This window comes from Thalassophryne amazonica, chromosome 3 (genome assembly GCF_902500255.1).
Source record: "Thalassophryne amazonica chromosome 3, fThaAma1.1, whole genome shotgun sequence".
Lineage (NCBI taxonomy): Eukaryota > Metazoa > Chordata > Actinopteri > Batrachoidiformes > Batrachoididae > Thalassophryne > Thalassophryne amazonica.
In genome coordinates, this window is record NC_047105.1 from 69712519 (window position 1) to 69838674 (window position 126156).

Sequence of the window (126156 nt, forward strand, 5' to 3'; positions counted from 1 at the left end):
CATGTATGATGAAATGTAAAATGTTGAGTTTTAATTGCTTTACACGAAGATCCACCGCAGCATATTAACCTGCCTGAACTCAACATGCCCAATATGGGTCAGGGGAAGCACTCAGAAGAAAACAAATAACATTGGTCTGAGTTATTGGAAGACAATTCTTGTGTCCCTTTGTGAGACCAAAAAACCAAGAGGTGCTGGCATAATCAAAGTGACAGTGAATTAGCGCTGATGTGAGAAGTTTCTTGGTGTCCACCTCAAAGTTTCTATCTTGTCTATAAAGAATTTTTAATTTGATGTTACATTTCTTAATGACGCTGTTAGCCATTTAGCTTCCGCTAAGCGACTGGTCAAGTTCAACGCAGAGGTAACCCAGAATTTACTAGTGGTTAAGCGTTGCGCTTGAGACCAGAGGATCCTCTGTTCAAATCCCAGCCTGACCGGAAAATCACTAAGGGCCCTTGGGCAAGGTCTTTAATCCCCTAGTTGCTCCCAGTGTGTAGTGGGTGCCTTGTATGGCAGTAGCCTCACATCGGGGTGAATGTGAGGCATTGATGTGTTGAGCGCTTTGAGCGTCTGATGCAGTCCATTTACCATTTAACAGAGAATTCAAGAAACAAGTGAGAACATTTACTGCAACTTTGTTCAGTTTAAAAAAAACAAAACAAAGAATAGTAGTGAAAAAGTTATATCCTAAATTACAGACTAAACCTGAATAACTCAATAAAAACAGTAAATTATCAATATGTTCACATTTAAAATGGTTAACAGGTTGTAATGCCTCTGTGCATGAAACCTGTAGTTTCAATAAAAATTGAATTAAAATTAGGCAGTGTCCTGACCGCTAAACATACTTTGACATAAACAGTATAGTATAATGTAATAAATGTCAAATAGTGTATCATATGCATAAGAAATAGTATAATGTAATAAATGTCAAATAAAGTGTATATACAATAGAATATGTAATGTTAGCGTATATACAGATGAGGACAAAATTGTCAGGCCCCTCTGAAATGTTTTTTTTTTTTTTTAAAGAGAACAAGACATTTTTAATAGCATTTCTAAAACATACTAGCTTTATTTCTGATACTTATACAAAATTATTTCACAAACAAAAAACTTCATTTATGAGCAGGATTTCCATCTAATAAATATATGTAGCCCCAACTCAAAGTGCATCCATGCAAGATAATTTAATTTTGTTGGGACTACATATGTGACAGGCTGGCATCCTGTGTAGGGTGTACAATGCCTCACACCCTAAGACTCCCCCGTGACCCTTAAGCCCCGGTCACAACCCACCTTGCGTTTTTTTTTTTCGACGTACGTTTTCTGCGGATGCCACGGCCACTACGTTTTTGTGAAAACGTACGGAGGCAGTAGTAAGAGGACGGAGGGAGTACGTTCAACGCACGTCTCTAGGAGTGTAACGATAAAGAGAGTTGACAATAAAGCTGTGTGTGTGTGTGTGTGGGGGGGGGGGGGGGGATCGCTTTTCTTTTTTATGAGCGGGACCGGAGTGGCAGATGTTTTTCGGCGTTGGCGATGCATGAGCATGTCCAGCCTGCAGTGGTCAGTTGTACGAGTGTTTACTTGCCTCAAAAAGTTACAGCTAGTTAACAGACTGAAGCTGTGAAGTGTGTGTTGCTGATGTTTGGAAATAAAGTCCAAGTTCAAGTGAGAAGCTGCGTTGTGCATGCAAGTCTGTCGGCCTCCATAGTATGTGGTGAGTGCCGTAATCCGTACTGCCTACGGTTAATTCAATAGTAATTGAATGAAAATGTGCTGCTTTGAATCCGTACTGAGGCAGTACTCACAACGTGCATCATCTGTACTGCTGGTGAATCTGCAGCCTGACCGCAGTGAAAGTTCTGCATGCACTAAAACCTCTACGGCGTGTCTGCGTGCTCCTAAATTCGTACTGAGGCAGTACTTACGAAGTACAGATCTCCAAATTTAGCCCACGTTTTTGCAAGTAGACTGCATGCACGTGCAAGTACGGCGGGTTGTGACCACGGCTTTAACTGGAGTAAGCGGTTGAAGATGAGTGAGTGGGACTACATATGTTTATTAGATGGAAATCATGCCCATCACTGAATTGAGTTCATCCAATGAGTCATTTGTTTGATACTCAAAAAAAAAAAAAAAAAACCTGACTCATTGGATTGGATTCTAATACATACGAGGTCTATTAGAAAAGAAACCGACCTTTTTATTTATTTCAAAAACCATATGGATTTGAATCACGTGTGATTGCGTCAGACAAGCTTGAACCCTCGTGTGCATGCGTGAGTTTTTCCATGCCTGTCGGTTGCGTCATTCGCCTGTGAGCAGGCTTTGAGTGAGGAGTGGTCCAGCCCCCTCTGCGGAATTTCATTGTCAGGAAATGGCAGAATGATTTGGGCTTTTTTTTCCATCAGTATTTTTTCAGAAACGGACGGCTTTAAGGACGCTCGGCGCGCTGCGCTCTGCTGGAAAATGGTTGATGTCCAGCTCTTGTGATAACCAGAGAAAGTACACACGACGGTCCCGGCTCCACAGAGCCATCCATTTAGAAATGATCCGGTGGTTTGTGGCTCTTGATGGCGGCACGGAGCGCGGCGCGCCGAGCGTCCTTAAAGCTGTAGTAACAGTCCTTATTCTCTGTGAAGCCCGTAAAATTTTCACCGAAAGCCAGATAAATTTTTCGAATGGTTTCCAGCTGCCAGTCTCTAACAGTTTCTGAAAAAATTCTGATGGAAAAAAAGCCCAAATCATTCCGCCATTTCCTGACACTGAAAATCCGCCGAGGGGGTGGACCACTCCTCACTCAAAGCCTGCTCACAGGCAAATGACGCAACCGACAGGCGTGGAAAAACTCACGCATGCGCACGAGGGTTCAAGCTTATCTGACGCAATCACACGTGATTCAAATCCATATGGTTTTTGAAAAAAATAAAAAGGTCGGTTTCTTTTCTAATAGACCTCGTATATGTAGTTCCAACTAAGTTAAGTTGCATTATCTTGGATGTGTTTTGAGTTGGGGCTACATGGATAGAAATACAGATGGAAATCCTGCACATAATTGAATTGAGTTTATCCAATAGTAATATGCACTAGAAACAGTAAGCTGTAATGGCAAATAAAGTGTGTAATATGCAATAGAAACAGCTTAATGTAATGAATGTTAAGTGTATTATATACAGCTTAAATAGCAAAATGTGACATCAAAGTGTATAATATGCAACTGAAATAGTGTAACATTAATGTCAGTGTATAATGTGTAAATATATATATATATATATATATACACACACACACACACAACAAATCTATTTGGCAGTGACACCGGTACAACCCCTGGCAATAATTATGGAATCACCGGCCTCTGAGGATGTTCATTCAGTTGTTTAATTTTGTAGAAAAAAAGCAGATCACAGACATGACACAAAACTAAAGTCATTTCAAATGGCAACTTTCTGGCTTTAAGAAACACTATAAGAAATCAAGAAAAAAAAAAATTGTGGCAGTCAGTAACGGTTACTTATTTAGACCAAGCAGAGGGAAGAAAAAAATATTGACTCACTCAATTCTGAGGAATAAATTATGGAATCACCCTGTAAATTTTCATCCCCAAAACTAACACCTGCATCAAATCAGATCTGCTCGTTAGTCTGCATCTAAAAAGGAGTGATCACACCTTGGAGAGCTGTTGCACCAAGTGGACTGACATGAATCATGGCTCCAGTCATTGATGATATGGGGCTGCATGTCAGGTAAAGGCACTGGGGAGATGGCTGTCATTACATTACATCATCACTAAATGCACAAGTTTACGTTGATATTTTGGACACTTTTCTTATCCCATCAATTGAAAGGATGTTTGGGGATGATGAAATCATTTCTCAAGATGATAATGCATCTTGCCATAGAGCAAAAACTGTGAAAACAGTCCTTGCAAAAAGACACATAGGGTCAATGTCATGGCCTGCAAATAGTCCGGATCTTAATCCAATTGAAAATCTTTGGTGGAAGTTGAAGAAAATGGTCCATGACAAGGCTCCAACCTGCAAAGCTGATCTGGCAACAGCAATCAGAGACAGTTGGAGCCAGATTGATGAAGAGTACTGTTTGTCACTCATTAAGTCCATGCCTCAGAGACTGCAAGCTGTTATAAAAGCCAGAGGTGGTGCAACAAAATACTAGTGATGTGTTGGAGCGTTTTGTTTTTCATGATTCCAGAATTTTTTTTCCTCAGAATTGAGTGATTCCATATTTTTTTTCCCTCTGCTTGGTCTAAAAAAGTAACCGTTACTGGCTGCCCCAATTTTTTTTTTCCTGATTTCTTATAGTGTTTCTTACAGCCAGAAAGTTGCCATTTGAAATGACTTTAGTTTTGTGTCATGTCTGTGATCTGCTTTTTTTCTACAAAATTAAACAACTGAATGAACATCCTCCGAGGCCAGTGATTCCATAATTTTTGCCAGGGGTTGTAGATGGTACTGAAATTAGGCATCTGTGTGGCCACCTACAGAAATTTAAAGCCACTGACCGCACTAGGGGTGGCACAGTGGCTTCATTGTTAGCACGGTTATCTCACTTCCCACTTGGTCCTTTCTGTATCAAGTTTGCATGTTTTTTCCATGTTTGGGTGGGTTCCCCCTTGGTGCTACGGCTTCCTCCCTCTTCCAAATATATGCAAGTGCTGTGGAGACTTTACGTCGACCATGTGAATGTGTTTGTCTTTATGTGGCTCTGTGATGGACTGGCGCCCTGTCCAGTGTGTAACCCGCCTCTCACCACTATGACTGCTGGGGTAAGCTCCAGCTCCCTTGTAACCCTTGACTGATTTGGGTAAGCAGGTATAGAAAGTGAATAAATTAATTACCTCACCAGCTTGTAAATGTCAAATGTATGACATGCCAAGAACAGCTGAGTTCAGGTCTAAACAGTTTTTATAGTCTTTATTTTCAGTACTTGTCCCCAATTTTCCATCCTGAATTTATGGCTGTACACTGCTCACTCATGGCCAAGCTGTGCAAAATGATCTAGATCAAAGGATGTAATCAGGATCTGGTGGGCAGAAATAGGTTTCCATAGAAACTGATTAGCAGTGGAGCGGCTCTGTAACTAATGCCTGCTCAGTTACCCTGAAAATGAGGAAGATACCACTTCAACACCAAACATTTGACAGGACTGTGCATCAACATGACTCATTTCCCTTTAATTAAACATACAAGATGGAAACAATAAAAAAAATACATCCTTGATGAACCAATGTACATGTAACAGCGTACACATCTATATACAACATTTCCCACTCACGTTTAATACGTGGCCAAACTTTTGATATTGACAACACGTTTTCAGTCGAGCAGAGAGCAGCTGTTACTTTGTTTAAATCTGCTCTTTACATGGCACTGTTTAGTCAACCGCACAAACCACACGTTTTGCTTTCTCAGTAACACATCATCTATCCAACCAAAGGCATGCATTCAGAAGTGTGAAGACATTAATTAATAATAAACCAAATTAAAGCACTGAGGGACAGAATGTTGTTGGTTTGAGTTTTTCTTGTCTTTTCATACATTGAGTCATCTCACATAAACATATTTACAGCTGAACAACAGCACTGTGTGGGTTACAGGGAAACTATGTGGCTGCAGATGGTAGTTGTCATGTCTAGTGGAGCGTAAGGTTTTTAACCCCCCCCCCCCCCCCCTTTGTGCTGTAATGACTCACACAGACCTTTACATCTAGACACAGAAGCATGCACACAATCACTCTAACACCAATATATACAGTACAAGAGCCAACTCTACTCTTACATTTTCTACACGTACCGAAAGATGACTATTTGTAATTAGAACAAGGTCACACAAACACTGATCTCAGAACAGCTCACTGTTTTGCAGTTTAATCGTAAAACAGAAGAAGCATCCATGATAACTGTCCAAAAACCAGATATGTAACTGCTATCTGCGTATTTATAACAGTTACTTCTCTATAAGCTGCTCCATCTTGGGGTTGGTGAATGAAAACCCAGCAAATGCCGACTGGTCCATGGAGTCTATGAAGTTCTTATCACTGTGGGAGAGGCGGGGCTTCTCACTGAGGAATTCCCGATCAAAGTTGCTGCAATCATTGGGTGCTTTCTGTATTTAACCAAAAATATATTTAATGTCACAATTAATGAACTTGTTCATCGGCGATCAAAAATGCACATCTGTACAGTATGACAATCTAAGCTTCACTGCCATGTGTATGGAACGTACCACTTTGGGTTTGAAAGGAGGCTCAATTTCCCTCCTTTCCAATGCTGCCCAGTTGATGGACTTGAAGAAGGGATGTAAACGAATATGACCTACAACTCCTAGTCTGCGTGTGGGATCTCTCTCAAACAACTGCAGGAAATTTTAACACACAAAGTCACAACATTTCAAAAATGATAACACTTTTGAAATCAGCCTGACTAGGCAAGAGGGCTGAAGAATGTTCTCATCTGTAGCGGGTAGTAACTGTACTATAAAAGACAGGGTACCAACCTGCTCAAGCAGGTCTTTGGACTCTTTGTTGATCCAGCGAGGATAATGAGGAGTGTCCATACGAATAGACTCAAACAACTCGTCTTCATCATCTCCATGGAAAGGTGATTGTCCAATCAGCATCTCATACAGCAACACTCCAAAAGACCACCAATCAACTGAGAATGAGTACTTCTGTCCCAACAGGATCTGTTTTGAAACACCAACAAATTGTGTACATTAAACCAATGTTGTTTGGATGCATGGAATGGAACTACTGGAACAGGAATGCTGTACCTCTGGCGCGATGTAGTCAGGAGTGCCACAGAAAGTTGTTGCTCGGTTTTCTCCAAACACGTTCTCCTTACACATACCAAAGTCCGCAATCTTTATGTGGCCCTCATGATTCAGCATAACATTATCCAACTTAAGATCTCTGGAAACACAGCAGTCACAGCAGGAATGCAAATAAACTTTTGGGAATTTGAGTATGACAAAGCAACAAAAATGTGTTTGTTTGTTGTTTTTAAATCAAAAACTAGCCAAATCTGTAATTACTACCAAAAAAATCCTAGTTACTTGATCTTATTTTGCATTATGTGAAAGAAAAAAAAATGTACACACACACACACCATCCTGCCAAGAAGGATATAAATATTAAATATGCATTGCATCAGGACAGCACTATGCCCAGATTTTTTAAGGGACTAAAGCAGTGTTTCTGAACTTTTGCCATTATAATGTTGCCCTTTAAGTACAACCCCAAATCAGAAGACATTGAGACATAAGAAAAAAGCAAAAAAAAAAAAGCAGTGATCCTTACATTTACTTTGATGTCTTTTGCAATGCAAACTGTATCAACCAATTGCGTTTCATGCTTTGTGTGATCGACTTCATTTGGTAGTATACATCCAATCCCGCATATAAAGCCTGCAATACATTCTAAAAAAAGTTGGGACAATGGAAATTTAGGACTAGCAATAAGGTAGAAATAAATAAATAATAATAAAAATAGTAGGGATGCACGATACAACTTTTTTCCAGATTGAGTGCAAGTACGAGTACATACATTTGGGTACTCGTCGCTACCAAGTACCGATACGAATACTTAATGATGCCATTACAGTTTTATGATGACTCTGAGAACATGTTTTATTCATCAGTTGTTCCTTACTTTTTGACAGTAACTGCTTCCAATATCATTAGCTTTGTTTTTATTTACAAACATTTCACTTAAATCATGTTACATTACTTTTTGACTACAACAAATTGTCCTTTAACAAACATGACACTGCCAGACATCTCACTGAAATGTAACCTGTGGACTTCAGCACTACAAAATATACCACAGCAGGAACAGAACTGAAACTGTCCATAACTATGTCTGTGAGGACTAAAACCCTTTGTTGAAAATGTGAGGGGCAGATTATTTTTGATGAAAAGAATTTTCTCAGTTATCAGCTGTACACAATATAAACCGTAATTTTTTTTTCCCCCAAAGGTGGAACACGCAATACTGATGAGCACGGCATACGCGCACACACAGTGTTGCACAGCATCTTCCCAACACACGGAGGGAAAACAGTAATTTTAACTTTTTTTTTCTTTGTGGATCATGGGATATTTTCCTCATATTCAGACAGAATGGCCCAAAGTCTGTGGTAACTGAACCGTTAACGAGGAGCAGTGAGTCAACTTCTGACCCAAAGTGCGGCTTGTATTGGCGAGCGGAGGTTTCCGAACGCAGCGCCACAGATATTACGCAAATGGATGGACACCTGTAGCAGACCGAGCACCCACACCAAGGGCTGAAACCAACCTGATGGACAATGTCCGCCACTGAAAGCATGATCTGAGTTCTGACAGAGGAACTGGCGCAAAGTGCCAAACTCAGAGAGGAACTTTTTTCAGCCACGAGGAATTAAAGTATTTTATTTATTATTTACTCTGTGTGAATTTACTCCGCATGATGGACCGTGGCTTTCAGCCAATCAGTGGACAGCATTGATGCGCGTATTTCGACTTATGCGTAAATTACGTCTGTAAAAATCCATGAATGAGCTGCATCATTGTTTAAGCTACAGTGTTCAAACATATGAAAAAAGTAGCGCCTTATAGTCCGGAAATTTCGGAGCGTGTGCGTTCAAATCCCACATTGAGAGGTTGGCAGCACGTCGCTGTAAAGTGGTATCGGTTCACGGAGTATCAGAGACACTGACACCCGATTCTGGTATCGGGATCGGTGCATCCCTAAATTATAATGTTACTTCAAAGTGATGTTAATAGGTAACTGGAATGATGATTTGGTACAAAAGTAGTATCCACAAAAGGTTGAGACTTTAATAAGTAATACCGCCATCATACTAGAGGCAGAATGCTATCCGAATGAAAGTTTGGCCCACATTCCTGAAGTGTCAAGGTGCATTTGAGAATGTTGGACAGCATTCTGAGAGCAGTCTAAACAGTCATGCAGATTCCTGTGGCCACCCCGAATGTTTTGCACATGTGCAAAACAGTTGAGGTGCAGTTGATGTGGAAAAATATCAAATAGCTATCAGAGTGCAGTCTAACTGCAATCTAAATATTTGTACGGCATGAAAATGGCATCTGAAGCATTCTGATCACGTTCAAGGGGTGGCTCGGAATGATCCGCCATTTCAGATGGTGGCCAAATGTCCCGACTGTGCCTGAACGCACCACAAACGCATCGCGTGTGTTGCTGATTATATTTCCTTTACCCGCAATCGGAGCTCACTCGTACGGCAATTTAAGTGCATTTGTCATACAACCCCTGGCAAAAATTATGGAATCACCGGCCTCGGAGGATGTTCATTCAGTTGTTTAATTTTATAGAAAAAAAGCAGATCACAGACATGACACAAAACTAAAGCCATTTCAAATGGCAACTTTCTGGCTTTAAGAAACACTATAAGAAATCAGGAAAAATAATTGTGGCAGTCAGTAACGGTTACTTTTTTAGATCAAGCAGAGGGAAAAAAATTATGGAATCACTCAATTCTGAGGAAAAAATTATGGAATCATGAAAAACAAAAGAATGCTCCAACACATCACTAGTATTTTGCTGCACCACCTCTGGCTTTTATAACAGCTTGCAGTCTCTGAGGCATGGACTTAATGCGTGACAAACAGTACTCTTCATCAATCTGGTTCCAACTTTCTCTGATTGCTGTTGCCAGATCAGCTTTGCAGGTTGGAGCCTTGTCATGGACCATTTTCTTCAACTTCCACCAAAGATTTTCAATTGGATTAAGATCCGGACTATTTGCAGGCCATGACATTGACCCTATGTGTCTTTTTGCAAGGAATGTTTACACAGTTTTTGCTCTATGGCAAGATGCATTATCATCTTGAAAGATGATTTCATCATCCCCAAACATCCTTTCAATTGATGGGATAAGAAAAGTGTCCAAAATATCAACGTAAACTTGTGCATTTATTGATGATGTAATGACAGCCATCTCCCCAGTGCCTTTACCTGACATGCAGCCCCATATCATCAATGACTGTGGAAATTTACATGTTCTCTTCAGGCAGTCATCTTTCGTTTAGCTTTTCTGTATGTAAATCCTATTTCCTTTAGGCGGTTTCTTACAGTTCGGTCACAGACGTTGACTCCAGTTTCCTCCCATTCGTTCCTCATTTGTTTTGTTGTGCATTTTTGATTTTTGAGACATATTGCTTTAAGTTTTCTGTCTTGACGCTTTGATGTCTTCCTTGGTCTACCAGTATGTTTGCCTTTAACAACCTTCCCATGTTGTTTGTATTTGGTCCAGAGTTTAGACACAGCTGACTGTGAACAACCAACATCTTTTGCAACATTGCGTGATGATTTACCCTCTTAAGAGTTTGATAATCCTCTCCTTTGTTTCACTTGACATCTCTCGTGTTGGAGCCATGATTCATGTCAGTCCACTTGGTGCAACAGCTCTCCAAGGTGTGATCACTCCTTTTTAGATGCAGACTAATGAGCAGATCTGATTTGATGCAGGTGTTAGTTTTGGGGATGAAAATTTACAGGGTGATTCCATAATTTATTCCTCAGAATTGAGTGAGTCCATATTTTTTTCCCTCTGCTTGGTCTAAAAAAGTAACCCTTACTGACTGCCACAATTATTTTTCTTGATTTCTTATAGTGTTTCTTAAAGCCAGAAAGTTGCCATTTGAAATGACTTTAGTTTTGTGTCATGTCTGTGATCTGCTTTTTTTCTACAAAATTAAACAACTGAATGAACAACCTCCAAGGCCGGTGATTCCATAATTATTGCCAGGGGTTGTATTCTCACTGCATTTTGACAGCTGTCTGGGTAATCCTAATGTGTTCCACTAACATCTGTACCGCGTTCGGGGACTTAATGTGCACTCCGTGTGCGTGAATCATTCAGGATGGGTTGCAGCGCAGTCTGAGTAGTCAGACAGCTGTCTGCCACAATTTTCCCAGATGTGGCACGAATTATGGCTTTTTTGACATTCCGCCTGGGTCCGCGTGATTCTTGCCAAGTGTGACAGGGTCCTAAAGATGGCAGAGCAACTCTAGTTTGTCAACAAACTCATGAAAAAACTATTTTGTAGGGATGCACCGATACCACTTTTTCCCTGACTGAGTATACAAGTACGAGTATTTACATTTGGGTACTCATCGATACAGAGTACCGATACGAATACTTGAATACTTAAAGATACCATTACAGTATTATGATGACTTTCTAAATGTTTTATTCATCAGTTGTTCCTTACTTTTCTGACTATAACTGCTACCAATATCATTAGCTTTGCTTTTATTTACAAACATTTCACTTAAATCATGTAACATCATTTTTTGACTATAACAAATTGTCCTTTAACATTAACTGTGTGTTTCTGAACAAACATGACACTGCCGGACATCTCACTGAAATGTAACCTGTGGACCTCAGCACTACAAAATATACCACACCAATAACTGAACTGAAACTGATCATCAATAACTCTACTTATGTCTGTGATCACCAGTGTCGCCACAGTTACTTTGAATAAGTAATCCTATTACTGATTACTCCTTGACAAAGTAGCATACGGGTAGGCTGAAAAGTTCTAAGGCTGACTATGATGCAGTTGTTGAATTGAACAAATTCAGGGTTATTTTTCCACAGTCTCCCTGTAACTCCACACACTTCTTCCAGCGGTGCTTGAGTGCTTCGATTCCCTTGGCATAGAAGCTTTCATCTTGAGAGTCAAAATAGTCCTCAACAGCAGCCATCACCTCATCATTGCTCCGATAGTGCTTCCCAGCCAAGTTTGTTTTCAGGTTTGGGAACAGATGAAAGTCCGAGGGTGCCAAGTCAGGGGAGTATGGTGGGTGATCTAACAGTTCGAATCCACACTCGTGGATAGTGGCCATGGCCACTGTTGACTTGTGAGCTGGGGCATTGTCTTGATAGAACAGCACCCCTTTCGTCAGCTTTCCTGGTCGCTTCTTTTTGATAGCCTCGCGTAACTGTCTCAGTAGGTTAGAATAGTACTGTCCATTTATGGTTTGTCCCTTTTCAAGATACTCCACGAACACAATGCCCTTGGCATCCCAGAAAACTGAAACCATGACCTTCCCCCCAGACGAAACGACCTTGGCCTTCTTTGGGGGTGGTGACCTTGGGTGTTTCCACTGCATTGATTGTTTTTTTTTTTTGGTCTCTGGTTCAAAGTGGTGAACCCAACACTCATCCTGGGTAAGAAAACGTTCCATGTAATTGGCTGGATCCTCTTCAAACTGTGCCAAGTTTGCCTTTGACATGACTAGCCTGGTGCGTTTCTGATCAGGCGTCAGAAGACGTGGCACCCACCGAGCTGACACCTTTGACATTCCAAGTTCTTCATGCAGAATGTATTCAATTCTCTCACGGGATATTCCCACAGCATCTGCTAGCTGATTAATCGTCGATCGTCTGTCATCCATCACCATTTCATGAACAAGGTCAATGTTCTTCTGGGTTGTGGCTGTTGCAGGCCGCCCAGACCTCTGCCCCTCTTAAATTCAGCTGCCCACTTCTGCACTGTAGATATGGAGGAAGCTTCATCCCCTAATGTAGCAACCATATCCACATGAATGTCCTTGGGCTTTAACCCCTTCTTATGCAGGTACTTAATCACACCGCGATGCCAGATTTTGTCCATTTTTGCCGTTTACCTCTACCACGAACTTTCAAACTTGGCTATGAACCACAAACTACCTCACAACCTGGAAGAAAATAACAGTTAGTCATCAGAAGAGTTGAACTTAATGCATGCCAAGTTTTATTGAAATGGCATTTCTCCTTCTTGGTGAGCCTTAGAACTTTTCAGCCTACCCTTGTAGTTACTTTACTGATTACTCAATTTTAAAAGTAACCAAGTTAGATTACTAGTTTGTTACTTTAACCAGCTGCTGACAACACCCCCCCCCCCCCACCTCAACATGAAAATGATAACATGCTTTGCCAATACTCACTTTATAGTCACCCTTTCTTGACTTCAATGAGCATAAATATCCTCAACAAAAATATAAACGCAACACTTTTGTTTTTGCTCCCATTTTGTATGAGATGAACTCAAAGATCTAAAACTTTTTCCACATACACAATATCACCATTTCCCTCAAATATTGTTCACAAACCAGTCTAAATCTGTGATAGTGAGCACTTCTCCTTTGCTGAGATAATCCATCCCACCTCACAGGTGTGCCATATCAAGATGCTGATTAGACACCATGATTAGTGCACAGGTGTGCCTTAGACAGACTGCCCACAATAAAAGGCCACTCTGAAAGGTGCAGTTTTATCACACAGCACAATGCCACAGATGTCGCAAGATTTGAGGGAGCGTGCAATTGGCATGCTGACAGCAGAATGTCAACCAGAGCTGTTGCTCGTGTATTGAATGTTCATTTCTCTACCATAAGCCGTCTCCAAAGGTGTTTCAGAGAATTTCGCAGTACATCCAACCAGCCTCACAACCGCAGACCACGTGTAATCACACCAGCCCAGGACCTCCACATCCAGCATGTTCACCTCCAAGATCGTCTGAGACCAGCCACTCGGACAGCTGCTGAAACAATCGGTTTGCATAACCAAAGAATTTCTGCACAAACTGTCAGAAACCGTCTCAGGGAAGCTCATCTGCATGCTCGTCGTCCTCATGGGGGTCTCGACCTGACTCCAGTTCGTCAACGTAACCGACTTGAGTGGGCAAATGCTCACATTCGCTGGCGTTTAGCATGTTGGAGAGGTGTTCTCTTCAACTCTATGCGAAGGAGATGTGTTGCACTGCATGAGGCAAATGGTGGTCACACCAGATACTGACTGGTATCCCCCCCAATAAAACAAAACTGCACCTTTCAGAGTGGCCTTTTATTGTGGACAGTCTAAGGCACACCTGTGCACTAATCATGGTGTCTAATCAGCATCTTGATATGGCACACCTGTGAGGTGGGATGGATTATCTCAGCAAAGGAGAACTGCTCACTATCACAGATTTAGAATGGTTTGTGAACAATATTTGAGGGAAATGGTGATATTGTGTATGTGGAATAAGTTTTAGATCTTTGAGTTCATCTCATACAAAATGGGAGCAAAACCAAAAGTGTTGCGTTTTATATTTTTGTTGAGTGTACTTGTTTTATAAAAATAATATAGACATCTTCCTTGACCTCATATTTAAATGTTAACAGCACTGTAACTGTAAAACTTACCATTTCTAACCAACATTGTTTATAAATGTAACAATTAAATTATTTCTAACATTCTTCTAACATTTTAATTCTTTCTCAACATTTTAATTGTTAAAATTATTACTATTATAGTATGAAAAATTGTCTTCAAAATTGGACCTTTAACCTAAGGGTGTGGAGGAGAAGCACACAAGAAGAGAAGCAGCAGAAGGAATGACAACATTACAAAGTGATCAATGTTTTCGCATGTCAACTTTTTTAGAAAGTGTTGCAGGCCTGAAATGTAGGAATAGATGTACATTAACATATGAAATGAAGTTAATCACACAAAACATGAAATATCTTGGGTTCATACTGTCTGCATCAAAATAGAAGTCAAAGTAAAGGTAAGGATCACTGTCTCCCCCCCCCCCCCCCCCCCCCCCATTTTCCACAGCATCCCAAATTTTTCTAATTTGGGGTTGAAACTTGAAAATTCATGCAGTTTGCCAGAAAGCAGATGCCTATATGAAAATCTTTCTGAGTTCGACTCCACCATCAACTTATGTAATTGGTGATGCAACAGGCAAAAATGAAAGCCAAGACATATTCTGTAACTTGGAAATGTTAATTTCAGGCTCCTGTTCAGTTTCAGTTTCCTGACTTGTCTAACAAAATTGTGAATAATTCTGTCAAACTTAAATTCTATATGTGTAGCTTTTGTTTTAATATATGGAAGTAGTTTTATTGTTGTTTAGTAACTCTGGACATTTTATTAAATATTATGGTAATGCAAAATTGGTTCATTTGTATTTATTTCTCAACATATTTTAAATATTTTAAATTCTGTATTTAAAATTTCTGTGGTGTCAATAATTCTGAGCAGGACTGTAAAATGAGCAGCATCAACCTTGACAGCCACTAGACATAGGCTTTAGAAATGGGGGACAAATAAATAAAAAATTGACAAACTTATTTCAAGCTACGTACAACTTCAATCACACCTGAACCCAATTTCCATCATGCATGTGACAATTTAAGCATTTTCCCTGCCAAAAGCACAGACATGTCCAGCAGGTGGGGTACAGGTATACGTGATGGTACATAAGCAAAACAAACTTGCTTCTTGGATTGATCTGGTGTATAAATGTTAACCAAATTTTCATCAGTTTATCTTTACACGCAGAAACACTCATTGGATAGAATGCATAATGCAAAGAGTAAAAATAAATAAGTGCAATGACCAATGAATCACAGCAGGAATTGTTTGAAGACAATACTGGCAAAGGGTGTTATTTTTTGTGGGACAACAGAAGCAAGTTGAAGAAATTAAAACATCTTCAATCAAAATACATGTAAGATATCATTTGAATATGTATTTGTCTTTCAGACATCATTACCATCATATTCATTATTACATACACTTTGCAACAACGATCAGTTCTCCTAACACGTAAGGGTGTGGTAGCTTTCAGTGACCACTCTTGTGTTGATTTTTTTTTTTTGTGTGTGTTGATGTTGCAGTTGGCCACAGGCTCTGGCTACAGCTACTGTGAAGGCCTGCCTTTTTTGAGCATTTTATTACAAATATCTGCAATAATACTGCTTCTTGTACAGTTAATTCTCCAAACAGATAAGCCAAGATGTGTGTGCTGGTATTTGTGTTGAGTGAAAGTATCATGTGATGTAATTTTGGGTGCTAACGGTGTTAGCCACTTGCAGTAGCTATCAGTAGTTTGAAGGTGCTAGGTCGAGTTAGAGTCCCTTAATTGAGAGAGCGACATGATGAGTCAAAAAAACAAAAAAAAAAAACAAATGTTCACCTGACTCCTGATGCCATCTTGGGGCCAAAATAGCATTCACTGATAATCTGTCTGCATGTAAATCCAGCTATTTTATTTATTTATTCGCTGAAAATGCCAGGTTGTGCATTTAGAGGCACAAATGGACACAACAAGGGCTTCAAGATGTACAGATTCCCTTCAGATCCGAATAGAAGAAAAATTTGGGAAAATAAACTCAGCCGTGTGGGATGGAAGCCAACGTCATCGTCACAAAGTTTTGAGAGGTAAATTTATTGTTCAGTCCCATGTACAGTAAAACTCACCTAAATTGTCATTGTATAAACTGGATATTTGCAGTCACAATGTTTTCGTATTGTTTTCCATGTAATAAATACCGTATATACAGGCTTGGGGAATAACGGAATACATGTAACAGCGTTACGTAATTAGGATACAAAAAAGGTAACTGTATTCCGCTACAGTTACAGAAAAAAAAGACGTATTCAGATTACAGGTATATTTAGTAAAAATGGGGATTAGTTTGCAGGATTACAATTTTAATGCATTTTATATTATCTGTATATAATTTTTTTTTTTCTTTGAAATGAAAACGTGGACAGCATGACGTGTCCTAACTGGGCAAAATATTGATGAAGTTCCCGGATGTTAATGCATTTTCAATGGAGATTCACGACTGAACACACTCAGAAAAATGCTCGCAAAATGTGTTAAAATGCCATTTTGACCTGGATATCGAGCCAGTAAAATTAAGTTACGTCAGGAAAGTATTAAACTTACTCTGACACACACACATTCCCAAATATTAGTGTTGAAAGTTACACGGATCTGTGCTGTTCAAGCTGCTGAGCTGAGGCGTCCTGCAGCTGCTGTTCAACGCAGCTCCTAAAACCATTAACGTACATATACATACATACACATACATACATACATACATACATATTATAGTTTTACACAGTTATCCTTTATTGACCGAGTTTCATTCATGAAGTCAGTGGTGTGGGTACACATCTCTATGTGTGGGTGTGACTGTGAGCGGCACAGCGCGGGTCATTATAATCTCATTATTTTAAGGTGCAAATGAAAAAATAAATAAAAAAAATCCCCAGTCTTGTCGAACAATTTTAATCACTAACGACAAGTATTTTAACTAGACATTGGTCTAGCAGTGGAAAATATCAACTAGACATAAGTGAAAAGTTAATGGTCCGTGTCATCGGGCGACACAGGTACGGCAGGAAACACACAGCTGTTCATCATCCAAATATCATGGACAAAGTGACAAGAAGAACCAAAACCACTTACTTATGGAAGTAAATATTGTCTCCCTTGTTCCTCCGTTTGTGGCTTTGCCAACATGCACAGCTTTCCGGCATATTCCACCTATTTCTTGAACTTCTATGCACGCAAATCACTAACCTGCCCGGAATTAAAATGGCAATCACACCTCCTTACTGACAGAATTTACTTAATGGTTTTCATTATGCTGTTCTTATTTTGAAAGTTCAGTAAGTGGACTGATATGTTAAACATGGTGCGAATGCCATGTGAAAGACTAAAGTAGTTTACTGAACAAGAAGCAGAATTTTTGTTTTGTTTTGTATATTGTTCTGCAAGCCACTTTTAAATACAAATTCATCCACCCACCACCTGAGTTTTCATTATCCTTAATTTGTTTGGCATTTTTTGTTGAAAATTTAGCAGGTGAACACTGGGTGTGTTTAAAACAATATTGTGGGTGCTCTTAATTCTTAATGTGAAGTAAAACAGAGCATGCCATGTAAAAGAAACTTTTATTTTTGCTTAATAAACTGTACTATGTGGTCAAGACTATTTATATTTAGTTTCTTCTGTCTGTATTAGCATATTTGATATTGGAGTAATCCAGAAGTAATTGAAAGTAATCAAATTACATTACTTGGATTACATTACTGACTACATTTTTCAACAGGTAACTAGTAACTGTATCGGAATACATTTTTAAAGTAACCCTCCCAACCCTGCGTATATAACAGTTTGTATAACAGATTTTTCACTCACATCAGATAAAATGTCCCGTCCGATCGCAGTGTATTTCCATTAAAACTCCTCGCATGTGGGACTGGAGTCATTTCCGTGATTAAAAGCCCGACCGTTTATTTTTTTCAAACTGTCCTCAGACTCGGACCTGCAGCCTGACGTGCACCTGTTAAACCAGACACTGTAAAAGGCTGTGATTGGACACTTTTCTGCTTTCACTCCATCTCATATTTTAATAGTTTTTACAGTGCGCACACTGATTACATTTTGATAATGGATCAAATATGTTTGTCAGAAAAACAAATTTCAGAGGAAATTTTGTCCCAGTCATTAAATAAGGCGCAGGTCCCGATTCAGGATTCCCCGTAGATGTTTGGAAAAAAACGTACCTAATTTTACCTTGAAAGAACTGATTAAACTGCAACTAAATAAATCATCATAAATTTGATAGCTTAACTATTTTTAAAATTGCCAGAACAGTCATAGTATAAACCGGATGTTTTTGTATTGTTTTCCATATAATAATAATAATAATAATAATAATAAAAATAAATAAATAATAATAATAATAATTAAAAAAATCCGGAAATCACAATGTATGATTTTTTTTTTTTTTTTATAATTTATTTGTATGCTACTGCTGCAAATAAGTATTTGATTCCCTACCAACCAGCAAGAATTCTGGCTCTCACAGACCTGTTATTTTTTCTTTAAGAAGCCCTCTTATTCTGCACTCTTTACCTGTATTAATTGCACCTGTTTGAACTTGTTACCTGTATGAAAGACACCTGTTCACACACTCAATCAATCACACTCCAACCTGTCCACCATAGCCAAGACCAAAGAGCTGTCTAAGGACACCAGGGCCAAAACCGTAGACCTGCACAAGGCTGGGATGGACTACAGCACAACAGGCAAGCGGCTTGGTAGAAGACAACAACTGTTATGATTATTTATTAGAAAGTGGAAGAAACACAAGACGACTGTCAATCTCCCTCGGTCTGGGATTCCATGCAAGATCTCACTTTGTGGGATAAGGATGATTCTGAGAAAGCTCAGAACTACACAGGAGGACCTGGTCAATGACCTGAAGAGAGCTGGGACCACAGTCACAAAGATTACATTAGTAACACATGATGCTGTCATGGTTTAAAATCCCGTAGGACAGCAAGGTCCCCCTGCTCAAGCCAGCACATGTCCCAGCCCGTTTGAAGTTCACCAGTGACCATCTGGATAATCCAGAGGAGGCATGGGAGAAGGTCATGTGGTCAGATGAGACCATGTTTAGAGGATGAGAACAACCCCAAGAAAACCATCCCAACCGTGAAGCATGGGGGTGGAAACATCATACTCTGGGGGTGCTCTTCTGCAAAGGGGCCAGGACTACACCGTATTGAAGGGAGGATGGATGGGGTCATGTATTGTGAGATTCTGGCAAACAACCTCCTTCCCTCAGTAAGAGCATTGAAGATGGGTCATGGCTGGGTCTTCCAGCATGACAATGACCCCAAACACACAGCCAGGGCAACTAAAGAGGGGCTCCGTAAGAAGCATTTCAAGGTCCTGGAGTGGCCTGGCCAGTCTCCAGACCTGAACTCAGTAGAAAATCTTTGGAGGGAGCTGGAACTCCAAACCTGAAAAATTTGGATAAGATCTGTATGGAGGAGTGAACCAAAATCCCTGCTGCAGTGTGTGCAAACCTGGTGAAAAACTACAGGAAACGTTTGACCTCTGTAAATGCAAACAAAGGCTACTGTACCAAATATTAACATTGAGTTTCACAGGTGTTGAAATACTTATTTGCAGCAGTAACATACAAATAAATTATTTAAAAAGAATCATGCATTGTGATTTCCGGATTTTTTTTTTTTAGATTATGTCTCTCACAGTGGACATGCACCTAAGAGGAAAATTTCAAACCCCTCCATGATTTCGCAGGGTGTTCAAATACTTATTTTCATCACTGTAATATATATATATATATATATATATATATATATATATATATATATATATATATATATATATATATATATATATATATATATATATATATATATATATATATATATATATATATATATATATATATATATATATATATATATATATATATATATATACACACACACACACACACACACACACACACACACACACACGGGTGATTCTTAGACTACGGGCACTTATGTCCTTTGATCATATTGTATGAAAAACAGAAAAAAGGGGACATTTCACACTTTTATAGTTATCTTTACAATGAAAGTGTTTTAAGAAATTTGATCTAGTAGTCTATGATGACTTTTTCACCTTTTTTCAGCATCATTATATGCAAATATTGCCATTTTGTGCTTGTCCCACACCCAGACTTTTGATCTTCAATGATAAAAATATGTTTTTTCTAATGTTTTAAAATATCTCTGAATAAAATATCAGTAAAATAATCAAAACATAATTGGGGTATTCAATGTCATACAACTGTTGTGATTTTTTTTTTTTTTTAAACAAAATGTAGTTGTCCCACACTCTTGCCGTAATTTCCACCACAACACTGTAATGTCCCTTTAAACAGTTTGTATGAAAGATTGTTTGGGTAGTTTCTATGGAGATAAACAGTGATATCAGAGCACATGTATATAGCACCAAATCACAACAAACAGTTGCCCCAAGGCGCTTTATATTGTAAGGCAATGGTGTGGTGGAAATGACATTTACAAGGCCAATAGTGCCCGTAGTTAAAGAATCACCCATACACACACATACATATATACACACATACATATATATATATATACACACATATATATTGGATTTTGTAGAACGGATTTTCGCTCACATTGGATAAAACGTCCCATCCGATCACAATGTATTTCCATTAAAACCCCGAGCAGTCTGAACATGCAAAGTAACAAAGGCACAAATTAAAGTTCAATGTTCTGACATTCGCCAATTTGAGGGGCTGGAGTCATTTCCCTGATTAAAAAAAAACAGCCATTTAATTGTTCACACTGTGTTCAGACTCGGACTGCAGCCTGAACGTGCACCTGTTAAATCAGACACAAAAGGCTGTGATTTGACACTTTTCTGCTTTCACTCCTTTGTCTGCCATCATATTTTAATGGTTTTGCAGTGTGCAAACTGATTACATTTTGGGATTACATACATTTGCCAGGAAAATCTGCAACTTTACAACACAGAGTCTGAAAAAGATTAAATTGTACAGCTTACCTTTGATTTGGAGGTGATCAATGTAGAAAGAAAAGCTTGTTGAGGGTCAAATTAGTCCATAATAAAGCATAATCCAGCGATGGAGAACTTTAAAACTGTCACGCACATCACTGCATGATACGAAGTTACAAAGCTGCAGAAGTGTAAATTAGGCTTTAAATTAATTAAATAAATCATTATATATTATAAATTTATGTAAATTTGATAGCTTAACTATTTTTATATTTATTTTGATAGCACCTGTACCTGGATGTGTTGCTGTATGTGGTTAAATTATAAAAATAATTGTTGAAAACATAAAAGCTCCATTCAGTAGTTCAGTACAGTTGGACACAAAATGGCGCCATGTTCTAAGTTGACGCTACTCTCTCAATTAAGGAACTCTGCTAAATTGAGTTAATCCAGGACTACTGAAATAAGATAGTCATAATTTTTAATGCTCAAACCAAAGTAAAACAGTTATGAGAACTGCTGCTCAGCCCCCCAAAATATGATGTAATAAACTAAACACCCGAACCCAAGTCAGCCTGTTGGCCGAGCTTGTTGGTGTTCAGGATTCCTTTGCCCAGGTCATACACGGTCTAACCTACACTCCACCTCTTTACCCATATATGAGCTGCAGAAACACACACACACACACACACATACATACACGTTAGGCGTTTTATGTGATATTTTATTTTGTAGATATACAAGATGTTAACATTTATTGTGCTTGAGTTATACTGTAAACTGGAAACGAAGAACTCATTTATGTGTCTATCTATACACTCACTGCATTTTACAGGGGTACATGCCTCAGCATTTCCCAACTCTAGGAATAAGGCCAACCCCAATAATTGATACTGTATGGGCTCATATGATTGGTTGCTTGTACAATTATTTAGGTGTCTATTGATTACCCAGATGTAAAACATTTTTGCTCTGACCTGTAGATGATCCCTTTGGAATGTAAGAACTGCAGGCCGCAAATAATCTCAGCAGAGTAGAACCTGAAAAACAAAGATCAATCAATCAATCAATTTTTTTATATAGCGCCAAATCACAACAAACAGTTGCCCCAAGGTGCTTTATATTGTAAGGCAAGGCCATACAATAATTATGTAAAACCCCAACGGTCAAAACGCAACCTGTGAGCAAGCACTTGGCTACAGTGGGAAGGAAAAACTCCCTTTTAACAGGAAGAAACCTCCAGCAGAACCAGGCTCAGGGAGTGGCAGTCTTCTGCTGGGACTGGTTGGGGCTGAAGGAGAGAACCAGGAAAAAGACATGCTGTGGAGGGGAGCAGAGATCGATCACTAATGATTAAATGCAGAGTGGTGCATACAGAGCAAAAAGAGAAAGAAACAATGCATCATGGGAACCCCCCAGCAGTCTACGTCTATAGCAGCATAACTAAGGGATGGTTCAGGGTCACCTGATCCAGCCCTAACTATAAGCTTTAGCAAAAAGGAAAGTTTTAAGCCTAATCTTAAAAGTAGAGAGGGTGTCTGTCTCCCTGATCTGAATTGGGAGCTGGTTCCACAGGAGAGGAGCCTGAAAGCTGAAGGCTCTGCCTCCCATTCTACTCTTACAAACCCTAGGAACTACAAGTAAGCCTGCAGTCTGAGAGCGAAGCGCTCTATTGGGGTGATATGGTACTACGAGGTCCCTAAGATAAGATGGGACCTGATTATTCAAAACCTTATAAGTAAGAAGAAGAATTTTAAATTCTATTCTAGAATTAACAGGAAGCCAATGAAGAGAGGCCAATATGGGTGAGATATGCTCTCTCCTTCTAGTCCCCGCCAGTACTCTAGCTGCAGCATTTTGAATTAACTGAAGGCTTTTTAGGGAACTTTTAGGACAACCTGATAATAATGAATTACAATAGTCCAGCCTAGAGGAAATAAATGCATGAATTAGTTTTTCAGCATCACTCTGAGACAAGACCTTTCTGATTTTAGAGATATTGCGTAAATGCAAAAAAGCAGTCCTACATATTTGTTTAATATGCACTTTGAATGACATATCCTGATCAAAAATGACTCCAAGATTTCTCACAGTATTACTAGAGGTCAGGGTAATGCCATCCAGAGTACGGATCTGGTTAGACACCATGTTTCTAAGATTTGTGGGGCCAAGTACAATAACTTCAGTTTTATCTGAGTTTAAAAGCAGGAAATTAGAGGTCATCCATGTCTTTATGTCTGTAAGACAATCCTGCAGTTTAGCTAATTGGTGTGTGTCCTCTGGCTTCATGGATAGATAAAGCTGGGTATCATCTGCGTAACAATGAAAATTTAAGCAATACCGTCTAATAATACTGCCTAAGGGAAGCATGTATAAAGTGAATAAAATTGGTCCTAGCACAGAACCTTGTGGAACTCCATAATTAACTTTAGTCTGTGAAGAAGATTCCCCATTTACATGAACAAATTGTAATCTATTAGACAAATATGATTCAAACCACCGCAGCGCAGTGCCTTTAATACCTATGGCATGCTCTAATCTCTAATAAAATTTTATGGTCAACAGTATCAAAAGCAGCACTGAGGTCTAACAGAACAAGCACAGAGATGAGTCCACTGTCCGAGGCCATAAGAAGATCATTTGTAACCTTCACTAATGCTGTTTCTGTGCTATGATGAATTCTAAAACCTGACTGAAACTCTTCAAATAGACCATTCCTCTGCAGATGATCAGTTAGCTGTTTTACAACTACCCTTTCAAGAATTTTTGAGAGAAAAGGAAGGTTGGAGATTGGCCTATAATTAGCTAAGATAGCTGGGTCAAGTGATGGCTTTTTAAGTAATGGTTTAATTACTGCCACCTTAAAAGCCTGTGGTACATAGCCAACTAACAAAGATAGATTGATCATATTTAAGATCGAAGCATTAAATAATGGTAGGGCTTCCTTGAGCAGCCTGGTAGGAATGGGGTCTAATAAACATGTTGATGGTTTGGATGAAGTAACTAATGAAAATAACTCAGACAGAACAATCGGAGAGAAAGAGTCTAACCAAATACCGGCATCACTGAAAGCAGACAAAGATAACGATACGTCTTTGGGATGGTTATGAGTAATTTTTTCTCTAACAGTTAAAATTTTGTTAGCAAAGAAAGTCATGAAGTCATTACTAGTTAAAGTTAATGGAATACTCAGCTCAATAGAGCTCTGACTCTTTGTCAGCCTGGCTACAGTGCTGAAAAGAAACCTTGGGTTGTTCTTATTTTCTTCAATTAGTGATGAGTAGAAAGATGTCCTAGCTTTACGGAGGGCTTTTTTATAGAGCAACAGACTCTTTTTCCAGGCTAAGTGAAGATCTTCTAAATTAGTAAGACGCCATTTCCTCTCCAACTTACGGGTTATCTGCTTTAAGCTACGAGTTTGTGAGTTATACCACGGAGTCAGGCACTTCTGATTTAAAGCTCTCTTTTTCAGAGGAGCTACAGCATCCAAAGTTGTCTTCAATGAGGATGTAAAACTATTGACGAGATACTCTATCTCACTTACAGAGTTTAGGTAGCTACTCTGCACTGTGTTGGTATATGGCATTAGAGAACATAAAGAAGGAATCATATCCTTAAACCTAGTTAGAGCGCTTTCTGAAAGACTTCTAGTGTAATGAAACTTATTCCCCACTGCTGGGTAGTCCATCAGAGTAAATGTAAATGTTATTAAGAAATGATCAGACAGAAGGGAGTTTTCAGGGAATACTGTTAAGTCTTCTATTTCCATACCATAAGTCAGAACAAGATTAAAGATATGATTAAAGTGGTGGATGGACTCATTTACTTTTTGAGCAAAGCCAATAGAGTCTAATAATAGATTAAATGCAGTGTTGAGGCTGTCATTCTCAGCATCTGTGTGGATGTTAAAATCGCCCACTATAATTATCTTATCTGAGCTAAGCACTAAGTCAGACAAAAGTTCTGAAAATTCACAGAGAAACTCACAGTAACGACCAGGTGGACGATAGATAATAACAAATAAAACTGGTTTTTGGGACTTCCAATTTGGATGGACAAGACTAAGAGTCAAGCTTTCAAATGAATTAAAGCTCTGTCTGGGTTTTTGATTAATTAATAAGCTGGAATGGAAGATTGCTGCTAACCCTCCGCCCCGGCCCGTGCTACGAGCATTCTGACAGTTAGTGTGACTCGGGGGTGTTGACTCATTTAAACCAACATATTCATCCTGCTGTAACCAGGTTTCTGTAAGGCAGAATAAATCAATATGTTGATCAATTATTATATCATTTACCAACAGGGACTTAGAAGAGAGAGACCTAATGTTTAATAGACCACATTTAACTGTTTTAGTCTGTGGTGCAGTTGAAGGTGCTATATTATTTTTTCTTTTTGAATTTTTATGCTTAAATAGATTTTTGCTGGTTATTGGTAGTCTGGGAGCAGGCACCGTCTCTACGGGGATGGGGTAATGAGGGGATGGCAGGGGGAGAGACGCTGCAGAGAGGTGTGTAAGACTACAACTCTGCTTCCTGGTCCCAACCCTGGATAGTCACGGTTTGGAGGATTTAAGAAAATTGGCCAGATTTCTAGAAATGAGAGCTGCTCCATCCAAAGTGGGATGGATGCCGTCTCTCCTAACAAGACCAGGTTTTCCCCAGAAGCTTTGCCAATTATCTATGAAGCCCACCTCATTTGAGGAGGGGCTCATTTGAGGAGGTCTGTCCCTGCCAGCTATCAACAACTCCTTATCCCTGATGGCCAGCCATCTGGTCCACAACACTACTGAGCTGCTGACAGGTTAATGCTATGTAACTGTAGACTCATTTCAGTGTAGACCTGAATTATTGAAGAAGACATTTGTATAGAGCAGGCAACAGGTGAATAATGCTGTCATAATGTGAAAGTTGAGAGCTGTTGTCTGCAGAAAGATTAGACTGTAGCTGACCCGCTTCTCTTGTCATGTGTGTCAGGTAAAAGAGATTCAGTCCTGACAGGATATCAGGTAGCCTCCAATCCAGCCATCTACAGCTTCTCAGACAGTGCAAATGACCAACTGACAGAAGCTACAGTAAATATAGGCGATCAACCTTTGTCAATAAAGTATTTCTCATTTCAATTCATTAGAAATATAGCTGTCACAAAACAGGAACATATGCACATACAACTCGATACCAGCTTCACAAACAGAATTTGAAATACTGTTTCAATATTCCAGGTATACGAAAGTTTAAATGCACTTGTGTCTTCATTCGTATCCAAGGATCATGGGCGAGTCTCATTGCAGCTCCTGGTCAACAGGTTAGCTGCAGCTGCTAAAAGCATGAGTGTGTGATTTTATTTAGTACTTTCAATGTAAGTGCATATAATTGTAAATGTTAAAAATACGTGGATGAGACAAGAAAGTGAAAACGCTTACCGTATTTCCGTTGTCGTGCATGACAAAACAGAAGTAAAAATAAAATAATAATAATAATAAGGTTAAAGTTCGTTAAAAAACTTACTTTTTGTTTTAATTTGTATTATGTTTGTAGCGTGTTGCCCCTTGTGTCAGCGCTGGCTGTCATAAGGTGCTTTATGAATAATGTTGGTGTGGTATGGTAATAATAATGATAGTGTGTATATGATAATAACAACCTAAACAATTCATAAATACATCAAGATGGTAAATTAACATATACAAATATTTTTGGAGAAGTTAGTGATATTGGCTAACAACGGTGACCAATGGATGTTGTGCTGCAATGCACCATGGGAGTTTGGTGTTTTAAATGTTTTTATTATGATTCATGTTCGTTTCACAGTGTTGTTAGTGTTACTGATTTATTGTGGTTTTGTAGTTCAGTAAAATCACACACTCATGCTTTTAATATAAGTCTTATCAACTTTCTGTTTTCGCAGCGATCATCCTTGACCCAAAATATGCAAGCAGACCAAATGGCAAATATCAGCTCTCCCCAGTTCCTCTGTGATCAAAGCCATACACATGCACACATACATGCACACAGAAGCCACTTGGCTATTATAATAAATAAATAGCAAGTCATGTTTCTACACTAATGTTCAGTATTTGAATAGAGAAAGCCATATAGCTTGCATCCATCTTAGAATTACAGGCTATGAAATAATAGCAGCACAAGTTAGTTATTCTGAGCTATTGAACCAATAATAAAGATGTCCATTAACAATACATGAGTAATGAAAATAAGGACCTTTTGTCTATGGTCCTGAACAAGAATAAGTTGTCTATTGTTTTTTTAAAAGAACATTTTAAAATATTTAATTGCTGGATTAAATTACAACATAAACAGTGAATTAATAAAAAAATAAAATTCCCTTTGCCAAATCATGAAAAGTACAAAAAGAAAAGAAAAGGAGCAAAATCAATATTCATTTTTACAAGAGATGAGGATGTCCCACATTGTCTGGTGAGAAGGTGATAAGAATAATTTTTATTTATAACCCTTTCTGGATAAATACATTCACCCTACCCACTGATCAGAATTCATTCAGATCAGTGGTCCTGACAATCAGAGGCTCAGAAACAGTCAAAAATGCTTGTTATGTTTTGGAGCTGTGGACTTTTCAGCCAGCTTGGCTGCACATGTGCTTTGAGCATGATGCTTTGTTCACTGTGCTCACTGCGCCATAGCGAAGACATGACATACACTTTCTTCTTAACATTAAGAATAAGAACCTCAGTTCTTAGAAAGAAGAATAAGAATGTTCAGTTCATCACACAGCGCCAGTTCTGCTTACAAAAAGTGGCCCACTAGGCGGCTCACATTCCACGCCTGGCGTCAAGCCAGCGAGCTGGGCTTCTTACCTATTTAAAGTTTGCAAATAGGTTGAGATTGTTTCGGCCCCAAGGCCTCTAGTCATTCGCTTTACCCAGATAAAACTGCGAGCAAGGAGCGCCAGCTGTCCTGAGGGAAACTTCGGAGGGAACCAGGTACGAGATGGTTCGATTAGTCTTCCGCCGCTATACCCAGGTCGAACGACCGATTTGCACGTCAGGACTGCTGCGGGCCTCCACCAGAGTTTCCTCTGGTTTCGCTCTGCCCAGGCATAGTACACCATCTTTCGGGTCCTATCGCAGACCTGAAAACGAAGATTTAACAGAGGTTTTTGTTTTTTATGGCTGGATTCAGAAGTGCACCTGTCTGTGAGGAGCACAGGCTACATGAGTGGGTAACAGCAGGAGCTTGTCTGTCTGAGAGGCTGTTTTTTTTTTTTGCTGTTCTTTTTAAAGAGGCTGCGGGAGCACATAGCTACTGCATTTTCTTTCCCTCATTGTGATTTTTACCACTTCGCAGCCAATCTGCTCTGTCTATGGCTGATCCCATCAGATCTCAGAAGCTAAGTAGTGTGGGACCTGGTTAGTACTTGGATGGGAGACCTCTTAGAACACCAGCGGCTGTGTGTGTGTGTTTCTCCAGGTAAAACTGGAGTTGCATCAGGAAGGGCATCCAGCGTAAAACTTGTGCCAACTACCAATGTGGATCTGGCTATATCTGCTGTGGCGACCTCGAATACAAAACGGGAGCAGCCGAATGGACAACAACCGTGATTTTTACCACAACTGCATCAAAATTAACGCAGTTGTCACTTTAAAATCAAGTCACCATGACAAAAAGAAAAAAAAAATTAATCACTAATCTTTGTAATTAATCCACAGTTCACATGTGCTAAACCCTAGGAAGGTGGTCCATATGGATCACAGGACAACTGTGTCGCGTTACACCACTAAACTGCAGAAAGCCATGGTTCTGTGGGAATTTTCCATCCCTGTAACATAGATGTGGGTGCATGAACATGCATAATATTTTAAAGATGGGAATGTCCCAAACAGCATCTGTGTCTGGGTGGACCTGGCTGGCTGTTTATATGCTCATCTAAAAATAGAGTCTGACTCACTCACTTATAGAGGCAGCCGCTAACGTGACGGCTACCCACAATTCCTCACTTGTCCCACTGGGAATGGGTTCAAAACTAAAATCTTATTGAAAGACACTGCAATCCTAATGTTATTTGACTTCAGTAAGTGTGTACTTGCTGGGCGAGCCACAGCCAACGTGAGCCCTGGAAACAGGGTCTCGGTCAAGAAGACCAAAGCCAGCTGTCGCAGTGAGCACAGAGACAACCGAGAACTGGGTAAGTCTTTACAGGAGGTGAATTTCAAAAGTAGACTACAGTAAAACCTGCCTAAACCATCATCATATAAACCAGATATTCGCACTCACCGGACAAAAGCAAAAGTTCCAATGCTTCTGTATGGTTTTCCATGTAATAAACACCATATATAACAGATTTTGTATAATGGCTTTTCACTCACATCGGACAAAACATCCCACCCCATCATAATGTATTTCCATTAAAAAACCCTCGCATTTACCAGAGAGACCAGTCTGAACATGCCCAACAACAGAGGTACAAAATTAAGCTCAACACTGACACTTGCAGATTTGAGGAAAGTGGGCATTCTATTTCCTTGATTAATTAATTTTTTTCAAATTGTGCTCAGACACGACACCTAAACGAGGTTGGCCTTTATTCAAGGCTGGTGATATTAACAAAATGCTCCGGAGCCTGACATGCACCTGCTAAGTGACGAACACAGCAAAAGGTTGTGATTTGTCACTTTTACATTTTCACTCCTTCCTCTCCCATCATATTTTAATAGGTTTTTTCAGTGCACCTGCCGATTACATTTCGATGATGGATCAAATACGTTTGGCAGAAAAGCCCGCAAATATAACTTCACAACATGGAGTCAGAAAAAGATGGTCAAATGACCTGCAATTCCTGGAGGAAATTGTACGTACTGTATCGCTGGTTTGGAGGTTGTTGATGATTGTGTAAAGAAGTGGAACGCGTTGAGGGACAAATTAATCCATAAAATGCAAAGCTTGCACTGTGTACAATTTCTTCAATCACAGCCACATAAGCCTATAACGTCTTCTAGGTTGTATGACGCAATGCTAAAATACCCTCGACCATATGATCATTATGTTGTGTATAATTTGCAGCTGTTTCAGTAATTATTAAGTTTCAAAAACTGAGTTTGCAGCTAGCAACCAGACTGTGATGTCATGGTGCAGCTCTACTCTGATTGGTTGTCATCCCCGCCACTCAAAAACTAAGCTGAACGCTAATGTCTGCTAAATGTCACTTCAGAGGTATTATTAATTTCTAAAAACAGTGTTTTCAGTTTTAGAAATTTTTATTTCTCACTAGCTTTTACATAATATATGCCAAAAAGGTTATATTTACACACAAGCAAAATGGAGTTTCCACCTCGCTAGCAGCATGTGACGTCACCACGCTAATGTCCGCGAGATCATGCCATAAAATTAAGTACAGAATGTGACTTTTTAACCTCTTAAAATACCTCTTAAAATAGGTCAAGGTTAGCCATCTTCAAACTTGTCCAAGGTCTGTGTCTCAAGAATTTTCCCTGGGGAGGTGATGGTCTAGCAGTTTAGGGGATGTGATGGTCTAGTGGTTAAAGCATTGGGCTTGAGATAGTGTGAATACCAATTGCCAAACATTTGCTATACGTGCTGAATCACACTTAAACAGAATTTTCAGTTTTCAAATTGCCTTTTTTTTTTTTACAAATGAAAAAAAAAATACAACATATTTACAAATAGAGATTTTTTTTTTTTTTTTTGTAAAAACCAACACACGTTACAGTAACTTGTATTGTAACTTTTCCTTCACCCAGAATGTGACACCTTTGTGGACAAAGTTGTGGACAGTGTAGGTGCCACCAAGTTTTTCATTTCATAATGCGTTTCTGTAACCACTGAGCCATTGTTGTTCTTTGGAGGGATTCCCAGTGTGATTACCAGAGAGGTAGGTGGCACTAACAGATACCTCCTTCCTCCCACGTTAACCAGGCATGAAGTGTTGCTCATTCCTTACAAGGACAGTCAGTTCGTGAACAGCGACTATCAGACACCAGATCAGTCCTAATCCATTATGGTATATTGCATAGAACAAAACAAAACAAAACAAAAAAAAGCAAAATAGGAGACAGTGACAAAGAGAACAAGTAGATACAGGTTATTCTTTACAGATATCTGCTTTCCATCAGCTCACTGATTCTCTCATTCTGAGCAGCTATGTGAGCCCTGAATAGTTATGTTCAGTTGTGTTACATCTCTTCCACAAACTCCGAATGGCTGAACAAGTGTTTAATAAGGTGTGACTTACATGGCTCTGCAGAGATCAAAGCGGCCTTTCTCCTGAATATGAAACATCAAGTCTCCTCCATTCAGATACTCCATCACAAAGAACAGGTGCTCCTGCAAAGACAATTCCATTTAAATATTAGAATTGCCACACAAATAATGCAGAACAGAAAAATCTTCACGTATGCTTCTGTTGTAGAGGTGAGGGGCTACCTTAGACTGGAATGTACAGTAAAGGTGTGTGAGGAAAGGGTTTTCCCAGGCTAGGGCCAAGACTCTTTTCTCTACCATAGTACACTCCACATCATCATCCATCAGCACCACATCTTTCTTCAGAGCCTTCACTGCAAAGAACTCCCCACAACCCTTCAGCTCTGCAAGGAGAACCTGGGAAGAGAAGGGAAAACATTCAATTAATTTACAGTGTTCTAAAAAATACCAAGGGCATCCCCAGGTATCCAAAACCACATTCACATTGCATCTGAATCCACTGGATGTAAACTCTTCCACAGCATCATAATCACTGATGCACTGTGACATTTAAAGCAGGATTCTTATTATACTGTCAAAAAAAGGGAAAACTTTGTAATCAAGCCTGTTTTTTTTCACATGCTAATAACTCAAAAATTAGTGTCAACTGTTTCCCATACATAGGCTCTACTTGGGAGGCCTGTCCAGGCAAACAGACCCATCCAGGATGATAAAATCCAAATTCCAATCCCCCCCTCTCGCCTCCTGTTTTACCGCCTGATCCAAGATCCCTTTCAAATGATGATATGTAATCTGACTCAAGCAAAATTTGGGCCAAATCCAGCTCAAGGCCGCAAATCGGATTTAAGTGGGATTGTTTTCTATCTGGCTCAACCCACCTCTCACAGATGGGTTGAGCCAGATTTGAGCATGATTCGCCGTGGTCTGAATACAATTGCGGATTGAATGAGGCTATCTCGGGACCATGATGTCAAACTACATCTGTGCACCCAGTGTCTTCTCCAGTAAAGCACTCAAAGCAAACCTCTCTTGGCAGCACTTTATTGTCGTACAGAAATGTGCGCGCACATTCGGATGCCATCATCAGAAAATCATCACAGCAGTCATTACAGCAGAATTTATGTCATCTGCAGCGGCAGACTGCAGATTGATGTCGTGAGGCTAAAAAGGTGACTTTTTATGAGGTTATAAATTAATTCCTTTCAGAAATATCACGCAAATTCACATTTCATGTTTCAAGCCAGACAACTCTCTGCACTTAAATAATCTATCAAGCCATCCATTATTTCTCATCAGTAAAGAAAAAACAGCCAGTTTGTCCTTCTGGCTCCTTCAAGCAACACCCCCACCTCTCTCTCTCTCACACACACACACACACACACACACACACACACACACAAAAAAAAACTTGAATTTGAACAAGGGTGTAGGATGAGCCAGATTTGAAAGACAGGTCTTTATGTTATCCAACTAGAAAGCAATCCGGATTGAATGTGGCTTGAGGTGGATTGCAAACTCCAGTCTGAATGGGGCCAGTTTCAAATGCCTTACACTCAGTTTTCCTGTGGCTGAATACAGCTATAAAATCATTTTCAGGTATTGACAGCATTTAAAGGTCATAGAAATATGCTCTAAATGTGTTTTTTTGTTGTGTGAACTCAGCAGAGTTTTGCAGTAAGAAGTGCTCGCTCGTTAAGCAAGCACACATGGGCAAACACTTTCAGTGAGCACATCTGAAAGCAAAAATAGTTCACTCTTACTCAAGATAGTTATTAAGGGGTCATATTGTGTAAAACCAGTTTTATCTACCGTTCATAGTTTCATATTTGAGCTTTCATGTTAAACATCTTGAAAGTCCCACAAGTCTGAGTGTGCTCACAGAAATTCTCCTGCTGTAAACACATTTTAGATCTGATACAGTTTGTTTTAGGGATGTGTGACATATTTAACAGGAACACCCCTAAATGTTTTAATTTTGCTTCAGATTATGAAAAAGACCACTCCTACTCAATGGCTCAGGATCACCACTGTATTCCCAAAATCATGGAAAAGGGAGGCTTGATATACAAAGTGAAAACTGCAGCATGAAACAGCAATCCTACCACATTGTTATACATGTTAATTGTGTTGCTGAAAATGTGTTAAATAAATTAAACTTTGATAAATATGTAAATATTCAGGTGCCCCGAGTATTTCAACAGTGACACCATTTTGTAATTTGTCTTTGACATATTCATATTCATCTTCCAATTTGTTTAGCATGTACATTTCTAAAAATTTTCCATATTATTTAATGATATTGAACATTGTAATAAACAGTTCAAAAATAAATAAATTCAGTTCATAAACCTTAATTTGACTAGTTTATTCTCATCTCGCGAACACACCGTGGCGTCACTCGCCACCACAAGTAAATTTGCGACACGTGGGATACACTGCAGAAGATAATGTTGTCCTCCAAAATTAGTCTATTCAGATTGAGGAATGTTTTAAACCCCCATCACACATAGCAAGAATGTGCAGGAGTCAGGCCAAAACGTTTAATATTTCCATCATCGGACGCAGTCGGGAGGAAAGAGGCGTGGTCGGCTGTGTCAGAACGCATCCAGACTACCTCATCCACACCTGCATGATGACATCCAAAGCAAATGTAAACAGTTTAGATGACACAGACTGCTGTCAGACAGCCACTGAAGACTGCCTGATGCACAAACGTGTGGATGGGAAACACGGGACTTGCAGCAGGGTGAGAATCTTTTCACCACAGGCTGTGGTTTGGTTCCTGTGTGCTCTGCACTGTGAAATGATCATGGTTCCGTGCTGGAGGCGAGTTTCATGTTTAATATTCTTGTCATGGCCTGGGATACAGTTCCACATCACACCTCCTACAGAGTTTATTTATTTATTTTATTTATTTATTTATTTCATTCATTTAAAAGAAAAAACAAAAACAAAAAACAGAAAAGCAGAAATAAAGCATCTCCATTACCAGAATGAAAAGGAGCAGAGAGAAGAACAAGTCTTATATTTTCTGCCCCTTTTTACAATACAATCTTTCAATATCCAGCGTCATTTTTCAACATTATTTAACAGATTGTATTTCTTTAACTTGTCACATACCACTGACTTATTTCATAATTATGACCATTATTAAATAGATTACATCTCTGACAGGTTACATTTTTAAACTTAAAACATTTTATACATTATTAACAAATTACATTTTTTTTTAACTTCCTTACAGCCCATCAACTTATTTTATAGTTTCATACTTACTTAATACATCTAGTTTAATATGTTTTTTAAATAATTTAAGCGACCTTAATTCTTTAATTTCTTTGTTGAGATTGTTCCATAATTTTACACCATTTACTGCAATACTCCGTTCTTTTACTCTGGTTCTGTATCTTGGTTTTCTAAAGACTTCTATTCCTTTCAGTTTATAACTACTTACTCTTTTCTCAAACATATTTTGAATGTTTGTTGGTAAAGTATTTTTATTTGCTTGGTACATTGTTTGTAATATTTTCAAATCGACCAAATCACGAAATTTAAGTACCCTGTACTTAATGAACAATGGATTAGATGGATCTCTAAAACCACTGTTGCTAATCACCCTTAAAGCCCTTTTCAGCAGAATAAACAAAGGTTATTTAGATGGTGATCAGGTAATAATATATATATATTACAGCAGTGAGATTTGTTCAGCTCCACGCCTGACGTGCGCTATGATGCATTACTGCGCATGAGATCACTGAGAAGCGCAGTGGCACATGGTACTTTTGGTTTGATTGTGCACTGTTCATATTCACTGTATATGATGAATGTGTGCCACATACATGTTATTACATATCAACATTTCCTTTGCCCTCCCTGGCTGGGGTGCAGTGGAGGTGGACATCCCATGCTGGCAGCCTTTGCTGTGACCGATCGATCTCAGAGCTCAATCAACTGCAATGAGATAGCTTCAGATGCCGTTTTAATGCGGTCAGAATATGTAGACTGTGATCAGATGATGCAAAAACTGCATATAGTCCGCCGTCAGATGTGCGTTAAATCTCGATGGCGCCATGAGTGTTTTGAACATGTGCAACACACTCGGGACAGCTGAGCAAATGGGACCAAATATGTAGACTGGTCATAGACTGCCGACCATAGGTGTTCAGGCCACAAATCAATATTTCCAGATTGTGGCCGGATGTGTCATTCTGACACAATTCGGCCCCAATCGGCGTATGTGTGATGGGGGTATTACTAATTCTTTGAGCCACTTTCATAAATGTGGCTTCCAAGACTGCGATAGACTCAAATGTAAATTTTATACAAAAATCTCATTTCTGGACATAATATAATTCATAGTCAGTGTCATTTTATTAACCCATTGAGTGCCACTGACGCTTAAACACGTCTTCAGATAGTAACGCTCAGCGCCAAAGATGCGTTATCGCGCCAATTACATTTTTTATGGGGGGGGGGGGGGTAATCAGCTGATCTAGCTTGTGTAAAAAAAATTAGAGTTGTAAATCACAAGGGAACCCATTCTGTGGGTGGTAGCAATGTGAGTGTGGACCGGAGCGCAGCTCGCTCTCCACCGTTGTGCGGATGTCTTACTGTTGTACCGCTCCTAATCCGACTGGTTTCCACCTGGCTGTCTGTCAAACTGTGATGCAGTCGCGCTGCTCCAGTCGTTCCGTTTTTCCTTGGAATGAAAAAACGCCGAGCGCACGACACATAACTCACACAAAGGCTGCTTACAAGCAAATGACGCAATCGACAGGCTCATGCAAGCATGTGATTCAAATCCATCAGGTTTTTAAAAAAAAAAAAAAAATGGTCCGATATGCGGGAGCCAGAGGGAAAAGACGCGCCGCCGAGAGAAGAGACAGACGGAGTCCCTCCCCTGACGTTTTTTTTTTTTTTTTTTTTTGGTGCATTATACAATAGGATCACTTTTCATAATGTTTGAGATGTCACTGAAGCAAAAACAATTATAATCAAAGACATTTTCTCCTTGAAATGTTGCTTGTCACAAAAAGCCAATTTTCTCAGTTTTTTGTCAGAAATCAGCATTTTTAGTGATACCCACCCATGTTCTGCAGACAATTACTAAAGAATGGAAAGAGGTACAAACAAACGTTTTTTTTCTGATGATAAAGGAAAGTCTGAAGTTTCCTTTGGTATGTTTGTTGTTGACATGGACATAGAACTCAATTTTCTATGGGTCTTGAAAAAACACTCAAATGCTAAAAAATCCTGGCACTGGGATGTTCTGAACTTTGAAAATGGCTGGCACTCAATGAGTTATTTTTTTTTAATGTACATAGCCCATAGTTTGGTACATGTAAAAATACTGCGGCCTTTCAGTTTCAGTTTATTGTTGCACCCCTACAGACAACCATATATCACGTACGCACCTTCTGCACATAATTTCTCTGCTACTGACCTATGAAACTGTTCACAGACTGGTACCTCCCTACTTAGCTGACCTAATTAAACCCTACATACCGGCCCAGACTCTGTGTTCTCAGGATGCAGGACTACTTTGTGTCCCTAGGGTGAATAAAAAGTCTGTGGGTCACAGAGCTTTCTCTTATCACGCCCCTGTTCTGTGGAATGATCTCCCTGCGTCAATAAAACAGTCAAATTCTGTAGAGACATTCAAGTCCAAAGTTAAGAAGCACTTCTTTTCCCTTTTGTAAGGCTCGCATGCTGGCATTATATGTTACCATGCTTTCTACTGTTTTAAATTAATTTTATTAGTAAAGAGAGAGGGCCGCGGCCTCAACTTTATCTAAAGTGTGGGTCTTTTCTTGAAGCTTAGGGCTAGTTCCCGGCGATTACCTTAGTATTTCTTCTGTTTTTCTTATTGCTTAATCTGACAAATTATACTGTATGTTCTCTTTCAGATGCCTGATTATGTTTTTTTCTCTCCGTTTGAGGTGCGGCTCCATCCAAAGATGGGTGTGGTATCTGTTTCTGCAACACTCCCATCCTGTGCACCGGCAAAATTTCCTGTATACTCATTTTGTAAATTGTTTGGTAAATTGTGTCGGCAGCATGGCCCTAGGAGAGGGTCACCTCGTTGAGTCTGGTCTGCTTGAGGTTTCTTCCTCAAATCATCAGAGGGAGTTTTTCCTTACCACAATCACCTGTGTGCTTGCTCTGGGGGTTGGTAAGGTTAGTCCTTACTTGTGTGAAGCGCCTTGAGGCAGCTTTGTTGTATATAAATGAAAATAAATTTTCCCATCACACTGCATTTTCACACTATGGCTGTGAAACTGATAAGATTTTATCTATGACATTATTGTTGATTCTACCCATCTGCCACTTATCAATATCTGCTCAATATTCTGTGGGGAAAAACTCATTCATTCAAAAATAAAGGCCTACAGAGCTTTTCAGCATCAAAGCAGCTCTTTCCCTGACTGCTTGATGCAGAATTTGATATCATCATGTTACACCTAAAATTATGATAAAAGTATGCAGCTTGGAACTGTGGGATAAACAAGCTGATGCCAGCATTGATAATATCTGATGCATTCAATTCCAATGAACTGATGAAGTGATTTTAAAGTGGAACTGCTTTTCAATTCCACACCCTAGTTCAGACATGGCTCTGCAAGAGTCCGCTTTCGATGCAATGACATTTCCTAATTTATGCAAATAAAGCGGATGACAAGCACATTCCTGTCCAAAAATAAACAAATAAAATAAAAAGCATACTTGTTGTACTTATCGTTACTATTAATTTATCAGCTTCAAAAGTAGCAGATACTGATACTGGCAGCAGAATGACTGTACCTTGCCAAAGCTGCCTTTTCCAAGGACTTTGTGTAAGATGAAGTTGTCCACATTGATGCAAGACAGATGGGAGATACGAGGCACTGGCTGTGGGCTTGGCCCCTCCCACAGTCTACCATAAGGAGACATGTCTACACGGACAGATGATTATCACAGGCTGAAATTACTTTGTCACATTCCTCCTCTTAAACATTTTATATACAGTATTCAGACATTTTTCTGCTTGTTTAACTCTAAAATTCATAACATATGCATGCATAAATGTTATTAAAATTCTAGTACAACAATAAACGTGCACATACTGACCACCAATATCCAGTTCACCAATCTTGTTAACTTCATCATAGACTCCAATATCAGACAAATCAGGCAGGTTGGGATCTGACCTGCGAGTGGATGATTTCTAATGGATTGAAGAGTGAAAAATAAAAATAAGCATGTCAGTGCACACATTCAGACTAGCAGTTTTTATAAGCATAATTCTCAGTAATAACTGTACACAGAACAAGCACAGTTATTTATATGAGGTTTATGCAATGCAGACACTATTTGTGGTGAATGATGTTGAACATAAGCCAATGTAATGTGTTACATGGTTAAAAGGAGATCAAGACATCTTTAAATTCAACAAAGAAGTCATTAAACACACCAGGCCAGAAAGCTCAGGTTGCCATCACGATCAGGTGTCATACAACAGCAGCAACAATTGGCAGTATCACGTTTGAGTTGGAATCAGATTGATGGAAACACTTCATCTAGTGTTAGTACGTTCTTTCAGCTTCTCCCCTTTTTGCTTGGAGTTGCCACAGCAGATCTGTTATGGATCTGCATGTTGATTTGGCACACATTTTACACCAGACACACATCCTGCAGTAATTACACATCTCCTTTTATCAAATGAATTTATTCCTTGATGACCTTAATGATTACAAAGCACGAAGGCTGCCCCCCCTTACAATGAGGAATCAGTTTATCTATAGAAATGACAGGGTGGAATAGTGACCACATCGACAGCATTTACTGCTGTACCAATAGAATCTTTGGCTGTTTCCCATCCTGGCAGATGGAGGAAAAATGATCATATCATTCATGCACAAGCTGTTATACATCTGCATGTTTATATTATGATAAAATACTTAATTTCAAGAAAAATTGGAGTGACATATTCATCTGTAACAAATGTGTCCAATGAGGAAAATACTGTTTTTTAAAAAAAAACTATTAAAAGAAATACATGAGTGTCAATAGGGTACCCACATACGGGAGAAGATTGTAGTATACATCTATCTAGTCTGTAGACCATACGTGACTGTGCCAGTTGGGACCTCTTTGATGGTGTGGACCTGGACATTATTCTCCAGCTGGTAACTGCACGTGATCAGTGTGTGATGAGTTCTTTGATGGTGTGGACTTTACACATTTAATCTTGGAAATCATTCGACAAGTGAATGAGTACCCTGTTCAGTTTTTTTCCTTTTGTATTTTGTTCCCATCAGTGGAGCTGGTAGGCTTTGTTAATTTTGTTTTACTTTGAGAAAGTCTGTCAGACTTTGGATCTCCAGATGTGTGGAGTCTGTTCTCTGTAACAGAGCAGCATACTCTTAACCCCATTATAGCTACCATTGTGAACATGCATGTGGAACTCTGCTGTTTTCCAGGCTGTCTGATCACACAGATGTACTTCTTACATTTTTCAGTTATATCAATAACACTTTGGGCTGCACGGTGACTTAGTAGTTAGCACTGTTGCCTCACAGCAAGAACGTCATGGGATCGATTTCCACCTGTGGCCTTTTTGTGTGGAGTTTGCATGTTCTCCCTGTGTTTGTGTGACTTTCCTCTGGCTGCTCCGGTTTCCTCCCACATTTAAAGACATGCAGGTTAGGTGAATTTGAAACTTTATAATTGTTCAGGTCTCCCTTGCAAAAGAGATCTCCATCTCAATGGGACCAACCTGGTTAAATTAAAATTAAATTAAAAAGCGTGTACCAAGCTGAGCCTCTAGCACAGACTGTTTTTAACAGGCTGCTTTCATGACTAATGGCTGTGCACACATACTAATTATTCTTATATTGGACAGTGGCTGCTGCTTTTACTGTGACTGCATCAAAATGAACAGTTATCACTTAACAAAAATAATCATAATGTGGCATCAAACTGAAGTAAACTTTGCAATTAATCTGCAGGTAAGTTATTAATGTTAGCAGCTACGTTCCATTCAACAGCGTGCTGGGACGTTTCCTCAAAGCTACGTAAACACTGTTGGAAACACTTGGAAAACGAGTACGCAGGAGTGCGTTGTTTTCGATAGTCTCCGTAGCTCTCTGTTGTGAATGGTGTATACTTTGAGACCAGTCATGGAAGTGCACAAAGTAATCCTGGTGTATCATTGGATGGTCATGACAAGTTTAAATCTAAGTTACAATTTCTGTGCGACATGTCCTTTAATATTGTGTAGTTATTAAAGTATTTGTGCATTTATGATACTTTTATTTCTGAAACTATATTTAGAAATAAGCATGGAACTGGATGTATTTCATACAACTAACCTGTTAACAATTTTGAAAACTCTTCTCTAAGCATGATTTGTTGCCATTGTTTGTGTACAGTGGATTTTTATTTTCTAGGGCAGCTGTTTAATTGATAAATTTATTAACTTTTTTCTTAAGCTGCCCCAGAACCGTTGCTCGGGGTCATCACACTGAATGTGGTACAGATCTGCTTCAGGATTTCACACAATCTTTACACTGGCTGTCCTTCTTGACAACTCCAGTTCTACATTGAGAAACCTGCCCACAGCTCCTGGTGGTCCCAAGTGGTCTCCCTGCTAAGTACTAAACTGGGACCAATTCTGCTTCACATCTATGGTCTGACTGGCTCAGTATGCACATAGTGGAATACCTGCACTCCAATTAACTTTCTAAATTCAACTTTAAAAATAAATAATTACTCCCAAAAAATCATCTGCCAAAGGTGAACAGAACACTCAGATGTATTGTTAACAATTTTTTGAATGTGACTAGGACTGTAAAAAAGTGAATTCATCCTTCAGCATTGTGCAATTAAGCATTTTAAGAACACAGATTGTCATGTGACCATCTCTGACACACACACACACACACACACACACACACACTATACAAACTCACTTGGCTGACTTGTGTAAGTGCTTCAGCTAGTAGTTTCTGGTTGATCCCACAAAGGTTGGCCACTTTATGCTGACACTTGTGATGAACATTCATGGCACAATCTACATGCAAACACAACAAAAATAAATTCCAGTTAAAAAATACATTGACACCGCACTTCTTAAAATGTGTCTGGACTGTACCTTCACATTTGAGGCCTTGTTTGACCAGACCCCACAGCAGGCTTCCACAGTGGTCGCAGAAGGTGGGGCTCATGTAGTTGTAGGTTTTGAAGCGGTGTGGCATGTCAATTTTAAAGCGCTCCTTCTGAAACTACACAAACAAACAGGACTCACCATCGTCTTGACTAACAAGTGAGTGTAAAAGGACCAAAGTCAGCGGTCTGTGCCATTTCACAGCTCTGTGCATCTGCCTCATCTTTCTTTCTTTCCTTCCTTTTTTGCACACCCTGTTTCCCTCTTTAAAATGGTACTGTCAGAATGACATGCAAAGCTCCTTGTGTTTATCCACAGTGCCTCTGTGATTTGAGGTGGCTGTCTGAGACCACACCCCATACATTATTCACCTATCAGGCTCCGACTCCATGTACTGTTCGACTGTGCGTTTGATAATTCTTTGGCCACTGTAAACGGTACTTGGTCTTTTGCCATTTCCACCAATATTGATGGTGGGGGGATTCCTCATATTGGAGGTGATCTTTTCTATTTTCTTTAGGACTAAATTAGTAAAACCAGACAATTCATTGATGTCAGTTTCATCACAACAACAGAAAAAAAAACTCCACTTATGAAGAGCTCACACTAAACTGACATTTAGAGACATACAGCAAACACGAACAGCACACACAGTGTTATGTGATTTTACCACAGTATCCCGACTGTTGGCAGCAGTGCCAGTACATCTGCCGATGATTTTGTCTATGCATTTCTTGTGGATGGCTGCATTACATTCTAAGGGCAGAAGTAAAAGAGTTGTACATTCTTCCTGGAAATGTGCATATCCCTAGGCTATAAAACAATTTAATACAAAAAAAAAAAATCCCAAATACATTAGAGTGCAACACTCAAGTACAGAACACAAGTTTTAAAATTCTTTAACACTTACGTCTGCATTTATAGCCCTGCTTGTTGAGTCCCCTGTGGGAGACAAACAAACACATTATCACATTATTTAGTATCTTTCAAATAAAATTTTATATCATTCAAAAAATAAAATATAAATAAATCACACAACTGACTGTTGTTAGTAAATGATAACTTTGGATATTTTTATCTTTTCACTGGTTGGACTGTTCAATCATTTTCTCCTGCTCATCCCGGTTCGGGACGCGAGTATTTTATTCGTAGGATATTTCTGGTAGTATGTAATTCTCAGCCAATCAGAAAGTCAGTATGTTATTCACACGAATAACATACCAATGCACATGTGCTGAAAACATGAACAATCATTGACACCACCACTTCAAGTTGGACCAATGCAATGCATTCTGGGTAAAATTTACTGAAAAATATGAGGTCTGTTAGAAAAGTATCCTACCTTTTTATTTTTTGCAAAAACCATATGGATTTGAATCACGTGTGATTGCATCAGCCAAGCTTGAACCTTCGTGCGCATGCGTGAGTTTTTTCACGCCTGTCGGTTGCGTCATTCGCCTGTGAGCAGGCTTTGTGTGAGCAGTGGTCCACCCCTCTCGTCGGATTTTTATTGCGAATAAATGTCTGAACGATTTGGAGCTTTGCTGCATCAAATTTTTCCAGAAACTGTGAGAGACCTCCAGGTGGACACCATTCGGAAAATTAATATGGCTTTCAGCGATGATTTTATGGGGATTACACAGATTAAGGAGTGCTCCAGCTGCTTTAAAGACCGCCCACAGCGTCTGAGAGCGCGGCGCACTCCGAGCGCCGATCGACAGGCTGACACCCCGCTGAAACAACCAGATCATTTCCAACGTGAAGGCTTTGTTGATCCGGGACGTCGTTTGACTTCCACAAAAAAAAAGGCAGAAGGCGTGGACATCAGCACTTTTTCGGTACATTCCACTGTTAGTTTTTTTCATGGAAAGAGGAGCGGAGGGATGCGCCACCGTGCCGCTCATAGCGCGGCACAAAACCACCTCCTTATTGGTCTCACAGGACGGCTTTCAGATGGCTCAGACGGCTTTCGGTTGCTTTTCAGTCGTGTGAATATCCAAGAAATTGCGCATGAGCTGGACATGCCCCAACATGTCATGTGAGGCTTCATCACGGCGTTGCTTTGCACCATGCGGAAACGTCCCGACGCGTAGAATTCCTCCGCACGTCTGTCTCAATGTGCCGAAAAAGTGCTGATGTCCACGTCTTCTGCAATTTCTGTGCTAGTCAGACGACGTCCCGGATCAACACAGCGTCCAGTTTAGAAATGAACGGCACATTCCACTGTTACAGGAGTTTTTGTCATGGAAAGAGGAGTGGAGGAATTCCGCGCGTCGCGGCGGACCCGCATGGCGCAAAGCAACGCCGTCATGAAGCCTCACAGGACATGTTGGGGCATGTCCAGCTCATGCACAATTTCTCGGATAGTCACTCGACTGAAAAGCCACCGAAAACCGTCTGAGCCATCTGAAAGCCGTCCTGTGAGACCAACATGGAGGTGGTTTTGTGCCGCGCCATGAGCGGCACGGTGGTGCATCCCTCCACTCCTCTTTCCATGAAAAAAACTCCTGTAACAGTGGAATGTGCCGAAAAAGTTCTGATGTCCACGTCTTCTGCCTTTTTTGTGGAAGTCAGACGACGTCCCGGATCAACAAAGCCTTCACGTTGGAAATGATCTGGTTGTTTCAGCCTGTCGATCAGCGCTCGGAGTGCGCCGCGCTCTCAGACGCTGTGGGCGGTCTTTAAACCGGCTGGAGCACTCCTTAATCTGTGTAATCCCCATAAAATCGTCGCTGAAAGCCATATGAATTTTCCGAATGGTGTCCACCTGGAGGTCTCTCACAGTTTCTGGAAAAATTTGATGCAGCAAAGCTCCAAATCGTTCAGACATTTATTTGCAATAAAAATCCGACGAGAGGGGTGGACCAGTGCTCACACAAAGCCTGCTCACAGGCGAATGACGCAACCGACAGGCGTGAAAAAACTCACGCATGCGCACGAAGGTTCAAGGTTGGCTGATGCAATCACACGTGATTCAAATCCATATGGTTTTTGCAAAAAATAAAAAGGTTGAATACTTTTCTAACAGACCTCGTAAATGTGTCCTTATTCTGCAGATTGCAATGCTTTTTGCTATTGCTGTGGTGAACATGTTGAAGTTTCTTAGAGCTTGTTAAAATTATGGGGAGGTGATGGTCTAGTGGTTAAGCGTTCGGCTTGAGACCACAGGATTCTTGGTTCAAATCCCAGGCTAACCAGAAAAATCACTAAGGGCTCTTGGGCAAGGTCCTTAATCCCGTAGTTGCTCTCAGTGTGTAGCGAGTACCTTGTATGGCAGCACCCTGACATTGTGGTGAATGTGAAGCATTACTGTAAAGCGCTTTGAGCGTCTGATGCAGATGGAAAAGCCCTATATAAATGCAGTCCATTTACCATTTATGTCTGTAGGTGTCTTTGATGTCTAAATTCTTCGACATTTTGAAGCCTGTAATACAACCCATGTTGTATTATCATGTTTCATAATTTAGACATCAAAAACACCCAGGGATATAATTTTAACAAGATCTAAGAAACTTCAACATGTTCACCACAGCAGTAGCATAAAGCATTGTAATCTGCAGAATAAGGACACATTTATTTATCAGTACATTTTACCCAGAATGCATTGCACTGGTATGTTAATTGTGTGAATGACGTAGTGTGTACTGACTTTTCTGATTGGCTGAAAATTTACATACTACCAGAAATTAGGGATGGGACCAATCTGATCCCGGATCGGTATCGGTTCTGATACCGACGTAATTCATGTATCGGAAAATACCGATCCGGGATCAGATCGGTCCCATCCCTAATTTCTGGTAGTATGTAAATTTTCAGCCAATCAGAAAAGTCAGTACACACTACGTCATTCACACAATTAACATACCAATATAATACCGATCCACCCTGCAACATTTTCCGATACCGGCGAAGAGCCACTGTGAATCCTCTCAACTGCTGTTTTTGCTCTCTACTTGTTTACTGCCGAGCGGGAGGTTTTTGAAGCCGGGCTGTTTGAGAGAGCTGTCTTCCGCAGTGTTCTAGCTGCGGTTAGCGGCCAATTTCTGCCCGGCTCTCGGATTCAAATTGTCTGTTCATCGAACATGGATTTTACGAAAAACTGAATGAACTGTTGCTGAAAATGTGTGCTAAAAAGTTAGCCACTTCACTGTCCAGGGGCTGTAAAACACTATGAAAATCCAGCTCAGCGTGCAGGCGAGAAGGAGCTGAACAGAGATTCTGTCCACTCAAAGGGAAAAGTCTCCATTAAGGAGAGACAGAGGGAGAGCGAAAGCAAGCCAGAGAGATAAAGAGAGAGACAGAAAGCGAGGGAGACAGAGAGAGAGGAGGAGAGAGACAGACAGACAGAGGACTTAATTTTTACTCTGTAACACTTGCTTTGCAAACATGTGTCTCCCATATCAATAAAGCTCCACTGAAATTGAAAATTGAGAAGAAGACAGACAGACAGTGTGCTCTCTTTTCTCTTTAAGTCTATAAAAATAAGGCTGTAAAAGTCTATAAAAAATAAAAGTACTTAATTCTATCACCAAAACATGAAATCTAGGCTTTCATCTTAGATACGAGGTCTGTTAGAAAAGTATCCGACCTTATTATTTTTTTCAAAAACCATATGGATTTGAATCATGTGTGATTGCGTCAGCCAAGCTTGAACCCTCATGCGCATGCGTGAGTTTTTTCATGCCTGTCGGTTGCTTCATTCATTTGAGCGAGGTGTGGTCTACCCCTCTCGTCTATTTTTTATTGCGAATAAATGTCTGAACGATTTGGATCTTTGCTGCATCAATTTTTTTCCAGAAACTGTAAGAGAGCTCCAGGTGGACACCGTTCGAAAAATTAATATGGCTTTCAGGGACGATTTTATGGGGATTAAACAGATTAAGGAGTGTTACTGCCCCTTTAAGGATGGCTCACAAATGCTGAGAGTGCCGATGGACAGGCTGACACCCCGCAAAAACAACCAGATCATTTCCAACGTGAAAGCTTTGTTGATCCGGGACCTCGTCTGACTTTCACAAAAAAGGTAGAAGATGTGGACATCAGCACTTTTTCCGGCACCTTCCACCGTTACAGGAGTTTTTTTTTTTTTCCATGGAAAAAGAAGCCGAGGGACGCGCCACCGTGCCGCTCTTGACGCGGCACAAAACCACCTCAGTGTTGGTCTCTCAGGACGGCTTTCAGACGGATTCCGGTTGCTTTTCTGTCGTATGAATATCCGAGAAATTGAGCTTGAGATGGACAAGCCCCAACATGTCCTGTGAGGCTTCATCACGGCGTTTCTTTGTGCCAAGCGGCTGCACCATGACGCGCCGAACTCCTCCGCACGTCTGTCTTAATGTGCCGAAAAAGTGCTGATGTCCACGTCTTTTCACAATTCCTGTGCTAGTCAGATGACATACCGGATCAAGACAGCGTCCAGTTTAGAAATGAACGGCACATTTCACTGTTACAGGAGTTTTTGTCATGGAAAGAGGAACAAAGGCGGAGGAATTCCGCGCATCGCGGCGGAGCTGCATGGCGAAAAGAAACGCCGTGATGAAGCCTCACAGGACATGTTCTAGCATGTCCAGCTCATGCACAATCACAATCGGATATTCACACGACTGGAAAGCAACCGGAATCCGTCTGAGATCCACCTTTAAGCCGTCCTGTGAGACCAACACCGAGGTGGTTTTGTCCCGCGTAATGAACGGCTCCGTGGCGCGTCCCTCGGCTTCTTTTTCCATGGGAAAAAAAAAAAAACTCCTGTAACGGTGGAATGTGCCGGAAAAAGTGCTGATGTCCACATCTTCTGCCTTTTTGTGAAAGTCAGACGAGGTCCCGGATCAACAAAGCTTTCACATTGGAAATGATCTGGTTGTTTGTGCGGGGTGTCAGCCTGTCCATCGGCGCTGGGAGCGCGCTGCGCTCTCAGCAGTTGTGGGCCGTCCTTAAAGGGGCAGTAACTCTCCTTAATCTGTTTAATCCCCATAAAATTGTCCCTGAAAGCCATATTAATTTTTCGAACGGTGTCCACCTGGAGGTCTCTTACAGTTTCTGGGAAAAAATTGATGCAGCAAAGATCCAAATCGTTCAGACATTTATTCGCAATAAAAAATAGACGAGAGGGGTAGACCACACCTTACTCAAAGCCTGCTCACAGGCGAATGAAGCAACCGACAGGCATGAAAAAACTCACGCATGCGGACGAGGGTTCAAGCTTGTCTGACGCAATCACACGTGATTCAAATCCATATGGTTTTTGAAAAAAATAATAAGGTCGGATACTTTTCTAACAGACCTCGTATACCTTCTGGCAAATTGTAGCTGAACTTTCAGGTTTCCTTTTTAAGAAAATCCTTATATCAACAATAATGATAATATTAAAGCAAACAGAGCTCTGGTATCGAACGGGAAAAGTATCGCTATCGGCAGATATCCAAATTCAGGTATCGAGATCGGATCGGAAGTGAAAAATTGTGGAAATATCCTACGAATAAAATACTCGCATTCGGGACATGGTGGCATTAGACCAGGCAGCTCAGCTTACACTACCCTATCCTCAGCCAAGTCCTCTAACTCTTCCTGGGGGATCCTGAGGCGTTCCCAAGCCAACTGGGAAATTAAATCTCTCAGGCATATCTTGGGTCTTCCCCAGGACCTCTTCACAGTAGGACATGCATGTAAGACCTCCCTAGGGAGACAACAAGGGGGCATCCTCACTAGAAACCCAAACCACCCCAGCTGGCTCCTTTCAATACAGAGAATCAGGAGTTCTACTCCAAGCGCTCCCGGATACACAAGCCTGTCCTTGGTTGGATTTTGCCAGGATTAGACAAACACCAATACAGTAGTTTTCATAAAACTTTGTGAAAACAGTTGGCATGGCCTGGATTGGAACAGGTGCCACTGAATTTAGGAGAAAATTCATCAAACCCAAACATGATGAGTTAGAGCCATTAAATTAAACATTACATCCATGCTGATCTTAGTACCAGTTACCTTATAATATAAAATCCTCTCTAGTGGCACTGAAACATGCTTCAAAGCAGAAATTACTTTGCTTAAAATCTATAGTCTTCAAAGCACAACAGACAACCATTATCATAGGCTGAAGTTACAAGATAAGACAGGATGACAGGAGACATTTGTGCATTACAACAGAAAAGTACAGAAACATGTCATTTCACAACATATATGTTGTAAGAGCTATTTCCTGTATGACTCTTGTATGATGGAGAAGTGGCCTGTGTAGATGGACTTTGAGCACCATACTCACAATGAGATCTGTGTCGCATTTCATCATTATGTGTATCACAACGTAACAGGCACAGAGACACACACAGGGGGTGTGCATGCACTACCACACATTCAGTACTAGGGGTGAGGTGAAACAATAAAATGTTGATACAACATCAAGTTTTGTTTTTAGAATATCAAAATAGATTTTTTAAGTCCAATATTGACACAATTCAAATTACATTGTTTATCAATGAGGCAGAAAGGAGACATTTGAAGCAGACATGAGGAAAAAAAATAAGTGAACAATGAAAGATTGTGCCGGGACTTCTCCAGAAATCAACTGAAATATTGAGCACTGATAAATATGCACTTTAATGAGTGTCAGCCACAGAGTGTAAATATGAGACGATTCTTTATTTGTATATGAAATAGCTGCCATATGTTGAGCAGTAACAAACCAAATGCCGGCTCAACCATGGTGGGGAGGCCAAGCAAGCTCCAGCCAAATGTGCTGCTGGGAGACACTACGCTGCCCATCTCAGAGCAGCCCAATGCAGACTCAATGACCATGCACAACTCTGTGTCCAATTTTCATGTCAGGCATGGAACAAGGTTAATGTGAGATATTAACAAAAGTTCACCTGCCTTACGGTTTTTGGAAATATGACTTATGACATACAGTCTCTAGAAATGCAACAGTCAACTTTTTTTTCCACAGTCTACTGTTCCAAAAAAGCAAAATCAATATTGAAATGCAATACTTGTAGAATCACGCGTCTGAAGAATCACAATATTTTTCGAATTGTCACCCAACTATCAACTATACATATTTTATCGGGAGGCAAGTGTATCAGCTCAACCCAAAAGAGTGTACTTTTGCGCTTGTCATCACAGGCCTATGTCACATGTCTATAGCACACTCACCTGTCACAAAATACTGTGCTATAGTGTTAAAGTAAATGTTATAGGTGCACCTTCTGCAAAATGTGGCTCATCAACATTGTGGCTGTAATGAAGCTAAACACTAAGGACATAGAAAAGGACTTGTACCGATTGACCAGACAGAGGAACCAAGCTGGAAAGGATGTGCACCAGATTAGGGCGATAAAGGATGGCAATGGAAATGTGCTGTTAAAAGGAGAGGAAATCAGGAAGTGCAACAAATCAATATAGATGAAGTGAAGACAGCTATGTAGAGGATGAAGAGAATGTTTAAGAGAGATGGCAGTAGAGATTTTAACCAGATTGTTTAATAAAATCTTGGAAAGTGAGAGAATGCCTGAGGAGCAGTGTTAGGCACATTACTTTAAAGAAATAATTATTTATAGTTACTATAGTTACTTCTCCCAAAAACTGAGTTAGTAACAGAGTTACAGCAGTATAAACATACTTGGTTACTAGGGAAATTAACTATTGCATTCCTTTTTAAATAAAATGTTCAAATATGTCAATGAATTTCCCTTTTCCCTTATTTTTAATGGAACGTTAAAATTAAACTATGTTCAATTATTTATAATAAACTGAATATTAAATGTTTAATAAATTAAAAGAACACTGCAGAAAACATTGTACAATAATCTACACTAATTTAATGCTGCTGAGGGACAATTTATTTTTTTAAATGTTCAAATGTCAGTGGATTTGGATTCCACCCCCCACGCCCCCAATGAATTTTAAATTCAACTGTATGTTAGATTATTCATAAGAAAACTGAATATTAAATATGTTTAAAGAATGAAACAAACACTTAATAGAATACATTATAAAACAAAATGTACACTAATCTACACCATTTTAATGCTGCTGTGGGAAAATGAGACAAGACACCTATGAAATTTAATATATTATTGTAGATATTATCATTACTCTGTTTATATAGTTTAACAATCAAACAATAGTAGAGAAGCTTGAATCTTCAACTGGACTGGGTTGCTTGACGCGAGGACGTATCGCTTCTAATCGCAGAAGCTTCCTCAGCTAAAATTCTTGCTCTGGTAGTCTGACTTCTGTCTTGACTCTTCTGTCTTCTCTACAAGAGGGTCAAGCAACCCAGTCCAGTCGAAGATTCAAGCTTCTCTACTATGGAAACCACCTGGACAATGGAGAGTCTTCACATAAATCAAACAGATATTTTAGAAATGTTTGTTATTTATTGCACCTCAACAGGCAACAAATGGCCATCAAATAAATCTAAAATTAAATGATGCTCATTCGCATGTACATTCTTGCCTTTTATTTCAGGGGGGGGAAGTAATGTCTAACACTAATGCTGCTTGTGTTTGTATTTGTGTGTGAACTCCCACTCACATCTGCCTGTGGCTGGCTAACCATGAGATTTTACTCTTCCTTAGCCAATCACCACCACTTATGCGTTTGACCCGATCCTCCCCCTCCCCTCTACCTTATATGTTTTATGTTCCAGCCCACCAAAATGTTTCTTTAGATGTGGTAATTGTGCACATTGTTCTAATTCCACTAATGCTTTGTCTTTCTCTCATCCTCATACTGGTAAGCAATATTCTATTTCTTCATTTATCAATTGTAATGCTACACATGTAGTATATCTCTTAAAATGCCCTTGTGGATTGGCATATATTGGCCAATCAAAACGTCAAATTAAATTACAGATAGCTGAACATACAACAGCAATCCATACTCAGAATCTAACTTATGCCATGGCAAGGCATTATAAACAGGCCGGTCATGGCTCCCCAGCATCCTTAAAATTTTGGGAGATTGAGAGAATTACAGTTCCAACCAGAGGAGGTGATATCATTAAAAAACTTTTATGTAGAGAAGAATTTGCATTTTGGATTTATACTTTAGGCACCTTGGAACCTTTTGGTTTGAATGAAGAACTAAAATTTACTTGTTTTGTTTAATATTAATAATTGTTTTTTATTCTGGTTTTTGTTATGTTTGTTTTGGGACAGTGTGTTTCTAATTATGAACTGATTACTAACTGAGTGAGTGCTGTGTTTGATGGATGGTCATGCCCTTTTGAAACATTAGGACACCTGGTTCTTATTAGTATTTAAGATGTACCATCCTTGTCTTTGCAAGACTGATGAAGATGTGACTTTCACGTCGAAATGTTAGTCTCTTTTGTATACTTTTTGTATGTTTTCAGCACCTTATTAAATTTTTCAGCACCTACTTCTGTGTTGCACCAGCTGTTTTTCCCTTTTACAAGATATGTAATGTTCAAACTGATAAACTTTATTGTTTTGTGCAAATATTTGCTCATTTTGAAATGGATGCCTGCAACACGTTTCAAAAAAGCTGGGACATGCTTACCACCAGTATGTTTACCACTGTGTTACATCACCTTTCCTTCTAACAACAACACTCAATAAGTGTTTGGGAACTGAGGACACTAATCGTTGAAGCTTTGTAGGTGGAAATCTTTCCCATACTTGTTTGATGTACGACTTCAGTTGTTCAACAGCCTCCATTGTTGTATTTTGCGCTTAATAATGTGCCACACATTTTCTATGGGCGACAGGTCTGGACTGCAGGCAGGCCAGTCTAGTATCCACACTCTTTTACTATGAAGCCACACTGTTGTAACACGTGCAGAATGTGGCTTGGCATTGTCTTGCTGAAATAAGCAGGCATGTGTTGCTTCCAAAACCTGGATGTATCTTTCAGCATTGATGGTGCCATCACCCCCCATACCATCACAGATGCTGGCTTTTGAGCTTTGCATTGGTAACAATCTGAATGGTCTTTTTCCTCTTTTGTCCGGAGGACACGACATCCATGATTTCCAAAAACAATTTGACATGTGGACTCATCAGACCACAGCACACTTTTCCACTTTGCGTCTGTCCATTTCAAATGAGCTCGGGCCCAGAGAAGGCGGCGGCGTTTCTGGATGTTGTTGCCATATGGCTTTCGCTTTGCATGGCAGAGTTTTAACTTGCACTTGTAGATGTAGCGATGAACTGTGTTAACTGACAATGGTTTTCTGAAGTGTTCCTGAGCCGACGCAGTAAGATCCTTTACACAATGATATCGGTTTTTAATGCAGTGCCGCCTGAGTGATGGAATGTCACGGGCATTCAATGTTGGTTTTCAGCCTTGTCACTTACATGTAGAAAGTTCTCCAGATTCGCTGAATCTTCTGATTATATTATGGACTGTAGATGATGGAGTCTCTAAATTCCTTGCAATTGAACGTTGAGAAACATTGTTCTTTAACTGTTGGACTATTTTTTTTCACACAGTTGTTCACAAAGTGGTGATCCTCGCCCCATCTTTGCTTGTGAATGGCTGAGACTTTTGGGGATTCTCCTTTTATACCCAATCATGACATTCACCTGTTTCCTATTCGGTGTTCTTTGAGAATTCATCAACTTTCCCAGTCTTTTGTTGCCCCGTCCCAACTTTTTTGAAATGTGTTGCAGGCATCCATTTCAAAATGAGCAAATATTTGCACAAAAACAACAAAGTTTATCAGTTTGAACATTAAATAGCTTGTCTTTGTGGTGTATTCAGTTGAATTCGGGTTGAAGAGGATTTGCAAATCATTGTATTCTGTTTTTATTTACATTTTACACAACGTCCCAACTTCATTGGAATTGGGGTTGTATGTTGGTCTGGACATGTGCAGAGGAGGGACCCAGGGTTTATAGGGAGAAGGATGCTGAGGATGAAGCCACCACACTGTAGAAGAGTGAGACCAAAGATTGAGATTTATGGATGTGCTGAGAGAGGACCAATTGGTGATTCGCAAAGTCAAAACTAATTTCTGTACAAACATATTGATGAATCCTTTGTGAATGAGGCCCAATGTCTCCAATCTTACAATGTCTCTGGGTTTAAGTGACTATTTTGACTTCCACATTATGCGATGTGAAGTTCTACATATAAAGTTTGAAGTGCATGCTTGACTGACCAGACAAAGTCTCTGCACACAGAGCAGAACGTGGGCTGTCTGAAGAATGTGGCAATGAACTCATGGTTCTTAATGAAGTGAATCTTTGCCTGCTTGATTGCCCCTCGTCTGCGGTTCAGCGTGGGAGCCTCTTCCTCCTTTGGTTTATACTCTTCAGATACAGAAAAACACACATCAGTTATCACGATGCAATAATAAATCAAAGGGCATTTTGTGCAAGTTGCTGATAGCTATAATGGTAATCAATGTGGATCAAATAGGAAGTGTTCTGGCCTGCCATAAAAATATGGATTATAGTGACGGTCATTCCAAAAAGTGGTGAATTAGGAGAAGCACCACAAACATCCTTATCCATATTTTAAAGGAACTGTTTCTATTCCAGGCACAGAGGTTAATAGGAGTACGAATGTCCGCAGTCGCACTGAGACGTGTCCCAGCAAGGAGGCGTGGTCGCTGCTTTAGATCAGGACAACTCAGTAGGCAGCGCGCACAAACCCTCAATGAGTCTCATCAAGAAACAGGTGGAAAATGCTGGAAAGCTGGGCACGTTGGCAAAGCCACAAATGGAGAAAGAAGGGAGATAACATTTCCTTCCATAATTAAAACAGATTTGGTTATTCTTGTTACTTTTTCCCGTGACTTTTGGACAATAAACTGATGCAAAGAGTCATGCCTGTGTATGAAATCTGAGGATCTGAAACCACCTTGAATGGAATTTTATGCAAAGCTGAATTTATTCAGTACTATACAAAAAAACGGATTTAATGAATGCGGACTATGCAGAATTAATTAATGCGACATACAGTAGTGTTCAGAATAATCGTAGTGCTATGTGATTAAAAAGATTAATCCAGGTTTTGAGTATATTTCTTATTGTTACATGGGAAACAAGGTACCAGTAGATTCTCACAAATCCATCAAGCATTCATGATATGCACACTCTCAAGGCTATGAAATTGGGCTATTAGTAAAAAAAGTACAAAAGGGGGTGTTCACAATAATAGTAGTGTGGCATTCAGTCAGTGAGTTCAGCAATTTTGTGGAACAAACAGGTGTGAATCAGGTGTCCCCTATTTAAGGATGAAGCCAGCACCTGTTGAACATGCTTTTCGCTTTGAAAGCCTGAGGAAAATGGGACGTTCAAGACATTGTTCAGAAGAACAGTGTAGTTTGATTAAAAAGTTGATTGGAGAGGGGAAAACTTATACACAGGTGCAAAAAATTATAGGCTGTTCATCTACAATAGGGTGTCCCAAAAAATGCCAACTTTAAAAAATTTCGAGTCTCACCCACCAAAAAGTTTCCTTTTGGTGAGTCATTCTCACATGTAAAATTGTTTGCCAATCAGAAATTATTTAGAGGTGGCTCAAGGTCACCAAACATTGAAAATCTAACCGTGACAATCGACATCGGTGCAATAATTGGAATGTCATATCTTTGCCACTTTTAGAACTATTAGATCACTACTTTTCAGATGTGTACAGTTTATTTTGGTAATTTAGAAATTATAGCAGCAGTTTGGGTGCTAGATGTTTACTGCAGTGACTATACAGGTCCAAACTTGGCTCCAAACCCAATTTGTGCAGAAGCTGGGCTTCATAGTCAGCCTATGATATTGGTCAGTTAGACAATTTATTTACATGTTATATTTACAATACTGTGTTTACTTACATTTTATTTTGCCTTTATGGCTTAGTTTATATTTTTTGGGACTTTGTTCATAAATGTCTGCATTTTGCAAGTGCTTACAGATTAATCATAAATGTTGAAAAAAAAAAACCACTCTGTTAGGGCCGTTTTTATCATTTCTGTATAATTCGTGCAATGAAAATACTTATATGAATACTGAAAATCAGCTGCTGGTTAAAGGTATGTAATATGTTACTGTGATGCTTTCATATGGAATATATCAATGTTTCTAGTGTTTAGAGAGACCAAAACTGGTGAGTGTCCATACAGTGCTATAGTTTTCTTTCACTTACCAGTCTTCCAGGTTTCAGATCTGCAAAAAAACTGGCAAAACCAGCCAAGTTTGGAATTGTATATTCACTGCAATAAACATCAGGCACCAAATCTACTGCTAATTTCTAAATTACCAAAGGAAATTGTACACAAATGAAAAGTAATGATCTAATCTTTCTAACAGTGGCAGAGATATGACATTTCAAATATTGCACCAATGCAGATTGTCGCAGGTAGATTTTCAATGTTTGGTGACCTTGAGCCACCTCTAAATAATTTCTGATTGGCAAACAATTTTACATGTGAGAATGACTCACCAAAAGGAAACTTTTTGGTGGGTGAGACTCGAAATTTTTTAAAGTTGGCATTTTTTGGGACACCCTAATCTACAATGATCTACAATGCTTTAAAATGGACAAAAAAACAAACAAACAAAAAAAAAAAACAGAGACGTATGGAAGAAAACGGAAAACAACCATCAAAATGGATAGAGGAATCACCAGAATGGCAAAGGCTCACCCACTGATCAGCCCCAGGATGATCAAAGACAGTCTGGAGTTACCTGTAAGTGCTGTGACAGTTAGAAGACGCCTGTGTGAAGTTAATTTATTTGCAAGAATCCCCCGCAAAGTCCCTCTGTTAAATAAAAGACGTGCAGAAGAGGTTACAATTTGCCAAAGAACACATCAACTGGCCTAAAGAGAAATGGAGGAATATTTTGTGGACTGATGAGAGTAAAATTGTTCTTTTTGGGTCCAAGGGCCGCAGAAAGTTTGTGAGACAACCCCCAAACTCTGAATTCAAGCCACAGTTCACAGTGAAGACAGTGAAGCATGGTGGTGCAAGCATCATGATATGGGCATGTTTCTCCTACTATGGTGTTAGGCCTATTGGGCCTATATATCGCATACCAGGTATCATGGATCAGTTTGGATATGTCAAAATACTTGAAGGGGTCATGCTGCCTTATGCTGAAGAGGGCATGCCCTTGAAATGGGTGTTTCAACAAGACAATGACCCCAAGCACACTAGTAAACAAGCAAAATCATGGTTCCAAACCAACAAAATTAATGCCTCACAGATGTGTAGAAATCATGAAAAACTGTGGTTATACAACTAAATACTAGTTTAATGATTCACAGGATTGCTAAAAAAGCCATTTGAACATAATAGTTTTGAGTTTGTAGCGTCAACAGCAGATGCTACTATTATTGTGAACACCCCCTTTTCTACTAATAGCCCAACTTCATAGCCTTAAGAGTGTGCATATCATAAATGCTTGGTCTTGTTGGATCTACTGAATCTACTGGTACCTTGTTTCCCATGTAACAATAAGAAATATATTCAAAACCTGGATTAATCTTTTTAGTCACATAGCACTACTATTATTCTGAACACTACTGTATGTGCCCATTTTGGATTGTGCGATATTTTGCCTTCATGTCTGCAGAATTTGGAAGCTGGAACATATCGGATCTGTTTAAAATTTCAACACTAAAATAAAATAAAATAACTTCATAGCCGATGACGCATTTGCTTTCAGAACTATTGGCTGATGAAACCATTCGCTCATAGAATCAGAAATAGCTGCAGGTGTCTCATCCGTGTCGCACGGTGGAGAACTCATTTGAAATCCTGTCAAAGTTAATCATTTATATTATTTATATACAGTGGTGGGCATAGCTAACCAAAACGTTAGTTTCGATAACCGCTAATCTGCTAACTGAAAAGTTAACTTTTATAACACTAAATCAATAAACCGCTGAAACATTTAGCGAAAGCTACAGCTAACCGCTGATAGCTAACTTTTAATAATGACTCAGTACACTGTTGGCTAAACCAGTTTCAAGTTCAAAACACTGCAATACTTCCCTGTGCCCTTCGTTCTCTGGACTGTATAGATACTTTTAGAAGGCAACTAAAGACACATTTCTTTAAGTTAGCTTTTTAGCCTAATATTGTATTTTATTGTTTTCGTATGTTATTTCTAGATTATTTTTGTATGCCATGTGCAACGCTTTGTGACCCTGGTCTGTGAAAGGCGCTTTATAAATAAAGCTTACTTACTTACTTACTTTATGGACAGACCTCGTATATCATTAACTTTCAACATGCACTGACTCATCGCAAAGCACTTTTCACTTATGGTTTCATCTGAAAACAACTAATTCCAGACAGTTTATTGACATTAACGGCAACTCTGTCATTTTTACAAAGTGAAAATATGATATTGCACGTCTTTTAAAGTAATGCGCTAATTCTTAAGGTTTGAGCTTTAACAGACACACATGCCAAAAGGCATTATGGGGAAATTCAAATGATCTCCACTCATCACTTACAACCAACCCCCACCCCCCCCACACCCCGGTCAAAATGCATAGAACACTGCCATCTACTGGATGAGAGTGTGAATACCAACTGTAATTTGTGAGTGGTATTCGCCCTATTGAGGTTTCAACTCCTGGTTGGAAGTGATGAGTGGAGATCATTTGAATTTCCCCATAATGCATTTTGGCAAGTCTCTGTTAAAGCTCAAACCTTCCGAAGAAATTATATTTTTCATCTTCTTCTTCGCAATAGCAGCTGACAGCCAGTCTTCTCCCTTCTGCTGGCGGAGGACTGAGCTTCTCACTGCGGCCTGATTATTGCAAAGTACACAACAGGCTTCACAGATGTTTGTGACTGTTAAGCTTTACTCACTGTCAGCAAAAAGAATGTTAGCAGACTGAAAGTTAGCGGAACTAAATTTAACGGAAGCTAAGTGGTCCGCTGATGGATTTCAAAATTAGCTGAAAAGCTAATCCGCTAACATAAAAGTTAGCATAGCTAATTAGCGGTTAGTGGATCTGTGCCCACCACTGTCCGTTGAACTTTCACCACTAATATTTGGGAATGTGTGGGTGTCAGAGTACATTTAATACTTTCCTTACATAATTTAATGTTAAATATAAAGCGCCTTGGGGCAACTGTTTGTTGTGATTTGGCGCTATATAAAAAAATTGATTGATTGATTGATTGAATTAATTTTACTGTCTCGATATCCAGGTTAGAATGGCATTTTAATATGTATTTTTCAAGTGTGTTCGCTTGAGTATCCGCATTGAAAATGCATTAACATCCGGGCACTCCGTCAATATTTTGCCCAGTTAGGAGGTGTCATGTTGCTGTCCATGAAGGGACATGACACCAGCATTAGGCAGCATTGGGATTGCGGACTCTAGTTCTCATATTAACCTCTGTGATTCCAGGCCAGTGAGGTGGGATATGAAGCAATCTCTAAAGCAGGACATAACTGGGTGTGTTTGGGGTTCTAGCTTTAAAATCAGGTCAATTAGGATTACATAATCCATAAAAATGAAAATTATTAAGGCTCTTGGGGTAGTAATCTCATCAAGCAAACATGTAGGTTGTGATGCTTTTGCGCACATTGAATGGTACAAGATCGGCACATTATGTCATCACACTGCACACTAGATCACATTCATGTGCAACTATCATCTTCAGAGTTAAAGGGCGTGAGCTTTCAAGATGCATAGCCATGAATGTAAGACCAGGGTTTAATGATTCAGAATACAGAAAAAGTCCAGGAATAAAGACAAGGCATAGTAGAGGAAAGTAGAGATTGGTTCCACCTTGTTTTGTTTACCTGTATCACCTCCCTCCAGAAAGTACTGCACTGCCATCATCACTTTCCCAGAGGGATGGAGATCCACCTGAAGACACAAACACAGTTACACATGGGAGCCAGAGAATTAGCTGTAAAGGAGCATGAGCTAATCTGTCATGTCCTACCCAGAATTCTGCATGGCCACTGGCTTTCTTGCAGCGCTCAGCAAGAACAGACACACCAACAGTGACTTCAGCCAGTGGTTCCTCTGCTGTCTTCATGAGTATCACCTCGATCACACGGCCCTCATATATGTGGGCATCAAAAGTGGACTTCCAGGCCGGGTACATCGTAGGTTTCCGCTGAACCAGTGTCTTGCCACGTTCTGTGGAGAAGGAGAGAGAGGGAAAACCTGAAAAACTACAAACAGGTGACAAATTAAAAGCAAAATAAAGTGTCTTAGTAAGGTCTTGGGCTACTACATGCTGCCAAAACAGCTTCAATGTGTCTCAGCATTGACTCAACGAGTCTAATGGAGGGTTGTTTTGGGGATGGTGGTATAAAGGGGTGACTAACATGTTGGTCAAAAATCTTCCATAAGTGTTCAAATGAGTTGAGATCTGCAGACTGTGAAGGCCATAGTAAATAATTTGCATCATATTCACAGTCATCAAGCCATTCAGTGACCCCTCCTGCCCTACAAATGGGGACATTCATAGAGTTTCTACACTTATTTATTCATGTTCTTCCTTTCATTTTTATGCATGCGTTTCCAAGCACCGCAAATTAAAAGGAAATTACAGCTTTGTTTACAGAAGTCTGAAATGAGAAGTTCTGCAAAACAGGATGGTGTCAATGAATTTCTCACCAGTTGTCAAAGCCTCCTTTATCTTGATTGCGCAGAAGGGGGGGTCGGCTAAGGGGGGCAGGATACCCAAGTCAAATGACTTAAAGGCAATCCTCAAGAATGGCGCCATGGTGAGAAGTACCAGGAACACCTGCTTTCAGACACAGAAAACATAGTTTTACCTACATTTAGCTATCATACAATAGAAGAATAGAATGCTTTTTATTGTCATAATACACAAGGTACAACGAAATTAAAAGACAACTCCCGTAGTCCAAAGGTGCAAAATTAAATATAAAAAAAATATATAAATCTAAAAAGACAAATAAGAATATACACATGTATTTACAAGGGAGCCAGTAGGTGTATATAAATAGAAGTCTGCGCTATTCATTGCATTCACCTTTATAAAAAATAAATGCAATGAATTGTGCAGACTGAAGGCTAATGTGCATTCAATACTCGTATTGCACTTGGGTAGAACATGTTGGTGAGTCTGGATGTGCGGGCCTTGATGGACCGGTACCTCTTTCCTGAGGGCAGCAGTGAGAACAGGCTGTGCCCGGGGTGTGAACCATCAAAGCTGATGCTTCTGGCCCTGCACAGACATCTGGTGTTATAGATGTCTGACAGAGAGGACAGCTGCGCTCCTATGATGTTCTGTGCTGACTTCCTGACTCTCTCCAGAGCCTTCTTGTCAGCCTGAGAGCAGCTCCTGTACCACACCAAGATGTTGTTGGTGAGGACGCTCTCTACAGAACACCTATAGAAGGACAGCAGCAGTTCCTGGGACAGGTTGACCTTCCTCAATGACCTTAAAAAGTACAGATGCTGCTGTGCCCTTTTTACAAGGGCATTGGTGTTGGTGCCCCATGTCAGGTCCTGAGAAATGTATGTTCCCAGGAACTTGAAGTCACTGACCCTCTCTACAGTGTCTCCCTGAATGAGAAGGGGAGGGCGGTCCTCCCTCCTCCGCCTAAAATCTAGCACCAACTCCTTTGTCTTTGAGGAGTTAAGTGCCAGGCTATTCAGGGAGCACCAAGTAGTGAGGTTCAGGACCTCCTCTCTGTAGGCCGTCTCATTGTTGTTATGAATCAGCCCAACCACAGTAGTGTCATCCGCAAATTTGACAAAGATGTTGGTGCTGTGGGTTGGTGTACAGTCATGGGTGTACAAAGTGTACAGCATGGGGCTGAGCACACAGCCCTGAGGGGCCCCAGTGCTTACTGTCAGCACTGAGGAGTGGTGGGACCCCATCCTGACTGACTGCAGATGGTTGGTGAGAAAGTCTCTGATCCATCTGCAGGTGTGCTCGCCAATGCCCAGACTGCGCAGTTTGAACATCAGTCTGCTTGGAACAGGTCTGTTAAAAGCAGAACTGAAGTCCACAAATAACATCCTCACATAATTGCCAGGCTGTTCAAGATGTTGGCAGACTGTGTGGAGGGCTGTGTTGATGGCATCACCTGTGGACCTGTTGGCTCTGTATGCGAATTGGTGCTGATCAAGGCTGGGAGGCAGTAAGGATTTTATGTGCCTCAGCACCAGCCTCTCAAAGCACTTCATCACAGTTGAAGTGAGAGCCACAGGTCTGTAATCATTCAGACTGCTGACCGACTGTCTCTTGGGCATGATAATGGCAGATTTTAGGCAGCTTGGGACTGTGCAGGCAGTCAGCGAGAGGTTAAAAATGGTAGTAAAAACCTCTGCCAGCTGGTCTGCACAGCCCCTCAATACCCTCCCCTGGACACCATCGGGACCAGCAGCCTTCGACGGGTTCACACCCCAGAGCACCCTCCTGACCTCTTCCGTGCTCACAGTGAGGGCCAGATTGTCAGCAGGTGGCAACATGGGGACACTCTTCCTCGCCAACTTCAAACCTACCAAAGAACCGATTTAGCTCCTCCGCTAGGCTTGTGCTGGTGTTGGTGGCATGATGGTATCATGACATGATGGTTATAGAGAGATATATTCTCACCAAAACGGCACTGGCTGGTAACAAATTTAGGACAAATTCTGAGAAAAAAAAATATGACTCTGGTTGCAAACATCACTCACTGACTCATCTTCAACCGCTTATTCCAATTAAGGGTCACAAGGGGCTGGAGCCTATCCCAGCAGTCATAGGGTGTGAGGTGGGGTACACCCTGGACAGGACACCAGTCTGTCACAGGGGCACATATAGACAAACAAACACATTCACACCTACACGATCACCTAAGGACAATTTAAAGTTTCCAATCCACCTAACCTGCATGCCTTTGGATGTGGGAGGAAGCCAGAGCACCCATAGGGAACCCACACAGACACAGGGAGAACATGCAAACTCCACACAGAAAGGCCACAGGTGGGACTCGACCCCATGACCATTTTGCTGTGAGGCAACAGTGCCAACCAAGAAGCCACCGTGCTGCCCTGGTTGCAAACATATATTTCATCTTGTACTGCATCATCTCTGAGACATTACAACAGCCACACCCACTTGGAGCAGAAGCACCTTTTTAAACATATACTGTTATTAACCTGTTTTATGAAGAGGAAAGGTGTATGTTGTACACCCATTATTGCAGGAACTTACTGTTTCTTATTTCAAAGCTTTAAGATGGGGAAAGATGATTAATTACATTATGTATAACAATTGTTGAATCCTTTTTAAAACCTGCAAGCATATTGTGTGTGTGTGTGTGTGTGTATATTTGACTTCATGTCCTTGGTCCTACACAACACATTTGTAATTAAATCCCATTGCTTTTCTCGGTATGTTTTGCATTTCAATGCAGGTACTGCGAAGTCAGAGCGAGCCTCAACATGTCCTAAATCCAAACACAAGCAGCCAGCACTCCACAGTAGGTCTTACTGGTATTCAAAATCCTCAACCTAAAACCGCCCACAGTGGGACCAGAAAAGTAAGAACCAGAAAAAGCACACAATGCATGATTGCATGATGAGAAGAGGAGGCGGGTGGTAAACATGTTCACTCCTGCCATTGTGAGCTGTGAAGTTGGAGCGCTGGGAGTTGATCAATAACACTCGCTGTGCGATTGAGGGCGAAAGGGATCAATTTCCTAGCACACTTGTCACGTGCAATTTCCATTGAGTCCTGGCTCCTAAACTCAGTAATACACCATAAGCAAGTATTCTACAAGTCCACCTAACACTCATTAATCCTGATACAGTCTAACTCCTCATATCTGCATTCAGGACCTACAGAAGAAAAAAAAAAACATTGTATTAATGCCAACAGGGCTAAATTATTTTATTATAGCCTGGACACTATGTAATCCAATCATCAAAAACAGATTAGGTGTGTAAGACAAGATAGTACAGGAACTGGGTGCACAGGCTACAGTAGCAGTCACAGTATCTCTGTCAAGTTTCAGTGCTAAGGCTACGGCTGCACACAAACTGGTTCGCAATCAATTAATTAAAGCCCAAAGTAATGTCTCCAAGTCTTCTTTGGTTGAACCAAAAATCTTCTCACAATCAAGTATGTGTAATTTACAACTATTATACAAGTCAGACAAAAACAGCAAATCCTCACATTTGACAAGCTGCAACAGAACTAGCATTTTTACTGATGACATCGACAATTACCAGTATAATCAGTTCAAGAAATTATGGCTGGTTCTATTTTTCAAGATTATTTAAACAAAATCATTTCAGCTTTCTGAAGCTTGTGACTGCTACATTAATTAGTGGTTTGAATTGGGAATTAATTATAATAACTTAATAAGGCAACATTATAGCACTTATCCTACCACAGGATGGATTTCTAAGAAGCTCAGTGGGAAGAAAAAAAAATTGCAAATGAAGCATTTAACACTTAAGCTGTGCAATTCATCACACTTCATTTAGTAGTTAGTGATGTAGCTTGTACTACTGTTGCTGTCTACAGTACCTATGAATGGACTAATTGATGTGCCACAATTACTTGGAAAAATGTTATTCTACCATTCCGTTTCCTTCATGTCTACATAATTTTTATTTTGTATATCATCATGTTGTCTATTAAGATGATATACAAAAAATAACATTTTAGTTATAGAACTGGACTTTTTAAAAGTACTAAATGTAATAAATTTAAAGAACATGTCGCACTAAAATCATAACAATTAAGATTTAGGCTGTGAGTGACCATTCGATGATCCACCGGGATTAGTTGTGCACTCCCATGACCGGTTTCAAAGTATACAGCATTTGCATTAGCAAACAGCTACAGAGACCTCCAAAAACAAAGTACTCATGAGTACTCGGGTGTTTCCAGCAATTGACATCACAACTAGAAGCATCCCAGTGTGTGCTTCAATGGAATGTTACTGATAACATTAAAACAAAGGCACAGATTAATTCCAAAGTTGACATAAGTGTGATGTCGTGTAATGATGACTCGTTTTTAAGTGATAACTGTTCATTTTGGTGTAGTCACAGTAAAAGCTGCAGCTCTGTGAAGGTATATGTGCACCTGCACGGCCATGAGTCATAAATGCAGCCTGTCAACCATCTTTGCTCCAGGTTCAGTTTTGTGCACGATTAATTATGAGTGTTGCTATCAATAAAATCTTAACAAAAATACATCTGCTGCCGGGGGATAAACCGTCTTGGAGACATTCCTTTTTGCAGCGAGGTGAGAGGGGCAATGAGCAGCAGCAGCGCACACACGCCAATACACACACACACACACACCAGCTCCTCAAAGCAAAAAAAAATATAAAAAAAAATTTCCACAAAACACAACAAAAGGGGTAAAATGCTGAACAGGCTCCAGCCTTTCTCGCGATTGTGGCACGTTAAATAATGTCCATTAATTCCTGGAAATAATGTATTCAGACTTTTTCCAATGTACAAATCCATCTCTGTGTCCAGGCAGTCTGTTAAAAACAGTGTCAGATGTCCCGACCTCCATGGACACAGCTTCAGTAAACAGCATGTCTCCACACTTTAGGCTCCAAAATCCGACACTTTGAAAAAGTTAAGAGTTTCAGGGTGAAGCGTGTTGTCTCCTCTCTGTAAATCCGAGCCATCACTTTCGAACGGCAGCTCAGAAACTTCGTTTTTGGATGGAGCAGGTTCTTTTCCCCTCTGTCTGTCAGTCATTGAGAGGTTTCTGTTTTGCTAATTAGGACGTCACACCCTGAAAAATGCAGAGGATGGTCGAGTGAAACATTTTCCGGAAATGCACCTGCTAACGCTCATAGTGAGAGGAATAAAATACATCAGAGATCACTAATTATTAGCACATATGTGCAGAGACACTTACAACCATGAGTACTTTTATGTTGTCTTATTAACTGGGACATTAAAAAATGTGAGACATGTCCTGTAAACTGGATTTAACAGAATCATGAGCAAAAGAATGATTTACCACCAATGGTTTTCTTTCATCATAGAAGAACGCGTGCTCCAATTGGCTGATTTCCAGTCTGATATTTTCAAATATCAGACCATTACCATGACAATCTGTCCGAATCATGTATCAGATTCGTTACAAACCAGAAAGCAAAAAACACTATTAGAAAAACCAAGTCAGACATGAACATACTGGATAAATATTGGAAAAAAAAAACAAATCAGCTTTCATTACCGTACGTTTGCGTGTTTATATATTGAACAGCCATATAATAAATGAATTATTAACCTCACTTGCTCGGTTAATAATCCTTTGATATCTATTATACTTCAGTTGTGAACATTTCAAACTTGGTGTAGTAATACTGCACTTAAAAGGAGAGGGAGGTCATTTTTGAGTGCTACAGAAAAATAAACCAAAAGGCCCACTTAAAAAGAAAATGAGAATAACCAAAAAAAGAAAAAAAAGATACAGCTTGTAATGACCACAATATTCCAGAGCATTTCTCAGTGTTAGCGTCAACCTCATACAACCAATTGGCAAGAAGCTAAAATCACTTGGAGGAAACAACCTAAACACATCTACCTTTGACTGACACGCACTTGTGATGAAAGTGGAAAAATGGAGGAGCAGATCAGTATTATAACTAGTCTTGAAATGTGTTCATACTGTCTGAGGAAGAAACTTTGACACAATTAGTGGCCATCTCAGCAATTTGCAATTAGTTGAACTGCCAACCACCTGCAGATTGTTGGTAGGGATCAGCATCAACCTGAAAATCAGTCGGTACATCTGACCTTCTTGCGACACATCTGTCTCAGTAGGATGTGGTTGAATTTCAGTTGAGTGAACACACATGTCTGGCTCATTTGACATTTTGCAACCAGATCCTCTTGAAATAAGTGCAAAAATTGGAAAACAAAACACCTTACAAGACTCCATTTTCTTACTGTCCAGATTTGTCTGCATACCTCTTCGTGTCTGATGTGACACTGTAGTTTGTATCCCATCAACTCAATGAAGTGGCCCGACAGTAAGGGCAAATGCTCACACATTTGATGTGCACAAACTGCAAGCCAAGATGATCTGCAGCATCTGAGCTTCTCAACCAATCACAGTTGTTTTTCTTAGGAGTTGACAATGCAGAATTATATAACAGCTGAGTGGATCCTTGTCATTTGATTGGTGCTTTGTATGTCACATGACATGGATTAATTCATCCCATTTGTGTTGCATTGCATTTAGAGTGCAGCTTGGTTCCATTTAGAGTGCAAATTTGGTTCCACTGCACTCTGCACACACGCACACGCATGCATGTCCTTGTGCACGCACACACAAAATTATTTCACTGTGCTGTCTGTAGGCTGTTAACAGGAAGAATGAATGAAAAGCTGGACTAATTTCTGACATGATTTTTTTTTTCACTGCACTGAGGACGTACACAGTCTTTTTTTTGGTCGTACACGCATGCACAGGCGCTGACCAGGTTGCGTGTACAATGACAATGACTCTCCCGAGACATAATTTGATTGAGCTACCTGACGCTGCTAATTTTTGTAAGACACACACACACACACACACCAAATCCAGTGTGCTGTCTGGAGGCTGTTAGAAGGAAGAAAGAAAGAAAATCTGGACTCATTTCTGACGTGATTTTTTTTTCGCTGCACTGAGGATGTACACAGTCGACCGAGCCGGTTGCGCGTGTGTGTGTGCGGGGGACAATGACACGAACTGATTGAGCTAACCGACGCTGCATACAAACATACACAAAAAAAATCCATTCCGCTGTAAGCTGTCTGGATGCATGAAGAACTGTTCACATGAAACACTGATGTGATTGTGAGCTACACAAAGTCTTCTTTTTTTTTTTACGGAAGTCCAAAGTCAGTACACAGCATCACTGGACTACACGTTACAGTGGAACACCAAAATGTAAGTCCCTTTTCTGTTGTTGATAAATTAATAAAATATCAAATGACAAGGATCTATTTTAGCTGTTATACGTATAAAACAAATAATGAATGTTTTTACATTCTTTCAATGGAATGAATATTTAATTTGGTGAAAGCTGGAACATACCATTCAACTCAGCTTCACCTCGTTGAATGGTATGTTCCAGCTTTCACCTCATGAAATATTCGTACCATTCAACTCATAAACATTCATTATTTGTATTCGAGAAAATCTGACACTGATATACCAAATTCTCTGATGTAATTTAGAATTTTTGCCCCGTCAACAATTTTACAACTGTAACAGAACTTACTAAAATGCTGCCACCACTGGTTTTATAGCTTTTTGTGTAGTTTTCTGTAGTAACTGTGACCACTAGCTATGTCACGAGACAAAAATATTCACCCATCCATTTTCTGAACCCGCTTTTCCTAGTTAAGAGCAGACAAAAACATCTCACACATAAATATTTTGTCAACATTTGGTGCTAGAGGTGGGCGGTATAAGCTGTATATAAAGTGCACCAGTATGAATTTGCCCTGTGGTATGTATTTTGATTGCACCGTGCAAATAGATAGATTAGCGTTGGTTGTCATCAGCCTGTACTAGCATATCACCTGGAACATATGAGAGCAGTACATGTTACTCTTAAGCCCCTTTCACACCGGGCCAACGCAGAGTTGCATAATGCAGTGTACAACACCAATTCCAATGAAGTTGGGACGTTGTGTAAAATCATGTAAATAAAAACAGAATACAATGATTTGCAAATCCTCTTCAACCTATATTCAATTGAATACACCACAAAGACAAGCTATTTAATGTTCAAACTGATAAACTTTATTGTTTTTGTGTTTCATTTCAAAAAAGCTGGGACAGTGGTATGTTTACCACTGTGCTACATCACCTTTCCTTCTGACAACACTCATTAAGCGTTTGGGAACTGAGGACACTAATTGTTGAAGCTTTGCAAGTGGAATTCTTTCCCATACTTGTTTGATGTATAACTTCACATGTTCAACAGCCCGGAGTCTCCGTTGTTGTATTTTGCACTTCATAATGTACCACACATTTTCTATGGGCGACAGGTCTGGACTGCAGGCAGGAATCCCTAAATTCCGTGCAACTGAACGTTGAGAAACATTGTTCTTTAACTGTTGGACTATTTTTTTCACGCAGTTGTTCACAAAGTGGTGATCCTCGCCCCATCTTTGGTTGTGAACGGCTGAGACTATTGGAGATTCTCTTTTTGTACCCAATCATGACATTCACCTGTTTCCTATTCCAGTCTTTTGTTGCCCCGTCCCAACTTTTTTGAAATGTGTTGCAGGCATCCATTTCAAATGCGCAAATATTTGCACAAAAACAACAAAATTTAACAGTTTGAACATTAAATATCTTGTTTTTGTGGTGTATTCAATTGAATTTGGGTCGAAGAGGATTTGCAAATCATTGTATTCTGTTTTTATTTAAATTTACACAACGTCCCAACTTCACTGGAATTGGGGTTGTATCAGCTACACAGAGTTTATGCATCCTTACACAAAGCTTATGCAGCACTATGTGGCAATACGCTGAGGGACGCAAAGGGGTCCGTAAAATGGACGTAAAAAATCAAACGTTTAATTTTTTTGCAGACATTCAATATCACGCATCTACGCAATACTCCGTTACTGCTTGCAAGTCTACGTAACACTGCGCTACTGTACACCATGCCTCTGCAATTATACACTACCCTACGCCAGTCTGGCAAAAAATCCTTTTAAGGTTTTTAGCAGTATATACCTGCACTCAGGGCTTAATTTGAGAGGGAGCAAGCCAGAGCGCGCTCCGGAACCTCTGACATTGGCTCCGCCAGCTATTTATACTGGATCCGTGATCTGCCACCTCTCTTAACTAACAAAATATATATAAAAAAAAAAAAAAAAAATCACCGCGATTGCTCTCACTGCCAATCACACCGTCGCCCTCCTGTCTGCTGTGCGGAATTGTGCCAGGTCCAGAGGCTACGCTCGCTGTTTTGATCCGGATGTTGACCGTGGCCACCGAGAGAGGACTTGGATTCTTTGCGGGTCCCACATCCATACCCCCGGAGGCAGTGAGTGAAGGGAGAGTACACACACTGTGTTCTGCATGTGTCTGTTTATAATCTTCTCGCACAGAAGAAAAAAAAAGAGTGTTTACACAAGAGAGCAAAGTCAGAAAATGTTAATGCTTGTTTGAGAAAAGTGTGTAGTGAGGGGTTTTACAGCCTTAAAGCATCTATAATAAGTGTAAAAAATAGCGCTACTTCGCAGATTTTATGCCGCGTTCACACCGGGCGCAATCAGACGCTACAAATTCGCGGGGGTCGCGTGGCGACGGACGCGCCTCCTTCGCCCGGTGTGTCACTCTGCTTGGGTGGACTTTCGCTGCGAAAATTCGCCCCAGTGCATCATCAAATAGGAGGAGCTTCCATTCCGCTCGGTGTCAAGTCATCATGACGGACCTTGATCACACAAAGCGAGTTGTTGTGAAAAGCTCCCAATACAGAGAGTATCATTATTTGCTGCAGGAGCTGCGTCTGGATGATGGCTGCTTTCAGCGGTCCTTCCACCTCTGCGGGACCCAGTTTGAGGACCAACTGTCCCGTTCACGCGCGCACATGTAAACAATTAAAAAAAAGAAACTCCGCTGCTTGCTGCAGCTCGCTCTTCCCCCAAAAAACTGTCATAATTGTGTTTAGAAACCAGTCACCATTTGCTTTATTATACATCTGTGTAGTTAATAAAATATTCTCCACACAGACGATTCGCTCGCGCGCACATAAAGAAAAAAAGAAAGAAAGAAAGAAACTCCACGGCTTGCTGTGAGGCTGCTCCTCGCTCTTTCCCAAAAAAAACTCTGTCATAATTGTGTTTAGAAACCAGTCACCATTTGTTTTATTATACATCTGTGTAGTTAATTAATAAAATATTCTCCACACAGACGATTCGCTCATGCGCACACATAAAAAAAAAAAGAAAGAAAGAAAGAAACTCCGCGGCTTGCTGTGAGGCTGCTCCTCACTCTTTCCCAAAAAAACTCTGTCATAATTGTCTTTAGAAACCAGTCACCATCTGCTTTATTATACATCTGTGTAGTTAATAAGTAAAATAATCTCCATGGATGATTCCCTCACGCGCGCACGTAAAATAAAAAGAAAAACTCCCGCTGCTGTGGGGCTGCTGCTCGCTCCAAAAACTCTCTCATAATTGTGAAATAAAGGACAAAAGAGACATAAGTCCTGCTCACAGACTGCTACCAGAGACAGGACATGTTCACATCCTCAGTCAAACTCCAGACATCTCCACGTCACTACATATTCAGTCCCTGATTGGTCATCACGACGCGAAGAGACGAAAAAGTTCAGATTTTTCAACTTGGGGAGGAGGGCAACATGACGTGACGCAATATCGCGCCACACATGCGCAAAACGCTCAAAATCGCTTCACTCACGTCGTGCTGCGCGGTTTGGCGCCAAAACGCGTCCTTACATACGGATTACATGGCAACCTGTGGCTGCAGTCGCTCACGTCGCGCCCGGTGTGAACGCGGAGAACGTAACTCCCGCGATAAACGAGGGACCACTGTACATCATTAAACAGGAATTTGTACTCTATCCGGATTTGGTGTGACTCGTGTTATTAGGCCTACAACACATGCCCAGTTTATTTTCGGTGTGGCGCACAGCGTTGTTCGCAAGCCCCCCCTCCCCCCCGCCCTTCTTTTTTTTTGTGCACCGGAGCCACCCATCCTCTGCACTCCAGGACCTCCCACTTTACAAATTAAGCACTGCCTGCACTGCTAGATTTTATTCATCCCGCTGGACTCTGCTTAAAGGAGACCTGCATTGAAAAAAATGCAGTCAAATTTTTTGAACAAAAAATGACTTACATTTACACGAGATCCTTCTGAATGTAGTAAAGTAAATCTGCAAGCCCAGATCTGTCATTCAACGGAGAAATCTTCATTTGAAAATGACAAATTTACAGCTAACATTTAGCCCTCCGCAAATTGTTCCTCTCATCATGGACGCTGCCGAGACGTCACGGACAAGACCCTCTCCCAGCATGCATTGCGCCAATTGTAATTTGTGGATTTACGTCAGTTTGCATCTGCACTTTTTTCGTGTCTTATACGGAAGGATCTACTTTTTTAAAACTTCATATTGTCTTGCGGCACGTTTGGTGAGTACACATTTCTTTTATTTGTGCTTGAAAACTATTTTGGGGGACTTTTTCATACGCCTCGTTTGATTGAGTGGTGTCGCAATGAAAATCTACCGTCTTTCGCCTCCGGTACCATCGCGGGATATGGAGGCAAGACCCGCAAAGAATCCCAGTCATTAAAATATATAAACCTCTCTCAGCATCCATGGAGCTCTGGGGCTCCGATTGCCGAGACGTGCGATGCTGTGGATTTTGCCGCAAGAAGTCTGTGCAGCAACAGGTGTACTGGCCGCTTCGCATTAAAACAGCGAGCGTAGCGGAGGCAGAGAGCGGGAGAGGAAGAACGGTGCCCGCTGTCGATATCGTTGCTGATCTGAGCACACAGATCTGTATCTCACATTCATTGCAGCTTACTTTTGGATGTTGAAACCAGGACGTGTATAAGTAACATTACTAACAGATAAAATCAATTTCAATGCGGGATCGGACTGAAGGCGGGAGCGCGTCGTCTTGTCCCTAACGTCATGGAAATGATACAGCTGTACAAACTGTTTTCACAGAGGGCTAAATTTTAGCTGCAAATTTGTCATTTTTAAACGAAGATTTCTCCGCTGAATTACAAATTTGGGCTTACAGATTTATTTTACTGCATTCACAAGGGTCTTATAAATACATATCAGCTATTTCTTTCTGAAATCTGACCACATTTATTTCAATGCAGGTCTACTTTAACTTTGCTGGCAGTGAAGCTTCAAAACCACAGAAGAGGCAGGCCAAAACCACAGAAGAGGAGGAGGGCCAAAGCTTGCCCCTACACATAACTTTTGCAGCCATCCCTGCATAATAGATATGCTGCACAATGCAACTCTACACATTCCTGGTGTGAAAGGGGCTTTAGACAGGCCTTCAGTCTGAGACCTCCACTAAAGGAGCAAATTTCACTGCTGGCTCTAAATCCACATGGAGAGAGTGGGATGGAAGGAAAAGTAGAGAGACAGATGGCCCACAGTGCACATTTGGTCTGCAATCTGTCTTCTTTGGCCTATCACAATAATTGGCAAGTGCTCTAGACAGTAATGCATTTACTGTTATGCAGATTGGAGTTTCATTTTACATTGGTTCAAACCCCTGTCTGACCAGAAAATCACTAAAGGCCCTTGGGCAAGGTCCTTAATCCCCAAGTTGCTCCCAGTGTGTGAGCGCCTTACATCAGTGTGTGTGTGTGTGAAAATGTGTAAATGTGAGGCATCAATGTAAAGCACTTTGAGCTTCAGATGGAATAGCGCTATATAAATGCAGTCCATTTACCATTTCATTTTTTTAAAATTTATTTTTCCTTTTATTTTAGATTTGAAATAACCTTCTATAAAATGTAACATGCATTCATTTTCTATATCCGCTTATTCCAGTTAAGGGTTAGAGCCATCTGGAACCTGTTTTGGCAGTCACTATGCAAGAAGCAGGTACATCCTGGACTGGCAAATTGTAATAATTTAATTTTAATCGTATGCATGTTGGGCAGCACAGTAGTTTAGTGGTTAGTATTGTTGCCTCATGGCCAGAAGGCCCCCCATTTTTGACCTGGTTTTTTCTGTGTGGAGTTTGTGTGGGTTCCCTCCAGCTACCCCAGCTTCCTCCCACCTCCAAAGACACACAGATTAGGTGAAATGTTGACTCTAAATTGACTGCCGGTCTAACTAAGTTAGTCTGTTTATATGCGTCAGCCCTGCGACAGACTGGTGGCCTCTCCAGGGTGTACCCTACCTTTCGCCCAGTGACTGCTGGGATAGGCCCCTGTGAATAAGCAGATTCAGAAAATGTAGTTATGTATGCAATACAAAAAGATGAACATTTCATTCTGTCCTATGGCCCTCCATCCAGGTGAATTTATTGTCCTTCAAAGGAAAGACCTTAGGCACCTCTACATTTGGGGGCCAGGGGAAGAAAATAAAATTTAACAGATTCATTAAATATAGCATCCTTCAACACCTTGATTTCTGCACAATGCAGACCTACTGCTACAACACTGAAGGCCAGCTGTTTAATTTACATTATTACTGTTGCAGTGGTTATGCTGGTTCTATATATATATATATATATATATATATATATATATATATATATATATGTATGTGTGTGTGTGTGTGTGTGTGAAATAAATGTGCTGCATTTTTATAGTGCTTTTCCATCTGAATCAGAAGCTCAATGCACCTCACATTCTCACACACACGCTCTCAACTGCACACCGGGAGCAACTTGGGGATTAAGGACTTTACTGAAGGGTTTTCAGTGATTTTCCAGTCTGGCAGAACCTGAGGATCCTTTGGTTTCAAACCCATCACTTTAACCACTAGACTATCGCCTCCCATGATAGATTCGGTAAAAAGATTTTTTTTTTCTCCAATTATTGCAGGTGCACTGTTTTGTTTTGTTTTTTCTATTTATTGCAGTTTTACACAATAAATGTAAGATATCTCTGTGCTATGTGAAGTATGTTGTAGCAATGCAGTTACAAGTACAATAATACAGTGCATCTGAAAAGCTTCACTTTTTCCACATTTTGTTATGTTACAGCCTTATTCAAAAACGGATGAAATTCTTTTTTTTTTCCTCAAAATTCTACACACAATACCCCATAATGACAATGTTTAAAAAAAACTATGTTTTGAGATTTTTTTGCAAATTTATTCAAAATAAAAAAACTAATTTATCATGTGTACATAAGTATTCACAGCCTTTGCATTGAAGGTCAAAATTGAGTTCAGGTGCATCCTGTTTCCACTGATCATCCTTGAGATGCTTCTACAGCTTAATTGGAGTCCACCTGAGATGAATTCAGTTGATTAGACATGATTTGAAAAGGCACACACCTGTATACATATAAGATTCCGCAATAGATAGTGCATGTCAGAGCACAAACCAAGTATGGAGTCAAAGGAATTGTGTGTAGACCTCCGAGACAGAATTGTCTTGAGGCACAAATCTGGGGAAGGTACAGAATTATTTCTGTGGCTTTGAAGATCCCAATAAGCACAGTGGCCTCCATCTTCTGTAAATGGAAAGCATTCAGATTCACCGGGACTCTTCCTAGAGCTGGCCGACCGTCTAAACTGAGAAATCTGGAGCGGGGGAGCCTTAGTCAGGGCGGTGACCAAGAACCCAATGGTCACTCTGTCAGAGCTTCAGCATTACTCTGTGGAGAGAGGAGAAACTTTCAGAAGGACAACCATCTCTGCAGCAATCCACCAATCAGGTCTGTATGGTAGAGTGGCCAGACAGAAGCCACTCCTTAGCAAAAGGCACATGGCAGCCCACCTGGATTTTGCCAAAAGGCACCCAGAGGACTCTCAGACCATGAAAAATGAAATTCTCTGGTCTGATAAGACAAAGATTGAACTTTTTGGCGTGAATGCCAGGCGTCATGTTTGGAGGAAATCAGGCACCATCCCTACAGTGAAATATGATGGTGGCAGCATCATGCTGTGGAGATGTTTTTCAGTGGCAAGAACTGGGAGACTAGTCAGGATTGAGGGAAAGATGAATGCAGCAATTTAGAGAGACATCCTGGATGAAAACCTGCTCCAGAGCGCACTTGACCTCAGACTGGCACAACGGTTCATCTTTCAGCAGGACAATGACCCTAAGCGCACAGCCAAGATATCAAAGGAGTGGGTTCAGGAATTTGAATGACTTCATCATCCAGTCATTTGAAGTTATAGTCAAAAACACGATTACAGCCATATGTATAGCACAAGTATATTTATATTGTAGTGTGTAGCACACAGGGCTAGCATAAACCATTTCACTGTTATTGATCTGCACCAAATAAAAATTTGTAAAGTTATTTTTATTTTCCAAAGACGGATATTATCTTGAAATGACTTTTGGCTGTCCTGTGATCCAAACTCAAAGTCTATTCCATTCATAATGACACAAACAGTATTTGACAAGCTATTCAAAGCTGACATTTTCATCATCTATAAATTACTTTATTGTTCATTTATATTATAGTTTCTTATACATAATTTGAATAAATAAATAACCCATTTTAAATTTAGACTATAGCCCCTTTCACACTGGGCTTGCATACAAGTACAACCATGATGCGTATGGAGTACGCTGGAAAATTGTGCAGCTTTTGGCTGTCTGTGTAGGCTGTGTGTGGTTGCTTTCAGTTGCTTACTGCCACGTATGTAACACTCGTGATATTTTCCTGTCCACTCCTTTACTTCCGCTCCATTCTTAAAAATGTTACATGTACAGCACGCACATTGCATGTGTGTGTGTGGGGGGGGTTGAGTGCGTGGAGCGGCCGCTGGCAACTGGATGTGGAAATGTCCTCTTGCTGGCGATTTGTCCGTGAGAAGGAGTTAATGGACTTTACTTAACTTGCTGCAATCATGAGAGAACTGGAGGAGGTGAAAGCAAAAAAGCAAAGCAAAGCGTAGCTGCATGTGGCGGTCGCACATGCGATCTGCCATGAGAAGTGAACAGTGGACATGTCCTCCTGCTTGAGATTTGTCCATGGGCAGAGGCTAATGGACTTTACACTTGCTGCAATCGTGAGAGAACTGGAGTAGGTGAAAGTGCCTGGAGCGACCGCCGGCAACCACACATGTGTTCCATGCATAAGAAATGGACAGTAGATATGTCCCCTTTCTGGCCATCCATCCGTGAGGAGTTAACCTAGTTGTGGAAATGTCCTCTTGCTGGTGATTTGTCCGTAGGAGCTAATGGACTACTTACTTGCTACACCCATGAGAGAACTGGAGGAGGTGAAATAAAAGTGAAGTAAACCGAAGCTCGATCTGGCGGTCGCTCATGATTCGCCGTGAGAAGTCAATGCGATGGATGTGGAAATGTCTTCCACCGGAGATCTCTTCATGAGGACTGGATGTGGACATGTCATCTGAACGTGGAAGCCTGGCTCGCCTCTTCTTTTTCTGTGGATTTGAAGCTTCACTGCCAGCAAAGCCCAGCAGGATGAATAAAATCTATCAATCCAGGTATGTACTGATAAAAGAATTTGTCGACCTGGTGTGCAGAATTGCAGAGGCTTGGTGTACCTCCCACCTCCAGCACAGTGTTGTGTAGATTTACAAACAGTTGCGGGGTGTTGTGTAGACTTGGTTAAAAACTGCGTACTTTCTGTGTCCAGTGCTCTACACCAAAAAAATTAAACATGTTTAATCTCTTGCGTCCTCCTCACGTTGCTCTCAGCATATTACGGAGTCTACCTAGGGACATGGAGGTTAATTTTTTTTGGCCCAGATTATTGTGTTCCCTCGCAATACCTTTTGCGTTCCCTCGCAATATTATTGTGTTCCCTCGCAATAACTTTTGAGTCCATATTTCCAGCCTGGTGACACATAGGTTCACTGAATCGTTTGGATGGATTGCACATCATAAATAACCAGAACTTCATTAAGTTTTACTTTAACCTGGGGCTCACATACAATAATATACTGGAGGCTTTGTCTGTGAGACACAATGTGATTATGTGCATGAAGACTCTGAAGCATATTTTAAAGAAAAACGGTCTGTTTCAGCCAGGGGATGGTAAAAGAAAAACATACAACTTACTCCCTTATCTCACGGGATCCCACTCTCTTGTGAATCGTGTGTGTGTGTGTATGTGCATATGCATTCAGTCTCCCCCCACCTGATTCCACTCACTGTGTGCCCGGATAGGCATGAGCTTTAATATTATATTAGGTTATTGCGAGGGAACACAATAATATTGCGAGGGAATGCAATAATCTGGGCCAAAATAAATTAACCACCATGTCCCTAGGCGGGGTCAGTAGCATACTGTGGCGTAGGGAGCAAAAACTCTACTACTTAAACTTCTCTTAGAGCTGCTTAACTAAGAGTAGATGGTACACCGCAATACGTAATTCTACATTGGCCCCGGTGTGAAAGGGGCTTATCCGACAGCAGAGCCGCTGCTTCTTTGCATCGAAAGGAGCCACCTACGGTAGTTCGGCAGTCTGGTGAGGAGGACCCCTGGTCATCTCCATAAGGAGGTCTTCCAGGTACGGCCAACTGGGAGGAGGCCCCAGAGGAAGATCTAGGACACGCTGTAGGGATTATATACCCTAGATGGTTTGGAAACACAACAGGATCCCAGACCCAGATAAGCGGTAGAAAATGAATGAATATAGAATTTGTATAGTTTGTGCCTTTAAAGTAATACCCTAAAACAATCGATTATGAAAACAGCTGACGTCTGACAGTTCGATCTACTAATCAATCATTCAATCAATTTTTTTATATAGCGCCAAATCACAACAAACAGTTGCCCCAAGGTGCTTTATATTGTAAGGCAAGGCCATACAATAATTATGTAAAACCCCAACGGTCAAAACGACCCCCTGTGAGCAAGCACTTGGCTACAGTGGGAAGGAAAAACTCCCTTTTAACAGGAAGAAACCTCCAGCAGAACCAAGCTCAGGGAGGGGCAGTCTTCTGCTGGGACTGGTTGGGGCTGAGGGAGAGAACCAGGAAAAAGACATGCTGTGGAGGGGAGCAGATTACTAAGAGATTAACTGTTTCAGGTCATCAGAAGCAGTAAATTAATTTGCCAGCAAGAAAAAACAGGGAAAAAGAATAAGTGGAGGCAATCCGTACAATGACAAACCTCTTTATAGTGTGATCAGAGTCATTTACTGTGCATTTAATGTCTGCATTATCTTACTAAATGAACTCAGTCAACTAATAAATAAATGACATCGCTGCAAAGCACAATTCTGTAACCGCTGCATTTAGTTTGAGCTTTCAAGCATTGCTGAATGAAAATTACCTTAAGAGGCTTAAATTCATAAAGATGCGATCTATTTGCGTTTACAGTCGGTTTCAGCACATGAATAAATACTGCATATTTTCAGGAAGGGGAAAAAAAGATTTTCGCTAACGTCAGCAGCATTCCGTGGGTGGAAAAACAAATTTTCTGCTCTTTAAGTAAGTCTCTGCAAACTCCACACGGAGAGCCCCAAAGTGTGAAAAAAGACAGAATAAAACAGTATCATGTAACGTTTCCTCACCCGTCCTGTAAACTCTCCGCAGACCAAACTTGCTGTTGTTCTCTTCCTCTCGCCGTTTTTTCGTTCTGTGATTCAGCCGACGAGGAAGTGCTGTGTGTGTGCGCGCGCTAACAGTTCTTTTTTCTTTTTTTTTTTTTTCCCTTCTCCGACACGCGCGCGCTCACTGCAGCACAGGTGGTGGTGTGCTTTGAAGAAGGCGGCGACCCCACGCTTGCTTGCTGGCAAGGACGTGCAAGCGCACTTGTGCGTTATATGACTGAAAAAGCAGATTTTCTGGTGTCAGGTTAAGGTATCCCATTCTGGTTCATATATTATGACTTCAGTTCCTTTTTTTCCCCATTTGTCTTTCAACCTCTTGCCATTTTTTCAGTTCCAGTAATTTTCATGGGCTTTCTGACATGGGCGTAGCCAGATTTTTTTTTTTTTTTCGGCAGCATAGGAAAGATGTTTACAGTAGGCATATGCACATATGTTTTTTTTGTTTGTTTGTTTTTTTTTTTCTTGGTAGAAAAGTGCTGCATGAGCACCCAAAAATGCTGCCGAGATTACATACATATAAAAAACATACACACACACACACACACACACATATATATATATATATATATATATATATATATATATATATATATATATATATATATATATATATATATGGAAGTGGCTATTCACACTGCGGCCGTGCCCATAACTCTCATTTGGCTATTCGCATGGCAAGACTCTGGTACGTATATTCGCACGGCAAGACTCTGGTGGCAAAACTTAAAAGCTAAAAAATAATTAAAATAAAATAATAAAAATAATAAAATAAAAATAATAAAAATTAAAATAATAAAAAAATACTGCATTCAAGATGTCATAACTCCTTTAATATTTTTCGATTTTGTTGATTTTTTTATTCGTCCGTGTCCACATTTCACTATTCGCACGGCAAGACTCAGGTGGCAAAACTTGGAACTACACTCAACAAAAATATAAACGCAACACTTTTGGTTTTGCTCCCATTTTGTATGAGATGAACTCAACGATCTAAAACTTTTTCCACATACACAATATCACCATTTCCCTCAAATATTGTTCGCAAACCAGTCTGAATCTGTGATAGTGAGCACTTCTCCTTTGCTGAGATAATCCATCCCACCTCACAGGTGTGCCATATCAAGATGCTGATTAGACACCATGATTAGTGCACAGGTGTGCCTTAGACTGCCCACAATAAAAGGCCACTCTGAAAGGTGCAGTTTTATCACACAGCACAATGCCACAGATGTCGCAAGATTTGAGGGAGCGTGCAATTGGCATGCTGACAGCAGGAATGTCAACCAGAGCTGTTGCTCGTGTATTGAATGTTCATTTCTCCACCATAAGCCGTCTCCAAAGGCGTTTCAGAGAATTTGGCAGTACATCCAACCAGCCTCACAACCGCAGACCACGTGTAACCACACCAACCCAGGACCTCCACATCCAGCATGTTCACCTCCAAGATCGTCTGAGACCAGCCACTCGGACAGCTGCTGGAACAATCGGTTTGCATAACCAAAGAATTTCTGCACAAACTGTCAGAAACCGTCTCAGGGAAGCTCATCTGCATGCTCGTCGTCCTCATCGAGGTCTCGACCTGACTCCAGTTCGTCGTCGTAACCGACTTGAGTGGGCCAATGCTCACATTCGCTGGCGTTTGGCACGTTGGAGAGGTGTTCTCTTCACGGATGAATCCCGGTTCACACTGTTCATGGCAGATGGCAGACAGCATGTGTGGCGTCATGTGGGTGAGCGGTTTTCTGATGTCAATGTTGTGGATCGAGTGGCCCATGGTGGCGGTGGGGTTATGGTATGGGCAGGCATCTGTTATGGACGAAGAACACAGGTGCATTTTATTGATGGCATTTGAATGCACAGAGATACCGTGACTAGATCCTGAGGCCCATTGTTGTGCCATACATCCAAGAACATCACCTCATGTTGCAGCAGGATAATGCACGGCCCCATGTTGCAAGGATCTGTACACAATTCTTGGAAGCTGGAAATGTCCCAGTTCTTGCATGGCCGGCATACTCACCGGACATGTCACCCATTGAGCATGTTTGGGATGCTCTGGACCGGCGTATACGACAGCGTGTACCAGTTCCTGCCAATATCCAGCAACTTTGCACAGCCATTGAAGAGGAGTGGACCAACATTCCACAGGCCACAATTGACAACCTGATCAACTATGCGAAGGAGATGTGTTGCACTGCATGAGGCAAATGGTGGTCACACCAGATACTGACTGGTATCCCCCCCAATAAAACAAAACTGCACCTTTCAGAGTGGCCTTTTATTGTGGGCAGTCTAAGGCACACCTGTGCACTAATCATGGTGTCTAATCAGCATCTTGATATGGCACACCGGTGAGAGGGATGGATTATCTCAGCAAAGGAGAAGTGCTCACTATCACAGATTTAGACTAGTTTGTGAACAATATTTGAGGGAAATGGTGATATTGTGTATGTGGAAAAAGTTTTAGATCTTTGAGTTCATCTCATACAAAATGGGAGCAAAACCAAAAGTGTTGCATTTATATTTTTGTTGAGTGTACTTGTATAAACAAACATACTGCATTCAAGATGTCTTAACTCCTTTAATATTTTTCGATTTTGATGATCTTTTTTTATTATTTGGCCGTGTCCATTACTCTCATTTCAGTATTCGCACGGCAAGACTCTGGTGGCAAAAGGCCGACCGTATTTGAACGGCGGCCGTGTTCATAACTCTCATTTAATGCAGTGTTTTTTTTATACAAGTAGTTCCATGTTTTACCACCAGAGTCTTGCCGTGCGAATAGCCAAATGAGAGTTATGAACACGGCGGCCGTGCAAATAGCCATTTCCATATATATATATACAAGGTCTGTTAGAAAAGAATCCAACCTTTTTATTTTTTTCAAAAACCTGATGGATTTGAATCACATGTGCTTGCATGAGCCAACCTTGAACCTTCGTGCGCATGCATAAATTTTTTCACGCCTGTCGGTTGCGTCATTTGCTTGTAAGCAGCCTTTGTGTGAGGATGGGTGGAGTCTCTCGTCGCCATTTGCATACAGCATTAAATATGAAGAGAATTTCAATCAGTGCAAATATTGCAGCAGGGACATCTGAGATGATCCGTTAGGACATTTTACCACACAACAAGCCATATTATTCCAGTGTTTGAATTAAAAAGCTCAAAATGACAGATGCAGCCCCCCACAACAGCTAGCAACTGCAGCAGTCAGCCTCTGAGCTACTGATGCTATGAGAGTCGGAGACTCTCAGCAGCTGTCACTCAAAGCGACCACGCCCCTAATTATGCATAACATTATGGCTTAATAGTTAAACTAAGAAACTGGGTGTGTGTGGGGGGGGGGGGGGTTGTGTCACCCTTACCCTTTCTCATTTGTCATGAAGGGGCAGTTCTAGAGATCAAAACCATTTTTTGTAGCAGGCTGTAAACATATGTTTCTGCTCTAAAGTTGGACATTTTAACATGGACCTGAATGGGAATCTGCTTGCTTTTGGAACCAGCCTCAAGAGGCCAGTTGAGTAACTGCAACTTTTTTCTTCCAGGTGGGCTTCATCTGAGCTCATCAAAGTGTACCGGCTGCTCACGACATTTGTTTATTTAACACCAATAAACAATTAGCTTATATTATATAATGGCTGAGTGGATTCTTGTCATTTGATTGGTGCTTTGTATGTCACATGACATGAATTAATTCATCCCATTTGTGTTGCATTGCATTTAGAACCAGGCTCAGGGAGGGGCAGTCTTCTGCTGGGACTGGTTGGGGCTGAGGGGAGAGAATCAGGAAAAAGACATGCTGTGGAAGAGAGCAGAGATCAATCACTAATGATTAAAAGCAGAGTGGTGCATACATAGCAAAAAGAGGTGAATAAAAAGAAACACTGGGTGCATCATGGGAACCCCCCAGCAGTCTAAGTCTATAGCAGCATAACTAAGGGATGGTTCAGGGTCACCTGATCCAGCCCTAACTAAAAGCTTTTTCAAAAAGGAAAGTTTTAAGCTTAATCTTAAAAGTAGAGAGGGTGTCTGTCTCCCTGATCCGAATTGGGAGCTGGTTCCACAGGAGAGGAGCCTGAAAGCTGAAGGCTCTGCCTCCCATTCTACTCTTAAAAACCCTAGGAACTACAAGTAAGCCTGCAGTCTGAGAGCGAAGCGCTCTATTGGGGTGATATGGTACTAAGAGGTCCCTAAGATAAGATGGGACCTGATTATTCAAAACCTTATAAGTAAGAAGAAGAATTTTAAATTCTATTCTAGAATTAACAGGAAGCCAATGAAGAGAGGCCAATATGGGTGAAATATGCTCTCTCCTTCTAGTCCCTGTCAGCATTCTAGCTGCAGCATTTTGAATTAACTGAAGGCTTTCAGGGAACTTTTAGGACAACCTGATAATAATGAATTACAGTAGTCCAGCCTAGAAGAAATAAATGCATGAATTAGCTTTTCAGCATCACTCTGAGACAAGACCTTTCTAATTTTAGAGATATTGTGCAAATGCAAAAAGGCAGTCCTACATATTTGCTTAATATGTGCATTGAAGGGCATATCCTGATCAAAAATGACTCCAAGATTTCTCACAGTATTACTGGAGGTCAGGGTAATGCCATCCAGAGTAAGGATCTGGTTAGACACCATGTTTCTAAGATTTGTGGGGCCAAGTACAATAACTTCAGTTTTATCTGAATTTAAAGTAGGAAATTAGAGGTCATCCATGTCTTTATGTCTGAAAGACATTCTTGCAGTTTAACTAATTGGTGTGTATCCTCTGGTTTCGTGGATAGATAAAGCTGGGTATCATCTGCATAACAATGAAAATTTAAGCAATGCTTTCTAATAACACTGCCTAAGGGAAGCATGTATAAAGTGAATAAAATTGGTCCTAGCACAGAACCTTGTGGAACTCCATAATTCCTTAGTCCTATGAAGAAGACTCCCCATTTACATGAACAAATTGTAATCAATTAGATAAATATGATTCAAACCACTGCAGTGCAGTGCCTTTAATACCTATGGCATGCTCTAATCTCTGTAATAAAATTTTATGGTCAGCAGTATCAAAAGCTGCACTGTCCACTGTCTGAGGCCATAAAAAGATCATTTGTAACCTTCACTAATGCTGTTTCTGTACTATGATGAATTCTGAAACCTGACTGAAACTCTTCAAATAGACCATTCCTCTGCAGATGATCAGTTAGCTATTTTACAACTACCCTTTCAAGAATTTTTGAGAGAAAAGGAAGGTTGGAGATTGGCCTATAATTAGCTAAGATAGCTGGGTCAAGTGATGGCTTTTTAAGTAATGGTTTAATTACTGCCACCTTAAAAGCCTGTGCTACATAGCCAACTAATAAAGACAGATTGATCATATTTAAGATCGAAGCATTAAATAATGGTAGGGCTTCCTTGAGCAGCCTGGTAGGAATGGGGTCTAATAGACATGTTAATGGTTTGGAGGAAGTAACTAATGAAAATAACCCAGACAGAACAATCGGAGAGAAAGAGTCTAGCCAAATACCAGCATTACTGAAGGCAGCCGAACATAAAGATATGTCTTTGGGATGGTTATGAATAATTTTTTCTCTAATAAAATTTTATTTGCAAAGAAAGTCATGAAGTCATTACTAGTTAAAGTTAAAGGAATACTCGGCTCAGTAGAGCTCGACTCTTTCTCAGCCTGGCTACAGTGCTGAAAAGAAACCTGGGGTTGTTCATATTTTCTTCAATTAGTGATGAATAGTAAGATGTCCTAGCTTTACGGAGGGCTTTTTTATAGAGCAACAGACTCTTTTTCTAGGCTAAATGCAGATCTTCTAAATTAGTGAGATGCCATTTCCTCTCCAGCTTACAGGTTATCTGCTTTAAGCTGCGAGTTTGTGGGTTATACCACGGAGTCAGGCATTTCTGATTTAAGGCTCTCTTTTTTCAGAGGAGCTACAGCATCCAAAGTTGTGCTCAACGAGAATGTAAAGCTATTGACGAGATAATCCATCCCACTCACAGATTTTAGGTAGCTACTCTGCACTGTGTTGGTATATGGCATTGAAGAACATAACAAAGAATTAATCATATCCTTCAACCTAGCTACAGCGCTTTCAGAAAGACTTCTACTGTAATGAAACTTATTCCCCACTGCTGGGTAGTTCATTAAAGTAAATGTAAATGTTATTAAGAAATGATCAGACAACAGGGGGTTTTCAGGGAATACTGTTAAGTCTTCAATTTCTATGCCATATGTCAGAACAAGATATAAAGTGCGGTTAAAATGGTGGGTAGACTCATTTACATTTTTAGCGAAGCCAACTGTGTTGTGAAAGTGAAGTGACACGGACCCACAACAGGGGGCGTAAATGAACCGACAATGGATAAGCCAAAATATAACAATTTAATGTTGCAAATTGTGCACCACGGAATACAGACAAATGCAGTTTGAGAATGATAGTCAATTACACGAAAAGTTACGTGTGGGCAGGCTCGAGGATAGAAGACGTCCGTCCAGAGAAGAGCCGGGTCCCACACGGCTTCCACCTCCAACGGATCTGAAGAACACCGGAGCCGACAAGCCCTGAATCTCCAGGTAGCCACTGTCTCCAGCTGTCAGACTTGGTACTGCTGGCAGGAAGCAGAGACAGTTAATGGTGGGTGTGTGGATACACACCCAGTAAATCCTCAAAAACAGAAAAACAGTTCCTCCGGGAGGGAGCACCTCCACCTCCGAAATATGGAACACGGTCAGCAGCTCCTGTTACCACTTATCTGGTTGGAGTGAGAGGCAAAGACGTCGGCACTCTCACTGACCGCCAACCCAGCTGACAGGGCACCACAAGACAACGGCTGCAAACAGATCACACGTAAGTCAACGTTCAGACTCAGCAGAGAATTGTTGTGTGTTGGGGGGGCGTGGCTGGCTGTGTTGGTGTTCTTTTCTTTTCTTTGCTCTCCAGGTGGCATGAGGGCTGATTTGTCTGTGGAGAAAGTGCTGGCTGAAGAGTCCTCACCCTTATTAGCGTCATGTGGAACACCTGTGGCAGGGGCTCACGTGCGGCCTTGAAGACTTGCAGCTGAAGCAGATAATTGGATGGCGTTCTGCATATAAGTCATGTGTGATTTGAGCAGAACTGCCGGGAACTCGACCTTGTGATGTTCGTTTGTGAGATGCTGAGGACCGCGCCTGGGTTTGACATATCGAGCCCGTGAAGCAGGGAAGGGTGAGGACACATGCTGTCAGCACACGCTAAAGGTAATTAAGTGATTAAGTAAGTGTTGATAGTATCTTGGTGTTTTGTTACACAGTAAACTGAGATTGTGAAGAGAATTGTGCAGCTTGCTTCTCACTGCGGTGGCGTGCAGGATAAGTGATCCTCCACCTGTTGTGAGAGGCTGCTCATTTGCATAAAGTTAAAAAGAAACATTGACCTGAATGTGTTGCTGATAGCGTGTGTTATGCGAAAGATAGAGTTGTATCTGCTGACTCACCTCACCTTCTCTTTGCTCCACAGAGAATCGGTTCGTCGTGTCCACCTGGGGGGTGTTTGGCAGTGGTAGTGAGTCCAGGAGCGCCGGGCTTTAATCTTTGCGGGCGCTGGTGAACGTGCCACTTATCACTCCACCAGAGGGACGCTTTTATGTTTTACATTTGTAAGCACAGGTGAAAAATAAATTGTTTCTGTTGGGAAACGCCTTCTGGTTATTTTTACCGCTGGGTTCTGTCAGACGCAGGTCCGCTCCTCAACCCGCGTCGACGCATAACAAGAATATTACCTAAGTTGTAGATGATTTCTCAGCAGGGAGGTGGAGTTGCAGTCCGGCTTTTATGGTGATGTTGAATGATGGCAGTTGATGAGTGACAGCTGGTGCTGATGATGAGTGACGGCTGTCACTCTCTGTTGCTCCGACGCCCTCTTGTGCTTGAAGCCCGCACTTCAAGCAGGGCGCCCTCTGGTGGTGGTAGGCCAGCAGTACCTCCTCTTCCGCGGCCCACAGAACAAACTGAATCTAATAATAGATTAAATGCAGTGTTGAGGCTGTCATTCTCAGCATCTATGTGGATGTTAAAATCACCCACTATAATTATCTTATCTGAGCTAAGCACTAAGTCAGACAAAAGGTCTGAAAATTCACAGAGAAACTCACAGTAACGACCAGGTGGGCAATAGATAATAACAAATAAAACTGGTTTTTGAGACTTCCAATTTGGATGGACAAGACTAAGAGTCAAACTTTCAAATGAATTAAAGCTCTGTCTGGGTCTTTGATTAATTAATAAGCTGGAGTGGAAGATTGCTGCTAATCCTCCTCCTTGACCCGTGCTTCAAGCATTCGGACAGTTAGTGTGACTCATTTAAACTAACATAATCATCCTGCTGTAACCAGATTTCTGTAAGGCAGAATAAATCAATATGTTGATCAATTATTATATCATTTACTAACAGGGACTTAGAAGAGAGAAGACCTAATGTTTAATAGACCACATTTAACTGTTTTAGGTCTGTGGTGCAGTTGAAGGTGCTATGTTATTTTTTCTTTTTGAGTTTTTATGCTTAAATAGATTTTACTGGTTATAGGTGGTCTAGGAGCAGGCACCGTCTCTACGGGGATGGGGTATTGGGAGTATGGCAGGGGGAGAGAAGCTGCAGAGAGTGTGTGAGTGTGTAAGACTACAACTCTGCTTCCTGTCCCAACCCTGGATAGTCCGATTTGGAGGGTTTAATAAAATTGGCCAGATTTCTAGAGATGAGAGCTGCTCCATCCAAAGTGGGATGGATGCTGTCTCTCCTAACAAGACCAGGTTTTCCCCAGAAGCTATCAATCAAATCAATTTTATTTATATGGCGCCAAATCACAACAAATAGTTGCCCCAAGGCGCTTTATATTGTAAGGCAAAAGCCATACAATAATTACAGAAAAACCCCAACAGTCAAACGACCCCCTGTGAGCAAGCACTTGGCGACAGTGGGAAGGAAAACTCCCTTTTAACAGGAAGAAACCTCCAGCAGAACCAGGCTCAGGGAGGGGCAGTCTTCTGCTGGGACTGGTTGGGGCTGAGGGGAGAGAATCAGGAAAAAGACATGCTGTGGAAGAGAGCAGAGATCAATCACTAATGATTAAATGCAGAGTGGTGCATACAGAGCAAAAAGAGAAAGAAATACTCAGTGCATCATGGGAACCCCCCAGCAGTCTAAGTCTATAGCAGCATAACTAAGGGATGGTTCAGGGTCACCTGATCCAGCCCTAACTATAAGCTTTAGCAAAAAAGAAAGTTTTAAGCCTAATCTTAAAAGTAGAGAGGGTGTCTGTCTCCCTGATCCGAATTGGGAGCTGGTTCCAGAGGAGAGGAGCCTGAAAGCTGAAGGCTCTGCCTCCCATTCTACTCTTAAAAACCCTAGGAACTACAAGTAAGCCTGCAGTCTGAGAGCGAAGCGCTCTATTGGGGTGATATGGTACTATGAGGTCCTAAGATAAGATGGGACCTGAAATTTAAGCAATGCCGTCTAATAATACTGCCTAACGGAAGCATGTATAAAGTGAATAAAATTGATCCTAGCACAGAACCTTGTGGAACTCCATAATTAACCTTAGTCTGTGAAGAAGACTCCCCATTTACATGAACAAACTGTAATCTATTCGATAATTATGATTCAAACCACCGCAGCGCAGTGCCTTTAATACCTTTGCCAAGGTATTAAAAAAGCTTTGCCAAAGCTTTGTCAATTATCTATGAAGCCCACCTCATTCTCATGCAATTGCTGGCAACTCTCTGCAATTGCAGGAAGCTTTGACCACAGAACTTTCCAGATTTCACCATCTTTTATCCAACCCCAGTTGGCAGGGCTTTCAATTGCATTTCACACACAGTAGCCTGGCCCCATATACAGGCAGCTTGGAAGACAGACCGTTTTACATGCTCAAGAAGGATGCACTTGTCAGTGGAATGGCATCATACAGTCTCTGTTTCCGAGCAAACAAGTCCAGTCTTGCCTCATCAACCTTGTTTGCAGTGCTGTTCTTGTCATACATAATGATGACAAACTTCTCAAGAATTTCAAGTCAACATCTTCTATGACGGCTGGATATTTACTGAGCTTATTGAAGACATGGGTCACTTCAGGACAAAAGTCCCATGCTTGCCATGCTGTTTTCTTGCCTTTGCCACGGAAAGATGATACAACATCGCAGCCAGTGAAGGCATGGAAGAACAGCATACCATTGGACTTCTCTGGGCCAAGATTCAACACGTAATGGATTGGCAACCACCTGATGGAATGACCATGGCCAAACTCAATCCACAGCATTTCCAATCCTGCATCCTGGCGAGTTGCAAAATTGCTGACTGCAACAACAAGATATCTGTATCACTTGCCTTAACTACACAGATTTTGCCTTTGCTTGGCTGCATCAAGAGCATGTGTGAAGATTCTGGTGCCAGCTTCTTCATGGTTGCATGGGCTCAAGCTCTCCAGACTGATGGTTTGTTGGACAGAGCCTCTGCCTTTGGTCACAATTACAACATTTTCAGCACACAGGGATACTATCTTGTCAGCCAGGAATTCAAAAAGCTCAGTCTTGTTGTCATTGTCTCGCAGAAACGTTTCCAGTTAGGTGGAAGCTTGGCTTTGTCAGTCACTCTACGCGATCTCCTTTACCCCTTCTTGACCTGGTCTCAGCCTTTAAGCTTGAAGTCCAGTAAACATCAAAAACTATGTCTGTCCTCTCATATTTTGATGAGTATGTTTAAATTTTGGGCTATCCTTTTACCACCCGACCGTATGAAATATCAAAGCACTGAGGTATGGGATACAACAAGGTTCAGGCATCTTGTGCCCTACACCTAGCCCGATCGTTCATCCAGTGCCATTTAAGTCCCGTGCGATCTGTACACCATCCAGGTAACTGATGCCCCATTACCCTTGGCTTGGCTCTCCCGCGCTGGCACATCCTGTCGATTCAGGTGTGGCTATCTAACTATTATTCTGCAACTAACTAAATTTCTAGTTAAGCTATGTACAGGGGCTTATTAGATAGCATTTGGGACACTGAAATACTGAAAACTGTAGTGAGTATACAATAGTTAGTAAACTACAACTACAGCTACTGTACTACAAGCCGACACTGAACCCCATGCTGAGTCTCACAGCAATGATGCCACCAGTGTGCCCTGGTTGTGCTATGGCATCACTCTGATTCATAATATTGAAAACAAGAGCTAGTTAACATTGTATTACAACAATGATGGCAAGGTTTTGTATGTAATATGTAATAACGTGATCGGACAGCTGGATGTGTCATAAATATGCATTTCAGTCATGAAATGGCTGCCATTTTTTAAAATGGAGGCCATTTTGGAATGACATGATACTGTTAAGTTCTCCTGGTCAGAAACATACATTTTGATATTGCATTACTCAGATGTTTTGATTCCTTGACATTCAGAGCTGAAAACACCCTTTTTCACCTTTAACATGGTGGCCATCTTGAAAAATGTCAGCCATTTTGTTTTTTCACCTGGATAGCAACCTTTTCTAAGAGAGTAGGTCCTGAAGTACGTATGTACCAAATTTGGTGCTTGTATCACCCCTTGCTTGCCTCTACTGGTGGTTGGCTCTCACTGCGGTATTGTATCACTTCCTGTTCCGGAGCACAGCTGTTTTTCTGTATCTGTTAGCTGTTTAATCTGCGCAGTTAGATTGATCTAGTTATCTAGATTACGATTTGTTTCCCAGTGTAATCTTTACGTGCCTTAACTAAAGCACTCCTTCTGCTGAATCACCTCTAAATTATTTACACATTTTCACTTTGCGTGTTTTTAGGAATCCGCTAGGTTAGCGTAGCTACTAGCTCTTAGCCGATTTAGCATGGGGCTTCTCCTGTCTCTCCCGCACTTTTCTGCTCTGGGTGTGAAATGTTTAGTTATTCCTCGGCCTCCTTTAGCAGTAACGGTACTTGTAATAAGTGTAGCTTATTCGTAGCTTGGAGGCCAGGCTGGGCGAATTGGAGACTCGGCTCCGCACCGTGGAAAATTCTACAGCTAGCCAGGCCCCTGTAGTCGGTGCGGACCAAGGTAGCTTAGCCGCCGTTAGTTCCCCCCTGGCAGATCCCGAGCAGCCGGGAAAGCAGGCTGACTGGGTGACTGTGAGGAGGAAGCGTAGCCCTAAACAGAAGCCCGTGTACACCGCCAACCCGTTCACACCTCTAACCGTTTTTCCCCGCTCGACGACACCCCGCGAGGATCAAACTCTGGTTATTGGCGACTCTGTTTGAGAAATGTGAAGTTAGCGACACCAGCAACCATAGTCAATTGTCTTCCGGGGGCCAGAGCAGGCAATATTGAAGGAAATTTGAAACTGCTGGCTAAGGCTAAGCGTAAATTTGGTAAGATTGTAATTCACGTCGGCAGTAATGACACCCGGTTACGCCAATCGGAGGTCACTAAATTAACATTAAATCGGTGTGTAACTTTGCAAAACAATGTCGGACTCTGTAGTTTCTCTGGGCCCCTCCCAATCAGACCGGGAGTGACATGTTTAGCCGCATGTTCTCCTTGAATTGCTGGCTGTCTGAGTGGTGTCCAAAAAATGAGGTGGGCTTCATAGATAATTGGCAAAGCTTCTGGGGAAAACCTGGTCTTGTTAGGAGAGACGGCATCCATCCCACTTTGGATGGAGCAGCTCTCATTTCTAGAAATCTGGCCAATTTCTTAAATCTTCCAAACCGTGACTATCCAGGGTTGGGACCAGGAAGCAGAGTTGTAGTCTTACACACCTCTCTGCAGCTTCTCTCCCCTGCCATCCCCTCATTACCCCATCCCCGTAGAGACGGTGCCTGCTCCCAGACCAATAACCGGCAAAAATCTATTTAAGCATAAAAATTCAAAAAGAAAAAATAATATAGCACCTTCAACTGCACCACAGACTAAAACAGTTAAATGTGGTCTATTAAACATTAGGTCCTCTCTTCTAAGTCCCTGTTGGTAAATGATATAATAATTGATCAACATATTGATTTATTCTGCCTAACAGAAACCTGGTTACAGCAGGATGAATATGTTAGTTTAAATGAGTCAACACCCCGAGTCACAAACTGTCAGAATGCTCGTAGCACGGGCCGGGGCGGAGGATTAGCAGCAATCTTCCATTCCAGCTTATTAATTAATCAAAAACCCAGACAGAGCTTTAATTCATTTGAAAGCTTGTCTCTTAGTCTTGTCCATCCAAATTGGAAGTCCCAAAAACCATTTTATTTGTTATTATCTATCGTCACCTGGTCGTTACTGTGAGTTTCTCTGTGAATTTTCAGACCTTTTGTCTGACTTAGTGCTTAGCTCAGATAAGATAATTACAGTGGGCGATTTAACATCCACACAGATGCTGAGAATGACAGCCTCAACACTGCATTTAATCTATTATTAGACTCTATTGGCTTTGCTCAAAAAGTAAATGAGTCCACCCACCACTTTAATCATATCTTAGATCTTGTTCTGACTTATGGTATGGAAATAGAAGACTTAACAGTATTCCCTGAAAACTCCCTTCTGTCTGATCATTTCTTAATAACATTTACATTTACTCTGATGGACTACCCAGCAGTGGGGAATAAGTTTCATTACACTAGAAGTCTTTCAGAAAGCGCTCTAACTAGGTTTAAGGATATGATTCCTTCTTTATGTTCTCTAATGCCATATCCCACACAGTGCAGAGTAGCTACCTAAACTCTGTAAGGGAGATAGAGTATCTCGTCAATAGTTTTACATCCTCATTGAAGACAACTTTGGATGCTGTAGCTCCTCTGAAAAGAGAGCTTTAAATCAGAAGTGTCTGACTCCGTGGTATAACTCTCAAACTCGTAGCTTAAAGCAGATAACCCGTAAGTTGGAGAGGAAATGGCGTCTCACTAATTTAGAAGATCTTCACTTAGCCTGGAAAAAGAGTCTGTTGCTCTATAAAAAAGCCCTCCGTAAAGCTAGGACATCTTTCTACTCATCACTAATTGAAGAAAATAAGAACAACCCCAGGTTTCTTTTCAGCACTGTAGCCAGGCTGACAAAGAGTCAGAGCTCTATTGAGCTGAGTATTCCATTAACTTTAACTAGTAATGACTTCATGACTTTCTTTGCTAACAAAATTTTAACTATTAGAGAAAAAATTACTCATAACCATCCCAAAGACGTACGTTATCTTTGGCTGCTTTCAGTGATGCCGGTATTTGGTTAGACTCTTTCTCTCCGATTGTTCTGTCTGAGTTATTTTCATTAGTTACTTCATCCAAACCATCAACATGTTTATTAGACCCCATTCCTACCAGGCTGCTCAAGGAAGCCCTACCATTATTTAATGCTTCGATCTTAAATATGATCAATCTATCTTTGTTAGTTGGCTATGTACCACAGGCTTTTAAGGTGGCAGTAATTAAACCATTACTTAAAAGCCATCACTTGACCCAGCTATCTTAGCTAATTATAGGCCATCTCCAACCTTCCTTTTCTCTCAAAAATTCTTGAAAGGGTGGTTGTAAAACAGCTAACTGATCATCTGCAGAGGAATGGTCTATTTGAAGAGTTTCAGTCAGGTTTTAGAATTCATCATAGTACAGAAACAGCATTAGTGAAGGTTACAAATGATCTTCTATGGCCTCGGACAGTGGACTCATCTCTGTGCTTGTTCTGTTAGACCTCAGTGCTGCTTTGATACTGTTGACCATAAAATTTTATTACAGAGATTAGAGCATGCCATAGGTATTAAAGGCACTGCGCTGCAGTGGTTTGAATCATATTTGTCTAATAGATTACAATTTGTTCATGTAAATGGGGAATCTTCTTCACAGACTAAAGTTAATTATGGAGTTCCACAAGGTTCTGTGCTAGGACCAATTTTATTCACTTTATACATGCTTCCCTTAGGCAGTATTATTAGACGGTATTGCTTAAATTTTCATTGTTACGCAGATGATACCCAGCTTTATCTATCCATGAAGCCAGAGGACACACACCAATTAGCTAAACTGCAGGATTGTCTTACAGACATAAAGACATGGATGACCTCTAATTTCCTGCTTTTAAACTCAGATAAACTGAAGTATTGTACTTGGCCCACAAATCTTAGAAACATGGTGTCTAACCAGATCCTTACTCTGGATGGCATTACCCTGACCTCTAGTAATACTGTGAGAAATCTTGGAGTCATTTTTGATCAGGATATGTCATTTAAAGCGCATATTAAACAAATATGTAGGACTGCTTTTTTGCATTTACGCAATATCTCTAAAATCAGAAAGGTCTTGTCTCAGAGTGATGCTGAAAAACTAATTCATGCATTTATTTCCTCTAGGCTGGACTATTGTAATTCATTATTATCAGGTTGTCCTAAAAGTTCCCTAAAAAGCCTTCAGTTAATTCAAAATGCTGCAGCTAGAGTACTGATGGGGACTAGAAGGAGAGAGCATATCTCACCCATATTGGCCTCTCTTCATTGGCTTCCTGTTAATTCTAGAATAGAATTTAAAATTCTTCTTCTTACTTATAAGGTTTTGAATAATCAGGTCCCATCTTATCTTAGGGACCTCGTAGTACCATATCACCCCAATAGAGTGCTTCGCTCTCAGACTGCAGGCTTACTTGTAGTTCCTAGGGTTTGTAAGAGTAGAATGGGAGGCAGAGCCTTCAGCTTTCAGGCTCCTCTGTGGAACCAGCTCCCAATTCAGATCAGGGAGACAGACACCCTCTCTACTTTTAAGATTAGGCTTAAAACTTTCCTTTTTGCTAAAGCTTATAGTTAGGGCTGGATCAGGTGACCCTGAACCATCCCTTAGTTATGCTGCTATAGACGTAGACTGCTGGGGGGTTCCCATGATGCACTGTTTCTTTCTCTTTTTGCTCTGTATGCACCACTCTGCATTTAATCATTAGTGATCGATCTCTGCTCCCCTCCACAGCATGTCTTTTTCCCGGTTCTCTCCCTCAGCCCCAACCAGTCCCAGCAGAAGACTGCCCCTCCCTGAGCCTGGTTCTGCTGAAGGTTTCTTCCTCTTAAAAGGGAGTTTTTCCTTCCCACTGTAGCCAAGTGCTTGCTCACAGGGGGTCGTTTTGACCGTTGGGTTTTACATAATTATTGTATGGCCTTGCCTTACAATATAAAGCGCCTTGGGGCAACTGTTTGTTGTGATTTGGCGCTATAAAAAAAAACTGATTGATTGATTGATTGATCACCAAGTGAAAGATTCTTATGTTATATTGACTTAAGCTGCCTCACTACAAGCGTCTGTCCAATCTACTGTCACAGATGACTTATTTGTCTTTATATAACGGCTGAGTGGATCTTTGTCGTTTGATTGGTGCTTTGTATGTCACATGTCATGGATTAATTCATCCCATTTGTGTGGCATTGCATTTGGCACCATTGCACTCTGCACACACACACACGCATGCACGGGCGCACATCCTCGCACACGCGATCACGCACGTGCGCACGTGATTGCACACGTGATCACCCACACATGCACGTGTGCGCACACACACAACACACACGCACGCAGGGGCGAATATTTAATTCGGTGAAAGCTGGAACAAACCATTCAACTTGGCTTGTTGAATGGTTTGTTCCAGCTTTCACCTCATGAAATATTCATACCATTGAACTCATTCATTATTTGTATAATATGCTATGATAGAGTTGAGTAACAAATCAACAAAAATAAACCTCTCGTCCAGTTTGCCTAACCATGCTTTTCTGAAATTTTCATGATTTTTCCAACTTCAAAGCTCTGAACGCTTTGAAGCTGTTTTTTTTTTTTTTTTTTTTCTGTTCTGGAGGTAAAAAAAAAAAAAACAAGACATTGGGTGTGAAGATTTTCTGGAGGCTGCTGTGTGCAGCTTCGTTCTCATTTTGAACAAGTGGGAAAAAATAATTTTGCAGCCATTAAAATCTCTTTATGTATGCAGGGCCTAACCCAAGTTGGGACCTTCAGTGTATATTAGACTGTTGTTGTCTTTAGTCCTTCAGCTTCTCCCTTGTTTGTCACTCTGGGTCACCACAGCAAATCCAAGGTGTTTTACACCAGATGCCCTTCGTAAGGCAACTCCACATTACATGGAGAATGAGCAGGGGTGGGGTTTGAACCGAGAACCTTCCATACTGGAAACAAGCACACTAACCATTTGGCCACCACCTCTGCACTTTACCAGGAAGACATATGCGTGTTATTGCAGCTGCTTGATGTGAGTGAGAAAGATGGAAAATGGCTCAGATATGTGTACTTCTACTTGTAGTCTCAACTCAATGATAATTACTGCAGTAAAAGCAAGTCCCTTCGGCTGCTCCCTTGTTTTGTACTCGGGGTCGCCACAGCAAATCCAAGGTGGATCTGCATGTTGAATTACTGCAGTCATTTTTGTAAAAACTATAATGCTGGCAACTTCACTAATATATAAAGAATGCAAACAATCACTTATTGGTTCAGACCCCAACACAGAGATAACACCAGGTAGTTCAAAAACAGTCTTTAATGACTCACGTATAGGAGACATCAAAGGTCGGTACAAAGGCTATCAGTCCAAACAGGTGACAGTGTCCAAGAGGGCATAGGTAGGCAGGTGGTCCAAAAACAGAGCAAGAGGTCAAGGCAATCAGTAAGAAGCAACAGTGTCCAATAAGTGGCAGGCAGTCTCAAAAATACACAAGGGAAAAACAGGCTCAGTAACAAGGAGTCAAAACGAGAAATCTGTACAAATATTGGCGAGAAGAAAGCAACAAGGCACATAACCTTCAGGCAATGCACGGGAGGAACACGGGAGGAGGGGTAAATACACACTGAAGGTAATCACACACATGAGACACAGGTGAGGGTAAACACCTGACAACAGCTGGGGAGTGTAAAGAAACAAAACTACGATAAAATAAACACAGGAATGAAACAGAATAAAAACAGCCTACAATAACTCAGGAACTAAACTGCATTTAAATAAACACCAAAGACATACAACGATAAAGACAGCATACAGACATGAAAACCCATAGGGATCCCAGATAATATCAACACTAGGAACATTCATAAAGGGGAGCCAGAGGACAAGGACAGACAGACAGGGATCATGACAGTGGGAAGGACATCTACTATGAACCCAAATCAAGATGTGGATCCATATTGTATCTGCTCTGGTCAACATTAACAGGCAAAAGTCTTCCCAGAAGTGATGTCATTGAGAAACTAAACAACCCTGTTTCATCGTAGAGGCTATCTTGTGCTTTTTGTTATGTGTCGGACGCAGGACGGAGAACCGACCAGCGTTTGAAGGACCCAGTATGAAATAAGCAGAGCACGGCACAAAGGATAACTGAATTTAATAACATAACAGTGATGTGATAAATACAAACAAATGAGTGTGCGGTCTGGTGAGGTGGTAATACGGTACGCTCCAGGCAGCACAAACGGTCCGGAGCCAGAAATAGTTCGGACCCAAGGACCCCGCCGACACCCCCCAGGTGGCCGCGACAAACCGAGTCTGTGAAAGAAGAAACCATCATGTGAGTCCACACTCCACACACAGAGAGACCACTCAAAGGTGTACATAAACAGCAAACACTTCCTGGCTTAATCACTAATCAGCTTCCCACCCTGCAGGCATGGAACACCCAGTTCACATTCTCAACTGCAGTGGAAGCTGATTAAACGACTAACATAACAGCTCAATATAATAAGGTGTGAGGGACACCACATTTACTGACTGTACTAATGTTAGTCACAAAACCTAACGTACCTCAGGAAGTGTGCTGACGAGCGTGAGACCTCACCCCCTCCTCTTTCACAGACCATGGCATCAGACCTGGACGGTCTCTGCATCCATGATGATGAGATGGCTCTCAAGACGACGATCTCACCCGTCTGGTCACAAAGTCTCCAGACTCCAGACTTAAATGCCACCATGCCCCAATCCATGTAGATGCACCACAGCTGTGAGTCCTGATGAGCTGCACATGACCAGCCTCAGGTGATCAGGGTGAGGTCCTGATAGCTCAGCCACACAGCCACTCAGTCCTAAACGCGTGCCACTGGAAGGAAAAACAAAAGACAGAAACAGAAGACAGCGAGGCACCCCCAGCCATACAACAGCACCCCACCCTCACGGGAAGCCTCCCGGCGACCACACAAACCTGGCCCAGAGAAACACCCCCCTCCAGGACCATGGCTGGAAACCGTATCTGCATTCATCTTCCAACAGAATCTTCATCTAACAGAACGGTTGACGTCTTCTTCTCTGACTGCATCTTTGCCTTTGTTTCTGTCAGTCAATTTGCACAGGTGTGGCCAGGAGTTCTTGAACCTGTGCGGTCAGCCTTTGTCCAACCATGTTTAAAGTCTGATTAGTCATAAAACAAAAAAGACAAACACAAACAACCAAACCCCCCCCCCCCTCCCCAGAGGACCGTCCCATCAAACCCCGGGAAGAGGAGAAAAGAAAAACAACCCAAACTTAAGCTTGCAAATAAAATGCTAACACCCCCCCCCCCCCGACGACATGTAGGGACCAACACCCCCCAGAGGACATCCCGCCAGCTCCAGGAGTAATAACCACAGCCGAGGTCCCTCTGGGATCCAAAGTCACCCACGGGACTCCCAGCGCCTCCAGAGGACCGTTCCATCAAACCCCAGGAGACGCCCCCCCTCATGACCAACGGACCCAGCCCCGGCCGTCTATGGCTAGATGGACCCACAGCCCTTTCCCCCCCAGAGGACACCACAGTCACACCCTGAGGGCGGAAACTGGGGGGAAAAACAAAAGGAAAAAAAAAACATACAAACAAAACAACCCCAACCCCACCCCCTCGGCGCAGTGGAAACTGGAAGCACGTCCAGCATCGCCAACCATAACTATACCCCAGAAGTCAACCGGGAGGAGTGGAACAGCGGTAATGGCAGACGGCACAAAATGGCGCCACCCCTCCGACTTCCAAACCAGCCACCAGCTGCGGGTATATTCCACTGCCCCAAACCTCAGCCACACCGATGGCAGATGGCTCAAAGGCGCGCTGAAGCCGGAGGTGGAACAGGACTCAAAAAAAAAAAAAAAAAACAACCCTGAAACCCCCCCCCCCCCCTCCCAGGTGCAGAGGTTACCTGGGAAACACCCAGCATAACCAAACTGCACCACTTCAGCAACGCCGACAACCTACGGCTCACACGGCTGGAGCCAGAGGAGAAGAGAGGGAATAAAAAAAAAATACCCCTTTTTTTTTTCCACATAATGTGTTTATGTAGCGGGGGATGGTGATACATGGATGGTGGGTTGCAAGGGTAATTTTAGATTAGGAGGAGGTGGCAGATTGGCTCCTGCATCGAAGGAATGTGGTTCTCAACTATAACACACATTCCACAGATTATTTCTTTCAATGCTGCATATACATATATATATATATATATATATATATATATATATATATATATATATATATATATATATATATATATATACACGAGGTCTGTGAGAAAAGTATCCGACCTTATTATTTTTTCAAAAACCATATGGATTTGAATCACGTGTGATTGCGTCAGACAAGCTTGAACCTTCGTGCGCATGCGTGAGTTTTTTCACGCCTGTCGGTTGCATCATTCACCTGTGAGCAGGCTCTGTGTGAGCACTGGTCCACCCCTCTCGTCGTTTTTTATTGCGAATAAATGTCTGAACGATTTGGAGCTTTGCTGCATCAATTTTTTTCCAGAAACTGTGAGAGACCTCCAGGTGGACACCGTTCGGAAAATTAATATGGCTTTCAGGGACGATTTTATGGGGATTAAACAGATTATGGAGTGTTACTGCCGCCTTAAGGACGGCCCACAACTGCTGAGAGCACGGCGCGCTCCCAGCGCCGATCGACATGCTCAGACCCCGCTGAAACAACCAGATCATTTCCAACGTGAAGGCTTTGTTGATCCGGGAGGTCGTCTGACTTTCACAAAAAGGCAGGAGACGTGGACATCAGCACTTTTTCGGCACATTCCACTGTTACAGGAGTTTTTTTCATGGAAAAAGAAGCAGATGAATGCGCCACCATGCCGCTCATGGCGCGGGACAAAACCACCTCGGTGTTGGTCTCACAGAACGGCTTTAAGATGGCTTTCAGAAGGATTCTGATTGCTTTCCAGTTGTGTGATTATCCGATTGTGATTGTGCATGAGCTGGACCTGCCCCAACATGTCCTGTGAGGCTTCATCACGGCGTTTCTTTGCGCCATGCAGCTCCGCCGCGATGCGCGGAATTCCTCCGCCTTTGTTCCTCTTTCCATGACAAAAACTCCTGTAACAGTGAAATGTGCCATTCATTTCTAAAATGGACGCTGTCTTGATCCGGTATGTCATCTGACTAGCACAGGAATTGTGAAAAGATGTGGACATCAGCACTTTTTCGGCACATTAAGACAGACGTGCGGAGGAGTTCCGTGCGTCGCGGTGGAGCCGCTTGGCGCAAAGCAACGCCGTGATGAAGCCTCACAGGACATGTTGGGGCATGTCCAGCTCATGCACAATCACAATCGGATAATCACACGACTGAAAAGCAACCGGAATCCGTCTGAAAGCCATCTCAAAGCCGTCCTGTTAGACCAACACCGAGGTGGTTTTGTCCCGCGCCATGAGCGGCATGGTGGCGCATTCATCCGCTTCTTTTTCCATGAAAAAAACTCCTGTAACAGTGGAATGTGCCAAAAAGTGCTGATGTCCATGTCTCCTGCCTTTTTGTGAAAGTCAGACGACCTCCCGGATCAACAAAGCCAAAGTTGTGGGCTATCCTTAAAGTGGTAGTAACACTCCGTAATCTGTTTAATCCCCATAAAATCGTCCCTGAAAGCCATATTAATTTTTCGAACGGTGTCCACCTGGAGGTCTCTCACAGTTTCTGGAAAAAAACTGATGCAGCAAAGCTCCAAATTGTTCAGACATTTATTCGCAATAAAAAAACGACGAGAGGGGTGGACCAGTGCTCACACAAAGCCTGCTCACAGGCGAATGACGCAACCGACAGGCGTGAAAAAACTCACGCATGCGCACGAAGGTTCAAGCTTGTCTGATGCAATCACACGTGATTCAAATCCATATGGTTTTTGAAAAAAAATAATAAGGTCCGATACTTTTCTCACAGACCTCGTATATATATATTATGAGGAGAAGAATAAGTAAACTGTTTATGTTGTTTATGTCAACTTGGCTTCACTGATCATGAAGCCACTCATTAAATACTAAGTTAAAAAAACTAGGACCTAAATGAGAATGCAGTCCATCACCTGCAGCTGTAAGGCTATAATAGTTTACTGCCACGTATGTAACACTCGTGATATTTTCCTGTCCACTCCTTTACTTCCGCTCCATTCTTAAAAATGTTACATGTACAGCACGCACATTGCATGTGTGTGTGGGGGGGGTTGAGTGCGTGGAGCGGCCGCTGGCAACTGGATGTGGAAATGTCCTCTTGCTGGCGATTTGTCCGTGAGAAGGAGTTAATGGACTTTACTTAACTTGCTGCAATCATGAGAGAACTGGAGGAGGTGAAAGCAAAAAAGCAAAGCAAAGCGTAGCTGCATGTGGCGGTCGCACATGCGATCTGCCATGAGAAGTGAACAGTGGACATGTCCTCCTGCTTGAGATTTGTCCATGGGCAGAGGCTAATGGACTTTACACTTGCTGCAATCGTGAGAGAACTGGAGTAGGTGAAAGTGCCTGGAGCGACCGCCGGCAACCACACATGTGTTCCATGCATAAGAAATGGACAGTAGATATGTCCCCTTTCTGGCCATCCATCCGTGAGGAGTTAACCTAGTTGTGGAAATGTCCTCTTGCTGGTGATTTGTCCGTAGGAGCTAATGGACTACTTACTTGCTACACCCATGAGAGAACTGGAGGAGGTGAAATAAAAGTGAAGTAAACCGAAGCTCGATCTGGCGGTCGCTCATGATTCGCCGTGAGAAGTCAATGCGATGGATGTGGAAATGTCTTCCACCGGAGATCTCTTCATGAGGACTGGATGTGGACATGTCATCTGAACGTGGAAGCCTGGCTCGCCTCTTCTTTTTCTGTGGATTTGAAGCTTCACTGCCAGCAAAGCCCAGCAGGATGAATAAAATCTATCAATCCAGGTATGTACTGATAAAAGAATTTGTCGACCTGGTGTGCAGAATTGCAGAGGCTTGGTGTACCTCCCACCTCCAGCACAGTGTTGTGTAGATTTACAAACAGTTGCGGGGTGTTGTGTAGACTTGGTTAAAAACTGCGTACTTTCTGTGTCCAGTGCTCTACACCAAAAAAATTAAACATGTTTAATCTCTTGCGTCCTCCTCACGTTGCTCTCAGCATATTACGGAGTCTACCTAGGGACATGGAGGTTAATTTTTTTTGGCCCAGATTATTGTGTTCCCTCGCAATACCTTTTGCGTTCCCTCGCAATATTATTGTGTTCCCTCGCAATAACTTTTGAGTCCATATTTCCAGCCTGGTGACACATAGGTTCACTGAATCGTTTGGATGGATTGCACATCATAAATAACCAGAACTTCATTAAGTTTTACTTTAACCTGGGGCTCACATACAATAATATACTGGAGGCTTTGTCTGTGAGACACAATGTGATTATGTGCATGAAGACTCTGAAGCATATTTTAAAGAAAAACGGTCTGTTTCAGCCAGGGGATGGTAAAAGAAAAACATACAACTTACTCCCTTATCTCACGGGATCCCACTCTCTTGTGAATCGTGTGTGTGTGTGTATGTGCATATGCATTCAGTCTCCCCCCACCTGATTCCACTCACTGTGTGCCCGGATAGGCATGAGCTTTAATATTATATTAGGTTATTGCGAGGGAACACAATAATATTGCGAGGGAATGCAATAATCTGGGCCAAAATAAATTAACCACCATGTCCCTAGGCGGGGTCAGTAGCATACTGTGGCGTAGGGAGCAAAAACTCTACTACTTAAACTTCTCTTAGAGCTGCTTAACTAAGAGTAGATGGTACACCGCAATACGTAATTCTACATTGGCCCCGGTGTGAAAGGGGCTTATCCGACAGCAGAGCCGCTGCTTCTTTGCATCGAAAGGAGCCACCTACGGTAGTTCGGCAGTCTGGTGAGGAGGACCCCTGGTCATCTCCATAAGGAGGTCTTCCAGGTACGGCCAACTGGGAGGAGGCCCCAGAGGAAGATCTAGGACACGCTGTAGGGATTATATACCCTAGATGGTTTGGAAACACAACAGGATCCCAGACCCAGATAAGCGGTAGAAAATGAATGAATATAGAATTTGTATAGTTTGTGCCTTTAAAGTAATACCCTAAAACAATCGATTATGAAAACAGCTGACGTCTGACAGTTCGATCTACTAATCAATCATTCAATCAATTTTTTTATATAGCGCCAAATCACAACAAACAGTTGCCCCAAGGCGCTTTATATTGTAAGGCAAGGCCATACAATAATTATGTAAAACCCCAACGGTCAAAACGACCCCCTGTGAGCAAGCACTTGGCTACAGTGGGAAGGAAAAACTCCCTTTTAACAGGAAGAAACCTCCAGCAGAACCAGGCTCAGGGAGGGGCAGTCTTCTGCTGGGACTGGTTGGGGCTGAGGGAGAGAACCAGGAAAAAGACATGCTGTGGAGGGGAGCAGATTACTAAGAGATTAACTGTTTCAGGTCATCAGAAGCAGTAAATTAATTTGCCAGCAAGAAAAAACAGGGAAAAAGAATAAGTGGAGGCAATCCGTACAATGACAAACCTCTTTATAGTGTGATCAGAGTCATTTACTGTGCATTTAATGTCTGCATTATCTTACTAAATGAACTCAGTCAACAATAAATAAATGACATCGCTGCAAAGCACAATTCTGTAACCGCTGCATTTAGTTTGAGCTTTCAAGCATTGCTGAATGAAAATTACCTTAAGAGGCTTAAATTCATAAAGATGCGATCTATTTGCGTTTACAGTCGGTTTCAGCACATGAATAAATACTGCATATTTTCAGGAAGGGGAAAAAAAGATTTTCGCTAACGTCAGCAGCATTCCGTGGGTGGAAAAACAAATTTTCTGCTCTTTAAGTAAGTCTCTGCAAACTCCACACGGAGAGCCCCAAAGTGTGAAAAAAGACAGAATAAAAACAGTATCATGTAACGTTTCCTCACCCGTCCTGTAAACTCTCCGCAGACCAAACTTGCTGTTGTTCTCTTCCTCTCGCCGTTTTTTCGTTCTGTGATTCAGCCGACGAGGAAGTGCTGTGTGTGTGCGCGCGCTAACAGTTCTTTTTTCTTTTTTTTTTTTTTCCCTTCTCCGACACGCGCGCGCTCACTGCAGCACAGGTGGTGGTGTGCTTTGAAGAAGGCGGCGACCCCACGCTTGCTTGCTGGCAAGGACGTGCAAGCGCACTTGTGCGTATATGACTGAAAAAGCAGATTTTCTGGTGTCAGGTTAAGGTATCCCATTCTGGTTCATATATTATGACTTCAGTTCCTTTTTTCCCCATTTGTCTTTCAACCTCTTGCCATTTTTTCAGTTCCAGTAATTTTCATGGGCTTTCTGACATGGGCGTAGCCAGATTTTTTTTTTTTTTTCGGCAGCATAGGAAAGATGTTTACAGTAGGCATATGCACATATGTTTTTTTGTTTGTTTGTTTTTTTTTTCTTGGTAGAAAAGTGCTGCATGAGCACCCAAAATGCTGCCGAGATTACATACATATAAAAAACATACCACACACACACACACACACATATATATATATATATATATATATATATATATATATATATATATATATATATATATATATGGAAGTGGCTATTCACACTGCGGCCGTGCCCATAACTCTCATTTGGCTATTCGCATGGCAAGACTCTGGTACGTATATTCGCACGGCAAGACTCTGGTGGCAAAACTTAAAAGCTAAAAAATAATTAAAATAAAATAATAAAAATAATAAAATAAAAATAATAAAAATTAAAATAATAAAAAAATACTGCATTCAAGATGTCATAACTCCTTTAATTTTTCGATTTTGTTGATTTTTTTATTCGTCCGTGTCCACATTTCACTATTCGCACGGCAAGACTCAGGTGGCAAAACTTGGAACTACACTCAACAAAAATATAAACGCAACACTTTTGGTTTTGCTCCCATTTTGTATGAGATGAACTCAACGATCTAAAACTTTTTCCACATACACAATATCACCATTTCCCTCAAATATTGTTCACAAACCAGTCTAAATCTGTGATAGTGAGCACTTCTCCTTTGCTGAGATAATCCATCCCACCTCACAGGTGTGCCATATCAAGATGCTGATTAGACACCATGATTAGTGCACAGGTGTGCCTTAGACTGCCCACAATAAAAGGCCACTCTGAAAGGTGCAGTTTTATCACACAGCACAATGCCACAGATGTCGCAAGATTTGAGGGAGCGTGCAATTGGCATGCTGACAGCAGGAATGTCAACCAGAGCTGTTGCTCGTGTATTGAATGTTCATTTCTCCACCATAAGCCGTCTCCAAAGGCGTTTCAGAGAATTTGGCAGTACATCCAACCAGCCTCACAACCGCAGACCACGTGTAACCACACCAACCCAGGACCTCCACATCCAGCATGTTCACCTCCAAGATCGTCTGAGACCAGCCACTCGGACAGCTGCTGGAACAATCGGTTTGCATAACCAAAGAATTTCTGCACAAACTGTCAGAAACCGTCTCAGGGAAGCTCATCTGCATGCTCGTCGTCCTCATCGAGGTCTCGACCTGACTCCAGTTCGTCGTCGTAACCGACTTGAGTGGGCCAATGCTCACATTCGCTGGCGTTTGGCACGTTGGAGAGGTGTTCTCTTCACGGATGAATCCCGGTTCACACTGTTCATGGCAGATGGCAGACAGCATGTGTGGCGTCATGTGGGTGAGCGGTTTTCTGATGTCAATGTTGTGGATCGAGTGGCCCATGGTGGCGGTGGGGTTATGGTATGGGCAGGCATCTGTTATGGACGAAGAACACAGGTGCATTTTATTGATGGCATTTTGAATGCACAGAGATACCGTGACTAGATCCTGAGGCCCATTGTTGTGCCATACATCCAAGAACATCACCTCATGTTGCAGCAGGATAATGCACGGCCCCATGTTGCAAGGATCTGTACACAATTCTTGGAAGCTGGAAATGTCCCAGTTCTTGCATGGCCGGCATACTCACCGGACATGTCACCCATTGAGCATGTTTGGGATGCTCTGGACCGGCGTATACGACAGCGTGTACCAGTTCCTGCCAATATCCAGCAACTTTGCACAGCCATTGAAGAGGAGTGGACCAACATTCCACAGGCCACAATTGACAACCTGATCAACTATGCGAAGGAGATGTGTTGCACTGCATGAGGCAAATGGTGGTCACACCAGATACTGACTGGTATCCCCCCCAATAAAACAAAACTGCACCTTTCAGAGTGGCCTTTTATTGTGGGCAGTCTAAGGCACACCTGTGCACTAATCATGGTGTCTAATCAGCATCTTGATATGGCACACCGGTGAGGGGATGGATTATCTCAGCAAAGGAGAAGTGCTCACTATCACAGATTTAGACTAGTTTGTGAACAATATTTGAGGGAAATGGTGATATTGTGTATGTGGAAAAAGTTTTAGATCTTTGAGTTCATCTCATACAGAATGGGAGCAAAACCAAAAGTGTTGCATTTATATTTTTGTTGAGTGTACTTGTATAACAAACATACTGCATTCAAGATGTCTTAACTCCTTTAATATTTTCGATTTTGATGATCTTTTTTTATTATTTGGCCGTGTCCATTACTCTCATTTCAGTATTCGCACGGCAAGACTCTGGTGGCAAAAGGCCGACCGTATTTGAACGGCGGCCGTGTTCATAACTCTCATTTAATGCAGTGTTTTTTTTATACAAGTAGTTCCATGTTTTACCACCAGAGTCTTGCCGTGCGAATAGCCAAATGAGAGTTATGAACACGGCGGCCGTGCAAATAGCCATTTCCATATATATATATACAAGGTCTGTTAGAAAAGAATCCAACCTTTTTATTTTTTTCAAAAACCTGATGGATTTGAATCACATGTGCTTGCATGAGCCAACCTTGAACCTTCGTGCGCATGCAAATTTTTTCACGCCTGTCGGTTGCGTCATTTGCTTGTAAGCAGCCTTTGTGTGAGGATGGGTGGAGTCTCTCGTCGCCATTTGCATACAGCATTAAATATGAAGAGAATTTCAATCAGTGCAAATATTGCAGCAGGGACATCTGAGATGATCCGTTAGGACATTTTACCACACAACAAGCCATATTATTCCAGTGTTTGAATTAAAAAGCTCAAAATGACAGATGCAGCCCCCCACAACAGCTAGCAACTGCAGCAGTCAGCCTCTGAGCTACTGATGCTATGAGAGTCGGAGACTCTCAGCAGCTGTCACTCAAAGCGACCACGCCCCTAATTATGCATAACATTATGGCTTAATAGTTAAACTAAGAAACTGGGTGTGTGTGGGGGGGGGGGGTTGTGTCACCCTTACCCTTTCTCATTTGTCATGAAGGGGCAGTTCTAGAGATCAAAACCATTTTTTGTAGCAGGCTGTAAACATATGTTTCTGCTCTAAAGTTGGACATTTTAACATGGACCTGAATGGGAATCTGCTTGCTTTTGGAACCAGCCTCAAGAGGCCAGTTGAGTAACTGCAACTTTTTTCTTCCAGGTGGGCTTCATCTGAGCTCATCAAAGTGTACCGGCTGCTCACGACATTTGTTTATTTAACACCAATAAACAATTAGCTTATATTATATAATGGCTGAGTGGATTCTTGTCATTTGATTGGTGCTTTGTATGTCACATGACATGAATTAATTCATCCCATTTGTGTTGCATTGCATTTAGAACCAGGCTCAGGGAGGGGCAGTCTTCTGCTGGGACTGGTTGGGGCTGAGGGGAGAGAATCAGGAAAAAGACATGCTGTGGAAGAGAGCAGAGATCAATCACTAATGATTAAAAGCAGAGTGGTGCATACATAGCAAAAGAGGTGAATAAAAAGAAACACTGGGTGCATCATGGGAACCCCCCAGCAGTCTAAGTCTATAGCAGCATAACTAAGGGATGGTTCAGGGTCACCTGATCCAGCCCTAACTAAAAGCTTTTTCAAAAAGGAAAGTTTTAAGCTTAATCTTAAAAGTAGAGAGGGTGTCTGTCTCCCTGATCCGAATTGGGAGCTGGTTCCACAGGAGAGGAGCCTGAAAGCTGAAGGCTCTGCCTCCCATTCTACTCTTAAAAACCCTAGGAACTACAAGTAACCCTGCAGTCTGAGAGCGAAGCGCTCTATTGGGGTGATATGGTACTAAGAGGTCCCTAAGATAAGATGGGACCTGATTATTCAAAACCTTATAAGTAAGAAGAAGAATTTTAAATTCTATTCTAGAATTAACAGGGAGCCAATGAAGAGAGGCCAATATGGGTGAAATATGCTCTCTCCTTCTAGTCCCTGTCAGCATTCTAGCTGCAGCATTTTGAATTAACTGAAGGCTTTTCAGGGAACTTTTAGGACAACCTGATAATAATGAATTACAGTAGTCCAGCCTAGAAGAAATAAATGCATGAATTAGCTTTTCAGCATCACTCTGAGACAAGACCTTTCTAATTTTAGAGATATTGTGCAAATGCAAAAAGGCAGTCCTACATATTTGCTTAATATGTGCATTGAAGGGCATATCCTGATCAAAAATGACTCCAAGATTTCTCACAGTATTACTGGAGGTCAGGGTAATGCCATCCAGAGTAAGGATCTGGTTAGACACCATGTTTCTAAGATTTGTGGGGCCAAGTACAATAACTTCAGTTTTATCTGAATTTAAAAGTAGGAAATTAGAGGTCATCCATGTCTTTATGTCTGAAAGACATTCTTGCAGTTTAACTAATTGGTGTGTATCCTCTGGTTTCGTGGATAGATAAAGCTGGGTATCATCTGCATAACAATGAAAATTTAAGCAATGCTTTCTAATAACACTGCCTAAGGGAAGCATGTATAAAGTGAATAAAATTGGTCCTAGCACAGAACCTTGTGGAACTCCATAATTCCTTAGTCTATGAAGAAGACTCCCCATTTACATGAACAAATTGTAATCAATTAGATAAATATGATTCAAACCACTGCAGTGCAGTGCCTTTAATACCTATGGCATGCTCTAATCTCTGTAATAAAATTTTATGGTCAGCAGTATCAAAGCTGCACTGTCCACTGTCTGAGGCCATAAAAAGATCATTTGTAACCTTCACTAATGCTGTTTCTGTACTATGATGAATTCTGAAACCTGACTGAAACTCTTCAAATAGACCATTCCTCTGCAGATGATCAGTTAGCTATTTTACAACTACCCTTTCAGAATTTTTGAGAGAAAAGGAAGGTTGGAGATTGGCCTATAATTAGCTAAGATAGCTGGGTCAAGTGATGGCTTTTTAAGTAATGGTTTAATTACTGCCACCTTAAAAGCCTGTGCTACATAGCCAACTAATAAAGACGATTGATCATATTTAAGATCGAAGCATTAAATAATGGTAGGGCTTCCTTGAGCAGCCTGGTAGGAATGGGGTCTAATAGACATGTTAATGGTTTGGAGGAAGTAACTAATGAAAATAACCCAGACAGAACAATCGGAGAGAAAGAGTCTAGCCAAATACCAGCATTACTGAAGGCAGCCGAACATAAAGATATGTCTTTGGGATGGTTATGAATAATTTTTTCTAATAAAATTTTATTTGCAAAGAAAGTCATGAAGTCATTACTAGTTAAAGTTAAAGGAATACTCGGCTCAGTAGAGCTCTGACTCTTTCTCAGCCTGGCTACAGTGCTGAAAAGAAACCTGGGGTTGTTCATATTTTCTTCAATTAGTGATGAATAGTAAGATGTCCTAGCTTTACGGAGGGCTTTTTTATAGAGCAACAGACTCTTTTTCTAGGCTAAATGCAGATCTTCTAAATTAGTGAGATGCCATTTCCTCTCCAGCTTACAGGTTATCTGCTTTAAGCTGCGAGTTTGTGGGTTATACCACGGAGTCAGGCATTTCTGATTTAAGGCTCTCTTTTTCAGAGGAGCTACAGCATCCAAAGTTGTGCTCAACGAGAATGTAAAGCTATTGACGAGATAATCCATCCCACTCACAGATTTTAGGTAGCTACTCTGCACTGTGTTGGTATATGGCATTGAAGAACATAACAAAGAATTAATCATATCCTTCAACCTAGCTACAGCGCTTTCAGAAAGACTTCTACTGTAATGAAACTTATTCCCCACTGCTGGGTAGTTCATTAAAGTAAATGTAATGTTATTAAGAAATGATCAGACAACAGGGGGTTTTCAGGGAATACTGTTAAGTCTCCAATTTCTATGCCATATGTCAGAACAAGATATAAAGTGCGGTTAAAATGGTGGGTAGACTCATTTACATTTTAGCGAAGCCAACTGTGTTGTGAAAGTGAAGTGACACGGACCCACAACAGGGGGCGTAAATGAACCGACAATGGATAAGCCAAATATAACAATTTAATGTTGCAAATTGTGCACCACGGAATACAGACAAATGCAGTTTGAGAATGATAGTCAATTACACGAAAAGTTACGTGTGGGCAGGCTCGAGGATAGAAGACGTCCGTCCAGAGAAGAGCCGGGTCCCACACGGCTTCCACCTCCAACGGATCTGAAGAACACCGGAGCCGACAAGCCCTGAATCTCCAGGTAGCCACTGTCTCCAGCTGTCAGACTTGGTACTGCTGGCAGGAAGCAGAGACAGTTAATGGTGGGTGTGTGGATACACACCCAGTAAATCCTCAAAAACAGAAAAACAGTTCCTCCGGGAGGGAGCACCTCCACCTCCGAAATAGGAACACGTCAGCAGCTCCTGTTACCACTTATCTGGTTGGAGTGAGAGGCAAAGACGTCGGCACTCTCACTGACCGCCAACCCAGCTGACAGGGCACCACAAGACAACGGCTGCAAACAGATCACACGTAAGTCAACGTTCAGACTCAGCAGAGAATTGTTGTGTGTTGGGGGGGCGTGGCTGGCTGTGTTGGTGTTCTTTTCTTCTTTGCTCTCCAGGTGGCATGAGGGCTGATTTGTCTGTGGAGAAAGTGCTGGCTGAAGAGTCCTCACCCTTATTAGCGTCATGTGGAACACCTGTGGCAGGGGCTCACGTGCGGCCTTGAAGACTTGCAGCTGAAGCAGATAATTGGATGGCGTTCTGCATATAAGTCATGTGTGATTTGAGCAGAACTGCCGGGAACTCGACCTTGTGATGTTCGTTTGTGAGATGCTGAGGACCGCGCCTGGGTTTGACATATCGAGCCCGTGAAGCAGGGAAGGGTGAGGACACATGCTGTCAGCACACGCTAAAGGTAATTAAGTGATTAAGTAAGTGTTGATAGTATCTTGGTGTTTTGTTACACAGTAAACTGAGATTGTGAAGAGAATTGTGCAGCTTGCTTCTCACTGCGGTGGCGTGCAGGATAAGTGATCCTCCACCTGTTGTGAGAGGCTGCTCATTTGCATAAAGTTAAAAGAAACATTGACCTGAATGTGTTGCTGATAGCGTGTGTTATGCGAAAGATAGAGTTGTATCTGCTGACTCACCTCACCTTCTCTTTGCTCCACAGAGAATCGGTTCGTGTGTCCACCTGGGGGGTGTTTGGCAGTGGTAGTGAGTCCAGGAGCGCCGGGCTTTAATCTTTGCGGGCGCTGGTGAACGTGCCACTTATCACTCCACCAGAGGGACGCTTTTATGTTTACATTTGTAAGCACAGGTGAAAAATAAATTGTTTCTGTTGGGAAACGCCTTCTGGTTTTTTTACCGCTGGGTTCTGTCAGACGCAGGTCCGCTCCTCAACCGCGTCGACGCATAACAAGAATATTACCTAAGTTGTAGATGATTTCTCGGCAGGGAGGTGGAGTTGCAGTCCGGCTTTTATGGTGATGTTGAATGATGGCAGTTGATGAGTGACAGCTGGTGCTGATGATGAGTGACGGCTGTCACTCTCGTTGCTCCGACGCCCTCTGTGCTTGAAGCCCGCACTTCAAGCAGGGCGCCCTCTGGTGGTGGTAGGCCAGCAGTACCTCTTCCGCGGCCCACAGAACAAACTGAATCTAATAATAGATTAAATGCAGTGTTGAGGCTGTCATTCTCAGCATCTATGTGGATGTTAAAATCACCCACTATAATTATCTTATCTGAGCTAAGCACTAAGTCAGACAAAAGGTCTGAAAATTCACAGAGAAACTCACAGTAACGACCAGTGGGCAATAGATAATAACAAACTAAAACTGGTTTTTGAGACTTCCAATTTGGATGGACAAGACTAAGAGTCAAACTTTCAAATGAATTAAAGCTCTGTCTGGGTCTTTGATTAATTAATAAGCTGGAGTGGAAGATTGCTGCTAATCCTCCTCCTTGACCCGTGCTTCGAGCATTCGGACAGTTAGTGTGACTCATTTAAACTAACATAATCATCCTGCTGTAACCAGATTTCTGTAAGGCAGAATAAATCAATATGTTGATCAATTATTATATCATTTACTAACAGGGACTTAGAAGAGAGAGACCTAATGTTTAATAGACCACATTTAACTGTTTTAGTCTGTGGTGCAGTTGAAGGTGCTATGTTATTTTTTCTTTTTGAGTTTTTATGCTTAAATAGATTTTTACTGGTTATAGGTGGTCTAGGAGCAGGCACCGTCTCTACGGGGATGGGGTATTGGGAGATGGCAGGGGGAGAGAAGCTGCAGAGAGTGTGTGAGTGTGTAAGACTACAACTCTGCTTCCTGGTCCCAACCCTGGATAGTCACGATTTGGAGGGTTTAATAAAATTGGCCAGATTTCTAGAGATGAGAGCTGCTCCATCCAAAGTGGGATGGATGCTGTCTCTCCTAACAAGACCAGGTTTTCCCCAGAAGCTATCAAATCAAATCAATTTTATTTATATGGCGCCAAATCACAACAAATAGTTGCCCCAAGGCGCTTTATATTGTAAGGCAAAAGCCATACAATAATTACAGAAAAACCCCAACAGTCAAAACGACCCCCTGTGAGCAAGCACTTGGCGACAGTGGGAAGGAAAAACTCCCTTTTAACAGGAAGAAACCTCCAGCAGAACCAGGCTCAGGGAGGGGCAGTCTTCTGCTGGGACTGGTTGGGGCTGAGGGAGAGAATCAGGAAAAAGACATGCTGTGGAAGAGAGCAGAGATCAATCACTAATGATTAAATGCAGAGTGGTGCATACAGAGCAAAAAGAGAAAGAAATACTCAGTGCATCATGGGAACCCCCCAGCAGTCTAAGTCTATAGCAGCATAACTAAGGGATGGTTCAGGGTCACCTGATCCAGCCCTAACTATAAGCTTTAGCAAAAAAGAAAGTTTTAAGCCTAATCTTAAAAGTAGAGAGGGTGTCTGTCTCCCTGATCCGAATTGGGAGCTGGTTCCAGAGGAGGAGCCTGAAAGCTGAAGGCTCTGCCTCCCATTCTACTCTTAAAACCCTAGGAACTACAAGTAAGCCTGCAGTCTGAGAGCGAAGCGCTCTATTGGGGTGATATGGTACTATGAGGTCCTAAGATAAGATGGGACCTGAAATTTAAGCAATGCCGTCTAATAATACTGCCTAACGGAAGCATGTATAAAGTGAATAAAATTGATCCTAGCACAGAACCTTGTGGAACTCCATAATTAACCTTAGTCTGTGAAGAAGACCCCATTTACATGAACAAACTGTAATCTATTCGATAATTATGATTCAAACCACCGCAGCGCAGTGCCTTTAATACCTTTGCCAAGGTATTAAAAAGCTTTGCCAAAGCTTTGTCAATTATCTATGAAGCCCACCTCATTCTCATGCAATTGCTGGCAACTCTCTGCAATTGCAGGAAGCTTTGACCACAGAACTTTCCAGATTTCACCATCTTTTATCCAACCCCAGTTGGCAGGGCTTTCAATTGCATTTCACACACAGTAGCCTGGCCCCATATACAGGCAGCTTGGAAGACAGACCGTTTTACATGCTCAAGAAGGATGCACTTGTCAGTGGAATGGCATCATACAGTCTCTGTTTCCGAGCAAACAAGTCCAGTCTTGCCTCATCAACCTTGTTTGCAGTGCTGTTCTTGTCATACATAATGATGACAAACTTCTCAAGAATTTCAAGTCAACATCTTCTATGACGGCTGGATATTTACTGAGCTTATTGAAGACATGGGTCACTTCAGGACAAAAGTCCCATGCTTGCCATGCTGTTTTCTTGCCTTTGCCACGGAAAGATGATACAACATCGCAGCCAGTGAAGGCATGGAAGAACAGCATACCATTGGACTTCTCTGGGCCAAGATTCAACACGTAATGGATTGGCAACCACCTGATGGAATGACCATGGCCAAACTCAATCCACAGCATTTCCAATCCTGCATCCTGGCGAGTTGCAAAATTGCTGACTGCAACAACAAGATATCTGTATCACTTGCCTTAACTACACAGATTTTGCCTTTGCTTGGCTGCATCAAGAGCATGTGTGAAGATTCTGGTGCCAGCTTCTTCATGGTTGCATGGGCTCAAGCTCTCCAGACTGATGGTTTGTTGGACAGAGCCTCTGCCTTTGGTCACAATTACAACATTTTCAGCACACAGGGATACTATCTTGTCAGCCAGGAATTCAAAAAGCTCAGTCTTGTTGTCATTGTCTCGCAGAAACGTTTCCAGTTAGGTGGAAGCTTGGCTTTGTCAGTCACTCTACGCGATCTCCTTTACCCCTTCTTGACCTGGTCTCAGCCTTTAAGCTTGAAGTCCAGTAAACATCAAAAACTATGTCTGTCCTCTCATATTTTGATGAGTATGTTTAAATTTTGGGCTATCCTTTTACCACCCGACCGTATGAAATATCAAAGCACTGAGGTATGGGATACAACAAGGTTCAGGCATCTTGTGCCCTACACCTAGCCCGATCGTTCATCCAGTGCCATTTAAGTCCCGTGCGATCTGTACACCATCCAGGTAACTGATGCCCCATTACCCTTGGCTTGGCTCTCCCGCGCTGGCACATCCTGTCGATTCAGGTGTGGCTATCTAACTATTATTCTGCAACTAACTAAATTTCTAGTTAAGCTATGTACAGGGGCTTATTAGATAGCATTTGGGACACTGAAATACTGAAAACTGTAGTGAGTATACAATAGTTAGTAAACTACAACTACAGCTACTGTACTACAAGCCGACACTGAACCCCATGCTGAGTCTCACAGCAATGATGCCACCAGTGTGCCCTGGTTGTGCTATGGCATCACTCTGATTCATAATATTGAAAACAAGAGCTAGTTAACATTGTATTACAACAATGATGGCAAGGTTTTGTATGTAATATGTAATAACGTGATCGGACAGCTGGATGTGTCATAAATATGCATTTCAGTCATGAAATGGCTGCCATTTTTTAAAATGGAGGCCATTTTGGAATGACATGATACTGTTAAGTTCTCCTGGTCAGAAACATACATTTTGATATTGCATTACTCAGATGTTTTGATTCCTTGACATTCAGAGCTGAAAACACCCTTTTTCACCTTTAACATGGTGGCCATCTTGAAAAATGTCAGCCATTTTGTTTTTTCACCTGGATAGCAACCTTTTCTAAGAGAGTAGGTCCTGAAGTACGTATGTACCAAATTTGGTGCTTGTATCACCCCTTGCTTGCCTCTACTGGTGGTTGGCTCTCACTGCGGTATTGTATCACTTCCTGTTCCGGAGCACAGCTGTTTTTCTGTATCTGTTAGCTGTTTAATCTGCGCAGTTAGATTGATCTAGTTATCTAGATTACGATTTGTTTCCCAGTGTAATCTTTACGTGCCTTAACTAAAGCACTCCTTCTGCTGAATCACCTCTAAATTATTTACACATTTTCACTTTGCGTGTTTTTAGGAATCCGCTAGGTTAGCGTAGCTACTAGCTCTTAGCCGATTTAGCATGGGGCTTCTCCTGTCTCTCCCGCACTTTTCTGCTCTGGGTGTGAAATGTTTAGTTATTCCTCGGCCTCCTTTAGCAGTAACGGTACTTGTAATAAGTGTAGCTTATTCGTAGCTTGGAGGCCAGGCTGGGCGAATTGGAGACTCGGCTCCGCACCGTGGAAAATTCTACAGCTAGCCAGGCCCCTGTAGTCGGTGCGGACCAAGGTAGCTTAGCCGCCGTTAGTTCCCCCCTGGCAGATCCCGAGCAGCCGGGAAAGCAGGCTGACTGGGTGACTGTGAGGAGGAAGCGTAGCCCTAAACAGAAGCCCGTGTACACCGCCAACCCGTTCACACCTCTAACCGTTTTTCCCCGCTCGACGACACCCCGCGAGGATCAAACTCTGGTTATTGGCGACTCTGTTTGAGAAATGTGAAGTTAGCGACACCAGCAACCATAGTCAATTGTCTTCCGGGGGCCAGAGCAGGCAATATTGAAGGAAATTTGAAACTGCTGGCTAAGGCTAAGCGTAAATTTGGTAAGATTGTAATTCACGTCGGCAGTAATGACACCCGGTTACGCCAATCGGAGGTCACTAAATTAACATTAAATCGGTGTGTAACTTTGCAAAACAATGTCGGACTCTGTAGTTTCTCTGGGCCCCTCCCAATCAGACCGGGAGTGACATGTTTAGCCGCATGTTCTCCTTGAATTGCTGGCTGTCTGAGTGGTGTCCAAAAAATGAGGTGGGCTTCATAGATAATTGGCAAAGCTTCTGGGGAAACCTGGTCTGTTAGGAGAGACGGCATCCATCCCACTTTGGATGGAGCAGCTCTCATTTCTAGAAATCTGGCCAATTTTCTTAAATCTTCCAAACCGTGACTATCCAGGGTTGGGACCAGGAAGCAGAGTTGTAGTCTTACACACCTCTCTGCAGCTTTCTCCCCCTGCCATCCCCTCATTACCCCATCCCCGTAGAGACGGTGCCTGCTCCCAGACCACCAATAACCAGCAAAAATCTATTTAAGCATAAAAATTCAAAAAGAAAAAATAATATAGCACCTTCAACTGCACCACAGACTAAAACAGTTAAATGTGGTCTATTAAACATTAGGTCTCTCTCTTCTAAGTCCCTGTTGGTAAATGATATAATAATTGATCAACATATTGATTTATTCTGCCTAACAGAAACCTGGTTACAGCAGGATGAATATGTTAGTTTAAATGAGTCAACACCCCGAGTCACACTAACTGTCAGAATGCTCGTAGCACGGGCCGGGGCGGAGGATTAGCAGCAATCTTCCATTCCAGCTTATTAATTAATCAAAAACCCAGACAGAGCTTTAATTCATTTGAAAGCTTGTCTTAGTCTTGTCCATCCAAATTGGAAGTCCCAAAAACCAGTTTATTTGTTATTATCTATCGTCCACCTGGTCGTTACTGTGAGTTTCTCTGTGAATTTTCAGACCTTTTGTCTGCTTAGTGCTTAGCTCAGATAAGATAATTACAGTGGGCGATTTAACATCCACACAGATGCTGAGAATGACAGCCTCAACACTGCATTTAATCTATTATTAGACTCTATTGGCTTGCTCAAAAGTAAATGAGTCCACCCACCACTTTAATCATATCTTAGATCTTGTTCTGACCTATGGTGGAAATAGAAGACTTAACAGTATTCCCTGAAAACTCCTTCTGTCTGATATTTCTTAATAACATTACATTACTCTGATGGACTACCAGCAGTGGGGATAAGTTTCATTACACTAGAAGTCTTTCAGAAAGCGCTCTAACTAGGTTTAAGGATATGATTCCTTCTTTATGTTCTCTAATGCCATATACCAACACAGTGCAGAGTAGCTACCTAACTCTGTAAGGAGATAGAGTATCTCGTCAATAGTTTACATCCTCATTGAAGACAACTTTGGATGCTGTAGCTCCTCTGAAAAGAGAGCTTTAAATCAGAAGTGTCTGACTCCGTGGTATAACTCACAAACTCGTAGCTTAAAGCAGATAACCCGTAAGTTGGAGAGGAAATGGCGTCTCACTAATTTAGAAGATCTTCACTTAGCCTGGAAAAAGAGTCTGTTGCTCTATAAAAAAGCCCTCCGTAAAGCTAGGACATCTTTCTACTCATCACTAATTGAGAAAATAAGAACAACCCCAGGTTTCTTTTCAGCACTGTAGCCAGGCTGACAAAGAGTCAGAGCTCTATTGAGCTGAGTATTCCATTAACTTTAACTAGTAATGACTTCATGACTTTCTTTGCTAACAAAATTTTAACTATTAGAGAAAAAATTACTCATAACCATCCCAAAGACGTATCGTTATCTTTGGCTGCTTTCAGTGATGCCGGTATTTGGTTAGACTCTTTCTCTCCGATTGTTCTGTCTGAGTTATTTTCATTAGTTACTTCATCCAAACCATCAACATGTTTATTAGACCCCATTCCTACCAGGCTGCTCAAGGAAGCCCTACCATTATTTAATGCTTCGATCTTAAATATGATCAATCTATCTTTGTTAGTTGGCTATGTACCACAGGCTTTTAAGGTGGCAGTAATTAAACCATTACTTAAAAAGCCATCACTTGACCCAGCTATCTTAGCTAATTATAGGCCAATCTCCAACCTTCCTTTCTCTCAAAAATTCTTGAAAGGGTGGTTGTAAAACAGCTAACTGATCATCTGCAGAGGAATGGTCTATTTGAAGAGTTTCAGTCAGGTTTTAGAATTCATCATAGTACAGAAACAGCATTAGTGAAGGTTACAAATGATCTTCTTATGGCCTCGGACAGTGGACTCATCTCTGTGCTTGTTCTGTTAGACCTCAGTGCTGCTTTTGATACTGTTGACCATACAATTTTATTACAGAGATTAGAGCATGCCATAGGTATTAAAGGCACTGCGCTGCAGTGGTTTGAATCATATTTGTCTAATAGATTACAATTTGTTCATGTAAATGGGGGAATCTCTTCACAGACTAAAGTTAATTATGGAGTTCCACAAGGTTCTGTGCTAGGACCAATTTTATTCACTTTATACATGCTTCCTTAGGCAGTATTATTAGACGGTATTGCTTAAATTTTCATTGTTACGCAGATGATTACCAGCTTTATCTATCCATGAAGCCAGAGGACACACACCAATTAGCTAAACTGCAGGATTGTCTTACCAGACATAAAGACATGGATGACCTCTAATTTCCTGCTTTTAAACTCAGATAAAACTGAAGTTATTGTACTTGGCCCCACAAATCTTAGAAACATGGTGTCTAACCAGATCCTTACTCTGGATGGCATTACCCTGACCTCTAGTAATACTGTGAGAAATCTTGGAGTCATTTTGATCAGGATATGTCATTTAAAGCGCATATTTAAACAAATATGTAGGACTGCTTTTTTGCATTTACGCAATATCTCTAAATCAGAAAGGTCTTGTCTCAGAGTGATGCTGAAAAACTAATTCCTGCATTTATTTCCTCTAGGCTGGACTATTGTAATTCATATTATCAGGTTGTCCTAAAAGTTCCCTAAAAAGCCTTCAGTTAATTCAAATGCTGCAGCTAGAGTACTGATGGGGACTAGAAGGAGAGAGCATATCTCACCCATATTGGCCTCTCTTCATTGGCTTCCTGTTATTCTAGAATAGAATTTAAAATTCTTCTTCTTACTTATAAGGTTTTGAATAATCAGGTCCCATCTTATCTTAGGGACCTCGTAGTACCATATCACCCCAATAGAGTGCTTCGCTCTCAGGACTGCAGGCTTACTTGTAGTTCCTAGGGTTTGTAAGAGTAGAATGGGAGGCAGAGCCTTCAGCTTTCAGGCTCCTCTCCTGTGGAACCAGCTCCCAATTCAGATCAGGGAGACAGACACCCTCTCTACTTTTAAGATTAGGCTTAAAACTTCATTTTTGCTAAAGCTTATAGTTAGGGCTGGATCAGGTGACCCTGAACCATCCCTTAGTTATGCTGCTATAGACGTAGACTGCTGGGGGTTCCCATGATGCACTGTTTCTTTCTCTTTTTGCTCTGTATGCACCACTCTGCATTTAATCATTAGTGATCGATCTCTGCTCCCCTCCACAGCATGTCTTTTTCCCGCTTCTCTCCCTCAGCCCCAACCAGTCCAAGCAGAAGACTGCCCCTCCCTGAGCCTGGTTCTGCTGAAGGTTTCTTCCTCTTAAAAGGGAGTTTTTCCTTCCCACTGTAGCCAAGTGCTTGCTCACAGGGGTCGTTTTGACCGTTGGGGTTTTACATAATTATTGTATGGCCTGCCTTACAATATAAAGCGCCTTGGGGCAACTGTTTGTTGTGATTTGGCGCTATATAAAAAAACTGATTGATTGATTGATTGATCACCAAGTGAAAGATTCTTATGTTATATTGACTTAAGCTGCCTCACTACAAGCGTCTGTCCAATCTACTGTCACAGATGACTATTGTCTTTATATAACGGCTGAGTGGATCTTTGTCGTTTGATTGGTGCTTTGTATGTCACATGTCATGGATTAATTCATCCCATTGTGTGGCATTGCATTTGGCACCATTGCACTCTGCACACACACACACGCATGCACGGGCGCACATCCTCGCACACGCGATCACGCACGTGCGCCCGTGATTGCACACGTGATCACCCACACATGCACGTGTGCGCACACACACAACACACACGCACGCAGGGGCGAATATTTAATTCGGTGAAAGCTGGAACAAACCATTCAACTTGGCTTGTTGAATGGTTGTTCCAGCTTTCACCTCATGAAATATTCATACCATTGAACTCATTCATTATTTGTATAATATGCTATGATAGAGTTGAGTAACAAATCAACAAAAATAACCTCTCGTCCAGTTGCCTAACCATGCTTTTCTGAAATTTTCATGATTTTTCCAACTTCAAAGCTCTGAACGCTTTGAAGCTGTTTTTTTTTTTTTTTTTTTTTCTGTTCTGGAGGTAAAAAAAAAAAAAAAACAAGACATTGGGTGTGAAGATTTTCTGGAGGCTGCTGTGTGCAGCTTCGTTCTCATTTTGAACAAGTGGGAAAAAATAATTTTGCAGCCATTAAATCTCTTTATGTATGCAGGGCCTAACCCAAGTTGGGACCTTCAGTGTCTATTAGACTGTTGTTGTCTTTAGTCCTTCAGCTTCTCCCTTGTTTGTCACTCTGGGTCACCACAGCAAATCCAAGGTGTTTTACACCAGATGCCCTTCGTAAGGCAACTCCACATTACATGAGAATGAGCAGGGGTGGGGTTTGAACCGAGAACCTTCCATACTGGAAACAAGCACACTAACCATTTGGCCACCACCTCTGCACTTTACCAGGAAGACATATGCGTGTTATTGCAGCTGCTTGATGTGAGTGAGAAAGATGGAAAATGGCTCAGATATGTGTACTTCTACTTGTAGTCTCAACTCAATGATAATTACTGCAGTAAAGCAAGTCCCTTCGGCTGCTCCCTTGTTTTGTACTCGGGGTCGCCACAGCAATCCAAGGTGGATCTGCATGTTGAATTACTGCAGTCATTTTTGTAAAAACTATAATGCTGGCAACTTCACTAATATATAAAGAATGCAAACAATCACTTATTGGTTCAGACCCCAACACAGAGATAACACCAGGTAGTTCAAAACAGTCTTTAATGACTCACGTATAGGAGACATCAAAGGTCGGTACAAAGGCTATCAGTCCAAACAGGTGACAGTGTCCAAGAGGGCATAGGTAGGCAGGTGGTCCAAAAACAGAGCAAGAGGTCAAGGCAATCAGTAGAAGCAACAGTGTCCAATAAGTGGCAGGCAGTCTCAAAAATACACAAGGGAAAAACAGGCTCAGTAACAAGGAGTCAAAACGAGAAATCTGTACAAATATTGGCGAGAAGAAAGCAACAAGGCACATAACCTTCAGGCAATGCACGGGAGGAACACGGGAGGAGGGGTATAAATACACACTGAAGGTAATCACACACATGAGACACAGGTGAGGGTAAACACCTGACAACAGCTGGGGAGTGTAAAGAAACAAAACTACGATAAAATAAACACAGGAATGAAACAGAATAAAAACAGCCTACAATAACTCAGGAACTAAACTGCATTTAAATAAACACCAAAGACATACAACGATAAAGACAGCATACAGACATGAAAACCCATAGGGATCCCAGATAATATCAACACTAGGAACATTCATAAAGGGGAGCCAGAGGACAAGGACAGACAGACAGGGATCATGACAGTGGGAAGGACATCTACTATGAACCCAAATCAAGATGTGGATCCATATTGTATCTGCTCTGGTCAACATTAACAGGCAAAAGTCTTCCCAGAAGTGATGTCATTGAGAAACTAAACAACCCTGTTTCATCGTAGAGGCTATCTTGTGCTTTTTGTTATGTGTCGGACGCAGGACGGAGAACCGACCAGCGTTTGAAGGACCCAGTATGAAATAAGCAGAGCACGGCACAAAGGATAACTGAATTTAATAACATAAACAGTGATGTGATAAATACAAACAAATGAGTGTGCGGTCTGGTGAGGTGGTAATACGGTACGCTCCAGGCAGCACAAACGGTCCGGAGCCAGAATAGTTCGGACCAAGGACCCCGCCGACACCCCCCAGGTGGCCGCGACAACCGAGTCTGTGAAAAGAAGAAACCATCATGTGAGTCCACACTCCACACACAGAGAGACCACTCAAAGGTGTACATAAACAGCAAACACTTCCTGGCTTAATCACTAATCAGCTTCCCACCCTGCAGGCATGGAACACCCAGTTCACATTCTCAACTGCAGTGGAAGCTGATTAAACGACTAACATAACAGCTCAATATAATAAGGTGTGAGGGACACCACATTTACTGACTGTACTATGTTAGTCACAAAACCTAACGTACCTCAGGAAGTGTTCTGACGAGCGTGAGACCTCACCCCCTCCTCTTTCACAGACCATGGCATCAGACCTGGACGGTCTCTGCATCCATGATGATGAGATGGCTCTCAAGACGACGATCTCACCCGTCTGGTCACAAAGTCTCCAGACTCCAGACTTAAATGCCACCATGCCCCAATCCATGTAGATGCACCACAGCTGTGAGTCCTGATGAGCTGCACATGACCAGCCTCAGGTGATCAGGGTGAGGTCCTGATAGCTCAGCCACACAGCCACTCAGTCCTAAACGCGTGCCACTGGAAGGAAAAACAAAAGACAGAAACAGAAGACAGCGAGGCACCCCCAGCCATACAACAGCACCCCACCCTCACGGGAAGCCTCCCGGCGACCACACAAACCTGGCCCAGGAGAAACACCCCCCTCCAGGGACCATGGCTGGAAACCGTATCTGCATTCATCTTCCAACAGAATCTTCATCTAACAGAACGGTTGACGTCTTCTCCTCTGACTGCATCTTTGCCTTTGTTTCTGTCAGTCAATTTGCACAGGTGTGGCCAGGAGTTCTTGAACCTGTGCGGTCAGCCTTTGTCCAACCATGTTTAAAGTCTGATTAGTCATAAAACAAAAAAGACAAACACAAACAACCAAACCACCCCCCCCCCCTCCCCAGAGGACCGTCCCATCAAACCCCGGGAAGAGGAGAAAAGAAAACAACCCAAACTTAAGCTTGCAAATAAAAATGCTAACACCCCCCCCCCCCCGACGACATGTAGGGACCAACACCCCCCAGAGGACATCCCGCCAGCTCCAGGAGTAATAACCACAGCCGAGGTCCCTCTGGGATCCAAAGTCACCCACGGGACTCCAGCGCCTCCCAGAGGACCGTTCCATCAAACCCCAGGAGACGCCCCCCCTCATGACCAACGGACCCAGCCCCGGCCGTCTATGGCTAGATGGACCCACAGCCCTTTCCCCCCCAGAGGACACCACAGTCACACCCTGAGGGCGGAAACTGGGGGGAAAAACAAAAGGAAAAAAAAAACATACAAACAAAACAACCCCAACCCCACCCCCTCGGCGCAGTGGAAACTGGAAGCACGTCCAGCATCGCCAACCATAACTATACCCCAGAAGTCAACCGGGAGGAGTGGAACAGCGGTAATGGCAGACGGCACAAAATGGCGCCACCCCTCCGACTTCCAAACCAGCCACCAGCTGCGGGTATATTCCACTGCCCCAAACCTCAGCCACACCGATGGCAGATGGCTCAAAGGCGCGCTGAAGCCGGAGGTGGAACAGGGACTCAAAAAAAAAAAAAAAAAAAAAACAACACCTGAAACCCCCCCCCCCCCTCCCAGGTGCAGAGGTTACCTGGGAAACACCCAGCATAACCAAACTGCACCACTTCAGCAACGCCGACAACCTACGGCTCACACGGCTGGAGCCAGAGGAGAAGAGAGGGAATAAAAAAAAAATACCCCATTTTTTTTTCCACATAATGTGTTTATGTAGCGGGGGATGGTGATACATGGATGGTGGGTTGCAAGGGTAATTTTTAGATTAGGAGGAGGTGGCAGATTGGCTCCTGCATCGAAGGAATGTGGTTCTCAACTATAACACACATTCCACAGATTATTTCTTTCAATGCTGCATATACTATATATATATATATATATATATATATATATATATATATATATATATATATATATATATATATATATATACACGAGGTCTGTGAGAAAAGTATCCGACCTTATTATTTTTTCAAAAACCATATGGATTTGAATCACGTGTGATTGCGTCAGACAAGCTTGAACCTTCGTGCGCATGCGTGAGTTTTTTTCACGCCTGTCGGTTGCATCATTCACCTGTGAGCAGGCTCTGTGTGAGCACTGGTCCACCCCTCTCGTCGTTTTTTATTGCGAATAAATGTCTGAACGATTTGGAGCTTTGCTGCATCAATTTTTTTCCAGAAACTGTGAGAGACCTCCAGGTGGACACCGTTCGGAAATTAATATGGCTTTCAGGGACGATTTTATGGGGATTAAACAGATTATGGAGTGTTACTGCCGCCTTAAGGACGGCCCACAACTGCTGAGAGCACGGCGCGCTCCCAGCGCCGATCGACATGCTCAGACCCCGCTGAAACAACCAGATCATTTCCAACGTGAAGGCTTTGTTGATCCGGGAGGTCGTCTGACTTTCACAAAAAGGCAGGAGACGTGGACAATCAGCACTTTTTCGGCACATTCCACTGTTACAGGAGTTTTTTTTCATGGAAAAAGAAGCAGATGAATGCGCCACCATGCCGCTCATGGCGCGGGACAAAACCACCTCGGTGTTGGTCTCACAGAACGGCTTTAAGATGGCTTTCAGAAGGATTCTGATGCTTTCCAGTTGTGTGATTATCCGATTGTGATTGTGCATGAGCTGGACCTGCCCCAACATGTCCTGTGAGGCTTCATCACGGCGTTTCTTTGCGCCATGCAGCTCCGCCGCGATGCGCGGAATTCCTCCGCCTTTGTTCCTCTTTCCATGACAAAAACTCCTGTAACAGTGAAATGTGCCATTCATTTCTAAAATGGACGCTGTCTTGATCCGGTATGTCATCTGACTAGCACAGGAATTGTGAAAAGATGTGGACATCAGCACTTTTTCGGCACATTAAGACAGACGTGCGGAGGAGTTCCGTGCGTCGCGGTGGAGCCGCTTGGCGCAAAGCAACGCCGTGATGAAGCCTCACAGGACATGTTGGGGCATGTCCAGCTCATGCACAATCACAATCGGATAATCACACGACTGAAAAGCAACCGGAATCCGTCTGAAAGCCATCTCAAAGCCGTCCTGTTAGACCAACACCGAGGTGGTTTTGTCCCGCGCCATGAGCGGCATGGTGGCGCATTCATCCGCTTCTTTTTTCCATGAAAAAAACTCCTGTAACAGTGGAATGTGCCAAAAAGTGCTGATGTCCATGTCTCCTGCCTTTTGTGAAAGTCAGACGACCTCCCGGATCAACAAAGCCAAAGTTGTGGGCTATCCTTAAAGTGGTAGTAACACTCCGTAATCTGTTTAATCCCCATAAAATCGTCCCTGAAAGCCATATTAATTTTTCGAACGGTGTCCACCTGGAGGTCTCTCACAGTTTCTGGAAAAAAACTGATGCAGCAAAGCTCCAAATTGTTCAGACATTTATTCGCAATAAAAAAAACGACGAGAGGGGTGGACCAGTGCTCACACAAAGCCTGCTCACAGGCGAATGACGCAACCGACAGGCGTGAAAAAACTCACGCATGCGCACGAAGGTTCAAGCTTGTCTGATGCAATCACACGTGATTCAAATCCATATGGTTTTTGAAAAAAATAATAAGGTCCGATACTTTTCTCACAGACCTCGTATATATATATTATGAGGAGAAGAATAAGTAAACTGTTTATGTTGTTTATGTCAACTTGGCTTCACTGATCATGAAGCCACTCATTAAATACTAAGTTAAAAAAACTAGGACCTAAATGAGTAATGCAGTCCATCACCTCCTGCAGCTGTAATGGGCTATAATAGTGAAACCTGCCAGGAAAAGATCAGGCACAGGTGTGTCGACGTTCCTCTTTGCCTGAAGATTAAGATAACTCATACACAGACATCATTCGTAGAAGACTGTGGTG

General features: G+C 41.6%; 1 protein-coding gene across 2 annotated transcripts; it reads right to left on the bottom strand.

Annotated features, from left to right (window-relative positions):
* Positions 1–5176: 5176 nt before the first annotated feature.
* On the bottom strand, positions 5177–78708 carry prkcda (protein kinase C, delta a). 2 transcript variants are annotated; one of them, XM_034166654.1, is made up of 18 exons: positions 78587–78708; positions 60072–60201; positions 59389–59588; positions 59243–59309; positions 53635–53785; positions 42424–42455; positions 42184–42269; positions 41502–41631; positions 41320–41420; positions 38477–38573; positions 38171–38301; positions 31592–31765; positions 31401–31492; positions 22160–22222; positions 6801–6939; positions 6525–6713; positions 6255–6383; positions 5177–6134 (listed from the first exon to the last, which is right to left on the bottom strand). In XM_034166654.1, the coding sequence occupies exons 2-18, from the start codon at positions 60178–60180 to the stop codon at positions 5976–5978; spliced, it is 2049 nt and encodes a 682-aa protein (XP_034022545.1). In that variant the 5' UTR covers positions 60181–60201; positions 78587–78708; the 3' UTR covers positions 5177–5975. The 2 variants fall into 2 exon arrangements, with proteins under 2 accessions (XP_034022545.1, XP_034022544.1); XM_034166653.1 differs by having other exon boundaries at positions 5976–6134; positions 60072–60204; positions 78587–78670.
* Positions 78709–126156: the final 47448 nt, after the last annotated feature.

Bases quoted from the DNA above. Each gene is read 5' to 3' on its own strand.
- prkcda (XM_034166654.1), bottom strand. From the start codon at position 60,180: ATGGCGCCATTCTTGAGGATTGCCTTTAAGTCATTTGACTTGGGTATC. The intron at 42,456-53,634 runs GTCAGTCAAGCA...TGTCTCCCACAG, and splicing joins GTGTGCAGAGACTTTGTCTG to GGGACTCAACAAGCAGGGCT. The intron at 38,574-41,319 runs GTGAGTTTGTAT...TCAATCCATTAG, and splicing joins CACTTACACAAGTCAGCCAA to AAATCATCCACTCGCAGGTC.